At 48.1% G+C, this 143,632-nt stretch overlaps 1 protein-coding gene across 3 annotated transcripts; it reads left to right on the top strand.

Annotated features, from left to right (window-relative positions):
- The first annotated feature begins 80,002 nt into the window (after nt 1–80,002).
- WSCD1 (WSC domain containing 1) lies at nt 80,003–123,039 on the top strand. Of its 3 annotated transcripts, none has more exons than XM_070389274.1 (9): nt 80,003–80,266; nt 90,694–91,396; nt 98,220–98,334; nt 98,682–98,866; nt 100,585–100,706; nt 115,375–115,534; nt 116,536–116,700; nt 120,005–120,205; nt 121,810–123,039. In XM_070389274.1, exons 2-9 carry the CDS (start codon nt 90,970–90,972, stop codon nt 122,160–122,162), a joined length of 1,728 nt encoding a protein of 575 aa, XP_070245375.1. In that variant the 5' UTR covers nt 80,003–80,266; nt 90,694–90,969; the 3' UTR covers nt 122,163–123,039. The 3 variants fall into 3 exon arrangements, with proteins under 3 accessions (XP_070245375.1, XP_070245376.1, XP_070245377.1); XM_070389275.1 differs by lacking the exon at nt 80,003–80,266 and adding an exon at nt 80,298–80,316; XM_070389276.1 differs by lacking the exon at nt 80,003–80,266 and adding an exon at nt 80,582–80,758.
- The last annotated feature ends 20,593 nt before the right edge of the window (nt 123,040–143,632 follow it).

Here is a 143,632-nt window from a genome sequence, read left to right as displayed (position 1 = left end):
AAACCAGCTCACAGATGTCTCCTCCTCGGGGCAGACAAGCCTGATTCCCTCGACAGCTTGGAACTCGCCAGAGGAGCTGAAAGTCAGAGGGAAATTAGGTCTTGGCCCCACAGTGGGAACGGCCCGCTCGCTTTACGCACTCCATATGGTTTAATAATTTGAGATTTCTTACACGTCTCCAGGGAAGGCTGGAGGGGTTTTCATGCTCTTCCTATGGTTTTTCCAGTGTGCATCTCCTCTCATCAATTAAAGATGGGGTTTACTCACTGTGGTAAGCCGAAAGAGAAAAACAGGTGCAGCAATATAATATTTCTCTTTAATTACTGTTTATGGAAGAAAAAAAGCACATGAGTGTGGATATTAATTATTCTGTATTGTTAGACCAGGATGAACTACCTGCTAATTTTAACTGTGGCTTTTATGTAGAGGCTGTTGCTCAACATCTTATTAATTCGAGTAAATAGTAACAAACAGTTCCTCCCCCTCCCCCAACTACCCTCTACCTTTCCCCTCTCTGGCCTTGGCCTCCAGCCCTTATGGGACAGCCTCTTGGGGTGGGGGAGGTGGGAGGTTTCTTTTTTCCTTCACTGTGTGGTGTTGGGCCTGAGTGTAACAACAAAGCCTTCTCCTCTGAAGAAACACTTTTTGATTTCAAGGAAGTGTTTCTCCCTCCACTGTCAGTCAGAGGTGGTGCCCTGAGACTCCTGTCGAAACACAAGGAAATCTTTTCTGCTCTTTATGTCTATTTCCATACCCGACACATTCACCTTCCCAGCTGGTAGCTTCCTTCTCTCTGGTTCCCCCTCCATTCCATGAAGGGCATCTATAGGTGGCCAGTGGCCCCCTGGGCAGATTAGCATGCAGGAGATGCGGGTCCAGAAGCCCCTAAAGGTCTCACTGATTGCATCCTCCTGGCTTATAAAGTTGGGATTCCGCCCCAAGTCACGGGGGCCCTGGCAGCAGAGGAGGAGAGACAAGATGTGCCGGTCTGGCACATTCTCAGCAGAGTCCATTTGGTGGGGTGCAGCCTTCCTCCCTTCAGTTGCAGGGAGAAGAGACAAGGCATTCCAGGAACCCGGACGCTGCTGGTGGCTTGGAGCTCTTGAAACTCACTGTCTATTGCAGTAGCAACGTAGCCAACACTTACTGACTCAAGACAATAACCGATTTATGACATCTCACCATTGTGTGGTCAAGAATCAAGTCAGGGCTCAGCTGGGAGCTTCCTCATTTCCACACGAGTTAGTCTGGTGTGGCAAGGCAGCTTCGCTCCCAGGTCTGGCTCCTTGCCTCGGGGTGGGGAGTGGGAGGAACAAACTACTGGGTATAAGATGGGCTCAAGGATGTAATGTACAACACGGGGAATGTAGGCAGTCTTTTGTAATAACTGGGAATTGAACGTAACCTTTAAAGATTGTGTAAAATTAAAAAAAAAAAAAGTCTGTAAAGATCTATTAAAAAAAAAAAAAAAGCCCAGATCAGGGTCTGGCATCCAGAATACATACTATCTATGAAATTTTTGCTCTAAAAATGGCTGTTTAATGTGGTCTGTATTGTGTGAAGACTCAGTGAAGTTATGCATGTTTATTGCCAACACGGTGATTCAGTCTATCCATTTATTTGCAGGGTGGGAATAGAGATGCGGATGTAGAGAATGGACTTGTGGACACAGTGGGGGAAGAAGAGAGTGGGACGAATTGAGAGAGTAACATTGACCCACTTACAATGTGCAACACAGAGAGCTAACGGGAAGCCACGGTGTAACACAGGGAGCTCGGCGAGGTGCTCTGTGATGACCTAGAAGGGTGGGATCTGGGGTGGGAGGGAGGCTCACGAGGGAGAGAATAGATATATACTTGTAGCTGATTCATGTTGATGTACAGCAGAAACCAATACAACATTGTAAAGCAATTATCCTCCAATTAAAAAAAGGAGAAATAAAACCATGCAGGCTCAGTCTCATCTGTGGGTCATGAAAAAATTTTAGTGGCATGGTAAAAATAGAATAAAAAAGGAATGAACAGAATACAAAACATCAAATTGCATTCTGTATAATAGAGGCAAATAGAGTTTTTCAAAACTTGTTTCAGTTTTATGTGTGTGTGTGTGTATGTGTGTGTATGTGTATGTCCTGGATCACGATGCGAAATGTATTGTTTCACTTTAAAAGTAAACTTTTTGCTGAGGTTCTTGGTCAAGACTGAGAATTTCAGGGAGCGTGACTGTGCCGTGCCTTTTCCACGTGCAGAGTGCTGTTGTCATTCACAAGCACAGTCCTTATTCCGGGTGTATCTGAGAACTTGGGGCTAGTACAGAGGAGGAGCAGCTCAGTAAATAGGCGAAATCCACAAGGATCCTGGCCTCAGGGATACTTGACTGTCAAAATCAACGAAGAAAAGTTGCCTGGCAAGCCCAGCATTTGTCCTGGTGTCCGTCCTGAATGTCACATAGAGCCTTGAAGATTGGATTGGGAGAAATCAGCCTCTGAAAAGCCCGTCCATCCTCCCCACTCCTACTCCCTGAGTGTCTTCAAGGTAAGTAGTGGTCTCTGGACCTTCTCCTGGTATAGAGAGAAGCTGACCTTGCATATGGGATTGGGGCAAAGTGAGGATCAAAGATCATGAAAGCAGACATGTGCTATCCGGTCTTACCTTACCCTGAGAATGGCTCCTTTCTGATTCTAGCCATGGGATTCCCTTGGGAGCTGCCGTAGGTGACTCTAGGACTTATGCCATAGATCAGAGGTCCTCAATCTCAGGACCTAATGCCTGATGATCTGAGGTGGAGTTGATGGAATAACAATAGAAATAAAGTACACAATAAATGTAACACACTTGAATCATCCAGAAACCATCCCCTGCTCCCCGGTTCTGTGGAAAAATTGCCTTCCATGAAACCAGTCTCTGGGGCCAAAAAGATTGGGACTGCTGCTAGATGACTGTGGTTGATTGACTTACAATGACCAATAAGAGCTCTTTCCCGGGTGTTTTTTTTTTTTTTTTTTAAGTTTAGGGCCATAAAAGGCTTACATCAACCCCTTCCCAGTGGTGGAAACCCTGAGAGGTAAAACGTGAGAGCCATCATCTCCGAATTTCCCACTGATGGAGGAAGAGTACAGGGAGAGGGGACAGAGCCAGCAGGCAGAAGAAGCAAGGAGAGAAACCGAGGCGTCCGAAGTGTGTTTGAGTTCCCAGAGGTACTTGTTCATGAAACCCAGCTGCTGCCCACCTTGCTTGCAGCACAGATATTCAACCTCACAGCCCACAGAAGTCCATACATACCCTTTTGCCTGAACTCACTTGAGATGGGTTCCTGTCCCTGGTACCCAAGAGTCTTTCCTAAAAATATCTCAAAGGAAACAAGTTGGTGGAACCCAAAGGGGTGACTCTGAACAGAGTCCTTTTTCCTGGGCCTGCATTCTGCTGCCAACAGAGGCTGCCCACCCCCTACGTCTCTCTTCCTGCCCAGACATCTGCAGGGTACTCAGCCCCAGAAACAGATGCTCATCAGGGAGAGAAGCACCAGCCAGCACACACACTGACTTGCCAGCTCACACGCTTTGTCCCGACAGGAACAGTCAAGGACAGCCAGCCCTCCCCCGATGGGGCTCCTCTAGGCCCCTTCCATAGTTAAATGCCATGATCGCTACTGTGCCAGGGGCTCCCACATCGGGAGCCTTGGATTAAGTGATTTGTCTCCCTCCAACACAGCTGCTCTCTGGTTCCTGTCTGACAAATGCGGTTCATTAAGGCTGACTAAGATGAATGTCCTTGTTTATGGAAGTCAGCTAAGTGCTATTCTCAGGGAGCCAGTGGGCCTAGATCCGAAACCAGGTGTGCATTGGGTGGCCTCCACAACACTCCCTCTGAGCCACAGGCTAAGTAAGGCAGGAGCACCAAGGCCAAGTATATGCGTGTGTGTGTGCTAAGACACTTCAGTCGTGTCCAGCTCTTTACCACCCTATGGACCGAAGCTGGCCAGGTTCCTATGTACATGGGATTCTCCAGACAAGAATCCTGGGGTGGGTTGCCATGCCCTCCTCCAGGGGATCTTCCTGACCCAGGGATTGAAACTGCATCTCCTGTGGCTGCTACCCTGCACATGGTTTCTTTACCACTGAGCCACCGGGGAAGCCCAAGTATATGCTTCTTGCCAAAGGTAGACCCCACAGGAGTTTCAAGCTTGGGGTGCAGTAAAACTTGGTAGCCAATGGCAAATTCTATCACTGCCCCCATCTAAGAGTCAGCTTAATTTTTCAAGGTGTTCACCCTGTGATGTACCTGCAGGACACCCACCAGTCAACAGATGCCCATCTGGGCCACTCGTATATACTAAGCAACTCTTTTAACCCAGATAAGCAGAGAGTGGAGAACTTGGGGGGCTGTCTCGGTCAGCTGGGGCTATGTCTGACAAATTCTCATGGACTGGCTGACAAACAACAGAAATTTGTTTCTTACACTTCTGAAGGCTGGGAAGTCCAAGATCAAAGTGCTGGCAGATTTGGTGTTCTTCCCTGCAAATGAGCACCTTCTTGCTGTGTCTTCCCATAGCAAAGAAAGCACAAAATCTAGTCTCTCTCTCTTTTTAATATTTATTTCTTTGGCTGTGCTGGGTCTTAGTTGCGGCATGCAGGTTCTTTAGTTGTGCGTGGGAACTCTTAGCTGTGGAATGTAGGATCTAATTCCCTGACTAGTGTTGGAGCCTGCGCCTCCTGCTTTGGAATGTAGGATCTAATTCCCTGACTAGGGTTGGAGCCTGCGCCTCCTGCTTTAGGAGATAGGAGTCTTAGCCACTGGACCACCAGGGAAGTCTTTAGGTGTGGGTATTTCATCAGGCTTCCTGGGCCCTCAAACACAGGTCAGTAGGCCTCTTGACCCTCCATCCCCGTCTCTAGCACAGAAACTCTAAGGCTGGCCAGAGTTTTCAGTATAAAGTTTGTTACACGCAGAGCATGTGGGCCACAGGAGGTCCAACTTGACCAATGGACTCCTCTTCTAAATCATTCAAGCTATTTGTGGGTCAAAGTCAGGGTGGGGTGGGCAGCTCAAGAGGCTGACCAGAGAGACCAGAGATGGGAAGAGTCAGGGATGCAGCTCAGCAGAGTCCATGGGGAGAGCAGGGCTAAGAGAGCCTCAGAAAGCACACACCAATCCCAAGACCACCCAGCAACAATGGCTCTGGTGGCTGACACACTCCTGGGACTGGGAGAATCACTTCATGTGCATTTTGTTCCTACCTTGAGGGTTGTTACCTTCCTTACAAAACTGATGCCCAAAGGGATCAACTTATCCACAGTTAGGCAGCTGGTGAGTAGAGGAGTTGCGATGGGAAACCATAAACCATGGCCTCCCGGGTCCTGGGCACAGCGAGAACAGGGACACAGAAAGCACTTAGGGGCAAGTGAACCCCAGGATTCACCCTTCATCTTCAGTAGTGGGGGTGCACAGGTCTACAAGCTGGTCCTGGGCCCAGGGAGCTTGCCTGAGGCGCCGCCAAGTTTGGGAAAGTGAATTATTAATCAAAGCCCGTGCTGTGAGATTTCAAAAGCAGACTGGGCCCCCGCAGTGGTCCTCCTCAGAGCTGCCTTCCTGCACGTAAATATCCTCCCTCCTCATTGCTCACTGGAGGTTTTCTTTTCCTTGCTCTATTTTTTTTTTTTTTTTTTGCTTCTGTTTAAAATTAATTCCACAACACTGAATAACCTTCCCCCACAAGGTTGGAGTTAATCAGGCTGAATTTATTAAGATCTTTACAATTAAATGAGCTCATAGCAGGAGGAGGAAAGTTACCTTATTATCCCATTTTAAGAGCTTGAATAATTTCAGTCCCTAACTTACTGTCGGCCCTCAATGACTTCCGTTGCAGTCGTCAATGACTTTAGAGGGCACCGGACCATGGTCTTCTCTGTGTCTCCCATTCCTGATGTGGGGAGAAGCGTGCTCAGAGCAGTGAGTCATTGCAGAGGAGAAGCCAGGACGACGAAGTGTTTGCGGTTTAGTGTGGAGGGACCCTGTCTTGGTTTTATAGACAGAACTTAGGTTCAAGAGGGGACATCAAGAAGGGATGACTTTCCCCTGAGAGTTTATCTCTTGGCAGGAACCGTCAGCCTTGCCCTGGATCCCTGCCCCCTGCAGCTCCCCTCCAGCTCTTCTCTCCTCTTAGCAGGGACCCCTTACCTGTCACATACAAGATTAGAGGGACCCAGATTGCCAGAGCTTTCAGCAGCCCTGAGGAAGGGATTCGGGCCAGAAATGGCCCTGCCGCTGGTCTCAGTCGTACCTAGACCCCCTGCCTTGTTTGTTCCTGAAGGTCTGAACTTGACATTTCACCCTGTACTCTGGGATACACATGAAGGTCTGGAAGTTTGCTGCTTTGGTCTTGCCCATCTCATTCACCAGAACCCACAACCCATGATCCATGGGGTTGATTGTGATTGGTGGGGCTGACACTTGTTTGGATTTCTGAACATCACTCTCACTCAGCTGCCTTATGGACAAGCTCTTTCATCTTGTTGGATTCACAACTGTCTATGTTCGAGGCCTATTACAAATTGAATTGGGCCTCCCCTGGTGGCTCAGATGGTAAATAATCTGCCTGCTATGCAGGAAACCCAGGTTGGATCCCTGGGTCAGAGAGATCCCTTGGAGAGGGAAATGGCAATCCACTCCAGTATTCTTGCCTAGGAAATCCGATGGACAGAGGAGACTGGCGGGCTACAGTCCATGAGTCACAAAAGTGTGGGACACGACTTAGGGACTAAACAGCAACAAAACAACAAGACACCATTTACTGCTAACATCGTATATGTCGTCCCACCTCCTCTAAATGTTATTAACACGGGGAGTGGTTCCATTGACATGGCATTCAGGAAGTAGTAGAAAAACAGTACAGCCCTATGTGAGATCTTAACCCTTGCTGGTTTTGAATTGATCTTGATTTTCCAGGATAATTCTCATTAGATCATGTCATGTTACCCTTTTGAATAGATTTTTGGATTCAATTGGTAATATTTTGTTAAAGATTTTTGCATCCAAAAACACGGGTCTGTGGGACCCTGGTCTATAGTTTCCTTTTCTTGTAATTTCTTTACCTGGCTTGAAGTATTAGGATAATGTTGGTCTCATAAAATGAGTTAGAATCTTCCCTCCTCTTTTTTGGAAGAGGGTTTCGGTTCATGTTCTCTGATTCTGATGTTCAGGCTGTTTATATCCCTTTTGATTTTCTGTCTACAAGTTCTATTGATTACTGAGAGAGTGGTGAGATTTCTAGCTGTAATGCTGGATTTGTCTCTTCCTCCTTACAGTTCTATCAATTTTTGCTTTATTTATTTTGAAGTTCTGTTGTTAAGGGCCTACACATTAAGAAGTGTTTTTTTAAAAAATATGTGTGGGAGCTCAGTCACTTTAGCCGTGTCTGACTCTTTGAGACCCCATGAACTGTAGCCCATCAGGCTCTGTCCATGGGATTTTCTAGGCAAAAACCGTGGAGCGGATTGCCATGCCTGCCTCCAGGGCATCTTCTTGAACTAGGGATCGAACCCCAGGCCCCTGCGTCTCCTGCATTTTAGGCAGATTCTTTACCACTGAGCCACCAGGGAAGCCCTTTGAATATGAAGTGTCTCTTTTTATTCTTGGTATATTCCTTGTTCTGAAGTCTACTTATCTTAATATAGTCACTCCAACTTTCTTTTGATTCATTTTCACATGATGTATTTCCATTCTTTTCTTTTTATTCTATTTATGATTTTGTACTTAGTGTGTGTGTGTGTATGTGTGTTTTTGTAGGTAGCACAGAGTTGGATCTGGGCTTTGTTCATCAAATCTGACCTTTCCTTTTTTTGCTTTATCCCATTTTACTTTCTAGATTCTGTTTTATCCTTCACACTGGGGGAAATGGCACCGTCTACTACTTCAGTGATTGTCTTAAATGTTTAGTACATTTACTTCACCAAAGTTTGAAGTTAATTAGTATCTTTACCCTTCTCCAAAACAATACAAAGATTTTGGAATCATAATATCTATCTACTCTCCTATAGTCTACTGACATTTCTTTTTTTAAAATTGAGTTTCTTAGACTATTTATGTTTAATTCAAATACTGATCTAGTTGTGTTTAATATACATATTTAAATACATGGTTTTGCTAGTTTTTCTCTTTTCTCCTTTTGCTTTTTCAAAACACTTGGTTTTATCCTAAGAACACCTTACATTTAAAAATGTATTTCAGTCTGGAAACAAGCATGCGGGATGAGGAGCAGGAGCCAGACACGAGCGAGGAGGAGGGCACAGGGTCTTTGTTTCCCCAGCGGCATTTCATCTGCTGAGCAGCTCTGAACAATCCTGTCTTCATATAACAGACTTTACTCTGATCCACCCTTGATAAAATTCAATAACCTTATGTAAAGAATGTAGAGCATGTAATTTTCTGTGGCTGTGAGCTAATGATGGAGGAGGAGGAGCCATTTCCACCAGTGGCCTCCTTATCTTCAGAAACAACCGAAAGAATGCTGGGTGCTGATTAAACAGGCTGAGGCTCACTAAGAACTCTGCACTGTCGTTTAAATATTACATCAGGCTCAGGAGGAAATAAAGCTGAAGGAAAAAGGCTCTGACGAATCTTGCTGGTGGTTTGCTACTTGTTACATCTTTTTTTGTTTGTTTTCCTTATTCCCTTTTTTCTGCTTTGTTTTGGATCCGTCGGGTATTTTTCATAATTCATGTTTATCTCCACTCTTGGTTTATTTGTTTCATTTCCCTTTCACTTTTTAACGATGGCTTTAGGGCTTATAATATATGTCTTTAGCTTTGCCACAGTCTCTGTACATATTTCCATTTCCTCGCTCCCATTTTTGCTTTGATGCTATAGTTGACATATATTTCACTTCTACATGTGCTATAAACCCCAGATATATTATGACTGCTTTTGCTTCAACAGTCAATTATATTTTAAAGCAATGTAAAAATCAGTTTAAAAATATCATAAAGACATTTATCCACATTTTTACACTTTTTGTTGTACTTCATTTCTTTGTATAGATCCAAATTTCCATCTGGTATTCTAGTCCTTTTGAAGGACTCCCTTTAAAGCGTCTTGTGGTACAAGTCTGCTCCCAGTGTATTCTTTCAGCTTTCCTTTTTCTGAAAATTTTTGATTTCACCTTCATTTCTTGAAGACATTCTTGCTTGACTTGAAATTCTAGGTTGACAGCTTTTTCTAGTGGTACTTTAAAGCTGTCACTCCGTTTTCTTCTGGCGTGCTTCATTTCATTCTTCGGCCGAATTCTTGTATTTGTTTTTCTGTATGTAATGTTTCCCTTTTTCTCTATCTTCAAGATGTTCTTTTTCTTTCTGATGTTTAGAATTTCAGCAATTTGATTATGAAATGTCTAGGTGTCTGTGCCTGAGTGTGTATCCAAATACACGCGCCTGTGTGTGTGTGGTTATTTATTCTGCTTGTTCTTCAATTTTCTTGCATCTATAGTTTGCTGTGCTGGGCTTAGTCATTCAGTCATGTTTGACTCTTTGCAACCCCATGGACTATAGCCCTCAGGCTCCTCTGTCCATGGGAATTCTCCAGGCAAGAATACCAGAGAGGGTTGCCATGCCCTCTTCCAGGGGATCTTCCCCACCCAGGGATTGAACCTAGGTCTCGCACATTGCAGGTGGATTCTTTACCATCTAAGCCACCAGGGAAGTCCTATGGTTTGCTATATTTCACTAATTTTGGAAAATCCTTAGCCATTATTCCTTCAAATAATTTCTCCCATTTTCCCCCCTTCTTGGACTCTAATTACACAGGTGTTAAGGCAATGGCACCCCACTCCAGTACTCTTGCCTGGAAAATCCCATGGATGGAGGAGCCTGGTAGGCTGCAGTCCATGAGGTCGCTAAGAGTCGGACATGACTGAACGACTTCACTTTCACTTTTCACTTTCATGCATTGGAAAAGGAAATGGCAACCCACTCCAGTATTCTTGTCTGGAGAATCCCAGGGATGGGGGAGCCTGGTTGGCTGATGTCTATGGGGTTGCACAGAGTCGGACATGACTGAAGCGACTTTGCAGCAGCAGTAGACTGTTTTGGGGCTTTCTTGGTGGCTCAGATGGTCAATAATCTGCCCACAATGCAGGAAACCTGGATTCGATCCCTGGGTCAGGAAGAGTCCCTGGAGAGGGAATGGCTACCCACTTCAGTATTCTTGCCTGGGAATCCCATGGACAGAGGAGCCTGGTGGGCTACAGTCCACAGGGTCACATAGAGTCGGACATGACTGAGCAAATAACACTACTCTGCATCTGGACCTCAGGGATGGGACATTATCAACAGTCCTGCTCTTCCCTCTGTGGCAGCCAAATACTGTTCTGTGCCTAAGGCTGACACAGAACCCTTTGCTCCCCCAGCACTAGCAGACCTATGCTTTGTATCAGAGCAAGACCCTGGGTTTGGGAGCATTTCCTCCCCCTTCTCCAAGGACAGAAGACTTCTGCTTCTACCTCTTTCCCCCAAAGAAGACTGTCTTTGTTTAAGCCTTGGGAGCAGGAGGACTTCTTTTGCTTTTCCCAGGATCTCAAAACATTTGCTTTGAGAGAGAAGGGTCTGGGGGAGTGAAAGGGGTGGGTTTTGTCTGTGAGCCAGCTGCAGTCGAGCATCAGCTGTATGCCTGTGCTGCCTATTCTAACCTCCCCACATTTCCTGCCCTGCTTCTAGTCTTTCTCCTGAGCACACTGCCGAGACCCCTAGGGAAAAGTTTGCAAGGAAATCCAAACTTCCCTTGTCCTATTGTTGCTGTTTAGTCACCAAGTTGTGAGCACACCAGGCTTCCCTGTCACCATCTCCCGGAGTTTGTGCAAACTCATGTCCATTGAGTCGGTGATGCCATCCAACTATCTCATCCTCTGTCAGCCCCTTCTCCTCCTGCCCTCAATCTTTCCTAGCTTGAGGATCTTTTGTAAGCCCGCACCAAACCTTTAGAAGTTCATGACAATTTTAGCTGGTTTCTTCTTACCTACTTTTGGGGTAGTTACATCCTTTCCACCTGCATTCTGAAGGGGAAACATTCCATGTGGTCACTCCTCAAAGGAGCTTGCTCTGCTTTGGCATTCAGATCACTTGGCTGCCTTAGGAGCTCAGTTCTCTGATGGGCTCAAAAAAAGTCATGATTTTGTAGTTTATCTGGGTTGTTTGCATAATGAGGATGGAAGTGACACGTCTGGGGGGATTTCTATGTTCACTTCTATGTTCAAAGTGGAAGTAGAACTCCCTAAATACATTAAGTCTGAGGTGACCTGGGGACATTCATGTACAGAAAGCAGTTGAAAATATGGGTCTGGAAAGTAAAAAAGAGCTTCTTCTAGTTTGTCTATGGCTGCAGGACAAACCACTCAATACATAGCAGCCGAAAACACATTTTAGCTCGTGAATCCATAATTTAGGCAGAGTTTGGTGAGGAAGGCTGGCCTGTGTTCCATGGGGCATCAGCTAAGTTGGCTCAATGGAGGGTCAGAAAATTCATCTTCAATACGGCTACTCTCTCATGCAGATGGCAGGTGGGCTCAGACTGTTGCCTGGATCTTAGCTACATCTGAAGCCTGGGGGTCTCAATTCCTTTCCATGTAAGTTTCTCCTCAAGGATCTTGTCACAGAATGCCTGTGCTTCCTTACAGCATGATGATGAGTTCCAAGAGCAAACATCTCCTGGGAGAATCATGTGGAAGCCATTATGACCTACCCTTGGAAGTCACATAGCAACAAACCCTTCCACATCGAAGGGGAGGGAACATGGAACCCACCACAGAATGGAAGAGTATCAAAATCAGATTACACGAAGGGCATGTGAAATGTGAGATACTGGACAGACTATTTTCAGAAAGCATGATCTGCCTTATGACTAAGATTTAGAAGCAGGCTGGTGAGGACTGGGCATTGTCTGCATATTAGAAAATCCACTGGGAAGTCTTGGAATTGTCTTTGGCTCATATGAGAGAAACATGGGATAGAATGGAGAGGATTCTGAGATCATCAGTTCTCTGCTTTCAAAAAGGTCACTTTGCATCCGAAAAGATTAAAACAAACGTGATGAGGTGGAGCACAATGGTGCCTGAAGTGGACTGCATGGGTTTGAATCCCAGCTCCTCTATTGCCTGAGTGACTTTGGACCTCATCTCTTCTGTCAACTGCGGAAAATGGTTTCTACTTCCGAGAACTGTCATAATATGAAGTATCAAATGAGATACTTCATATTAAAGGTCTTAGCTTAGTACTTGGCTTATAATGAGAGCATAATGTGTGTTATTCCTATAAATAATGTAGAATAACAGAAGAATCCTGATTCAAATGGGATGCTGTGATTTCATGTTGGCCACTGTTGGAGCTTTCAAATAAATTTTCATGATTTTGAGTTCTGAAGAAAAATATCTGAGTGCATATTTCTTGCCTAATAACAATAGAGTGGCATCCTGTGAACATTTTCTGTGCTTTAGCCTTGAAGTTCAATCTCTCTCACTAGTAGCTAAAGGAACCCATAGAAGGAAATGGATGCTCAGAGAAGAAATGTGCCCGTTGATCTATGGCCAGGAAGTGGTGGAGAAGGAATTCAAGCTGCTGGTCAGGGAGATGGTCTGACGCTAGTGAGCAAACATTCCCCCAACCTAGGAGGACCCGCTGAGAACAAAGACAAAATGCTGCTGGTGGCGATCTCTGAAGATTTCCACCTGTCATTAATTATCTATCCTAATACTTCAGGTTTGCCGCCTCAACTGAGAAATGCAAGATTATTCCAAGTTATCACTTTTGTTAATAATGATCAAAAGTCTCCTGCAATGTTTAATGAGATTCTTCGGAGAGACAATTACCAAGGCATTGATAGCTGAGAATAATTCATTACATGCTAATGATAAAAGCGGAATCCGCCTTAATAAAAAGTTTATAACTTTCAGCTTTAAAATGTCGGACTCTGCCCCTTCTCCTTTATTGCTCTGAGCTTCCTTCCAAAGCAGAAAAGATCTTGGGGCCCAGCTTTTTGGAGTTGGGGTCCCGTGGTGACAGGAGTCACTGCGGAGGGGTAGTTCTGGTTTCTTGGAAGTCCTCTGTCTTTGTTTCTAAAGCACGAAGACAGAGGCTTCACTCTCTCAGAGCACTTGACGTTTTGAGCACTCGCTTTGTAGAAGTTTGACCTGTTTTCTCTCATTGTTCCTTCCGTGTGTGCAGAGAGCAATATATACAGTGGGCAGCATGGAAAGGCCAGAGACCTGGCTGCAATCCCACCTCTGCCTGTAAACCCTTGGAGGTCCTAATTTCCTGGCCTCATACCAGCACTCCCAGTGTGATAACCATAATTCATTGTGTCAGTCAGTGGGCACTGGGGTGGTCTTGTGAATTGGGATGTGCTACTCAGAAGTTAGGGGTTTCCCAGGTGGCTCAGTGTTAAAGAATCTGCCTGCCAGTGCAGGAGACATGGGTTTGATCCCTGGGTCAGGAAGATCCCCTGGAGGAGGAAATGGCAACCCACTCCAGGATTCTTGTCTGAAAAATTCTATCAACAGAGGAGCCTGGTGGGATACAACCCATGGGATCGCAAAGGGTTGGGCACAATTGCATCTAACACACACACACACACACACACACACACACACACACTCAGAAGTTATGCACTTCCTGGGTGGCTTAGTGGGTGAAGAATCCACCTGCAGTGTAGGAGATGCAGGAGACATGGATTTGATCTCTGTGTTGGGAAGATCACCTGGAGAAGGGAATAGCAACCCACTCCAGTATTCTTGCCTGGAGAATCCCATGGACAACCTGGTGGGCTATAGTTCATGGGGTTGCAAAGAGTCAGATATGACTTAGTGACTATACACAACAATTCAGAAGTTATCCCAGAGAGCAAGGTATTCTGTGGGGTAGGAGAGGTGGGTGGCAAAAGGTACCAGCAGGCACTGATTCTGTGCCGGCTCTGCTCTCTCCCATTCCACATGCATTTGAGATTTTGCATTATCATGAGACTGAGTGATAGGCCCTGTGCCAGCCAAAGGCCTGCAGGGGGGATGGTGCCCGAGGTGGGGAGGTGGTTCTGTGACACTTGTTAGGCGCCTGGAGCTTGAACTGGCAGTGGGCATCCTCATAGTGGCAACTGCTTTAACAGGCAGACGGGGTTTGCAGTGGATCTTGTAAACAGGCTGGCCAGAGGAATGGGGGAGCCATATGTGAACACCCACAATCCAAGCCTCTGGCTCCACCAAAGCCAGCTTTAGCCTCAAGAAGGAGAAGGCGGGGATGCCCAGGCCCAACCGTCACACCAAGATGCACACCGGGGGCTGAGGCCTGGTTTATCTACGTACTCAGCACGTGATCACTGTCTTCCGTGGTCGCTTGTTTTCCATGATCGAACCCATATATATTGGGCTTAACATACCAATCTGTATATTGAGTCAGCTCTTAGCGACTCCACAGACTGCAGCACACCAGGCTTCCCTGTCCTTCACCATCTCCTGGAGCTTACTCGAACTCATGTCCATTGAGTCAGTGATGTCATCCAACCATCTTGTCCTCTGTCGTCCCCTTATGATCCTGCTTTCAATCTTTCCCAGCATCAGGGTCTTTTCTAATGAGCCAGCTCTTCGCATCAGGTGGCCAATGTGTTGGCGCTTCAGTTTCAGCATCAGAGCATGCATATATCCTTTTAATACCTACTAGGTCCCAGCCTTCTCCGGAGAAGGCAATGGCACCCCACTCCAGTACTCTTGCCTGGAAAATCCCATGGACAGAGGAGCCTGGAAGGCTGCAGTCCATGGGGTCGCTGAGGGTCAGACACGACTGAGCGACTTCACTTTCTCTTTTCACTTTCATGCATTGGAGAAGGAAACGGCAACCTACTCCAGCGTTCTTGCCTGGAGAATCCCAGGGACGGGGGAGCCTGGTGGGCTGCCGTCTATGGGGTCGCACAGAGTCGGACACGACCAAAGCGACTTAGCAGCAGCAGCAGGTCCAAGCCACTGGGTGGCGCTAGTTGTAAAGAACCTGCCTGCCAATGCAGGAGACGTAAGAGACGCAGGTTTGATCCCTGGGTTGGGAAGATTCCCTGGAGAAGGGAATGGCTACCCACTCCAGTATTCTTGCCTGGAGAATCCCATGGACAGAGGAACCTGGCAGGCTGTAGTCCATAGTGTCGCAAAGAGTTGGATACGATTGAAGCGACTTAGCATGCACGCAGGTGCCAGGTGCTGCCGCAGGCATTTTCTTGTAAGCTTCTTTTAAACTGCCTAATTAATATATTTAAAAAATGTATTTGTTTATTTGGTTGTGCTGGGTCTTAATTGCAGCACTCAGGATCTTCGATCTTCATTGCGGAATGCGGAGTCTTTAGTTACAGCATGCAAACTTTTAGTTGTTGAATGTGGGATCTAGTTCCCCAGCTAGGGATTGAACCTGAGCCCCTTGCATTGGGAGTGTGGAGTCTAAACCACTGGACTACCAGGGAAATCCTTGTTTAATGAATACTTAACATACATTAAAGTATGCAATGTGGGCTGATTCTAAATGAAAACCTACATAGATTTTTTAGGTATGTATCCACCATGCAACCAGTGACTAGATCAAATTATAAAAATTTCCAGACCCCAATGGGACCTCAGTACTGCTTTCCTTTCAATGACAGTTAATCCCAAAACCTCTTTTCTGAAGTAACCACTATTCTGACTTCTTTTAATAGGCACTTTGTTTATTTAGCTATATTTTCTTATTAGTGCTTTTTAATTTTTTAAAAAATAAGCTAATTATAAAATATTCCATGCATTCATAAATCATACAAAATAATATAATCCCCCAGATTCCAATTGCTAGAGTTAATAGATTGTTAATATTTTGCCCTATTTGTTTTTCTCTTGTCTTTTAAGTCATATGTCTGGGTGTGAATTTTTTTTTTAAGAATTTTCATCAGTTTCAAAATTCTTCTGAGGATGAATATGTTTCACCAATTACAGAACATTCTTACCCATCCTCTCGATTTCGTGCATTTTCCCCCCCTAACCTTTGTTTGTGATCTATAGCACACATAGAAAAATTCACAAAACAGAAAAATATAGCTCTATAATTTATCACAAATATAATACAAATTTATCACCCACATACCCACCACCCTGTTCAAGAAATAGAGCATTGCGGTCTCAGAAATTACCCTCAGGTCCCTTCCCACCAAAATTAATCAGCACCTTGATTTTTATGGTAATGACTTCCTGAGTTTTCCTTGCAGTTTTACCACCCAAGGATGCATTACTAAATACCAAGCTTTTTTTTTGTTTGTTCTGCATATGTGTCATTGTTTTTGTTTTCCTAAACACGATTTTATTCTGACAATCTGTCATTCTATAAGATCAATAAACCCAGAAGCATTAATATCTTTTTTTTTCCTAGTAAGCTTTTCCCCTACTGTTAGTATGGCAATTACTTTTTTGAGGAGTATTTGTTTTTTTTAAGTAAACTTTTTATTATTTTAGAATAGTTTTAGGTTTATAGAACAGTTGTGAGGGTAGAACAGAGAGTTCCAATATGCCCCATACTCAGACTGTGTTCTCTTACATTATTATGATACATTTGTTACTATGCTCAAATTAATATTGCTATATTATCATCCACTCAAGTCCATATGCAGAAGGCACTGGAGACCCACTCCAGTACTCTTGCCTGGAAAATCACATGGACGGAGGAGTCTGGTAGGCTGCAGTCCATGGGGTCGCTAAGAGTCCCACACAACTGAGCGACTTCACTTTCACTTTTCACTTTTCACTTTCATGCTTTGGAGAAGGAAATGGCAACCCACTCCAGTGTTCTTGCCTGGAGAATCCCAGGGATGGGGGAGCATGGTGGGCTGCTGTCTATGGGGTCACACAGAGTTGGACACGACTGACGTGACTTAGCAGCAGCAGCATCAAGTCAATATATTATTCAGATTGTAATTGTTTTTTTTTTAACCAAATGTTCTTCTCTTTCAGCATCCCTTCACTAAATTTACATTTACATTTAGTGAGTGTATTTTCTTAGGCTCCTGTAAACTGAGGTGATTTCTCAGACTTTCCTTATTTTTATGACCTTAACAGTTTTGAAGAATATCGATCAGGTCTTTTGGAGAATAGACCTCAATTCCGATTTGCCTGACGTTTTTCTCTTAGTTAGACTGGAATTATGCTTTGTGGGGAAGAAGACCACAGAGGTAAAGTGCCATTCTCAGCACATCAAAACCGAGATATGTACTATCAACATGATGTATCTCTTGTATCTCATGTTAATCTTGATCACTTGGCTTCAGGCAGTGCGTGTGAGGTTTCTCTGCTGTAAGGTTGCTTTTTTTCCCCTTGCTTTCAATTTTGTACTTTTTTGAGGGGGGATCCCTATGCAGAGTCCAGACTTAAGAACTTAAGGACTGAGTCTCTACATAAAATATTTGAAATTCTTCAGCTTGAGAGATTTGACTCTTCTCCATCATTTCTGTAATTATTCAATCATTTATTTATATCAGTAGGAACTTGTGAACATTTATCTTATGCTTGAGCTTTCAGCCAGCACTACTGTATTTATTTTGTGGCTCAAATTGCCCCAGCTTTGGCCATTGGGAGCTCTTTCAGATGATTTCTGTGTCCTTCTGACATATCCCCATCTTTGTGTGTACATGCACACGTGTGTGTGTGTGTGTGTGTGTGTGTGTGTTAAGCACCTCCTTACTCTCTGGCACTATAAAATACTCCAGACTCATATATTTCCTGCCCAGTCCTGTATATGTTAGTTGCTAAGTCGTGTCCAACTCTTTGCTACTCTTTGCTGTAGCCCACCACACTCCTCTGTCCATGGAATTTTCTGGGCAAGAATACTGGAGTGAGTTGCCATTCCCTTCTTCAGGGGATCTTCCTGACCCAAGGATCGAACCTGGTCTCCTGCATTGCAGGCAGCTTCTTTACCGTCTGAGCCATCAGGGAAGACCCAGTCCTAGAATCAGCAGCCATTTCTCCAAGGAGTCCTGGTTTCTATTACATGAGAATTGTTCACAGAAACCAAGATCTGGGGGGTGAGAGTGTTTGTTATGATTGAGATGTAGTTGACTTCTAGGTCCTCTCAGCAGACAGAAGATAAAATATTTTTATGTATGTTAATTCATGTATATACACATTTCTATAAATATTTTTATTTATAAGCTTCTGTCTCTGTATTAAACGTGAGTTCATGCTGATGCCTCTGGCTTGAATCCATCACCACGTGGATTATTCTCTCTTCCTCTCCTCACTTATCTCACTTCCCACTGTAACAGTGAGAAAGCTGGCTCCCACCTCTCACCATCTGTTTACTTAGTTTTTCAATTTCAATATACAGGTATATTGGTTTCAGAATTGATAACCCACACTTCCATGGGCAATGACTTTATGAAATAGAGTCCTCATGTACACTTTCTTTTGCCTTTAGTCTTCTAGACTCCACTTACTTCCAAAGTTAGTTAGTATGGTCATCATTTTTTCCATCTTCTCTCTTTGGTGAGATTTCTTTTGCAGCATTACATTTGTAACATTAGATTCTCTTGTCACATTCTGCATTTCATCTTGGAGTTCTCTGACCTCCTAAATGTGGGTTTTTTTTTTTTAATTTGTAGACATTAAGTTTGATTCTCTGTGCTGCAAAGTTCCATGGGTTTTGACACATAGTGTCAGTCACACAGTATCATATCAGTTCAGTTCAGTCGCTCAGTCGTGTCCAACTCTTTGTGACCCCATGAATCGAAGCACACCAGGCCTCCCTGTCCATCATCAACTCCTGGAGTTCACTCAGACTCATGTCCATCCAGTCGGTGATGCCATCCAGCCATCTCATCCTCTGTCGTCCCCTTCTCCTCCTGCCCCCAATCCCTCCCAGCATCAGAGTCTTTTCTAATGAGTCAACTCTTCGCATGAGGTGGCCAAAGTACTGGAGTTTCAGCTTTAGCATCATTCCTTCCAAAGAAATCCCAGGGCTGATCTCCTTCAGAATGGACTGGTTGGATCTCCTTGCAGTCCAAGGGACTCTCAAGAGTCTTCTCAACACCACAGTTCAAAAGCATCAACTCTTCCGCGCTCAGCTTTCTTCACAGTCCAACTCTCACATCACATATTCATTATTAAAATATCATATAGAAGAATTTCATGTAAAAATCTCTTGTTTTTCACTTATTCAAATACCACCCCCTCCACCACATCTCTAGCAGCCAAAGATCCTTTTACTGTCTTTGATTTTGCCTTTTCCAGAATGTCATATAATCAAAATAATTGAAATCATACAGTATGTATTTTCAGACTGGCTTGTTCAACTCAGTGACATGCATTTAAGATTCATCCATGTCTTTTGGTGGCTTGATAACTCATTCGTTTTACTGATGGATGGTACTCTATTGTATGAAAGTACCAAAGTTCGTGTATTTGATCACCCGTGTACTGAAGAACACCTTGGCTGCTTTGACTTTTAGGTAGTTACAATAAAGCTTCTGTAAGCATTCATGTGCAGAGTTTTGGATGGACATATATTTTTAAAAGTCAGCCAGATAATAGCTAGGAGAATGACTGATACATCTAATAAAGTTTATTTTGGCATAATTGTAAATTTACAGAAAAGATTCAAAGATGGTACAGAGAATTCTCGTAGATTCTTTGCCCAGTTTCTTCTAATATACACATTTTTATAATCATGATATATTTGTTAAAACTAAGAAATTAACATTGGTACATGATTATTAACTAAACTCTATCTTCTATTTGGATTTGGCCAATTTTCTCTTGGATGTTCTTTTTCTGTTCCAGGGTCCCATCCAGGGCTTCACGTTGCATTTACTCATCGCTGGTGACATGAACTCTGATCCCTTGTTTACAGTAATATTTGCAATAGATGTTTGTATTCACATAGATGTATGTATCCAGCACCCCAGAATGGTTGTCTTTATCTCTCCCTGAACTTTATATAAAGAGATTCAGATTGTATGTGTTCCTTTCATGTAAAATTGCTTGTAAACTTCCTCCGGGCTGTAGTATATAACCATACTTTCCTTCTATAGTTGTCTACATCGGTCCATTATTTGAATATATCATGATTAACCCATTTTACTTATGGTGGACATCTGGACTGTTTCCAATTTGGGGTTGTTAAGGAGAATGCAGCTGTGGACTCTCCTTGTCTATGTCTTCTGCTAAGCATGTGGAACTGGGACTTTGTGTCTTTGAGCTCACACATTTATCACTCTTATTTCTGGAGGTTTTCCTTTTTCTGAATTCTGTATTTTAAGTAATTATTTTGTATTTTTCTAGCATTTCTAAATATTTATCAATGGAGGGATTTGATATTAATTTAAATCCATCATCTTCCAGAACCGTAAGTATTCCATTAATTTCCACAACAACTTTCTAATATAACTGTATTATTGTTTCCATTTAATTGACTAAGAGGGTGAGAGGAAGGGGAATTCATGCAAGCTTTTATATATAGGATGGATAAGCAACAAGATCCTGCTGTATAGCCAGGGAACTACAGTCAATATTCTGTGATTAACAATAATGGAAAAATATGAAAGATAATATATAAGTATAACTGAATCGCTTAGCTGTATAGCAGAAATTAACCCAACTTTTCAAATCAACTATACTTCAATAAAATTTTTTTAAAAGAAGGGAAATCACAGCCTAGGGTCCTTCTGAGTAAGTGGTAGAACTGAGAAGTAAATCTAGGTAACTCCATCTCCCAAATTCAGATCTTCCCCCTCTACTTTCCAAACTATAAAACCCTCCCCACACCTGACCCAAAGCTGGGACCTAAATTTACATTTGTTTCCCCCCTCTGTATGTTATTCCTCTTATGACACTGTCTTCCTGAAAATACAAGCTTATGTCAGTTCCCTCCATCACTGGTTTGGCACTCAAGGGATTTCTGCCTGACTCTGTGTGGTTGTCATGCCTTTGGCAGCCATGCAGGATGGGAGTCAGGATAATCAAGGAGAAGAAGGAGGAGGAGAAGAAGAAGTAGGAAAAGAGGAAGAAAGAGAAAATGCTAGGCCATCATTCCCTTCTTTTTCTAGCCCAGGTAATGAAGTGCCAGGACCCCAGCACTGGCTGCTGTTCCATAAGGGATCAAGAGTGCCATTCCCTCCTTAACCAGAGAGATGGAGAATCTAAATTCCTCTAATTCCCTCATCAGTGTCTGTTTAATGTGCCACCATATATTACTCTGAAAAGCCTTTGTTGCCAGGGAAAGCAGCTCCCAAATGTCTCCTGGATTGTGCTCAGGGTAGATCCTGTTCAGGAATGGATGGCTTCACAATGCTAGGATATATTACAGGATGGGGCAAGTTTGCCACCATCCTAATCTTTCAGATTGGAGATCTACTTTCCCTCCCGGTCCAAGACTTTAAGTGGGTGAGGATTTTGATTCAGGATGTCTCTGTTCCTCTCTTTCTTGAAAGAGACAAGTTAGTTTTATCTTTGAAGAAACTCAGAAACACCCATAATTCTCAACTACGCTGCATGGAACTAGACTGCAAATGCAGTGAAAATCGGACCAGGGAAGGGAGGATAGTGTGTGACTTGCTTCTACAAATCTCCATGAAAGTCAGGCAAAGTAGGGCTCTAAGGATCAAAACTCATGACCTATGGCCAGGAAGGGCAAGTGAAAGTGAAAGTGTTAGTTGCTCTGTTTTGTCTGCCAACTCTTTGCAACCCCATGGACTGGAGCCTGCCAGGCTACTCTGTCCAAGGGATTCTCCAGGCAAGAATACTGGAGTGGGTAGTCATTCCTTTCTCTAGGGGATCTTCCTGACCCAGGGATTGAACCGGGTCTCCTGCATTGCAGACAGATTCTTGACCATCTGAGCCACCCAGGAAGGTGGAGGCTGCAAAAACTTCCTAAGCCCTGGTTTATACTGTGGAGTGATCTCCAAGGCAGAGCCCCATAGGGAGGGAGAAACATCACCTTGGCAATTAGCAAGTTTCAAATTTCAGGGAGGCTGCACATGACAAGTAGCCCTGAGAAGCAGCAGAGGAATAAAAGATAATCAAGAGACACCAAAACCAATGTGTGACATACCAGGAGGGGTGAGAGGCGAGTGTGCGACTTTGCTATGAGCAAGGAGATTTCCTGGTAATCTAGAGCACAGACGTACCCTGGGGAGAGAATGAATGAGAAAGTTGACGGCAAACTCAAGTCAGTCTTTCTGACAGCCCTCAGCTTACTTCCAGACTCCAATAATCCTTTCACACAGAGTCAGCTGAACAAAAACTATACCTCCTTCATTGTAGGAGGAATGATAAATAACCAACCAACCAAACAAACAAAAACCCCAGCCTCTGTGCAAAGGAACTTTGGGAATAAAAAAAGCAAAGATGATAATAATCAAGAGATGGATGAAGAACTCCAGCAAGATAATGCTTTGAAGCAGGTAAAAATGATGAGTCAGGTGTTCTCCACACGAAAAAATCAAGGAAAAGAGGACGGCAAGAGGTAGAGGATAAAAGTGAGTTGAACAAATGTAAATGATAGGGGAAAAAACCCAAATCAGTAGGGAGGAATGGGAAAAGAGAATAAGTAGAAGAGAATATAAAGGCATGTGCCTGAGCTCATGTCCTGTCTTTGCTACTCACTAGCTGTGTGACCTTTATCAAGTGACTTGCTCTATCTGTACCTCAGTTCAGTTCAGTTCGACTCTTTGTGACCCCATGGACTGCAGCACGCCAGGCCTCCCTGTCCATCACCAACTCCCGGAGTTTCCTCAAACTCATGTCCATTGAGTCGGTGATGCCATCCAACCATCTCATCCTCTGTTGTCCCCTTTTCCTCCCACCTTCAATCTTTCCTAGCATCAGGGTCTTTTCAAATGAGTCAGCTCTTCACATCAGGTGGCCAAAGTATTGGAGTTTCAGTTTCAACATCAGTCCTTCCAATGAATATTCAGGACTGATTTCCTTTAGGATGGACGGTTGGATCTCCTTGCAGTCCAAGGGACTCTCAAGAGTCTTCCCCAACACCACAGTTCAAAAGCATCGATTCTTCTGCACTCAGCTTTCTTTATAGTCCAACTCTCATGTCCATACATGACCACTGGAAAAACCATAGCCTTAACTAGATGGACCTTTGTTGGCAAAGAAATGTCTCTGCTTTTTAATATGCTGTCTAGGTTGGTCATAACTTTCCTTCCAAGGAAAGTTTTTTAATTTCATGGCTGCAATCATCATCTGCAGTCTCACTGTTTCCATTGCTTCCCCATCTATTTGCCATGAAGTGATGGGACCAGATGCCATGATCTTCGTTTCCTGAAAGTTGAGTTTTAAGCCAGCTTTTTCACTGTCCTCTTTCACTTTCATCAAGAGGCTTTTTAGTTCCTCTTCGCTTTCTGCCATAAAAGTGGTGCCATCTGCATATCTGAGGTTACTGATATTTCTCCCAGCAATTTTGATTCCAGCTTGTGCTTCATCCAGGCCAGCATTTCTCATAATGTACTCTGAATATAAGTTAAATATGCAGGGTGACAATATACAGCCTTGACGCACTCCTTTCCTGATTTGGACCCAGTCTTTTGTTCCATGTCCAGTTCTATCTGTTGCTTCCTGACCTGCATACAGATTTCTCAGGAGGCAGGTCAAGTGGTCTGGTATTCCCATCTCTTTAAGAATTTTCCACAGTTTATTGTGATCCACACAGTCAAAGGCTTTGGCGTAGTCAATAAAGCAGAAGTAGATGCTTTTCTGGAACTCTCTTGCTCTTTCAATGATTCAGTGGATGTTGGCAATTTGATCTCTGGCTTTTCTGCCTTTTCTAAATCCAGCTTGAACATCAGGAAGTTAATGGTTCATGTACTGTTGAAGCCTGGCTTGGCGAATTTTGAGCATTACTTTGCTAGTGTGTGAAATGAGTGCAATTGTGTGGTAGTTTGAGCATTGCCTTTCTTTGGGATTGGAATGAAAACTGACCTTTTCAGTCCTGTGGCCACGATGAGTTTTCCAAATTTGCTGGCATATTGAGTGCAGCACTTTCACAGCATCATCTTTTAGGATTTGAAATAGCTCAGCTGGAACCTCTGTACCTCAGATAAGGATAATAATAGCACCATGTCATAAAATAGATGCCAGGATAAATATAATAAATAAATATTGGTAGAAGCATTTAGAATAGTTCCTGGTAAACAGTGAAAGTTGCTCAGTTGTTCCAACTCTTTTCAACCCTATGGACTGTAGCCTGCTGGTCTCCTCTGTCCATGGAATTCTTTGGGCAAGAATACTGGAGTGGGTACACAGTGAGTGTTATATAATTGTTGCTATCATTATAATTATCTTCATTATAACAAGAAACAAGTCAAATTAGAATCAGCAATAAGAAGGAGAAAAATTGCTGAAAAAATAGACAAAGTTTTTTGGAGAAAATCAAATGCAATTAAATGAAAGAAAAATATTTAAAAGGATTAGAGACAAGCATTAACTATAGAAGACCAAAGAGCACAGAAAAAATTGAATAGAGACCTTTGCAGATATATATAAAAGGATTTGAGGATATATACCTTTTATCATCACTAAACTTATTTTTCATTTCAATTTGTTTTTTTTTTCCTGCTTCAGTGACATCAATAATGGAAATATCATCCATATCTATGGAAAAAAACTTGCTTAAAATAAAAACTTGAATAGGCAAATTGAAAGGATATATTCTGCCCTGAAACAAATAAAGATTAAAATACTGAGTTGGCCAAAAAATTCACTTGGGGTTTTCTGGAAGACTTTATAGAAAAACCCAAACAAACATTTTGCATTTTGGCCAACCTAGTACCTAAAATGAAGATGCATCTTAGTGACGTTTCTGGACTTCAAAGATAAAAAAAATTACGATGGATATTCAAGCCAAAAATACAAAACACCCAATAAAGAAGAAAATCAGACTGCCCTTAGATTTTGCACAGCATATTCAGGGCTTGAAAGCAATGGCAATGAAACTACAAAGCCCTTAGGAAAAGAAATCAGGGAGATGGGGCGGGGGTGGTGGGGGTGAAACTTCCCACCTACTGTGAGGCATTGCCTGCCACCTGGCAGGGGGCAAGGATGTGTAGCCCTCTTATAGAGAGAGCCACTGATATTTAGCAACTGATGCTGATAAAATTTCTCCAGTGTCACCTTTGAAGAATTTTATTCCCTGCTAAGCTGTCACTCCGGAAAAGAGTTAAGACATGATTATCATTAAACGTGTAAAAATTACCATAAGGTCTTCTTGGAAGAGAGTACCTTTTGGTACTTGGTACTTTGGTGCTTGTAAGAGAGTAAAATAGATGACATTTTACTACCAGCAAATCATGATAAAAGGACAAACACTCAGCAATGTTGTTAGCTCAAGTATGTGTGCTCAATGCACAGTGAGGCCAGACAAACTGAAACATCGGAATTTGGAGCAGAGAAAGGTTTACTGCAGGGCCATGCCAGGAGAAGAGGTATTTCTTGCCCTGAAAAGTCTCAGCTAGCTCAAGGTTTTGACAAAGCACTTTTAAAAGCTAGGTGAGGGATGAGGGTAGCAGGGTAAGTAATCAGCTCATGCACAGTTCTCTGACTGGCTGACGGTGAGGTAGCAGCGTGCTGTCACAGGTGTGAACATTATCAATCCTTAGGCTCCAGGAGAATAGTCATCAAGTAGTTTTTCCATTCAGTGAGGATTTTTCACATCTGCAAAACAACTCAGGAAATGTGTATCAAATACTATTAGCTAGGTACTTCAGAGAGGAACTAAAGCACAGGATAAGGGGGAGGGTCTGTCTTAGGAAGGCCCCATGAGTTCCTGCTCGATTACAATGTTTCTATTAAAATGTGGAGCTGATAATAAGAGAGAATTAAGGTGAACAATGTGCAATGTGTTATAAGCTAATGCAGTAATAATGTAATAATTTTGACACATGTTGGAAAGCAAAGTGAGAGGGAAAGCAGCAGATTTCCTTGTTTTTCAAAGAAGCTGGGGCTAAATGATGTGGCTCAGAGAAAGGAAGCAATTGATGGGTATATAAATATGCTTTGAAAGGTATAAAGATGACTATGGAAAGTATTCAACAGCAATATGGTCATCAAAACTGGAAATGAGATTAGATGGGAGCAAGTGGGGACATGAACCATATTTAAGCTCCCATCACTCATACAGAGTCAAGATGATAACTCCAGTTTTAAATACTGTCTTGATCCAGCCTCCCAGGAAGCACAACCTTTGGCAAAGTCTTGGAGAATATAATGTATCAGGGACGTTAATCGTAGGAAGTAGAGGTGAAGGACAAAAAGGATGACACAGGAAGAAGGAAAGCCTGTAAGATTTTTTTAAATGAGATCCCATTTTTTAAATTTATTTATTATTTATTTTTGCTGTGTCTGGGTCTTGGTTGTGGCTCATGGGATCTATTGCTGTGGTGTGAAGGCTCTCTAATTGTGGAGTGTGGGCTTAGTTGACCCTTGGTATGTGGGATCTTAGTTCCTTGTCTAGGGATCAAAATTGAGTCCTCTGCTTTGAAAGGTGGATTCTTCACTAATGGACCACTGAGGAAGTTCCAAGTCCATAGCATTAAAATCCAGCTGGCTGCCACTGGGTGCAAATGATTCTTTTGTCTCCTGGGACAAGGCTCAGGGAAGTCATAGAAAACTGTATGTTATGCACTGAACTGTCTTCCAATCTCTCTGAATTCATATGTTGACATCCTGACTCTGGTACCTCAGAATATGACTGTATTTGGAGATAAGACCTTTACAGGCAATTAATTTATTTTTTCTTTCTATTTATTTATTTTTGTAGGCTAATTACTTTACAATATTGTATTGGTTTTGCCATACATTGACATGAATCTGCCATGGGTGTACATGTGTTCCCCATCCTGAACCCTCCTCCTACTTCCCTGCCCATACCATTCCTCTGGGTCATCCCAGTGCACCAGCCCCAAGCACCCTGTATCATGCATCAAACCTGGACTGGTGACCCATTTCACATATGATAATATACATGTTTCAATGCCATTCTCCCAAACCATCCCACCCTTGCCCTCTCCCACAGAGTCCAAAAGACTTTTCTATACATCTGTGTCTCTTTTGCTGTCTCGCATACAGGGTTATTGTTACCATCTTTCTGAATTCCATATATATGCATTAGTATACTGTATTGGTGTTTTTCTTTCCGGCTTACTTCACTCTGTATAATAGGCTCCAGTTTCATCCACCTCATTAGAACTGATTCAAATGTATTCTTTTTAATGGCTGAGTAATATTCCATTGTGTATATGTACTACAGCTTTCTTAACCATTCGTCTGCTGAAGGACATCTAGATTGCTTCCATGTCCTAGCTATTATAAACAGTGCTGTGATGAACATTGGGGTACACGTGTCTCTTTCAATTCTGTAGAGGTAATTAATTTAAAATGAAGTTATATGGGTGGTCTCTGATCCATTATAGGGGCTTCCAAGGAGGTGCAGTGGTAAAGAATCTTCCTGCAATGAGGGAGACTTGGGTTGGATCTCTGGGTCAGGAAGATGCCCTGGAGAAGGAAATGGCAACCCACTCCAGTATTCTTGCCTGGATAATTCCATGGACAATGGAGCCTAGCAGGCTATAGTCCATGGTGTTGCAAAGTGTCAGACATGACTGAGCGCAATATTCCATGATCCAGTATGAATGGCATTCTTACAGGAAGAGAGCGTTAGGACACAGACAGACAGAGGAATGACCAGGTGAGAGCATAGCAAGAACACAGATCTATGCAAGCAAAGGAGAGAGGCCTCTGAAGGAACCTTGAACTTGGACTTCCAGCCTCCGGAACTGGGGAAAGAGACATTTCTGTTGTTTAAGTCCTTTAGTCTGAGATATTTGTTATGGCAGCTTGAGTAAACTCATGAACTGTGTTTTAGGATGGTCTGTCCAGGGAGAGAAAGTGGGAAGAATTTATCTACAAGCTCTCATTTCCTACTGGTTAATGGCTTATTTCACGAGGTATAAACAGGGCTTCCCTGATGACTCAGATGGTAAAGAATCCGCCTGCAATGCAGGAGACCTGGGTTAGATCCCTGGGTCAGGAAGATCCCCTGGAGAAGGGAATGGCTACCCACTCCAGTATTCTTGTCTGGAGAATTTCATGGACAGAGGAGCCTGTTGGCTCACAGTCAATGGGGTTGCAAACAGTCGGACAGGACTGAACGACTAACACTTTCCCTTTCCCTGTGAGGTGTGAATACCTCTGCACTTGCGTGTGGCAGGTGTGTGATCTCCTGATGTCCCTTGGCTCCATCAGGTTGTGCCTGCTTGAAGCTGGTAGATGCAGTGATGTGCAGAACAAGAGACAGGTGAGTCCAAGGGGACCCAAGTGATGCGTTGGAGATGACTGACAAAATTACAGCTTACAAAGTGAAACACCGGCATCATTAAGAGAAACACTCACACAAGAACTAAACCTTTCCAATTTACCAGCAGGAAAACCTTTGAGAGGAAAAAAAAAAGAAAACAGCCCTGTCATCTTTTTTATTTTTAATGCTTCTTTCTGTTTATTTTTAAAATGTTTGTTATACAGCCTGAGAACAAACAAGCATGTCTTATTTGTAATTGCAAATGAGATAAACTCTCCTGTTAAAGAAAAAGCTCTCAGATGTCTTGTAAAAACAAAGGCAAATTATATGCTGTAGACAAACGAGTCTAAAACCAAGGCCCAAAGACAGATGAAAAAATAAAGGATGGTTTAGCCCCCTACCTGGCAAATGCAGCAAAGGAAAACAGGAATCTAAGTCTCAGTATCAGATAAGGTTGAATTTAAAGGCAGGAGACAAGTCACGATCTTAAATACGTTTTCGTTTAAGAAAGGAAAATAAATTAGGGGCTCAGTTCCAAAAGTTAGGAAGAACAAGAACAAAACAAGCTTAAGGAAAGCAATAGAAGGAACTGCCAAAGATAAAGACAGAGATTAATGAATTAAAAACAGTAGCACTAATAAATATAAGATCTGGAACTTCATGGAGAAAAATGCAATAAAGGAAATAAACCACTAGCTAACCTAATTAAGAAAATTTTAAAAAAAAAGAAAAAAAATGAGACTATGTTAAATTATAAACAAGAGTAGGAGAAATCTCCAAAGATAGAGGGAGGATACGGGAATATCCATGAATATAGAGAAAATTAAAATGACTAATTTCCTTGACTGATTCTCTTACAACTATAGTTCCTCCCCACCCCCCACCCCCATCTCCGCCTCAATCGCATTCAAACTCCCACATTCATGGATCGCTATTGTCATCTCTGACCCTGAAAGCTGTTTCAAGTGCTTCGGTTCTAGAGCTGCATGGGTATCTCCAATCGGAAATGATCCACTTGTTGACTATTCATATACACCCCTCTCCCCTCCTGACTCTACTTCCTTCCCCTCCCCGCTTAGACACAGTCATAACAACATCTCCTCCTGGCCTTGCTTCCTTGTCCTCTTGTCTATGGAAGCCTGAATCCCCCATGACCCAGCACCCGTCTCTGAGATGCCGTCTCTGGAGTGGGTAGTCATTCCATTCTCTAGGGGATCTTCCCGACTTAGGGGTCGAACCTGGGTCTCCTGCATTGCAGGCAGATTCTCTACCATCTGAGCCACCAGAGAAGCCTGAGGTGCCTCCATCCAGGCAGCTAATCAGCAAATGTTTCTCAAAAGCATCATTGAAGAATGGCTGAGGAAGGCACCATCATTATCTCTTTAAGGTGTGTGTGTGTGTGTGTGTGTGTAAGCAGGCATGTGCACATGCACACCTTTGGAACTCCTGTGACTTCTCAAATGTGCCCGAGCAGATTGCAGAAGTCACACATGATTTAGGGGAAAACATGTTGTTCGGGGATGTGATAGCCAACTCCAAGATGGCACCCACCTCTTGGTGTTCATGCCATCGTGTTCACGCCCCTTCCTATATAGCACAAGGATTAGACTGTATGGCCAAGAGACTATTTTGGAGGCAGTGATGGTCTGTCACTTCTAAATTCAGATTATAAAGGATTCATAAAGACAGCTATGGCTTCCATTCTGAGCCCCCTCTCTCTCCTGGGTTACTCGTGCTGGGAGGAACCAGTTGCCCAGTTGTCAGTGTCCTGATACAGGAGTCTGCGTGAAGAGGAACCGAAGCTTCCTTCCTACAGTCACAAGAGTAAGTTGGAAGTGAATCCTCCAGCCTCAGGGGAGCTCCAGACAACTTCAGCACCAGCTGATACAGTTGCTACAGCCTGTGAGACACTGAGTCAGAAACAGCTAAGCAGCTGCCAGATTCCTGACTCACAGAAACTGTGAAGAGACAAATATCTGTTGTTTTAAGCTACCGAGTTCTGGCGTAAGCGGTTTTGTCACAGTAAAGAACTAATAAAGAGGAATATCATACAGGGTTGAGGGATCATTGGCCTTCCCTGCGCTACAATATAGCTCTGAATCTGACGCTCACTTGGGAACATGCAGAAGGTTGAGTCCAGAAACAAAACACAGTAGCCACTGGCCGTGACACTGCATGTCCACATCTGGGCAGGTGTGGGGAGAGGAGGAGTCCCCTGGACGTGCTCTGAGGCTGACACCTGCGCCTCAGGTGTTGATGGGTATCACCTGTCTTGCTCTGTCAAGCCCATCCTTGGGGGTAAGCCATGCTGTACCTATGCGATGTGGAAGATAAAGCCTGGACTCAGAAATCCCACAGATCTGAGACCACGAATCTGTCATCATCATTTATCAGTTGGCAAGTCTTTATTGAAGCTCTCTGAGCCTGTCACCTCATTTGTAAGTTGGGAGTGTTCCTACTGATCTCATGGGATTGATGGGGAAGATTAAATGGGAAAACCTGGACCACAGGAGGTATTTGATGCTAGTTCCAGCCTTGCGTGAAGAGGAATACTCGTCCTTCAGAAGATGCACATATACCATCCCCAGTGGGATTGATGACTTCTGCAGGTGCTACTGTTTGGAGTGATGCAGAATAGATGGTCCAAGCTGGACATCGCAGAACATGGTAGTGGAGGGGGCAGTTAGAGGCATGGAGGGTAGTGAATCAGGAATATAGACAACGTGGATGATGACACATGTGAGGGCAACCAGGGGGAGGAGGGGACTAGAAAGCTAATTCCAGGTGAAACAGCAGAAGCTGAAGGCTTGCCAGGAGCAGAGCTGTGTGCGGGCAGCAGGGCCACAGTCTCTGTCTACCCATTTCTGATGAGTTCTCCTGGGGAGAAAGGATTCAGTTATATGCTGAAACTGCCAAAGGCAATGCTGACACTGGATAGTAGAAGCTTCAGGAAGATTTCTGCTTCTCAGATAGTACTGACCACACGGGAAAGAGGCTATCTTGGAAAGTAGTGAGCAGCCCATCAGTAGGAATATGCAAGAAGGAACTTGCCTCTGTTTGGTTTTGGTGGGGGAAGAACTATTACAGAGACAATACTAGTATGACATGGGTATTATTAGGATTTAATGATTTGTAAACTCCAACCCTTGGGCTTCCCAGGTGGCGCAGTGGTAAAGAATCCTCCTGCCAATGCAGGAGATGCAAGGGATGCAGATTCTATCCCTGGGTCAGGAAGATCCCCTGGAGGAGGAAACAGCAACCCACTTCAGTATACTTGCCTGAAAAATTCCGTGGACAGAGGAACCTGGCAGGCTACAGTCCATGGGGTTGCAAACAGTTGGACATGACTGAGCACGCACATAACAGCCTTTGCCACTGCAGAAGTACATTTTCTTTTTGTAATTAACAAGTAACTGTGGAATGATACCCAGACACTGCATGAATATCCGATTCCCCAATATCATTTCACCCAATGGTTTTGGCATCCATTAAAGATTCTTGCCTGTTATCAATTGTTACATGGTTGGTTGCAAAGTAGTGATTTCGGCATGCAAATTTTGAGAGATGTGAGATGAATGAGGAGGCTAAGGTTCAGAGGGCTTAAGCTAAGACCCAAGCTAGGGTTTTATGATTCAAGGCCCAGATTCCTGTCCCTTCTCTCAGCCACATGCAAGTCTGCTCCTAAAGCCATTTACCTGTGAGTAAAGAGGCATGGCAGGGACCTTGCAGGTCCAGATGCCAAGGACACCTGTATCTTCAGCATCTTCCCCATCTGGGACAGGGATGTGAAGATACCCTGAGAGATAAGACTCTCAGAGACTTAGCCGCCTGCAAAGAGACAGGAGAGTGGGTGGAGAAGCGACAGGGGGCAGACAGCCGGTGAGTGATGTCCATGACTCACTAGTGCTGTTGGCCATGGACTCTACAGTCTGGAGACTATAGACACGAAGTCTCCATCTGGGTTGGTGAGTCAGAACTCCTTGTCATGGCCATTACCTTTGGTGTCTTCTAACATCTCTGCTGCCACCAGTCCCCACACCGGTGTTCTTTCACCCCAGAGGATTTGTTTCAGACCTGATAATCCTCAAGGAAATAGCTCAGTACACTAGCATCCACATGTGTTATGTTGCTGGTAGTTTGTAACTAATAATAAATGACTGACATTTGCAAATGATTTCTTCTTTAAAAAAATTGGAGAGAATTCTAGGCTATCCTCATCATTGTATTACTCGCTTGCAAGAAAGATGTGCTTTCTTACATGGAAAGTGGTGGAATTGGGGCTATGAAATGGAAATTACACACAAGAATGTATTTGTCTCAAGTGTCGAGGGGGAAACATGACAGGGAGCGGGCATCTTATGGTATGGTACCTGGATGCTGAAGATCATGGTCAAAAAACCCAAGGTACTGACTGCTCAGAGATTCCAAGAGAACTCTGGTAACAAAGAACCCCCAGTCTGCCCAATATCAGGATAGACTGATCAAGAAGCAGACAACTTGGCTGGTAGAGTTTCAGCCTTATAGGGTGGGAAGATCAAGGAGTATGGCCTCAATGTGAAAGCTGGGGAATATTCACGAGCACGTGCTAAGTCACTTCAGTCTTGTGTCCAACTCTTTTCGACCCTATGGACTATAGCCTGCCAGGCTACTCTGTTCATGGGATTTTTCCAGATGTGAATACTAGAGTGGATTGCCATGCCATCCTCCAGGGGATCTTCCTGGCTCAGGGATAAAACCCATGTCTCCCGTGGCTCCTGCATTGCAGGTGGATTCTTTACTGCTGAGCCACCGGGAAAGCCCAGAACACTCATGGTTCTCAAAATAGATCTTTACTCCTCACCTGTCTGGGATCAGGCATTACTCACATGATGGACTCTTTGGATCTCTTTGGTCCACCAGGCTGCTCAGCTTCATGGAAGCCAAGTTAGAAGTTAGGGTGACCAACCGTCTCAATTTGCCTGGGAGTGTCCTTGCGTTAGCACTGAAAGTCCCTCATCCAGGGAAAACCTTTGGTTCTAGGGAAAACCAGATGGTTGATCAATCTAGCTGGCACACAATCCTGTCCATATCTGATAAATCTACTTTTCCCTACCTGGAAAATATATTTCATTTAGTCAACCTGTGCCAACCTCTGACTTCGTTAAGGGGAAGTCTGGCATTCATAGTAAGACAGAGGGAGAGGTTCTGGCTTCCAGAAACTCTGAAATCCAGCCCACACTTCACCTACATGGTATCTGGAACATCTCTGTGCCTGTGTGTTCACAAGCATGTGTACCCCTGTAGTGCACAACAGTGCCCTGCAGTCTAAGTTTGGACTCCTTTTCTCAAAAAAAAAAAAGCCTTTTACTGGGTTTACAGATGTTACATTGATTTCCAAATCTATGACCTCTTCTCTGTCACCCTCTCATATCACTCATCAGTCACATAGGAAACCCAAAGGGATGAATCTGTGGATCAATGATTATAATTCATAAGTGAATTTTGCAAGGTTGCTGGATTCAAGACCAATTGAAATCAATTGTATTTCTACGTGTGTGTGTGTGTGTGTGTGTGTGTGTGTGTTAGTTGCTCAGCCATGTCCGCCTCTTTGTGAAACCATGGACTGTAGCTTACCAGGCTCCTCTGTCCATGGAATTCTCCAGGCAAGAATATTGGAGTGAGTTGCCATTCCCTTCTCCAGGAGAATATTCCCAAACCAGGGATCAAACCTGGATCTCCCACATTGCAGGAGCAATTCTTTAGTGCCTGGGTCACCAGAGAAGCTCCGGTATTTCCATATACCGGCAACAAGCAACCAGAAAAATAAATTTAAAAATAACATTTATCATAGCATCAAAACCTACCAAATGCCAGGAAAATACCTAGAAATAAATCTAATTAAAGACATGTAAGAAGATGACCTCTAACGCCAGAGATTCTTAAACTTTAATGGGCATCAAAATTACCTGGAGAGTTTATTAAACACTGATTGGGCCTCAAGGCCAGAGTTTCTGATTCAGTAGGTCTGGGGTGGGGCTGGGAAATTTGCATATCTAACTGGTTGCTAGGTGATGCTGAGACCGTTGGCCTATGGACCACATTTTCATTATCCCTGTCTTGCTGGTTTCCTCATTCTCTGTCACTAAGATTTGGAGCCCCTAAGAGCTCTGTGGCCAAATACTGAACTCATTTTCATCTCCCTGAGTCTGCTCCTCCCCTTAGCATCTGTTTTTTCCCCCAAAGATCAACTTCCTCATCCATCTGGTCATCCAGACAAGAAACTGGGCCACCAGTCCTGACACCTCCTCTTCCCCAGTTCCTACCTCACTTCTAGAGGAATTGAGTGGGTGGCTATATGTTGGCACTGCCACTTGCCCCCAGGTTGATACTGAGGGTGACAATTAACTACAACTCTGAAAACAGACCCAAGAAGCCATATAAGGATCAATATATAATATCAACTGTATAATCAACAGAGGAGGAATGATGAACTCATCTTGGTCCAAGCTCAACATATGACATATGAGTTTTTATTTTCTCCTGAATTTCATTTACCCACCTAGTGAGGGCAGGAATATCTAGAGAATCTGAGCCTCCCCTGGGTGACTGTTTAGTGGAGTGGGAGCGGGGGAAGAAGCCCTGCCCTGGAGCCTACTACGTGAAGGAAGCAGCTGGAGGCAAAAACAGTCTATGAGAAAGACTGGGCAGTACTTGGCCTGTGGTCTTTAATCTCATCTCTCCAATATGATAAGGCTTTCCTCTTTCTGGAGAAAGAGTGGCGTGTGTGTGTGTGTGTGTGTGTGTGTGTGCATGCATGCACGCTCAGTCATGTCCAGCTCTTTGCAACCCTATGAACTGTAGCCTGACAGGCTCCTCTGTTCATGAAGTTTTCCAAGCCAGGATACTGGAGTGATGAGAAATATTCCTCCAATCCTGCCCCATTCTGGCCAGTGGAATGGAAGCTTCCTCTCACTATGGAAACTTGAGGAAAGGATGATAAGCAAGTCATTCCACAAAAGCCCCATGGATCCTTGAAGGAGCTACTGTCTTTCTCTGAGCCTCAGTTTCCCCATCTGCAAATAGAGGCCTTTGGAACAAAGGCTATGAAGCTCTTCCAAGCATTCAGATTTGATTAAATCCTATGAATATGGAAAGGCCATGCTCCTATAGGTTTTCCAGCTGAGAGCCTGCAGGTAATTTGTCATTTAATTACTTCATGAGAAGTTGGCAGCCCAGCCCTCTCTGGGGGCCCAGAGGATGCTCCTGCAAAGATCAGTGTGGCTTGCATCCTACACAGATGAAAAATAAAAGGGGTCAGAGCACAATACCATGCAGTGGCTGACAAAGAGGAAGACTCAAGTCTCACTCTTTTCCCGTGTATATATCGGACATGTACGGAGGATCCATTAGGGGACGAGGTGGCTGGAATCCACACAACTCTGGCTGCTGGCAAGGTCTTAATAGAGCAAGGGAATTAAAGCATGGATATAACAGCTATTAACAAAACTACAAAGAGTGTTCAAAACCAGAAGAAAGATAGGGAAAAAAGCCTCCAAACTACAGGGTCAATGCTGGAAGGACAGTGTAACTGCCACTAGGTAGGAGGAGAGCATGGAATACTTCCTGGAGGAGGGGGATCTTTTTAAAAATTAAAAAAAATGGGTCTTCATTGTGGCGCATGGGCTTTCTTTAGTTGAGGTGTGCAAGAATTTCCTTAGTTGTGATATGTGGGCTCAGGAGTTGCACCTCGTGGACTTAGTTGTCCTTTGGCATGAGTTCAATCTAGTCACTCATTCCTATCCAACTCTTTGCCATCCAAGATGCCATGTGGTCCATCAGATCAGATCAGTCGCTCAGTCGTGTCCTACTCTGCGACCCCATGAATTGCAGCACGCCAGGCCTCCCTGTCCATCACCAACTCCCGGAGTTCACTCAGACTCACGTCCATCGAGTCAGTGATGCCATCCAGCCATCTCATCCTCTGTCGTCCCCTTCTCCTACTCCCACCAATCCCTCCCAGCATCAGAGTCTTTTCCAAGGAGTCAACTCTTCGCATGAGGTAGCCAAAGTATTGGAGTTTCAGCTTTAGCATCATTCCTTCCAAAGAAATCCCACGGCTGATCTCCTTCAGAATGGACTGGTTGGATCTCCTTGCAGTCCAAGGGACTCTCAAGAGTCTTCTCCAACACCACAGTTCAAAAGCATCAATTCTTCGGCGCTCAGCCTTCTTCACAGTCCAACTCTCACATCCATACATGACCACAGGAAAAACCATAGCCTTGACTAGACAGACCTTTGTTGGCAAAGTGATGTCTCTGCTTTTCAATATGCTATCTAGGTTGGTCATAACTTTCCTTCCAAGGAGTAAGCATCTTTTAATTTCATGGCTGCAGTCACCATCTGCAGTGATTTTGGAGCCCAGAAAAGTAAAGTCTGACAATGTTTCCACTGTTTCCCCATCTATTTCCCATGAAGTGATGGGACCGGATGCCATGATCTTCATTTTCTGAATGTTGAGCTTTAAGCCAACTTTTTCACTCTCCACTTTCACTTTCATCAAGAGGCTTTTGAGTTCCTCTTCACTTTCTGCCATAAGGGTGGTGTCATCTGCATATCTGAGGTTATTGATATTTCTCCCGGCAATCTTGATTCCAGCTTGTGTTTCTTCCAGTCCAGTGTTTCTCATGATGTACTCTGCATAGAAGTTAAATAGACAGGGCGACAATATACAGCCTTGACGTACTCCTTTTCCTATTTGGAACCAGTCTGTTGTTCCATGTCCAGTTCTAACTGTTGCTTCCTGACCTGCATACAAATTTCTCAAGAGGCAGATCAGGTGGTCTGGTATGCCCATCTCTTTCAGAATTTTCCACAGTTTATTGTGATCCACACAGTCAAAGGCTTTGGCATAGTCAATAAACAGAAATAGATGTTTTTCTGGAACTCTCTTGCTTTTTCCATGATCCAGCGGATGTTGGCAATTTGATCTCTGGTTCCTCTGCCTTTTCTAAAACCAGCTTGAACATCAGGAAGTTCACGGTTCACATATTGCTGAAGCCTGGCTTGGAGAATTTTGAGCATTACTTTGCTAGCGTGTGAGATGAGTGCAATTGTGTGGTAGTTTGAGCATTCTTTGGCATTGCCTTTCTTTGGGCTTGGAATGAAAACTGACCTTTTCCAGTCCTGTGGCCACTGCTGAGTTTTCCAAATTTGCTGGCATATTGAGTGCAGCACTTTCACAGCATCATCTTTCAGGATTTGGAATAGCTCAACTGGAATGCCATCACCTCCACTAGCTTTGTTCGTAGTGATGCTTTCTAAGGCCCACTTGACTTCACATTCCAGGATGTCTGACTCTAGGTGAGTGATCACACCATCGTGATTATCTGGGTTGTGAAGATCTTTTTTGTACAGTTCTTCTGTGTATTCTTGCCATCTCTTCTTAATATCTTCTGCTTCTGTTAGGTCCATACCATTTCTGTCCTTTATCGAGCCCATCTTTGCATGAAATATTCCTTTGGTATCTCTGATTTTCTTGAAGAGATCCCTAGTCATTCCCATTCTGTTGTTTTCCTCTATTTCTTTGCATTGATTGCTGAAGAAGGCTTTCTTATCTCTTCTTGCTATTCTTTGGAACTCTGCACTCAGATGTCTATATCATGTTTATACCACCATGTGGTCCATGGTGCCATCCAACCATCTCATCCTCTGTCGTCCCCTTCTCCTCCTGCCTTCAGCCTTTCCCAGCATCAGGGTCTTTTCCAATTAGTTAGTTCTTTGCATCAAGTGGCCAAAGTATTGGAGCTTCAGCTTCAGCATCAATCCTTCCAGTGAATATTCAGGACTGATTTCCATTAAGATTGACCAGTTTGATTCCCTTGCTGTCCAAGGGACTCACAAGAGTCTTCTTCAACTCCACAGTTCAAAAGCATCAGTTCTTTGGTGCTCAGCTTTCTTTATGGCCCAAATATCACATCCATACATGACTATTGGAAAAACCATAACTTTGACTAGACGGACCTTTGTCGGTAAAGTAATGTCTCTGCTTTTCAATATGCTGTCTAGTTTGGTCATAGCTTTTCTTCCAAGGAGCAAGTGTCTTAATTTCAAGGCTTCAACCACCATCTGCAGTGATTTTGGAGCCCAAGAAAGTAAAATCTGTCACTGTTTCCATTGTTTCCCTGTCTATTTGCCATGAAATGATGGGACCAGATGCCATGAGCTTTGTTTTTTGAAGATTGAGTTTAAAGCCAGCTTTTTCATCCTCTTCTTTCACTTTCATCAAGATGCTTTTTAATTCCTCTTCGCTTTCTGCCATAAGGATGGTGTCATCTGCATATCTGAAGTTATTGATATTTCTCCCAGCCTGATTCCAGGCTGTGATTCATCTAGCCTGCCATTTAGCATGATGTATTCTGCATATAAGTTAAATGAGCAGGATGACAATATACAGCCTTGACATGCTCCTTTCCCAATTTGGAACCAGTCTGTTGTTCCATATCCAGTTCTAACTGGAGCTTCTTGCCCTGCATACAGATTTCTCAGGAGGCAGGTCAGGTGGTCTGGTATTCCCATCTCTTGCAGAATTTTCCACAGTTTGTGGTGATCCACACAGTCAAAGGCTTTAGTGTAGTCAATGAAGCAGAAGTTTTTCTAGAATTGTCTTGTTTTTTCTATGATCCAATGGGTGTTGGCAATTTCATCTCTGGTTCCTCTGCCTTTTCTAAATCCAGCTTGTACATCTGGTAGTTCTCTGTTCATGTACTGTTTGAGCCTAGCTCGGAGAATTTTCAGCATTACTTTGCTATCATGTGAGCTGAGTGAAATTGTGCAGTAGTTTGAACATTCTTTGGCATTGCCTTTCTTTGGGATTGGAATGAAAACTGCATATGGGATCTTACTTCCCTGACTGAGGATTGAACTCATGCCCACTGCATTGGGAAGTAGATTCTTAACCACTGGACCACCAAAGAAATCCTGAGAAGGGGAGATTTTAACTAGGTCCTGGAGGATAGAAAGTATCTGTACCTGCACACAATGGCTGAGGACAGGATTTCCAGGAAGAGGGAATGGCATGAGCCCAAAACATGCATGGAGACAGGAAATCAATCTTTTCGACTTCAACATGAGGCATGGAGGGGAAGAGATGTGATGGGCCCAGGACAGGACATTTTCATCACTGTGGAAACTTTCCTGTGTCCACTCCCAGTCAATCCTCCCACTAGAGAGCAATGTCTGGTCTGATTTTTTTTTTTTTTTTTGGCCACACTATGCAGCTTATAGGATCTCATTTCCCTGACCCGGGATTGAACTCGGGTCTTGGCAGTAAAAGCGCCGAGTCCTAACTGCTAGACCACCTGGTAACACCCTGATCTGATTTTGATCACCATAGGAGAGTTTGCCTGGGGCTTCCCAGGTGGCGCTAGTCGTGAAGAACCCACCTGCCAATGCAGGACATGTGAGAGACTCGTGTTGGATTCCTAGGTCGGGAAGATCCTCTGGAGGAGGGCATGGCAACCCACTCCAGTCTTCTTGCCTGGTGACTCCCATGGACAGAGGAGCCTGGCGGGCTACAGTACATGGGGTCGCAAAGAGTTGGACATGACTGAAGCGACTTAGCATGCACACACAGGTGAGTTTCCCTCTCCCAGAATATTGTATAAATGGAATCATACTATATGTATTCTTCATATTTGGCTTCTTTCATTTACCATATTATTATTTATTGAGACTTTTCCATGTCACAGCATGTCTCAATCGATTTTTAAAACTTATTGCTGAGTAGTATTCCATTGTGCAACTCCACCACAATTTATCCGTTCTCTTGATAATGGATATCTGAGTTGTTTCTGGTTTTTGACTATCATGAAAAAAGCTATGAACATTCTTATGCAAGGATTTTTGTGGACATTGGTTTTCATTTCTCTTGGATAAATATCTAGAAGTGAAATATCAGATCCATAAGGTAAATGGACAGGGGAGCCTGGAGGGCTGCAGTCCATGGGGTCGCAGAGTCAGACACGACTGAGCCACTGAACAACAACAAACTTAAATGTATGTTTAGATGTTAAAGAAACTGTTTCCTGGGACTTCCCTGGAAGTCCAGTGGTTAAAACTTCGCCTTCCAGTGTGGGGGCGGGGACACAGTTGATCCTTGGTTGGGGAGCTGGGGTCCCACATGCTTCATGGCCAAAGAAAAAAACCCCAAAAACATAGAACAGAAGCAACACTGCACAAATTCAATGAAGACCTTAAAAATGGTCCACATAAAAATTTTTTTTAAAAAAAGAAAATTTCCTAAAGTGACTCCTGGCCCTTTCTATCTAGGAAGTTGTTTGTGCTTTCAAAGTAACTGAACAGACACACATTTTTTTATTTTATTTATTTTTGGCTGTGTTGGGTCTTAGTGGCCACATGGGGGCTTGTCCTTGTGGCATGCAGACTCCCTTTAGTTGTGGCATGCCAGCTTAGTTGCCTGGCACCATGTGGGTTCCTGGTTCCCAGATCAGAGATTAAACCTGCATCCACCTCCATTGCAAGGCGGATTCTTAACTGCTAGACCACCAGGGAAGTTCCCAGACATGCACTCCCTATTTCTGGGCTTCTCTGATCCCAGGCACCAATGACTAAACTCTAGAAAAATGTCAAAACAACTCTAAAATTAGGTCTCATTGCAACCTGCAAGTCCAGCTGCTGTGCTTAGCACCAAACCTCCCCCTCCCAAATGGATTCTCTCCATACATATTAAAAATAGCTTGTGTTGCATCTTTGAAGACTGTCACAGTCCAAGCTTCAGTCCTCCAAAGAGATCTGTCAGGGTGTGAGTTATAGACGGAGTAGTTCAAGTACAGCCAGTTAGTTCTCTAAGGGCTGAAGCCTGAAGCTCCAGTGAACTGGCTGGATTGGAGGAGGCTTTTTCTGCCAGCCTGAATTTTCTACAGATTTGATTTTATAACCACATGCTTATAGGGTTCTTCCCGAGTCTCAGAGACAGAAGTGTCTCAGAGATCATTGCTAGTTTCCAAAGGGAGATTTGCAAGTAGAGGAAATGAATGTTCCACTCTGGACTTGTGCCTTTCCAGAGGCTGGTGTCCAGCTTGGGACCACTTCCCAGGAAAGGAGCATCTCTCAAGGGTCTCACTCACTCCTTTCACCTCTGTCCTGCTTCTTTCACCCATCAGGATGGCAATCAGATGGTGATCATGTAGAAGGTGGGATCTTCCTTTCACCATTGGCGTTGTCTTGTCTCCTTCATTCAAGAACTCTGTTCTAGGTCAGTGACTCCCTCAATAACCTTGAGCAAGTCTCAGCCCCCAGCTCCACACGATTCCATGTGATTCAATGGGCTGTGAGAGGTTTCACTGAAGCCAAATGAATGACAGGTGAAACTTCCAACTTTGGGAAGGATGCTTATTGGAGGAAATGGTGGCCAGAAAGTTCAGTGGTTAAAGTATGGCATGGATGTCTCCAAGGCCATAGATTGCAGTCATGGAAGGGCCAGTTCAATTAAGGATCATCACATGCTATTATCAGAAAGTGCATCCTGACTCTGGCCACACTGAACTTCCACCCTGGCCCAGGCCATGGAACCAGCAGCTGCAAGTCACAGGGAGGCTGTGCTTTGTCATCAGTGCCAGGGACTCATCTGAGCTCTCTCTGATCTGACCAGACCTGAAGGTCCCTGCAGACCAAGTCGTATCTGTGACTTCCCAGTGTCAGCCTCCCAAGGTAATTTTATTTCATCCTTTAAGTGAAACCTTGTCATGCATTAGAGTCAGGAAATTACACCCTTCGCTGAGCAACCTCTGTGCTGAAAGGAAGTCAGGTAATGTGATGAACTGGGGCCAAGAGCAGCATTAATGTAACTGTCATGGAAGTCACACGAATGCTGGAGGCTGCCATCCAAGCTCATCCCTGGAGCTTCCATGGGCACCTCAGACCCCAAGAGGGCTCTCCGTCAGCCAGAGGGCTGGTTCAGAGAGGGTACATTCCAAATTCTGGCTTCTCTGTCTCCTGGGGTAGAGTGGAGGATTGTAAGAGACATCTAGCAAAGGTGGGTGCTTGAGCTAAACAGCCATGGGCGCTGGACACTTCAGGGACCTCAGGGGTCCGGCAGCCCTTCCTGAGCTAGGCGACACTTAGATTTGGGGTTACTCTTCTAGGGGGCTGTGCACTTTCTGGCCATTGACATTGCCAAAGAAATTGCAAATCTCGATGGTCAATGGTTAGTTTAGTGGGGTGGGGGGAGGGGGTTCTTTTTGAGCTCTAGGACTTGTCCCTATGGCATGTGATACATGAGTTATAGATGAGGAGTGAATGAGGGAGCGAGTGAATGAAGCAGAAGAGTGGCTTCAGGAGCAGGAAGATGACTTTGGCAGCCCAGGCAGGTATTGGTGGAGAAGGGGAGGAGCAGACCTTTCAAAGTTCAGACTGACCTGTTCTGCATCGCCTTCCATGCGTAGAGAAACTCCTGACAGTGCATAGAGGATGGACCTAAAACCATGAGGCCCCAGTGGGGCCCACGCTGATTCTTTGTGCCCCAAAGTTCAAATTACTGAATCCTTAACAGGATCAACAGACTTTCATCATGGCCTTTTTTTGGTCCTGTGCCCACCTGTTGGCTTCCAAAGAGGCAGGAGGACTCAGAGAACCAGCATCTAGGGCTGAGTAAGGGGAGGGACCAGAGAGATTATCTTGTAAATTGAGGCCAACAACATGGCACTTAGCAAAAGGATGTCCAAAGAGGATGCTGGATGGGACCTCCCTGGTGGTCCAGTGGTTAGACTTTGAGCTTCCACTGCCAGGGACACAGGATGGATCTCTGGTCTGGGAATGAAAATCCCCCAGGCAGCTCAATGCAGCCAAGGGAAAAAAAAAGAAAGTGAATACAGGAAATACTGGGAAGAGTATGGGCTTTGAGGCAGGAAGCCTCCCTGTGTGTGTGTGTGTGTGTGTGTGTGTGTGTGTATGTGTGCATGCACACGCATGCATGCATATGTTTTGCTATAATGTGGAGAAAGACTCAGCATTTAAACTCCTAGGCAGATGGGACAAAGGTGGAGGTGGGGAAGAAAGTATCCCCAAATCTATACGCACTCAGTGATTTTTTTCACTTTACGGATTCCAATTCTAGAAATTATTTCTTGATAGAAAGTCATAAGATAAACTCAAGTCCTCTATTGATTTTCCTCCTCTCCAACAGGGGCTGTGTTTGGACCACAGTGTGATGAAGCAGAAAAGAAGAAACAATCTCCTCAACTCCCAAGGCAAGAAAATCATCATCAATTCACTGGGATGCACACGTTTATTCTCAGCAAAGAACAAGTTATTAAGGATCTATGGTGAGTACCCATTCAGTAAGAGCCTGGCTGACAATTTCCTCGCCTTGATTTTAAAGGAAAAGTTAGGAGAAACTATAGTCTTTTCCCACCATCTTTTCCTTCCAAGTCCACCAGAAGGACTCCTGGCCTGACTGACAGGTGTGTTTTGCCTCAACCCCATGGTGAATCTAAGACCGTCATCTTTCTACTCCTTGCCTGTTTACCTTGCCTCCAGATCAAAATTAAGCATATTATTTTTAATATATTTATTTATTTAAAAATACTCTTATAAAACATATATACACCATCTTATGGGAATATAACACATGTCCTGAAAAACACGCAGATTAGAGATTGACAGTTAAAATTTCTCATAGTGGCCACATCCATATAAGCTCTATCCAGATCAAGAGATGGTCTTCTCTGGTGGCTCAGATGATAAAGAATCTGCCTGCAGTGCAGAAGACCTGGGTTCAATCCCTGAGTTGGGAAGATCCCCTCGAGGAGGGCATGGCAACCCACTCCAGTATTCTTGCCTGGAGAATCCCATGAACAGAGGAGCCTGGAGGGCTATAGTCCATGGGGTCGCAAAGAGTCACACGTAACTGAGCAGCTAAGCACAGATCAAGGGATAAAATGTTATCAGCAGCCTAGAATCTCATTTGTGTCTCCCTCTTATCAATCTTCCCCCATGGAAGTCATTATCCTATCTTCCAAGACCTTGGGTTAATTTTGCCTAATTTAGGATTTAAGATAAATGGGACTATAGAGTATGCGTTTTTCTGTGTCTGGCTTTTTGTTCAACACTGTGAGATTCCTCCATGCTATTGTGACTCTCAGTTGCTTGGTTATTTTCATTGTTGTTTAATATCTCATGCTACGAATTTACTGCAATTTATTTGCTCATCCTGCCTTAATGGGTATTGGAGGTGTTTCCAATTTTTGCCTATCACAGGTAACATTGCTATGGATACTCTTTTACAGGTCTTTTTTAAAAAGACTTTTTTTTTTTTAAACGTGGGCCATTTTTAAAGTCTTTATTGAATTTGTAATAATATTGTTTCTGCTTTATGTTTTGTTTTTTTTTTTTGGTCGTGAGGCATGTGAGATCTTAGCTCCTTGACCAGGGATCAAACCCTTTTCATTGGAACCACCACAGAACCACCAGGAAAGTCCCCACTCTTATACATTACAGACATAGATGTATATTCTGTTGGTCTGATGTCCAAGACCGGATTGCTGGTTACAGGGTGTGTATCTTTTCACCTTTGATAGATGTTGCCACTCTTTTCTAAAATGGTTGTGCAAAATTATATTCCCACAAGCAGTTTAAGAGGACTGCAGTTATTCCACATTTTTGTCAGTACTTAAAGTCTTATTTTAGACTGTGTCTTGACAGTGGTTTTAAAATGCATTTCCCTGATAACCAAAGATTTTTTAAAGACACAATTTCAGTTTATTTGTTGTTTAAATATCCTCTTTTGTAAAGCACCTCTTCAAATAATTAGCCTGGTTTTCTATTATCTTTTTCTTTTATTTATTTGTAGGTGTTCTAAATATATTCTCTATTAGTCCTTTGTTGGTTATGTGTGTTGAAAATATCTTTTCCCACGTTGGCTTGTCTTTTTACTCTCTTAATGGGTCTCTTGATGAATGAAGTTTAATGTAGTCCAACCTGTCATTACAAGGTTTGTGTAGTCAAAGCTATGGCTTTTCCAGTAGTCACGTACGGATGTGAGAGTTGGACCATAAAAAAGGCTGAGCACCGAAAAACTGATGCTTTGAACTGTGGTGTTAAAAGGAATAAAGCTTGAATATTCATCGGAAGAACTGATGCTGAAGCTGAAGCTCCAATATTTTGGCCACCTGATGCCAAGAGCTGACTCACTGGAAAAGTCCCTGATGCTGGGAAAGATTGAGGCCAGGAAGAGAAGGGGACGACAGAGGGTGAGATGGTTGGATGGCATCACCGACTCGATGGACATGAGTTTGAGCAAGCTCTGGGAGAGAGTGAAGGACAGGGAAGCCAGGAGTGCTGCAGTCCACGGGGCCGCAAAGAACTGGACATGACTGAGCGACTGAACAACAAAACCTGTCAGTCTTTTCACTTAAGGGTATTGCCTTGATGTCCTGTTTGAGAAACCTTGCCGACTCCAAGGTTTTGAAGATGATTTCCTTTATTGTGTCCTAGTAGCTTCATTGGTTTAGCTTTTCTATTTGAATCTATGCTCCATCTGGAATTAATTTTTACGTATGTTGTGGGGCAGGTGTCAACATTCATTTTCGTATACAGATATCCAGTAGTTGAGCTATCAGTATTTAATGAGATGACCGTCTTCCCCCCACTGCTGTGCAGTTCCACTGTTGTCATAATCAATTGTGTGTGTATTGATTATGACATACTCATGTATGACATACTCATCCGTACTCATCCGTGTATGACATACTCATCCATACATGTAGGTGGGCCATTTTGTGTGATCTCTATTTATTTATTTTTGTGCCATACTATATAAACTACTGTCCCTTTATTTAAAACTATCTTGATATCTAATAGTCTTGAAAGTTCTTAGCCCTTTAAATTTTGCATACATTTTAGTATTGTCTCAATTTCTACAGTCACAACAAATGCATAAGGACAGATACCTGCCATTATAGTGTCATTCAGAGAGTATCTTCACCTCCCTGAAAATCCTCTGTGCTCTGCCTATTCATCACTCCCCACTCCAAGCCCTGGAATCATGACTTTATCTTTTTGAACGTGTCATGTATCTCTTTAGGATAGACTCCCAGATGTGAAATCTGCTGACTCCAAGTATGACTTTCTGGAAAGTCTCAATTTTCTCTAACCAACAGTTTATGGAAGCAAGATTCCAGAACATTCTACTAATAGGACTCCAGAGAACCCTGTCCCTAGGTGGAAGAGTAGGAATTTAGGCCTTAGAAAAATGCTAATTAGCATTGCTTAGAGTCTCAGGGATAAGCAGGCCCACTACTGGGGTGAGCACGGTAGAGGGTTAAACAACAGCAGAACGCAAAGTGCCCCCTCCTTCCTTTCATCACAAGGTCCCAAAGTCTAGCTAAGGTACTGAAAACAGAATAAATTCATTTATAGAATAATCAGTTGTCAAATCCAGTTTTGGTGTTTCTGACAGGGCAATTTTTTCTAACTGTATCAGCTTATTTATTTATTTTAGATGGCTGCCTGGACACAAACATTTAAACTTGTGTTTATGAATAATTTAAAAGGAAAATCCAGCTTGGAGAGCAGTAATCAGCACCTCATCAGATTAGCTAATGACGGGTCCTCCTTTCTCATGCCCTTCCCAGACTCAAGAGAGGTCATCTGCCTTTAGACTCTGGCCTCAGCAAGTGATGAGAACCTGAAATTCTCGGTGACTTACGGAGGTAAAATGGGGCCATCTCAGCTGACCTTTTCTGCTGATGACTTTCCGTTAGAATCCCTGAGAGCCCAGGATTGACTCAGTGGGACCCCCATACGGTTCTATGAATGTCTCCTAGCCTCACGCTAACCTGGTCTTTGTTGATGGAACGATCTCTGCCCAGAAGGTCAGGCTGTAGGGTCGCCGTAGGCATAACTTCAAAGGGCACCATTTATACATACAATACAACAGAGTTGTGCAACCTGATATAAGACCCCAGAGCATGAGGCCTTGACCAAGCTGCTGGGAACTTCTTGTGGGAATACTAAGTCTGCGGTGGGAGGGATGCAGAGCGGTCTACCACAGCGGGGTGGGTCTGAACACGTCACCTTCCTGTGCTCCTCTTCTGCCTCCTGAGCATCCCATCTCTTCCAATGTCCCGCCCAGCTCTCTCTGGCTCAGATACTTGCCTGACAGAATCCTGCACTGCTCCCCACGTCTGCCCTCTTCCCCAGCTCCCTGCCACCATGGCTCCCCCTCTGAAATGCATCTCACCCTCTGAAATGACCACATTTAAGCCGAGTTTTGAAGGAAGAGTAGCAATTTTCCAAGTCAGAAAGGAGGGAAGGGCATCTTCAGATGTATGTTCCAGAAAGGTACTGTAAGGGTGCACTGGAGTGGGAGCCTGAAGGAGCACGGACCCTGGCAAGGGAGCTGATGCGATGGTCCAAGCTGGAGGTGCAATGGGAGATGGGCAGTGAAAAGCACCTGGAAACGGCCGGCAGCCTGGAGCTCCTGAGAAAGGAAGCCTCTGGGAGTCAAGCAAAGGCTGAGCAAACCCCACCTGAAGGCTGTGCAGGCAGCCAGAACTTGAAGCTGAGCCAGAGGCCTGCAGCTCCCGCTCTGAACCCCAGTGTGGCGGGTGGGGATATTTAGGCATCGGAAGGAATCTCAGCTGGCGGGAGGGCACTTTGAACGTGATCATAAGAGATGAAGTGCACCCTTTATTAAGAGCGATGGGGACACCTCTGCCCCTTGCTGTGAGCTTGTTTATCTGAGTCTCCTCTCCTCCCTCAAATGGGACGTAACACAGAACTGCAATTATTTCTAAAATCCTAAATTGGCAGCTTTTCTCCAGGAAAATGGTCCTTGATGCAATTAATTCCTATTCTAAACAAGCAGATAGACATCTGATTGGAAGAGGAGTTAAGGGAAAGATAGCAACTCCCCTTGATCCTTCTGCCATAATCCAGTTAAACCCACATTTATCTAGTACCCATCATGGGCATAGCTTTGGGCAGGGAGCTGCAGACTCCCTGGTGTGGGAACCCTCTACTCTGTGCCCTGCCAGAGCTCACAATCTAATGGGAAGCAGAAGTAAACTGACTAACAAATAGCTTCGGTACTAGGCCAGCTGAGCTGAGTGCTGGGTAAATGTCAGGCAAGTGCAGACCCAACATGTGAGGGAGGCCCTCCAGGCAGAGAAAAGGGCATGATTAACGGTGTAGGATTGAGAAAGAAGAAGCAAGGTTCAGGAAAGAGTGGGTAGATTGGTGTTACGTGGCATAATTACCAACACCCAAGAATCTACTTTTCGTGAGCGTTTTCATCAATCTACAGTATTCTTGTCTGGAGAATTCCATGAACAGAGGAGCCTGGTGGGCTATAGTCCATGGGGTTGCAAAAGAGTTGGACACGACTGAGCAATTAACACACACACACAAACACACACACACAAACACACACACTGGCATTTAATCCTTAGACATCACTGGCTTCATGATACAGATGGAGAGATGGAGACTCAGAGACTCAAGTGGTAGAAATCGCAGTTGTCATTTGTCAAGCACTAAGTATATATTGTGTATTCTGTTTGCATATGTGTGTTGGATTTAATTCCTAAAGGAATCTTATGCGTTGGGCATATTAGACCCATTTTTCAGATGGGAAAACTGAGACTCAAAGAGGTGAGTCCATAGCAGAGCCAGGGCTCTGACTCAGATCCTTTGGCTCCAAAGTCTGTGTCCCTTTCAAAAGCCCATGTTAAGAGAGCCCAGTCTGGAAGGCAGGTCAAGCAAATGACCAGGGACTTCTGATGCAACTGGGATGTTTAGATTTTGTTCAGCCTATAAGTGACCGAGAGCCTCTTTGAAAAGGTATGAACCATGGTCAGAGGTAACCGGATCTCAATGTGACTTCCAGATAAATGAACTCCTGCTTCAAGGTGACATCGCTAGTGGAAGTACTCACCTCCCATCTCTGCTCTGCCCAGCACCATGGCTTTTCTAGACTGTGGTCCCAGGTCCCACTTCTCCTTTCCTTGTCTTCTGCCTGCATCCTATGTGGTTTCAATGGCCGAGGGGACAAAGCCTCAGAAGGTAGAGACTCTCCCTTCCTGGATCTACTCCAACCACCTCTCCCTCCCTGCCTGATCATTCTTTAGAAGGGCTCCCCTTTAGGAATATCAAACACCAGGGGGCTCACAATTCCTGACCACAAATTAATTTCTCCTATCTTTCCACCAGAGCCTTCTTTCTCCCTGCCTATCAGCTCCAAGTGGTTAATAAATTGAAATCAAATCCCCACTCTCATGCAGTTTATATTTTAGTGGTGCAAACAGGCAATTCTCCAGGTAAGTCAAATATCATGGATGCTAAACAGTGGCATTAACTTGTCTTTAAAAGAAAAATTAGAATAAACAACAAGATCCTACTGTATGGGGCTTCCCCAGTGGCTCAGTGGTAAAGAACCCACCTGCCAATGCACGAGATGCTGATTCAATCCCTGAGTCAAGAAGATCCCCTGGAGAGGGAAATGGCAACCCACTCCAGTATTCTTGCCTTGGAAATCCTATGGACAGAGGATCCTGGTGGGCTACAGTCCATAGGGTCGCAGTAGAATCGGACACAACTTGGAGACTAAACAAGAACAATCCTGCTGTAAAGCACAGGGAGCTATATTCAAAGTCCTGTGATAAATCGTAATGGAAAAGAATATGAAAAAGAATCTGTATATATATATATATTATATATAAAACTCAGTCACTTTGCTGTATAGCAGTAATTAACACAACATTGTAATTCAATTTTACTTCAATGAAAAATAAATTAAAAATAAATAAAATAAAAGTTAAATTATAGAAATGGAATCTGAAATATGGTGGGGGAGGTGGGTTGGAGTTTTAGGGAGAGTGTGGCCTTGGGAAGAAGGTGACTTGAGTGGGTCCCTGCAGGAAGTGAGGAGGTGGGTCAGGCAGATGCCAGGAAGGGGAGCAGCCAATGCAGGGACTTAGAGGTGACAGACGGGAGTTTGAAGGAATAGCTGGTGGCTGGTGGGGGCAGAGGGGATAAGAAAAAGGGTGAGAAGGAGAGACGCAGGGTGCCATGGATTTGTCGCCTTGGAGGCTCTCTTGTCATTGTAAGCCCTGGTCTTTTCCTCCAATTCACTCTGATGGGAGCCCTCGGAGGGTTTTGAGCAGAAGGGTAACATGATCTGACTTCCTTTTAAAAAGAGGCACTCTGACCACCGTGGAAGATAGACTATTCAGGCGAGGACAAGTTCAGAGCCTATGGCAATAATCCAAGGGTAAGATAAGGGGGCAGGAGCAGAGGGGGACGTGAGTGAGCAGATTCTGGATGTAGTCTGAATGTAGGCTGGAGTGAATTTGCTGACGGGCCAGATAGAAGATGGAAGAGAAAGAGAGGAGTCAAGCGCGACACCCAGAGGCCTGGGCTGAGCACCTGGAGAAGGGGACGGCCCCTAGCAGGAGCTGCCTCCGGGGACACAGGAGGGGCTCAGTTCGGGACGTGTTCAGTGTGAGAAAACTATTACTCACACGGGGCGCCCTCAATCCATTCCTATCACTTCTTCCAATACCCAGGACAGAACTGCGTTTTACTCAGTGGTCCAAAGGCCCCCGTATGCTGCTCCTTCTGCATATGGATTCCTGCATATGAATTCCTGCATACGGATTCAAAATTCCGTCCTGTTTGCCCTCCAGCAGCCAGCTCCCCTGCTAGGTCCTCAGCAAGGCAGAGAATCCTCTCCAGTTGCCCCAGCCAGTTACAGGCACCGCCTCTGGCAGCACCTCGCTCATTCCTCACTGTGCCCACCTCACTGTTTACTAAGTGTTCTCCGTGCAGGTTCGTCTCCCCTAAGACGCTGAGCTCCCGGAGGGAGTCATGCCTCATCCATCTCTGGCGGCTCAGCAAGATGTCAAAGTCAAGAATGAGGACAATAGAGGCAGACAAATCTGAGTTGGAGCCCCAGATCTGCACCTTCGTAGCCGTGGCCCTGAAGTAATGCACTCACTGCTCTAAGCCTCGGAGTCCCCATCTGTAAAATGGGGATGATAGTAGCTTTGTTCCAGGGTTGTTCTCAGGTATAAGTGAATTAATGTACGTAAAGTGCTTGGTCCTAGGCTTGAAGTGAAATGATCGCTCAGTCATGTCTGACTCTGCGACCCCATGAACTATACAGTCTATGGAATTCTCAGGCCAGAATACTGGAGTGGTTAGCCATTCCCTTCAACCCAGGGATCAAAGCCAGGTCTCTCATGTTACAGGCAGATTCTTTACCAGCTGAGCCATCAGCGAAGCCCTGGGCTTGGCAGATACTAATCCTTTAGTCAATGCTAAACTAATGATGAGGAGGATGATAATGTTTGTTCTTTAGGCAGCTTCTCTAGAGGCCAGTGTAGGAGTGGATGGAGGGCCGGGGAGCTCAGTGAGAAAGGATGCTGAATGATCCTCCAAGTGAAAATGGTAAGGCCAGAGCTAGGGCTGGGTAGATGGCACAGGGGAGCTGTCCTTGGAATGAGGAGGACGAGGTGACATTGGTCTTAAGTGGTTGAGGAAGGGAGCAATCTTAGATGATCCAGCCCTGAGCTCTTTCCAGACCAGCTTCACAATTTTAAACAGCTGTGCTTTCTCACTTGGTCAAAGTCACTCAGTGTTGAGATTTCCCTGCCGCGGGCTGCGGGAGGCCTGACCTTTCAGCAGTATTTACAGTATCGACCAGCTAATTTTAGACACTCACATCAGCGGGATAACGGGGAACGGCATCCTTGCCAGAGTCACTGCAATGAAGCCTCCTCAAGACGGCATCGCTCATGGATGAAGCCAGTGTTCATTGGGTGCCTGCTTCAGTCCGGCCAGGGTACTGATAGTGTGGGTATAAATAGCCTGTCCTTGGAGGTCAGCAGAGAAAGCTCCCCTTCAAAGGCAGTGGCCCTCAGGATTCTCATTCAGGCTTTCTTCTCGGTGGACATCACCTCCAGGTGACCTTCCCTACTCCCCTGCCCTCAGGATTTTCTATCTCCCAGGTAGCTCCACTCTCCCTTCAGCAGATCCTTCCTTCAGGCTCTGCTAAGGCCAGGCTCTGGGCTTAGCAGGGGCTTTCTGGAGGTAGAGAGAGCCAGACATGGGACCACAACATCCCCAGGATGCAGCCACCAGCTGGGGCCAGGTGGAGTGAGTATGAGAGACTGATGCTAAGGTCCAGGAGCCGGCTCCTTCCTTTGTTGGATCTCATCTGTTAAATGTCCCAACCATCTCTGCTGGGCAGGATTTATATTAGGGAGAGGGGACACAGAGCCTGGGGCTTCCCTGGTGTCTTGGATGGTAAAGAGTTCTCCTGCAATCCAGGAGACCCAGGTTCGATCCCTGGGTCGGGAAGATCCCCTGGAGAAGGAACTGGCAACCTACTCCAGTATTCTTGCCTGGGGAATCCCATGGACAGAGGAGCCTGGTGGGCTACAGTCCGCAGGGTCACAGAGTCAGACATGGCTGAGCAACTAAGCACATACATGGAGCCTAGCTTAGCAGCTGGAACCTGCTAGGCACTTGGCAAGTGCTTGTCCTATTTTTTTTCTAGCCATCCTCACTCACTCTTCGTCCCTGCTCTACAGGTAGCCTCCCGGTCAAGTCCTGGGCACCAGAAAATGCCACGGAATGGGCTCAGCTTTGCCAGACCACATGCTGGGCTGTGGAATGGGGGCCATTCAGTGTCTGCGCAGGCTCTAAGCTTGAGGGGGTGAAGGGCAGCATGGCCATTTCCTGGGAACAGTTACGTCACTGAATGACCCCCAGGATTTTCTTTCTCCCTCGATAGCAACAGATGGAGCAAGTTCTGACATTGTGACTTTGGCATTCACATTCCCTTCTTCACCCTTCCGGGAAAGAGGAGGCTTTCTGTCTGAACCCTGACAGGAGGACTCAAACGGATTCACCCGGAAAGTCAGAGTGGAACCAAACTGTGGGGTCTTCACTGTCAAGATCATGCACTTTCCTCCATAAGGAGTAAAGGTTTTTTTTTTTTTTTTTTTTGACCATGCAGCATGTGGAATCTTAGTTGCTGGATCAGGAATAGAACCCATGACCTTTGCATTGGAAGCATGGAGCCTTAACCACTGGGCTTCCAGGGAAGTCCCAGAGGAGTGAAGACTTTTGAGACAGGGCATGAAGAAGCCAATCTGAGCTGAGCAGAATGGGCAAGAGGTGGTCAGGAGACTGAGTGGGTGGTGTTTTAATTATTAACCACAATAACTGCAATCCATGTACTTAAGAGCACTTCACAGCTTATAATGAACTTCCATAATCATTCCTTCATTTGAGCCTTGCAAGAGACACAGCAAGGAATTAATTAGTTAGATGGTTCATTCGTTCATTCATTCGTCCATCCATCCATCCATTCAGTTATAGAGCACTTATTAGATGCCACACAATAGCTGGGCTGGTAGCTTGGTATCATGGAGCCCCTTTACAATGAGGAATCTGGGACCTATGAGGTGAAGAGTCTCACCTACAGTCCCACTGCTGGAACATTGAACTTCTCCATCATTTATCCCAGCTTGGCACCCAGGAGCTCAGCCACAGACCTGAATCCACAGGGTCCCTGCCCTGAGGATCCCAGTCTCTGCCTTCTTCTGATGGATGGAGCAGCTTAAAGGAGACCTGGAGAAATAAAACTGGTCATCAACAAGACTGCCAGATCATCTTGCCCAGGTTATCACATTCACTGGGGGTAAAAATAGACACTGGTTGTGAGCAACTTGGGGGGAGAAAGTTGTCACTGGAACCAATTTCTAGCCCTTTTCCTGTCAACTTGAATTACTTGATTGGGGAAGAGTTTCTGCCACAAAAACATTTAGCTCCAAGATATAATAAAACCACACTTAAAAATTCAGTGAACTTCGGAGTATCCCAAAGCTGATGGAAAAGAGAACTTTTTGAGAAAGTAACAGTAATCCTACGCAGAAGGCAGTTGCCATGGTTACCCCCAAAGTCTCTGGGGCTGTTTTTTTTTTTTTTTCATTTTGGCAAGAGGTGTTTGTCCAGGGCGAGCTTGGCTGACCAAAAATAGGGTGAGCTCTGGGTCTGAATACCCTTGTGGCAGCCAGAGCCACCACCCAAAGGATGGGCCAAGGTGGGGAGGGTCTGAGACTCAAAAGAGGGAGCTAGTCTGCTCCTCAGTGGAAGGGGCACAGCAAACTGAGCCTCACAGGCTGACAATAATTGTACAGAGCCCACAAGGCCGGCAGTCACAGTCAGTTCCACTTTCTGGGCACTGGGTGGGGACTACACTGAACTGTTTGCATCACTGAATGCGTACATCAGCCTCAGGAAGGAAATATTCTTCCCGTGTTACAGATGAGGAAACTGAGGCTCAAGGAATCTAAGGCACTTGCCAGATCTCACAGCAAATGATGGGGCTGGAATTCCAGCCCAGGTCTCCTGGACCCCAAAGTCCAGGGAGGGCATGTGGGCTGCATTTTCCATTACAGATGAGGAAACTGAGGCTCAAGGAATCTAAGGCACTTGCCAGATCTCACAGCAAATGATGGGGCTGGAATTCCAGCCCAGGTCTCCTGGACCCCAAAGTCCAGGGAGGGCATGTGGGCTGCATTTTCCAACTAAAGGGCCCTGGAACTTTGAGGGCAGCCCCTCCTCTGCCTCCTTCCTCCCCAGGACCATCCTGCTAGTGCCCTCCTCTTAAAGGGATGCTCAGTATTATTCTCTAGCCAGTGATGTCTCCTTCCCTTACCTGCGACACTTGGGCGCCTCAAGATGCTCTACCAGATGTCTAGGGGGGATCTTGCTGCTCCAAACCTGATGTTCCCAGCCAGTGAGCTGCCACTTGGGAAAGGTGTAATCTCCTTGGTTGGCAGCAGAGAGGGGGATATAAACTCAGCTGCAGCTGCCCTGCAGGCTCTCCTGGCTGGTGGACCACTGGATCTGGCTGTGGGATCAGTGGGGGGCCAAGATGAGAGTTCTGTCTGGCTCACTGCTCACCTGCTTCATCTCACTGGGCCTGGGCATTCCTCACATACTCCTCGGGGAGCAGGGACCATGTATTTTCTGGTCTGTATCTTCTGCATCCTAGGTCTCTAGCACATTAATGCTTTCCAATCATCTGTTTATTCAGCAGATAGCAAGTATTTACTGGGTACTGAACCCTGTGATGGCCTTGCCTTCAACATGCCCAAAGTCTGGAGGGGAAATTCACAGGCCATTAAAAAACCCCTATGGTTTCTTCTATGATACAAGGAAGCCACCGAGACCCAGAGACCCTGAACTAGCTTTACCCCGGAGACAAGCAAGGATTTACAAAGAGTGTGACCTTTGATCTGGGAAAAGAAATCTGCAGCAAAGAAGGAACACAGAGAAGTTGCTGCTCTCTTTAGAAGAGTTTGTTTGCAAGGCTGGTCCTTGGCTGGTGTCAGGGAACCTGGCTCTTGAAATATTCCTTAACTGATAAAGCTGCTTGGTTGTGACTAAACTCTGCAACCAACGTGTTTTAGGTAGAACCCTTGCTTTCCTTCTGGGAGTCTGATGTTTTGGTAGTTTCTTGACTAAGAATGCCCAGGTGATCAGCTCCTAATAAAAACACTGAAATTGGAGTCTCAAACAGGCTTCCCTGGGCAGAAACATTACACACGTGTGGCTGCAGTTATGCTCCTGGAGAAGGAGCCTGTTCAGCGTGGCCCCTCTTGGGAGGGAGAGCAGAGGAAGCCAGACTATGTGATATCTTTCTCTTTCGCTGTTCCTGTGCATCTTTTCCTGACAATAAACAAAAATAAACAGCCAGGAGAACGACAATACTCTGAGTCCCAGGAGTTCTTTTAGTGAATCAGTGAGCAGGTAGATCGTCTTGGGGATCGCTGACACAGGAAGATGGAGAGACAGAGAGAGGACACGGAGACAGGGACCAGCAGACGCTAACTCACAGAAGTGTGAAAGGGCACCACTTGGGCAGAGATCAGTGTGGCCCATGGGAAATTCGGAGGTAGTGTGATATCAACCTGAAAAAGTTCGGGGGAAACAGGCCAAGAGGGATCTGGGTGCCAGGCCCAAGTGTCTTGACTTTAAGAGCAATGAGAAATTACTCTTTGCACTTAAAAAAGGGAAATAACATTCAAGGCTTTTTCTGCACGCCCATCACTCCAGCAGTCAGCAGGTAGGGTTGATCATGGGGGAGGGAGCAGGAGGCTGGGAGGCCATGCAGGAGACATCAGCAGTGATGCAGATGCAACTTGTGTGACCCAGGTGATCCTTATGGCCTCCTTGCCAACTCTCTCCATCTCTTTCCATCCTTCCTACTGTCCAAGAACTCTGAACACTTGTCCAGTCCATGCTGATGGGGCCAGCTGTGTTCTCTGCTCTTCTATCTCAGCCTGAAGGAAGCTGGTCCAGCTCAGTTATGTCTTTGTGCCCCTCCCCACCCCTTAGGCGATGCCCAGGATGCTCTACACGATCTGGGCCAGTGGGTCTCAACTGGGGACAGTTTTGCCACCACCACCACCCCTCAAGTACCAATGTCTGGAGATAATTTGGTTGCCACCCCACGGGTGGGTTTCTTTAGCATCTAGACAGTGGAGGCCAGAGATGCTGCTAAACATCCCACAGTGCATGAGATGACAGCCCCCTACAACCAAGAGTGATCCATCAGCCCGAGTGTCAGTAATGATGATGCTGAAAACTCCTTCTGCAAATTAGCTCCATCCGAGGGAAATTTTTGGCTTCTTTACCCAGGTGGTAAAGAATCTTCCTGCATTGCAGGATACCTGGGTTCGGTTCCTGGGTTGGGAAGATCCCCTGGAAAGGGAATGGCAACCCACTCTAGTATTCTTGCCTTGAGAATTCCATGGACAGAGGAGACTGCTGGGCTACAGACCATGGGGGGTCACAAAGAGTCGGACACGACTGAGCGACTAACACTTTCTTTTCTTTCTTTCTTCAAGGGAACTTAAAAAAATGTATTTATTTATTTGTCTGTGCCGGGTCTCAGTTGCAGCACGTTCGCTTTTCATTGCGGCATGCAAACTCTTAGTTGTGACATGGAAACCCTTAGTTGCAACATGTGGGATCTAATTCCCCAACCAGGAATTAAACCCAGGCCCTCTGCATTGGGAGCGTACAGCCTTAGCCTCTGGACCACCAGGGAAGTCCCTGAGGGAATTTTTTGCAGTCATGGAGACAGTCTACAATTCTGCACTAGCTAATGTAACCGCTAACCACATGCGGCAACCCAGCCCTTGAAATGTGGCTACATATGACTGAGGAATCAGATTCAATTTTATTTCCATTTAATTAATTTAATTTTAATCTTCAATCACCACATGGAGCTAGTGGCCACTGTATTGAACAGAGCAGGTCTACATTCTCTGCAGGCTGCGGCGATTCTTCCTTGGTTTCTGAGGATTACCTTCCTAGTTTTCACTCTCCGGCTCCAAAATTTCCCCCAGAGCACATCCTCTGGGAAGAGGGGCTTCAAGTCATGGCCACCATCCGGGTCAGACAGACCCACAGCTCTGAGGTCAAGCCCAGCTCACGGCTTTCTGATGTCTTTTTCTGCTTGCAGACTGAATCAGGACCCTCTCAGACTGTATCATTGAACTTCAGATGTGAGGAAGAAGTCGGGCTCTTGAAATATTTCCCCCAAGAAGCCCATGATGTACCCACCTTCCTCCCAGTCACCAGTTCTGGAATACTGGGAGGTATAGCCTTGGTCAAACTTCAGAAAAGACCCCTTTGTTCTTTTCTGGGATCATTTGCACCATACTGGCCCTTATTCCATGACTAAGGGGGCCTCCTTCAGGGATTCTTCCCAGGAAAGAGAAAATCTGCTCCAAGATGACTTAATGTCCCATCAAAGAGAAACTGACAAATTCAAAAAGCAGCTTCTCTGGCTTTTAAAAATAATAATTTCTGCCTAACCAAGCACAACCTCTAGACCGGGCAGAGCTACCGAGATCTGAATGTAAACCATGGCAGTAGCAAGGCACAGATGCCTGTGATGGGTATTCATAATTGACAGTGGAATGAGTAAGGGAGGGAAAACCTCCTGACGAAAGCATTATTCCCACTTTAGAGATGAGGAAAGTGAAGCCCAGAGAGGCTGAGTGACTTGTGCAAAGGAACACAGCAAGTACCTGATAGAATCAAGATTTGGAGCCAAACCCCAAACTATCAGGCTCCACTCTCACCTTTTAAAAAAATACATGTATTTTGCTTTGGCTGTGTTGAGTCTTCGTTGCTTCGTGTGGCTTTCCCTTGTTGCAGTGAGCAGGGCTGCTCTTCATCGTGATGTGTGGGTTTCTCATTGCAGTGGCTTCTCTTGTTCTGGACCACAGGCTGTAGGCTCACAAACTTCTTAGTTGGGGAGCATGGGATCAGTAGTTGTGACTTGTGGGCTTTAGAGCTCTGGCTCAGTAGTTGGGGAGTACTGGTTTGGTTGCCACAAGGCCTGTGGGATCTTCCCCGCCCAGGGATTGAACCCTGTCTGCTGCATTAGTCCCCATGTCCCCAACCAGTGGACCACCAGGGAAGCCCCTCCACCCCCACTTTTTAAACGCTGCAGCACTTACAGAAAGGTGTATGCCCAGTGGAAGGGCAGGGATGTCACAGACTCAAGTCCCTTGTCCAAGGAAGGCACTCAGATTTTCTGGAGGCCTGGATAAGACTGGGATGGGGGAGAAGAGCATCCCCCCCAACATCCAAGAAGGGAATGAGCAGAGGTGCTTCCCCAGTTCTGCATGGGGAGGTAGCCATGCCTCTAATTGGCTACGGGAATAAAGATATAGGCTGAGCATGGAGACAGGCTATTTACCGCACAGTGGGAAACATCCATTTCTATTTGCATGATCAAAACCCAGTCTGGTGCTCAGGGGAAACCGTGGCTGGCAGGGAACTGGGGAGCTGGCAGGGACAGCCACTGGGCTGGGCTGGCCAGGGAACTGCTTGGCTTTGAAGTGTTTGCAGAACCTCCTAATTAAAGGACAGGCCCACAAGAAAACAAGAATGAGTGATGTTTAGGAATTGGAATCTGGACTGCTTCAAATCTTCATGTTGAAAATTAATTCCTTTTCTGGCTCTAAGACGATGTACTTTGGTATTTTCTTCGATGAATGTGGCTTTTCCACTATTATCCACTTGGGCTCTCCAAAGTCAAAATGCATATCCTGGAGCAAGGATGGCATAGATATGGCAAATGTCTGCCAGCTACTGTCCCGTACCCAGGACAGACATCACTCATCAATCAAAACACCATTCCCACAGAAACTAACCAAAGCTTTATAATAGAACAGCGCTCCAGGCAGCCACCACCAATTGAATCAAACTGAAACATAAAATAAAATCTACTTGCCATTTTTACACTTAATATCAGGTGTGTGCTATAAGCCTCTTAGATGTAGCTTAGAGGACAGGTAGATCACCTTTGAAGTAAGCTTGCTAGACCAAAACCACTGTCTCAAACCCATTATGATATTGGGCTCAATATAAGAATGGGTAAACTCACAGCCAGAAAACTAGAGACTAATTCAGTCTGTCCTTCAAGCTCTTTTGTGTAGTCTCTCTTGGCTTAACCAAGTGAGTGACCATGTCTCCACTTGACTACCTCCAGTGATGGGGAGCTCACTACCCAACAAGACTCCTTACAGTTTTTTGTGGGGGTGGGGGTCTACTCTAAGCAGTGTAGGCTATGGAATCAGCTGGTCCTGAGTTTGCACACTGGTTTATTCTGTTACAACTGTGTGACTTAGAGCTCTTCGCCACATCGTCTCTTGTGTCTGAGTGTGAGGAAACCACGCCTGGTTTAGGAAGATGTGAAATGCAACTGAACACAGGCTAAACAACTTGCAGATGCCTTGTACGTGATTGGTGCATAAAGCATGTAGGTTCTTTTCATTTTTAAATTGTTCCAAAATCTGCCTTATTAAAGCTTCCTCCACTGGTTCCTTGGGGATCCCAGAGTATGTCTGCCTCCTCCTCCCATGACAGCCTGGCAGATGTTTAAAGACATTTGAAGACAGACTGTCACATCTCCAATTCCTTCAACATTTCCAGAAATCTAATGCTCCCTTCCTCTGGACTCACTGTTAGTGTGTGGCCCTAACTTTTGAGTTAGCACTGACCACTGCTGGACAGGTGGGACCCTAACCTCCTTCACTGCGCACCATAGATATCTATTCATTCATTCATTCACTCATTTATGCCTTCATTAATTCACATATTTGTTCACTTAGATACTTTACTGAGTCCCTGCCAGGTATCAGGCACTTGGCTAGGAAAAAAGGACACAGTGATGAGTCTAACAATACATACTATGTCACCCTTCACTGATTCATTCATGTATTGCTTTGTTAATTCATTGATTCAACAAATCTTTGTGTCAGTCTCCCTGCCCAAAGTTTCAGATTCAACAGAAAAGAAGATGAATGTGGTCCCTACCTTTCATTCATTCGCTCACATAATGATTATTCATTAATTTATTGAGGATCTAATATGTGCAAGGCAGACAGGAAGACAGATAAAAGGAAGAATTATTGGGATAAATGCTATCAAGAAAAGCACATTTCCCTGAGCACATGCAACCTTTCTCTATCTTTTCACACACTAACTCATCTGGTGGGTGAACTGAAGAGTAACTAGGCAATCTGCTTGGCTTTAAACTTACTCTTGGGGTCAAGTGGGACTCCAAAGGGCAAAAGCTCTCCTCTGATTATAATGGCCCAAATTCGGACCACATATGATATCAGATACTAGCGAGGATGTGGAACAATAGAAACTGTCATTCGTTGCTGGAAGGAATGCAAAATGGTGCAGCCCACCTTGAAAGACAGTTTGGTGGTTTCTTACAAAAACTAGGCGTACTCTTCACATATGAACTAACACTGTGCTCCTTGGTATTTACCCAAAGGAGCTGAAAACTTATACCCACACAAAAACCTGTGCATGGATGTTAACAGCAACTTTATTCCAATTGCCCAAACTTAGAAGCAACCAAGATGTCCTTCAGTAGGGGAATGGATAAATCAACTATAGTACATCCATACAGTGGAAAATTATCGAGGGCCAAAAAAGAAATGTAACATACAGCACAGTCGCGATAGTTCTTTATGTGTGTGAGTGCGTGCTCAGTTGTGTCTGAGTCTTTGTGACCCCATGGACTGTAACCTGCCAGGATCCTCTGTCCATGGGATTTCCCAGGCAAGACTATTGGAGTGGGTTGCCATTTCCTTCTCCAGGGGATCTTCCTTTCTCCAGGCGGTCTCCTGCATTGCAGGCAGATTCTTTACCACTGAGCTACAAGGAAATAATAGTGTATTGCATATTAAAAAGTAGCTAAGGGAGTAGATCTTAAAAGCTCTCATAACCAGAAAAAATAGTTGTAACTATGTATTATTCTATGTGTGTGCAGTGAAGAATGTCAACTAGACTTATTGTGGTAGTCATTTTATAATACATACAATTAAACAATATGCAAATATACAATTACCAAATCAGTATGTTACATACCTGAAACGAATATAATTTTTTTAAAGATTTTTTTGATGTGGACCATCTTTTAAAGTCTTTATTGAATTTGTTACAATATTGCTTCTGTTTTATGATTTGGTTTTTGGCTGGGAAGCATATGGGATGTTAGCTCCCCTACCAGGAATCAAACCCTCCCCGCCTGCATTGGAAGGCGAAGTCTTTACCACTGGACCACCAGGGAAGTCCCTAATATAATGTCATATGCAAAAAGAAAAGAAATGAGCTATCAAGCCATGAAAAGACATAGAGGAAACTTAAATGAATGTGACTAAGTGAAAGAAGCCCATCTGCAAAGGCTACATTCTGTATGATTCAACGATCTGGCATTCTGAAAGGGGCTTGTTTACTATGGAGGCAGTAAGAAAAGATCAGCAGTTGCCAGGGGATAGGGGAAAGGAGAGAGTAAGTGAAACACAGGGTCTTTTAGGGCAGTGAAACTACTCTCGTGATACTATAACGGTGGGAACATGTCAGTACACGTTTGTCCAAACCCACAGAATGTCCAACGCCAAGAGTGAACCCCACTGTGAACTATGGACTCTGGAAGAGGGTGGCGTGTTGGTGCAGGTTCCTGGACTGTAAGGAACGTTCCGCTCCGACAGCATGGGGATAGTGGGGGAGGCCTTGCGCATGGAGAGGGCAGCGGGTATACGGAAACTCCCTGTGCCTGCTGTGCAATTATGCTGTGAACCTAAGACTCCTCTAAAAATGCAAGTCTATTTTTTAAAATGGTTTTATTCATGTATTTATTTTTGAGTGTGCCGTGTCTTCGTTGCTTTGTGCGGGCTCTCTCTAGTTGTGGTGAGCAGAGGGCATGCTCTAGTTGCGACAAGCAGGCTTCTCATGGCTTCTTTTGTGGAGCACTGGCTCTAGGACACGCGGGCTTCAGCAGTTGCGGCTCCTGGGCTTAGCTGCTCCATGGCATGTGGGCTAGTCCTATATCAGGGGTGGAACTCATGTCTCCTACACTGGCAGGCGGACTCTACCACTGAGTCCCCAGGGAAGCCCTAAAGTCTATTTTTTTCTTTTTTTTTTTTTTTAAAAAGCTCTCCTCTGCTCCTCGAAGACCTGAGCCTTGCTCAAATGGGACACTCTGTGTGTAGGAAGCCGGCTCTAGTCTGACATGCCCTAGTCTGAGTGAACACAGCTGCCAGATTTGGGAGTTTAGTACCAGCAAGCCTCTTGCATAATGCGCCTAAAGCCACATTTTCCATTTCATCTTTAGCAATAATAAACCTGGTAGTTTGGCTCTCTGTCTTTTTTTTAACATGATTTTTTTTTTTAATGTGAATCATTTTTAAAGTCTTTATTGAATTTGTTACAATGTTGCCTGTTGTTTTATGTTCTGGTTTTTGACCTTGACTCATGTGGGATTTTAGCTCCCTAACCAGGGATTGAACCCACACCCTTTGCAATGGAAGGGGAAGTCTTAACCACTGAACTGCCAGAGAAGTCCCTGGCTCCGTCTCTTCTTTCTTTTCCCTCAACTTGTTCAAAATGTGGGAGGGTACCATTTATCAGAGGTCCCTTCAAAGATCCTCAACCTTTGACGCAGTGGGGAATTATTTTTTAAAAGACTGGAATTTAGGCGCTTTCCTGGTGGTCCAGTGGCTAAGACTCTGCATTTCCAATGCAAGGGACCTGGGTTTCATCCCTGGTCAGAGCACTGAGATTACACACGCAGCAACTAAGAGTTCTCATGTTGCAACTAAAGATCTCACATGCTGCAACTAAGACCCAAAGCAGCCAAATTAAAAAAAAAAAAAAAATGAATGTTAAAAAAGACTGGAATTCAGAAAGCCAAATACACACATAGAATGGATCTGGGGCAGTCAGAGCCTGTTATCACCTCGGACTTTTGCATATGGGCAGGGCATTTTGACCTTGGTGATTTCTGGAAGCTTAGATCAGGCCAAATGGGTTTGTCTGTTCATTTGTTTGCTTTTACAGTTGTGTGTCATCTCTTAACAGTTCTGGAGTGGGCAGAAAGGTTATGTCCCAGGCCAAGTGGTTTATTGACTTCCGAGGGTGACCTGATGCATACAACAAACACTGGAGACTCCAGCCCCCTGTAAGAACTGGTACCACCATTCCCCATCTGGGTTTTGAACAAGGTGACCCAATAATGAATAAAGATGGAGGCCCACAAGTCTTCTGTCTCTCCTCTGTCAGCCAGGCTGAAGGGTGTGACTTCCGGTCTGCTGGCTGGACTGAGGCAAGCCATCCCCCTATGGGGGGAGAGAAGTGCAGTCCTACCCCCAAGGGCGAGCTCACTCCCAAGAGGATGAAGAGACAGAGACAGACCAGGTGGGAGTTCTGGAAAAGCCTTCCATGAGGAAACCAGGCCAGGGGAGAAGGCATTCCCTTCTGATACTGTTCTTTGTGACGGGGATCCAGGAAGGGGAGCGTGAAGCTGGATTCAGATAGAACGTATGTTTTATTCTCTGAAAGCTGTGAATTCACCCGTCAGTGTGTTGCATTTGCTCAGTCTGGGGTATCCTGCTCAGGCACCCGTCTTTTCTTTCCTCTGCATCCTCACCAGGCAGGGAGGGGTCAGTAAGAGTCAGGAAGTACCTGGTGCAGAGACACCTTAGGTATGGAAATTTGCTGACCACCATGCCTTGAGCTCATGGACTCACTGGCGTGAAGCAGATTCTCTGTTATTTGCTTTGATAGTAGGACCCAAGTAAATAATTCAGCAGCATTTCTGCTCTTCCAGCATGTCCGACTGCGACAATTAGTGTAGGTTCTGCTGGGATTGCCTTGTTTCCCACGTTCCTGACCTCTGACCCCTGTGAATTGAATTCTGCTCCTTTAATAATTTCCGAGCGTATAGAATCTGTTGAGCGGACAGGTTCCCTCCTGCAGAAATCAACTTAAATCCTGAAGCTGCACACTGCATATTCAAGAAGGCCAAGCCCTGCTTTGTTTCAGGTGCAAAGGAGAGAAGTTGCTCTGGATGCAGGCTGGGGAGCCAGGCAAGCCGGCCTGGGTGTCTGGGGCTGGGACGGGGCAGGCTCTTCAGCATGCCTCGGATGAATAGCCTCCCTGGGATGCTTTTGGTACCAGGACAGGCTCACTTGCTAAGTCCCAGCAAGGGACAGAACAATTGTGAGAGTGCATGGTGGTGTTGATGCCGAAAGCTCAGCTTCTCTGTACACTGGTGCTGAATTGAATCTCGGAGACAGAGTTTTGGGTGAAGCAGAAGAGGATTGCTTTATTACTTTGCCAGGCAGAGGGGACCACAGTGGGCTGATGCCCTCAAAACCATGTGCCGTGAGAAGTTTTACAGTAATTGTTCAAAGAGGGTGTGATCAGCTCATGGGCATTCTTCTGATGGGTTAGCGGTGAGGTCAGTAGGAGTTAGTGTTAACAACCTCAGGTCCAACTGGTCTGAGGTCTATCTGCTTGTGGGCAGCCTAACATCATTAATCTTTAACTTCTCCCACCTGGAGGGGGTTTCAATCTCTGCAAAATAGCTCAAAATGTTTGTTGTGTGTGTCCATTGATGGGGAAACGCGACCCTGCCCCAAGGTTGCTCTTGACTGTTTCTCCCTGGTTTCGCATCCCCTCCCTTCCCTAATTAACAACTGCTTGAATCTGCCCACTGGACCTCAGGAAAGGTCATGGAAGCTGAATGAAAGCTGTTTCCTGTAATCAAAGAAATGGGGGACACAGGAAGGCTTTGCGGAGCCCCATAGGTCCCTGCTCCGTATCAGTGTTTGGGTTGAAAATGCAAGCCTCTCCACTACCATTTACAACCTCCTTTCTTGTTGTTGTTCAGTCCCCAAGTCCTGTTTGAGTCTTCTCTGCCCCTTGGACTGCAGCACTCCAAGCTTCCCTGCCCCTCACCATCTCCCAGAGCTTGCCCAAATTTATGTCCATTGAATTGGTAATGCCATCCAACTACATCATCCTCTGATCTCTTCACACTTTCCTTTATTCAACAACAATTTAGGCTCCAGGCACCAGACTGGAGGAGGCAAAGCTGAGAAGCACGTGGCCTTTAGGGGTCCTTTGTGGCCCTTGAGGGAAAGATAGACATGTGCGGTAGACAGGTGTGGAGAGATTAAGCCACACTGGAGCGTAAAATCATCTTGTAGTTTGGGCTCCATTGATGAGCTTGACCCTGGAGGGGCCAGTTGGGGCTTTGTCCGCAGAACTGTGAAACTGAACCAGTAATGGTCCAGCTTTCAGGTGGCTAGAACCATACGGACAATTTAGATGCTGTCAGGTAATACTTTTCTACCTTGTGGCCAAGTTGAGGGAGATGCTGGTTTGTAGAGAGATGAAGAGACAGAGAGGGACAGAGAGAGAGAAAGAGGCCATTCCTGAGATAAAAGCAAGAGTTAAATGGGAAAAGTGGGTACTTGCGTTTTCAAGTTTATATTCCAGGTCTTCCTGAGGCTCAGCCATCTTCTTGTCCCTCATATACTTACAACTAGGCCTGTCTTTTTGCCTAAGTTAGTTTGAGTGAGTTCCTGATGCTTGCAAACAAAAGTGTTTGTAACCATACTGACAAATGGCGATCTAGTGGCCTGCTGGCCCTATAGAAGAGAGGAGGCTACAGGACCTGGGACAGGGGATGTCTCACTCTAGGTGAAGCAGTCAGGCCAGCCAAGGAGGGCTTCATGAGAGGATCAAAATTCAATCACACTCATGAAGGGACTGGCAACAGTGGTGAATACTGTGCCAGACACTCTTCTAAATGCTCCATGATTATCTCAAAATTAGTTCTCACAGCAACCTAGGAAGTTGGGACAATGGTAATTCCATTCTTTCAGAAGGGAAAACTCAGACTCAGAGAAGCTAAGTTGTTTGCCGAAGATCATGTAACCCAGAAGTGGTGGAGCTGAGATTGGCATTCTGGTCTCTGGCTTCATTCAGCTACTAGGCTGTGCTGTCTCCACTATCCAAGGCGCTTCCTCAGGGTTAATTTCATGGACAAGGAGCAGGCAGGGCTGGGCTGAAGGCTGATGCCTCAGGTAGAGGAAACTGCTTATACAAGGAAATGTAGAGAGGAGCGGGAGAGGGTGATGAATCTGGGCATGATCCTATACACAATTTGCAGAGCCCAGTACAAAATGAGAATAGGGCGCTCCTTGATCAAAAATTATGAAGAATTTCAAGACAGCACTTCCCTGGTGGTCCAGTGGGTGAGAGTCTGCTTGCCGACGCAGGGGACACGGATTTGGTTCCTGGTCTGGGAGGACCCCAATTTCTCATGGCAACTAAGCTCGTGCCCCACAACTACTGAGCCTGTGCTCTAGAGCCCGGGCTCTGAAACAAGAGAAAACACTGCAGTGAGAAGCCCACACACCAACTAGAGAGTAGCCCCCCACTTGCTGTACCACGTGGGCAGCAATGAAGACCTGGCGCAGCCAAAAAGAAATAAAATTATATACATATATAAATCTTTCTTTAAAAAAAAGGAATTTCAAGACGGCCACAGCAGAGCCTTAAAGCAGACACAGCCCTTCTGGATGTCAGGTTCTGCATGCCAGCCCAGGCCATGCACTCACCTAGAATTTTCTGCCTGGGGTTCAAAGAGAGCCAGGTGGGTATTGTGGTGTCAGATGAGGGTAGGATGGGCCTTTTGTGCAAGATCAGAGGCTTTGGGTTTAATTCTAATTCTATAAGGGTTGGGTCACCAGTGAAAGACTGAGAAACCAGTGATTCCATCTAAGTTTGGGCTTACACCTAGAAGATCACTGTTGGCCCTACAGTTGAAAAAGGAAAATTATCCTTTCTATAGCTAATTCTGACAGGGGTTTTTTCTGAATACAGCTTGCTTGGGATCTCTTGACTGTTTGAGAAGATCTGGCCAAGGAAGTTCAGAGGCCGAGGTGGGAAAATACTCATTTAGGGGATGTCAAATCCATTAACACAGTGCTTTTTTTAAGTCTCAGCTGGAGGGAAATATTTAAATAGAAGTCATTAGTGAGCATATTTCTGAAGCCAACAGCGCCTAATAAGTCAAAATTGCTTTCCCTAAAAATGCAACCTATTGAAGGTTTTTCAACACCCTCCCTTTCTGAAGTGCTCAATTAGGGTGAAAAAAAAATCCATAGCTCTCCCTGGATTGAAACTGCTGAAAGGCCGGAGTGCTTTCTGGTTAGGCATTGTCCAACCACAGTGATACAAATCAGCCCTTTAAGATAATTTATACCTCAGAGAGGACTTCGGAAATGGGCCTGCTTGGAGCTAAAAGCATCGTAAATAAGCTAGGTTGGGTGGCTGCACCGACCATGCTGGCTGCAGTGGGAATTCTGGACGGGTCTCCTAGCTCCCCGCCCCCCTCAAGCCTACCTGGTCCACATGGACCCCTCCCAACGTCCTTGCAGGGGACAAAGCCTCAGGAAGGGGTGGGGACCCATTCACGTCCCGCAGAGGGTCCCAGGGCTGCACCTCTGGACCACCTCGTGTGTTCAACCTTGTCTCACTGGGCGCTGCACTCTGTACTGCCCCAGGGCCAGGAGCTGACAGTGAGGAGGGAGTGTCCAGTACCAAAGGCCCAAAGACACTCTGCAAAGAACCAAGTGGCTTCCTTGGGCTCAGAGGTAAAGAATCTGCTTGCAAACAAAACCCAGGTTTTGTGGAAACCCAGGTTTGATTCCTGGGTGGGGAAGATCCCCTGGAGAAGGAAATGGTCTCCAGTATTCTTGCCTGGAGAATTCCATGGTCAGAGGAGCCTGTTGGGGTCACAAAAAGTCAGAAACGACTGACTAACACTTTCACTTCACTTCATCAGTATTAAGGTAAAAACAAATACACACACAAAAGCACCTACGTGTTTGTGTGTGCACGTCCAGCTGTGTGTGGGCATGTACTCTCACATGCGTGTGTTGCAGTGCACTTTCGTGTTCATGCGTACAGGTGTGCACTGCTTGCACGCGCATATACCTATGTTTGCACATGCATGCATGTGTAATCAACCCTGAATATTCATTGGAAGGACTGTTGTTGAAGCTGAAGCGCCAATACTTTGGCCACCTGGTGTGAAAAGCTGACTCAGTGGAAAAGGCCCTGATGCTGGGAAAGACTGAGGACAGGAGGAGAAGGGGACAATGGGGGATGCGATGGGGGATGGCATCACTGACTCAATGGACATGAGTTTGAGCAAACTCCGGGAGATGGTAAAGGGTAGCGAAGCCTGGCATGCCATAGTTCATGGGGTCACAAAGAGTCAGGCACGACTTAGTGACTGAACAACAATCACACCTGGGGGAGTCAGAAAACTTGATTCAGGGACCGAGTGTCATGTCTGGAGCAAAAGCTGGCAAAATGTGGGTGGCGCTTTTGGCTGGGTCAGTACTGGGGTTGGTGAAGGGGTTCCTGCCTGAATCTTGTAGAGCCTAAAAGGATCCTAAGGACGAGAGTGGCTTGACCAGATTTGCATTTTAGAGACTGTAAATGCCTGCATGTAAGATGTAATTATTTTTCTCCAGTATTTCCCTTAGAAAAAGGCACTGTAGAGATTGTTTCAAAAAGCCGAGTTGTCTGGGGAAAGACCTGGTAGCCAGAAACCCCTCAATCTGTTGGTAAAAATAAAAAAAGATCAAGGCATTGAACACAGATAGAGTAATTAATCATTCCTGGGAATAATTATTATCTTTAGGCAAAAATTAGGTAAAAATTATTATTTTACCTAATTATAATAACAGGTAATAATTATTATTACCATCCCCAGAATTGTGGGATGGTATCATAAGCGAACTTTTCAAAGATTATCTTTATTTTATTTTTGCCCATGCCAGGTGGGTTTGCAAGATCTGTTTCCTGACCAGGGAACGGAGAAGCCCAGGCCACGGCAGCAAAAGCCCAGACTTCTAACCACTAGGCTCCCAGGGAACTCCCACAGAGGCTGTCTTTCAAAGGCACAGAGGAGAGTCCTTTCTTTTGAGGAGGTGGTCCTAGTGATGGGTAAAGTTACGCCCACAGCTTGCAGCTGATGGGAAGAACTGACTCATTGGAAAAGACCCAGATGCTGGGAAAGATTGAAGGCGGGAGGAGAAGGGGAGGACAGAGAATGAGATGGTTGGATGGCATCACAGACTTAGTGGACATGCTGCTGCTGCTGCTGCTAAGTCACTTCAGTTGTGTCCGACTCTGTGTGACCCCATAGACGGCAGCCCACCAGCCTCCTCTGTCCCTGGTATTCTGCAGGCAAGAACACAGGAGTGGGTTGCCATTTCCTTCTCCAATGCATGAAAGTGAAAAGTGAAAGTGAAGTCGCTCAGTCGTGTCCGACCCTTCCAGACCCCAGGGACTGTAGCCTACCAGGCTCCTCCATCCATGGGCTTTTCCAAGCATGAGTTTGAGTCAACTCCTGGAGTTGGTGATGGACTGGGATGCCTGTCGTGCCGGAGTCCGTGGGGTCGCAGAGTCGGACACGACTGAGCGACTGAACTGAACTTGAGGCTGGGTGTGGAGGAGTCAGATGTGTGTCTACCGGGCGGGACTGCGGCTGCGGATGGAAGCAAGGTCCAGGATCCGCGGTTGAGTGGGGCGCGGGGCGGGGCGGGGGGGGGCGTGGAAGTGGGAACGGGGAGGCGGGGCTGGGGGAGAGGCAGGTCGGCAGGGGGCGGGGCTAGGCCCCAGCTTGGCTCTGGTGGCTCCTGCAGGGACAGGGGTGTCTCTGAAGTGCCACGTTCGCTCAGCACCAGCTCCTGTCTTGGAAATCGAGGTGACAGAGACTTAGTGACTCCTGGCATTGGCTGTCACTTCTCATTTCCCTGCTCCTCAGAGCGTGGTCAGGAATGGGTGGAAGCTGGTCAGATGCACACCTGAGCCCTGCCATCCCTCAGGTGAACAGGGAGGGGGACCAGGAGAGGCCCAGGGGTCAGGAGCCAGGCCTTTGCTTTCTGGGAGTGCTGAGTTGGCTTCCTCACCTGGGGTCTCTCAGGGGAAGCGGGTGGACCCACTGTTTGTCTGAGACTCAGCTTGAGATGATCGAGGTCGAACTCATACATATAGAAACAGAAAGATCTCTCTCCACGCTCCCCCGCCATTGGTTGCCATGGTAACAGGCAGGCCTGGGGATGACAGTCAGGATGGTCAGGACCCCACTGTTCTCTACCCCTTCCCCATATCGCTGATTCTACCTGCCGGTGAAAAATTTCCCTGGCTCTTCAGCACTTAGCTCCAGGATAAAGGCCAAATCTCTCAGGTTCCCCTAACACACTCCCTGCCCCCATCCGCTTGCCAAGCACAGAGAATTTCTCCCCTTCCCTTCAGCACTCCAGGTGTGCTGTCCTAGTCTCAGCTAACTTGCACCAGCCCCTCCCCATCCTAAAGTATCCTTTCCCCTCCATCCACTTCCCCTCCATCCATCACCATTTCTTCTTTGAAGTCTTCTCAGTCTCAACACCTGTTCTTCGAAAATATTCTTGCTCTCATGAGCTGCTCCAACTGGTGAAAGCAGGGTCGGCAGGGACAATCTGAATTAGACACTCTCAGGGTCCTCAGGTCCCCACCAGCATCCAGACCTTACCCGCCATCCTCCAGCTCTCTGCCCTCCCAGGCACCGGTGCACACCCCGGCCTTAGGTACAATTCCCGAAGGCCTGGATGAAGCAAGAAGTAAGGGCACTCCAAGCATCGTTCACTGCTCTCATCTTTCCCTGCCCCATGGCAGGTGCTGTCCTAGGTCCAGGGAAAGCAGGCTTCATGAACTTTAGAATGACCTCTGCCTTCGGGTTGCAAAGTCTAGTCTCAGAAGTGGAAGTGGAAGTGTTTTTTCCTCAGCTGTGTCCACCTCTTTGTGACCCCATGGACTGTAGCCTCTGTCCCTGGGATTCTCTAGGCAAGAATACTGAAGTGCGTAGCCATGCCTTTCTCCAGGGGATCTTCCAAACCCAGGGGTTGAACCCAGGTCTTCTGCATTACAGGTGGATTCTTTACACTCCCCCCCCCCAAAAAAAATATGACTAAAAATTGTGAGAACACATCCAAAGGAAAAGAAATAAGTAACTTGGTGTATGTAAGGTGGGAAGCACAGGACCAACTCCCCCCTCCCCAAACATACATGTTATCTCCTCGCATTCTTATTATCTCCATTTTACAGATGGGAAAACTGAGGCTCTGAGAGGTGAAGAGCATTGCTCAGCGACACACACCACATGATTAGTGAACGGCAGAATCTGTCTGCTCTTCCAGAGACTGGTGAATTTCTTGCTCCAGTGCATTTCTGTTCCTTCTTAGCACTTCTGTCCCTTGGTTCCCCTATCCCTCAGCTGCCCTTGGGGAACACACATAAAAGGAAGCAGAAGGAACTAGACGAAACATGGGGGAACAGTTTATTTATCCAGCCGAATTTGCTCCACTCCCGTGTGTGTCCTGTTATAGGATAGTTTCCTCCTGTGGGTGAGCCCACACATCTGGGGTGTCTGGCACCAGGGTGTATGCAGGGTAGGGCTGGAAATTCCATTCCTCAGCACCTCTTTTCTCTCCATCTCCCTAGAGGATTCCTGGATCCTACTTAACAATCTTTAGGAAAGTAGCCGCTCTCCCTCCCTCCTTCTATCCCTCCCCGCTTCCCCCCCTTCCCATGATCCCCTGAGCTCTAGCCATGACGTTGACTATGTCCTCTTTTAGTAACAACTCAGCAGCACTTTTTCCAGAGAATTCCTCCATGATCTGAGATGGAGGACAAGCACATATGTGTCGGCCTTGGGATGATTGAGCAGGGGCAGGAGGCTGTCCCTGTGTGTCCCCTGGGTGGGTTGGGAGGATGGACAGGTGGGTGGACATGAGTGACCAAGTTAGAGCCCATGGGGGTGAGGCCCTTTGAGGCCAACCAAATCTGAACTCCAACCCAGCTTTTCTGCTTTCTGGATATGTTATTTTGGCTCAGTCACTTAATTCCTCTGAGCGTCAGTCTTCTCATCTGTAAAATGGGGCTAAAACAGTACATATTTAATAGAGTTGTGAAGAGGATTACATGATCAACATATGTAAAATGCCTAGCATAGGACCCATCAAGTCATGATTCTTCCTAAGTGACACCATCTTCCCCTGTCACACTCACCTAGGGCAGACAGGTGGTGACATAGATATTTCCTCTGTCAGTAGATCTCTGAATGGCTCTACATGCCTCCCCCCACCCTGCCATACACACACACACATGCACACACACCTTCTCCTCCTACTTGGCTTCTGTGTTTCTCCATCCTGGCTTTTATCCCAAACACAAAGCTGTGGAAACACTGATGGGGGGTGGGGGTGAGAGATTAAATTTGGATGTGCAATCTGGGAAGACTTCAAGGAGGAGGGAGAGTTTGTTCCAGGCCCTGAAAGAGCAACAGATTGCGAGGAGAGGGGCATTCCAGGCAAAGGAGATAGGGTGAGTGAACTCCAGAGATGGGATGGCAAAGGCTGATGGGGGGAGATGACAAAGAGCTTGGGAAAACCTCAAAGTGGGGGGCCAGAGGAGGATGGAGAGGGGTGGATGGTGACCTGGGCAAGATGGGGGCGGGGCTGCCACGTGAAGGGGCTTTGAGTAGGTAAGGCTATTCAGGGCAGGGGACAGGAGGGTGCTGGGGTGACAGCCGTGAACTTGAAGACAAATGAGCTCCCTGCGGTCACAGAGCTCAGCATCTATACAATCCAACTTTTCTGCTTACCCTCCGCCTCCTGTCTGCCTGCTTCTCCTTAGGTCCATCTGCACAGCCCTAGCCCTTCCATCCACTTTCCACTCATCCACCTGCTTATACACCAAAACTTCCAGAAGGGAGAAACTCAAAATATGCAAGATCTTTAGATTTCTACTCACTTGGTTCACAAACTTAGTTATTAGGACTTTGCTGTTCCTATGCTGAATATTGGCGGCTCACAATTTGAAGGACAAAAGCACATAAGAGATCAGGATGTATTTCTATACAAATAGATCTTATTTTTCTAACATGTGTCCACAGGGAAGGGGGTCATCCATTGGTTCACACCTGGGTCTCTTCTGTCTTTGTGCTCTGCCCCACATAGAGGATTGGCTTGTCATCTTATGGTCTTGAAGTGGCCACTCCACTTTCTGGCATAGCAGCACAGCTGTGTTTAAGGTTCTATAATAGAAATTCCTACAAAGGGGAGGGAGAGAAAGGGATTGGAAAGAACCAAACATGTTTCTCTTTCTTTTATTAAACTTTTTATTTTGTATTGGGGTATAGCCAATTAACAATGTTCTGATAATTTCAGGTGAACAGTGAAGGGACTAGGCTATAGGTACACATGTATCCATTCTCCTCCAAACTCCCCCCCATCCAGGTGGCCACATAACATTGAGCAAATTTCCATGTGCTATACAGTAGGTCCTTTTTGGTTATCCATTTAAATATAGCAGTGTGTACATGTCCATCCTAAACTCCCTAACTGTCTCTCCCATTCTTTCCCCTGGCAACCATAGCTTATTCTATTAAGTCTGTGTGTTTCTTGTTCTTAAAAATATTTCCAAACGAAGGTTTAATTTGCCTTGATGAAGATATTTATGGAGACTTTACTGTGCCTATTACCATTGATGTGCTGTTTTCAATCAGGTTGAGGTGAGGGGAGATGGCCAACTGTGTAAGCAGATGAATATGGGCCCCATGCAAGTCGGGGGATGGAAGGGCAGGGCTGAAGTGGGAGTTTCAGGGCAGCAGCTCTCCTTCCCCAGTGACATGCCCTGTGCGGCCAGGACACTCAGATTGAAGAGAAACACAGGAAATGAGCAGAACCTGCATATCAGGTACAGGAACTGGCTAGTATTACATTTGGAACTTCATATTGTATTTCCTCCAGCCACTAGCCCTCTGCCAGCCCCTATCCTGTTGAAATTTCTTCCATTGTGGCCTCTCCTCGTCTTCTTTCCCTAGGATGCTGACCAGGTCTCTTGTAATGGGCCATAATAGGCTCACGCATAGAGATGGTATCAATAGTCACATGAGGGACTTCCCTGGTGGTCCAGTGGTTAAGACTTCACCCTCCAATGCAGGGCATGTGGGTTCAGTCTCTGGTTGGGGAATTAAGATCTCACATGCGTCATGGCCAAAAAACCAAAACATAAAACAGAGGCAATATTGTAGCAAGTTCAATGTAGATTAAAAAAAAAATAGCCACTTAATGCCACCAGGTTCAAAAATCCTTCTAGTCTGAGATGTCCCGTTTGAATTGAGCCCTCTGGACATTTCACAGGGTACCTGGCCAGTATTTCTCAGGTCTGTCAAGGTCATGAAAGTCAAGGAAAGAACGAGAAACTGTCACAGAACAGAAGAGACTAGGGAGAGGGATAACAACACAGTGTGGTACCCTGGACCCTGAATAGAATCTGAAACAGAAAGACAACACGAATGAGGAAAGAGGAAACACAAATCAAGTCTGCAGTCTAGTCAATAGCAAATAGCAAAGCTGAAATTCTCAGCTTTGAGCAAGGTGCCCTGGTCACATAAGATATTGTGTTAAGTCACTTTAGTCGTGTCCGACTCTGCAATCCCATGAACTATAGCCTGCCAGGCTCCTCTGTCCGTGGGGTTTTCCAGGCAAGAATACTGGAGTGGGGTGCCATTTCCTGTTCCAGGGAATCTTCTCAACCCAGGGGTTGAACCCACGTCTCCGGTGTCTCCTGCATTGCAGGTGGATTATTTACCAGCTGAGCCGTAGGGAAAGCCCTATAAGATATTAACGATAGGGAAAACTAAGTGAGGGGCACACAAGAATGCTCTGCAACTTTTCTGGAAATCTAAAATTATTCCCAAATAAGAAGTTCATTAACATGAACCCATCTCCTCTTGAATCACTGCCATCTGCTTGAGGTGCTCCAGCAGCTTTTCTTAAATGACAGCTTCCAAGTTCAAGGCCTTTGATGAATGACTTACAGAGAAGTTCATAAAAATGGAGCAAAGATAGGGTGCTTCCTCTGCTCAGCACGCACATGAACACCAGGCAGGAGGAGCAGAGCGGGGGTCTACTCTGCCACCCTCTCCACCAGAGGCCTTACACCCTCTGGCTGATAACTGAGCCCGTGAGCCCTGCGTCTAACCTGACAGACCTCTGCCCTTGGCTGGTGATCCTTCAGTGCTTTCTGTTCCCCAGCCCCAGCCCGTTGCAGACAGGAAGGGTCGCAGGGTCAGGCAGTTTTAAACTGAATCCAACACACTCTTGGCCAGCACCTGCAACATTAGACCCCACACCACACCACAGCCAGGAAGAATTGTCATCATACCACCAGTTGGAGGAATTATTCATGTCATCACTTACTGAATATATTACCCTGTGCCAGGAACTCTGCACTAGAAAGTGGACTCTTTGCCCATTTTGCAGATTAAAAAACTACATTCTGGCAAAACGATTCCATTTGCCCAACCAGAGAAGCGCTCTCGTTTCGCTCCCCTGCCTCTCTCAAAGCAAGGTCCTTCACTTATGAATTAGACGACCGCCCATTTTACAGAAGTAGAAGGCAATGGCAATCCACTTCAGTATTCTTGCCTGGCAAATCCCATGGATGGAGGAGCCTGGTAGGCTGCAGTCCATGGGGTCACAAAGAGTCAGACACGACTGAGCGACTTCACTTTGACTTTTCCCTTTCATGCGTTGGAGAAGGAAATGGCAACCCACTCCAGTGTTCTTGCCTGGAGAATCCCAGGGACGGGAGAGCCTAGTGGGCTGCCATCTATGGGGTCGCACAGAGTTGGACACGACTGAAGTGACTTAGCAGCAGCAGCAGCAGCAGCAGCAGCAACAGCATTTTACAGAAAGGCAAACCAGGACAAAAGAAGGTAAGTTCGGCATGAGGTCACACAGTTTATTCCAGTCTAGTCAGAAAAGGAACTTGGGGGACTACCCTAGTAGTCCAGAGGCTAAGACTTGTGCAGGGGGCCCGGGTTCGATCCCTAGTTGAGGAACTAGATCCCACATGCTGCAGCTAAAAGATACTGCATGCCACAGCTAAGACCTGGCACATTTCTTTATTTATTAAAAAAAAAAAAAGAAAGAACAAATATTTTTTAAAAAAAGAAAAAAATGCAACTCAGGTTTCCTCCTCATTCTGATCCCAGTTGCCTCTGGATTCCTGAAACTTTCAGGGCACCTCTGGCCCCTACCTAGGAAGTCCAGCTGCTCCCAGACCAGACCTGTCCTCCCTTGCCAGGCGGCGGGTACAGATCCCTACCCTTCCCCACCTCACACTCTGATATCTGCAGACACAGCTCAGCAGGGGGTACAATTACCATCTGTGTGGCTGGCGTCTTCACAGAGGCATATTTAAGCCTCTGCAGCGTGCTCATGGGAGACAGCAGGTAAATAGGCAGCGTAGCAAAGTGGTGAAGCCAGTTTCAGGTCTGAGTGCACAGAGGGGGCACCAGTCACAGCACCACGGGGGAATAAAAGCAAAGGAGGAGAGAAGAAACTGCATCCTCGTCTTTTCAGATGTTGCCAAAGGTTCTCTGGGTCTCTGAATGATGCTTTTTCCAATGATGCAGGGCTCCGCCAGGAGCGTAAGGCAACCTTCACAGGCTACTCTGGGATGGTCAAGGCTGTGTCACCTGCCAGGGTCCTGATGGAGCAGTAGCCAAGAGCTATGTAGTTGAAGGAGGAGGGTGTTCAGATGCAGATGCTGGCAGGTACTGGAGGGGCACCTGCTTCCATAACCCACCTTAGGCCCCTGGCAGGGGGATGAAAGGCCATGTGCCATCCAGGCACTCAATCTTGGTCTCCCTACTGGCCAGTAGCACCCAATGGACCATTATAAAGCGGTTGGACACAAACGTGGATCTGTCTGTGACTTGAACAGGAATAAGCAGTCTCTGAGTTCTTGGGAAGACACATGGAGACTATTGGGAAACTGTTTGGGTTCCTTAAAAATACGTCATGCTAGGCATATTGCATTTTTAAAAACCAGTTAATTATTTATCTAGTAAATACGTGGTGGGCATGCCTATGTGCCAAGAATTAAGCTAGACACTAAGGATATAATTCTGAATGAGATGAGAATTTTCCTGGCTTTGTGGGGGCTGAAATTCTAGCTGTGGGGGCTGGGAAGCTCTGGGAGAAGACAGACAATAAGCAAGTAAATCCACAAGGTGAGGACAGAGTATGCTTTATGCAGCCTGGGATGTCTGGGCAGGCCTCTGGGGAGGTGATATTTGGAGGATGAGAAGGTACTGTAAGCCTGTGGATCAAGAGACCGTTGCACAGGTGGCATTTCTGGATCGTAGCAAAGCCTTGGGAGAAAGCTCTTCATATCATGTTTACTAAAAGGCATTACGCGTGTATCCTGTGGCAGACAGTGCTACAAGCTCACCAAGCATTTCCCTTGATCCTCACAAAAGCCCAAGAATGGGTGCATTTTCTCTAATTTGCAGATGAAGATGGTGAAGGCATGCAGCACTTATTTTGAGTTCTAAGTGGGGGCTAAGTGCATGAAAGAATTAGGGCCAGCTCCACTGGCATGAGCCTCATCCAGGGCATGGGGCTTAAGCTCAGAAGGGCTCTGCGCTGGGTTTCATGCGTCTGTTCTCCTTTCCTGAAGTTCTTACCCATTCTTGAACAAAGGCCCACATTTTCATTTTGCACTGGGTCCCACAAATGATGTAGCTGTCCTGGAGAGGGCTTCGAAAATCAAAACGCAATGCAAAAAATGTACAGTGGATTATTGTTTTTGGTAATAATAGCAACAATGGACATGAACTTGAGCCAACTCTGGGAAATAGCGAAGGATAGGGAAGCTTGGCATGCTGCAGTCCATGGGGTCGCAAATAGTCCCACAAGACTGAGTGACTGAACAACAGCAACAATAATAGCAACACACACATTCACACTTCAAAGAGATGTGTATGGGGGCTTTCCTGCAAGCATCATCCCTCACTTCCTGTTCCCTCCTCCAGGTCCTCCCCGGCCCCAGTACTCCCCTACTTCATCCCAGGGAGGGGGGCTGACTCTCTGAATTTCTGCACTTGGCCTGACTAGCCGGGCTAACCTAAGCGCCTCCGTTTCCCCTTTGGGTGCCACTTGACTGACCTACATAAAGCTTCGACTGATCCCCAGGCTAATCCTCTCCCCGCCTGCCCTCCACCTGTTGAAAACGGCTCCTCCCAGCCTTGCCAAGCAGTGCTGCCCCTAGTGGGAGTCGGAGGTATGCAACTCCCTTTCAGGAAGACCCTCTTAGAGCCATGCCAGCGCCACCTGTTCCCGCAGCCTCTGCTGGTCCCCAGTTTTCGGAGCATCTCAGCAGCCAGCCCCAGGTGAGACAAGGGCCAAGGATGTGCCTGGCAGGGCAGGGGCAGAACGGTGGCTTGGGGACTCCTGAGGAGCAGGAGTGGGGCGTGGAGGGAGAATCCTGAAGGTTGGATCCAGTCGTTATTTTAAAAAGGGGATGGGTGTGTAGCAGTGTGGTTGTGTACCTGTGTGTCTGTATCAGCGCCTATCCACCTCAGGGGGTCTGTGGGCCAATGGCCAGTATGACTCTCTACACAGCAGTGTGTGTGTCAGTGGACTCCGGTGTGTGGATCACTACACCTCAGTGTGGGTCTGTCACTGTAGGTCTGTGTGGGGCAGTGCAGTGGTTGGTGGTAGAGCCCTGAGTGTGTGGGCATGGGAGATGGTGTCAGTGTATTTGTCTGAGGGGTAGCGATCTGTGGGTGACTGTCTCAGAGTGCGTGTGCGTGTGTGTGTGTGTGTGCATAAGGATGTGAGTGTTAGTGTCTAGCTCTGCGTGGGACAGTGATCCAACGTGTGTCTGTCTGCCTCTGTGGCTTGGTATCAGAGTGCTGCAAACGGGTGGCTGTCAGTGTCCCAGGACAGAGCCCTGTGTGTGTGTGTGTGTTGTGTGTGTGAGTGTGGGTGTCAGAGTGTCTGTGAAGCAGTGGTTCAGTGTGTTTGCATCACTGTGTGTCCCCGTGTGTTGGGCGAGTGTGGGAGCCTGTTCCTCTATGTGGCAGTGTCCAGTGTGTTTGTGTAGACGTGTGTTGGTGTGAGCGCTACTGCATTAGCCCGGTGTGTATTACAGCAAGGGAGGTTCTTTGTGTGTGTATGGGAGTGTGTGTATGGAAGTGGGTGCCGGCGACTCTGCTTCCCAGCAGCGAGTGTGGCTGCGCCGGGTGGGCTGGTCCCCAGGACCTGGGCGACCCCTCCCACGGGCGGCGGGAGGACGGTCGCCTCTAGGACCCGGCGGCGGCCGGCCGCTGTCCCCGGGCCGCGCGAGTGAGCATGTGCAGAGCCGGGCGCCCGCTCGCCCGCTCGCCCGGCTGCCCGTTCGGCGCCCGCTCGCTCTGCCGCCGCGGTTCAGCCCGGACGTCCGCAGCCCAGGGAGCCAGGCGGCGGCGCCCTGTGCCCGGGGCGCATTGGGCCGCTCCTCGCCGCGGGCCACCCGGGGGCGTGCGGGCGCCGGGGGCGCCTAGGCTCCGGGCACTGCGGGGCTGCGGGCTCAGCGCCCCGGGGAGGCGGGGAGCGGGCGCCCCAGCTGGCCGCGATCGCGTGGGTGAGTGCGGTCTCCGGGTGCTCCAGCCGGGACCCCTGCGCGGGCAGCGGGTAGGGTTACCCCAGCCGCGGGCCAACAAGTTTGTGTAGACGCGGCCGGGAGCGCGGCGGGGCTGCACCTGCTCCGGCTCGGGGCGCGCTGGCGGGGGGTGCCTCTCGCGGGGCCGGGGCGGCTTCGCCCGGGAGTGTGTGCGCTTGGGTGGAGGGAGGTTTCGGACGAGCGGGATGGGGAGGGGGTGCTCAAGGCAGTTTCCCAAGCCGCATACCCGCCTTGGAACCCTCAGAGACTGTCCGTTTTCCGGGATGGAGCCTTGGATCCGGGCCCGGGGAAGGGGTGAGGACAGGTTTTGGGGTGCGCACTGCCTTTTCTTAGAGGAGACGTTTACCTAGCGGCAGCTCCCTCTCGTTCTGCTAGCACGCCAGGTTTCCGGTCAGCGGAGGTTTTTCTCCGTCTCTTGGTGAACTTGAACGGAGGCATGGGCAAAGGCGAAACGTATGTATTTTGTCCGGAAAATTACCCTAAGTAGAGCTTTTGCATCTTCCTAAGTGTAGGAGATTCATGACTGGAGGCTGCTAATTGCGGTTTTTCGTTTCTCAGGAGAAGCCTCGGGGGTCCTCTGCTCCGGATAACCTCCCGGGTGTCTGTTTTCCCTGAGCATCTGTGCCCACGAATGATGCTGGCTCGGTGCCGGCTCGCCCAGTGGGGAGGCAGGGGCGGGGAGGGAGACCTCTGACCCTTCTCTGAGCACTGGGAAGGCTGGACATGAGGGTTCCAGTCTCACAGCCCTGCCCTGGGATCCTGCTGCTGCCCACACTCGCCTGGTCCCCAGCAGCACCCAATATGGACAGACTCGGAACTCCACTGCACTTTTCTAACAACATTAGACGCTGTCGTCTCTCTTTTCGCTGGAAGGGCGGGCTTCAGTTTATGGAGTGCTTGGCTTATCCCATGTCAGAACGCCATGGTTGGGATCAGGAGATGGGGAGAGGGAGTGACTTTTTCTTTTTCTCCTCTGGATCGCCTAGGTTTTCAGGCACAGGAAGTGAGGGCTGGTGGAGAGGGGAATACAGGCAGCAGAGGGCTGGCTTGCTGCGCTCTGCCTGCAGCAACCTCGACCTGGCGGTTGCAAGTGCTGGAGAGAGAGCAAGGTCGGGGGAGGTTCTGTCCAGTATTCCCCTGACCGCCCTCATCCTCCCCATACACTTAGCTCTGGCCTCACAAGTCCCTCGGAGATGATGCCCCGGTGGGCCCATTGGTTGCCCCCAGAGCCCAGTGGTTCCATGGGGGAAGAGCAGCTGTGTTCATCTCCTAAAGGAAGCTTGGCCGACAGCTGGGCTGGTAGGGTTAGCCTGGCAGCCCTCATCTTCCTCGAGGAGAAGCCCCCTGGCCCTTCCCTGCTGCAGCATCTTCCAGTCTTCAGCAGGACTATTTCCACAGCTCCTCTGGAAGCATGCTTTATTTTGGGGTGAGGGGTTCCCTTATTTCACTTGGAGCCCTGTGGGGTGCTGTCCTGTGTCCTGTGTGTCTGGCTGGAAGTGAAGAGACGCCTGGATTAAGCAGATGGCTGGCCCCCTGCCCCTTCCCTCCTGTCTGCCTAGTCAGGCAGAAGCGGATATTGTGGGCCACCAGTTGGCTGCTAAAGCCTGAGCCCTCGGAGCACTGGGGAGTGAGTTGCAGAGTTGCTTTCCTGTAAGTCTGCCTCAACAGGCAGCCCCGAGCCTCCAGGCTGGGACTGAACTGTGTCTGAGCAGTGCTTCTTGGGAAGGTATGTTTCTCTATAGACACACCTGGCTTGTGCTTCCATCCCGCTCAGACCCCAGTCAGCCTTGGCGAGGCCAGTCCCCTGGATTCTCCATCTGGAGCTTCACTGAGGCCAGGGCAAAGGACTCTGGGGCAGTTCCGTGTTTATCTTTTAATTTTTCAATCAGTTTTTATTGGAGTGTGGTTGCTTTACAATATTGTGTTAGTTCTGCTATACAGCAAAGTGAATCAGCTATAAATGTATCTCCCCTCTTTTTTGGATTTCCTTCCCATTTCAGTCACCATAGAGCACTGAGTAGAGTTCCCTGAGCTCTATGGTAGGTTCTCATTAGTTATCTGTTGTATACATAATATCAGTCATGTCTACATGTCCATCCCAATCTCCCAAGTCATCTCACCTCGCTTCCCCACTTGGTGTCCATAAGTTTGTTCTCTGTGTCTATGCTGCTGCTGCTGCTGCTAAGTTGCTTCAGTCGTGTTCGACTCTGTGCAACCCCATAGACGGCAGCCCACCAGGCTCCCCTGTCCCTGGGATTCTCCAGGCAAGAACACTGGAGTGGGTTGCCATTTCCTTCTCCAATGCATGAAAGTGAAGAGTGAAAGTGAAGTCGCTCAGTCGTGTCCGACTCTTCGCGACCCCATGGACTGCGGCCTACCAGGCTCCTCCATCCATGGGATTTTCCAGACAAGAGTACTGGAGTGGAGTGCCATTGCCTTCTGTGTCTATAGATGATCTTATTTGCAAAGCAGAAATACAGCTCAGTGTTTAGACCCTTATCCATAGGATGTGAGTGATGATCAGACCCACCAGCGGGGGCAGAACTGGGATGGAGGCAGGCCCCGCTCATCTGGGGAGTGAGCGCTGGAACGTGGCCTTGGACTACTTTTCCCTGGACTTCTTTTCGCTCTGCTGTTTTAAATCTCTCCTCCTCTTGGCTTTAGTAATCAGCATGTGGACATATCAGGTGGTGAAGTGGTAAAGAACCTGCCTGCCAATGCAGGAGACACTAGAGACACTGGATCGGATTCCTGGGTCAGGAAAATCTCTTGGAGTTGGAAATGGCAAACGACTCCAGTATTCTTGCCTGGAAAATTTCATTGACAGAAAAACCTGGCGGGCTGCAGTCTTTGGGGTCACAAAGAGTCGGACGTGACTGAACACAACACACATGTTGACATGTCACCTGGGAAGCTGTTTGAAGGGTGGCTCTTTTGGAGAACATAGTCAGGGAGGAACTGTATTTCCTAGGGTGGATGTGAGAGTGGTTGGAAGAATGGGCTGGGTTAACCATATGCAGCTTCAAATACTGCGAGCCTCTTGGTAGCCATTAAAGCTTTCCTCCTCCACTTCAATTCTCTGTCTCTTACTGCTGAAAACTCATGAGGGGGCCAGGAGGGTTCTGAGGACAGGAGAGTCCAAGGTGTTCCCCACCCCCCAGCATAAGTACCCCATCCCATGACTTCAGGCACAGAGCCAGAGGAGGTTGAAGCTAACTTCGGCTGGATGCTCTACCCACTTGCTCAGATTTATCCAAATCACTCAGTGAGGTCTGGACAACCCTCAAGAGTTTGCCACTCGGTGGAAGAAACATCCAAGCACATGAACAAAATAGGGTTCTACCAAAGAGGTGGCCCAGAGATAGCCTAAAAGAGTCTGTAATTGGCTCTTGCAAGAGTGGGTTGGGCTCCAGACCAACCAACTAAAAAGGGGAGATGCCACCCCCATGGAGGTGTTCTTTCTTGGCAGCCCTGGCCCCTAGCTGAGTGTCTGGAGGAATGTCTGGAGTTGAATGGATGAAGGAAGGCCACGTGATATGGTAGATGATATCACAAACCTGGGATCTGAAAATCTGAGTTCAGTCTAGCAATAACTGCTTGTCTTTGGTCAGGTTAATTTGGCCTCTCTCTCTGTCTCAAATTCTGCCTTACCATGATGGAGATGGTAATGATTTTGACTTCACAAGTTTATGGGAAGATCCCTCATTCATTTGATGACCTGTTAGTTCTTTCAGCACACTTGAGAGTGTGTGAAAGCAGTCTTGCAGTCTCTAAGGTGGAACATACGGATTTGGTCTTTTCTATCTGAACCCTTCCCTTCTCCAGGGGGTCTTCCCAATCCAGAGCACTGAGTTCACTGGAAGAATCTCCCCTCCCACTACCTCCTTTGCTTTGACTGGAGTTTTGACCTTAGTATTATGTTTTATACCTTTTAAGCACCACTTCTTAATTTGGAACTTTTCCCTTAAGTTCTAAAGTTCAGAAGATCAAAAGATTTGCCTCTTCAAAGGCAGGGACCCCACTGCATTCCCATTTCCCAAACCTTGTCCCATCCCAGGGCCCAGCAGATCTCTGTTTAGTGGGTCCTTTGTTCTCTTTCTGAGCTTCCAAGACCCAGAGCCTTGGGACCTGGGGGTGAGGGCAGTGTGGCCCTGAGCACTGGAGGGAGGGTGACCCATGGGCACAGATTTCTGGGGCCTGCCCTGTACCCAACAGGCACTGCCTGTGTCTATGAGGGGCCCATAGGCTGGGAGGAGAAGTGGACAGTGTACCTGGGACTCAAGGCAGGACACGTAACCTGAGCATCCAGCCTCCCCGTTGAGCAAGGCTTCATGGAGGAGGTAGCATTGGAGCTGAGGTTGGTGGCCGCAAAGCATTTCTGAGCCACAAGACAGGGCACCCATTAGCATTCCTGGCCGACAGAAGAGTATGTATAAGGGGGCTTGAAGCATCACATGCTGGCCAGTGGGGCATCAAGTTCTGGAAGGAATGTTGAAAGGAGTTTGCTGGGAGACCGACCCAGGAAGGGCCAGTGAATACCAGGCTGAGGGGCTTGAACTTGGTCACCTGAGTCCTGGAGAGCCATTGGAGCCTGGAGCTTTGATCTTTCTTGGTGTTAGAAAGATCTCTTTGTGAGGCTGCTGGGAGAGGGCAGCCTCTGGGAGAGGGGACAGTGTCCAGATGACAGGCATTGAGACTGGGCAGGGTAGTGGCAGGGGTTGAGGGTGGGAAGAAACGGGGAGGGGTGCTAATTCATAGCACCGAGCCCAGCTGGAGGCTCTCAGTGGGGCTTTGCTGAAGTTTAGAGGCTGAGACACCCTCCTGCCAATCATGGAGGCTGGGGCTCTGAGCTGCTGGACCACGAATGCCCATCTCCTTGTCTGTGGGAGCAACACGTGGGTCCCTGTTTCTTGTGTTTGGGGCTCACCCAGCTAAGAGCTCACGGCTCTGGATCTGCAGATGGTCACAGCCCACACAGCAGTGGCCATGGCATTCCTAAGGCTGCTGGTGTTCTTTCCTTCCCTGTCTGTCCTCTCTGGTGGGGGCAGGGCTGGTGTGGTGGAGTCGTGTGACTGAACCCCACTGGCCACTGGTCAGGCCTGGGCCCTCTCTGAGCTCTTTCTCCAGCCCTCGGGCCCCAATGGCTGCCTTCTCTCCTCTCCTGGCTGTCACCACTGCTCCTTTCTTCAGTCCCGCGGAAATCTCAGCCTGGTGCCATCTGCCCAACGCACACCCCCACCCCCTGCCCCGCTTCAGACTGAGCCACGGCTGCCACCTGGGTCCAGATGACAACAAAGTAACAGCTCAAGTTGTCTGTGTCCCACCTGTGCTAGGCTCCTGCTCCCTCCCAGAGACCCCCCAGAAGCCTCCCTGTCCCAATGTTCTCTTCTCATTCCTTGGAAGAAGCTGAGGGTCTCCCTCCCCTGGGCCCTGGTCTCCTCTAGGGTGGCTTTTGGGCCTCTGGCAGACCCCCAGGCAGGGCATCTGGTGTCCACCTTGTCCAGCCTGAGGCTCTGTGCCTCCGTGGTGCCCCTTCCCTCCTGAGAAGCCTGGAGTCTCAGGCAGGGGTGGGGGTCCCCTGCCCCCCACCCCCATGATTCTTCGAAGCACTTTGCGTGATTCCCAGATGGGAGGTGTCACATGGGGAGCGTGCCTTAGGGGAGAATGGCCTGGACCTGCAGAGGAGGGGAGGGGTCAGGAGGCTGGGGCTGTCACCACATGGCAGCGTGGGGGAGGTCTGGCTGGGGGGGTGCTCTGTGTGTGGCACCATGCCTGGGAGCTTCATCCTGGCATGTTTTCAAAGAGATCTGATGGAGGCATACCAACCCCCTTTCAGGATTTCATCTTGCCTTCTTTGAAGCTGGGTTGGGGAGAGAGGTGGGCAGCTGAGTGGACACAGGGTGGGCTCTGGGAGCAGGGAGCTGGGGTCTGAATCCTGGCCCTGGTTTGTCTGGCCTTGACCAGCTGAGCTTTAGAGACCCAGGCTCTTAAATGGGGGTGATCAGGTTATCCCCCTCGACGGGAGATACGGAGTAAATGAGATGGTGCAGGTGAAACATACAACCCAGTGTAGCCTAATTACTAAATGCTGCAAAAGAAGAGGGATGGAAGTGTTAATCGCTCCGTTGTGTCTGATTCTTTGCGATCCCATGGACTGTGCTGCCAGGCTCATCTGTTCATGGGATTCTCCAGGCAAGAATACTGGAGTAGGTTGCCATTTCCTTCTCCAGGGGATCTTCCTGACCCAGAGATCAAACCCAGGTCTCCTGCATTGCAGGCAGGTTCTTCAGCATTGAAAAAGCAAGCATGGGCTTCTCTGGCAGTCCAATGGTTAAGACTCCACACTTCCAGTACAAGGAGCACAGGTTCAATCTCTTAGTGGCGAGCTAAGACCCCACGTGCCTCTTGGTGCGGCAAATAAATAAATATTCAAAAAGAAAGAAATAGCAGGCAGTTCGCTAACACCTATCTTAGCATGGAGGCAGCTGCAGGTAAGCGTGGGATACTGGTCCCACCCCAGGGAGTTGGAGGCTAACTGGAGGTGAGGGTGGCTGATGTCCCCCACAGCTCACTGCTGAAGGCCTCTCCTCCAAGGAGTTTCCAAGTTTGCTTCCCTTGCCACTGGCTGTAGATAAGAGGTTTCCTCTCTCATTCGGTTCCATGACAATGCTGATTAACCCCCATTTCACAGATGGGAAGCCTGAGGTACCACCCATTCGGTGACTTGCTCAAGGTGGATTTGCTCTCATAGAGGGCCTCCTGGCTTTGGGATGCAGTGGGCACAGCTGACACGTAGTGGTTAGATATACCCCCCTCCCCAGGTGTTGGCTGCTTCTGTTCTTCAGCTGCCTTGTGGCTTGGCTCTGAGTCCTTATGCAGATGCTGCACTTGACTCAACACCCCCTCCTCCCAACCTCCAGGCTTTTTCCCATAAAGTCACTCAACAGACATTTACAGGCACTGCAGGCTGCATGCTAGGATCTGGGGATGTGATGATAAATCAGGTGTTGTCTGTGCCCTGGGGGAGAGGTGAGTGTGGCAGAGAGTCGGGGACGATTGCAGAGCAGAAGCCTGGGCCTGGCGACAGGTTGCTAATACTGTGGGTTTACATGGACCCACTCCCCACCCCCATCCAGGCAGCGGCAGGTTTTCTGGGCTAGGAATCAGCTTTGCAGTGTGAAAAGTTCAGAGTAGCAGTCTGTCTTATCAGAAGCAGGGGTCGTGGAGCTCTGGCCTGAAAGCAGCTGTCCCCTGCCCCCTTGCCCAGTGTCCACCTCCCCAGACTAGGGGAGGGCCCCAGTGGGAAGGGGTGGCTCCAGAAAGAACTTGGTGGAACGCGGGGAGGTGCCTTGGCGAACCCAGGTGTGATCACTCAATTCCGGAATGATCAGCGCTGACCACACCTCACCCCGCTGCACCCTTTGTAGCATGTTTGCAGCTCCTCTGAACAAACGTATATGGAATTCAGGCTGCATCTTGCCTTCAAAATTGTGAACTGTTGATCCATTGCCCACCTTTTGGCTCCATCTCATCAGAACCTTTCTTCCCACAGCAGGGGTCCACACTCCCCTTTTATTTTAGTTTTATAGGATTTTTCACTGATAGAATCTCAATCTTGTAACCAGAAGCCTTTTGCAAGCAGATTTGGAAGCCCCTTTTCCTAAAATGACAACACAGGAAAGATCAAATATAAAGCTCAGCACCTGTGTTAACTTCCACGTATCTCTAAGGCCTGAACTGGTGAAGCTGTGTCCTTCGTGCTCATGTATTGCTTTGTCTCCCACCTATCTACTGAGGCCCCCACAGCTCTGGATAAGCGGAATTTGAGATTTCATTGCCCTAAGATCCCCCACTGTGGTGCTGGAGAAGACTCTTGAGAATCCCTTGGACAGCAAGGAGATTAAACCAGTCAGTCCTAAGGAAATCAACCCTGAATATTCATTGGAAGGATTGATGCTGGAGCTAAAGCTCCAATACTTTGACCACCTGATGAGAAGAGCCAACATTGGAAAAGACCCTGATGCTGGGAAAGATTGAGGGCAGGAGAAGAAGGGGGAGACAGGATGAGATGGTTGGATGGCATCACGGACTCAATGGATATGAGTTTGAGCAAACACTGGGAGATGGTGAAGGACAGGGAAGCCTGGAGTGCTGTAGTCCATGGGGTCACAAAGAGTCAGACACAACTTAGTGACTGAACAACAAGACCCCCACAGAAGCAGGTTTCTGATATCAGGATCCACCTATCAGTGTATCTTCTCATCCATTTAAAAAACGTATTCAGACACAGAGAGGGCTGAGCATCTTTTTTGCTGGGACTCATGTTGTGAGCTGGGGTTACCAAAATGTGTACATAGCGTATGACCTCTAGCCTGGAGTCAGTCGCAGTCCTGCAAGGATGGTTGACAAGTATGAGGACAATTAAAATCATCCTAGGATGGCAAATGCTGGGATGAGGATCAGCATGGGGAGACAGAGAAATCTATACCAGTGGGTGGGTGATGGTCAGGGAGAGCTTCCTGGAGGAAGTGACACCTGGGCTGAGTCTTGGAGATACAGAGGGATTCACCAGGTAAAGAGGGAGGAAAAGACATCAAGTGAAGTATGAGCAAAGGCGCCAGGGCAGACATGCTGTGGTTGTTCTGCTGGACCATGGGGTCTGTGTGTGTGTGTGTGTTTACACACACATGTGCACGCCATGAGGAAGCAGAAGGGAAGGGCCCAGCAAGAGACGAGCTGGTTGGGCTAGATCAGGAAGGGGGCCTTGTATGTCATGCTAAGGAGCTTGGAGTTTATCCCAAAGCCACAGGGAGCTATTGAAAGGGGTTTTAAGCAGGAGAGCGCCGTGATCAGATTTGCGTGTTAGGAGGATCACCTTGGCAGCCTTGCAGAGGATGGATTGGAGGGGCCAAAGCTGGAGGCAGGGGATCAGTCCGGATTTCTTGGGATTTTCTCTGTGGTTTTACAAATCTGACGAGGCTGGCCGGGGTGGGCCTGGCACACACCAGCTTAGAGAGAAAATAAAAGCTCTGGAGACCCATCTGAAATGGCTCCCAGACTCAGCATTTAATTCCACCTTCATTTGCTGACTCCCTACCCTGCCACCCCTGCCCCAGCCTAAAGGACCCACTGGACCCCCTAATTCTCAGATCCTGCCCTGCCCAGAAGCATCAGAACCTGGTGGCACTCAGCATTGAATCAGAAAGGGTCATGCTGGTCTGACACCACCCCCTCCCAGACCCTGGAATGCCAGGCCACAAGAGCCCAAACGTTGTCTTTCCTCTCACACCCGGCCACTGTCCCCAGGGCACAGAGCAGCCATTGAGGGGCCGCGGGGTCCTGGCGGGGGTCCCGGGCCTTGTTAGTTACAGGCAGCGGCTTAGTCACGCTCCTCGGAGCCTTTCACCCCAGGACAAGCCTGTCCTTGTGTTCCAGGCTGTCCTTATCCAGCAGCCCAGCTCGCAGCAGCTGCGGGCCCCTTTACCAACCCCCGACAGTGCACTTCAGAGGCGCTGTCAAAGGAAACCAAAGCCCAGTGTGAGAGCTGAGTCCTGGGGAGCAGAGGGGCACCCCGGGAAGGCTTCTCTACACCAGGAGCCCAGCCTCTGCTGACAGGTGCACAGCCCCGGGGCCTCTCCTGCTCTGGTGTCCTCCCTTCAGGAAGCAGGGAAGACTGTGCAAGCCCACTCCCTCCTCTGTGCCCTCTCCTGGGTTAAAACCAACCCACCTCTGCAGAAGCATTTCCAAAAGACAGTATGCAACCCCAGTACACACATGCATTGAGCACCTGCTGTATACTTATGCGCTGGCCTGAGTGCACATACAGGTAGTGGGGTTCATTACAGGCTGGACCACATGGGGGTTCACAGTCCAGGCTCTGAATTCGGGCTGTTCCAACCCTTAGCTCCTCTTCTCCCCAGTTGTGTGACTTTGGGAAGTTTACTTTGTCTCCCTTTGCCACAGTTTCCTCATCTGTAAAATGGGGGTAATGCTGTATGTATCACTTTGGGGTGAGGATTAAATGAGATGATACATAAAGCGTCTAGCTCAGAGCCTGGCACATAGTTTAAGGATTCATACAAGGTCACTGCTGCTGTTTTTCCTCCTTCCTGTTATCATTAGTGGATTGTCCTACTGCTCCAGGGTAGAGCGTTAGTTCCATTTTACAGATGAGGAGACTGAGGTCCCATGAGGTAAAATAGCCCACCTGCTGTCACATAGTCATCCAGTGGCAGAGCTGGGATTGGAACCAGGCTCTCTGTCCCTCACTTCTGCAGCACAGCCAGTCCCTTTGGCAGACAGAGCACAGAGGCGTGGGGCTCCTGACCCTGGGGCAGTGGGAGAGGTGGACCCTCCTATGGCCTCTAAGTACCCTTTCTCTTTTCCAGGTTTCGGAGCTGGGACATGAAGGTCGCTAGAACCCAAGGATGGCAAAGTTTCTGACGCTTGGGCAGAAGCTACAGCTGTAGGGCCCGGGACTGGGGCTCAGTGATGGTGCTATCTGAGCACCTGCTGGAAACAGGGCAGGAGGAACAGTAACCCCAGGAGAGAACAGGCCAGTGCCGGCATGCGGGGATGACACCTCCGGAGGCTCTGGCCTCCTTCCCACCTGGGTGCTAGGAGCCGTCCCCGGGCTCCAGCTGGGAGCCCTGCCGCCCAGGGGCATGGCCAAACCTTTCTTCCGACTCCAGAAGTTTCTCCGCCGGACGCAGTTCCTGCTCTTCTTCCTCACGGCCGCCTACCTGATGACCGGCAGCCTGCTGCTGCTGCAGCGGGCCCGCGTGGGCCTCCCGCCTGGCCCCCGGGCTCCTGGCCCGCTGCAGGCCCTGCCTGTGGCCGCCGTGGCGCTGGGCGTGGGCCTACTGGACAGCCGAGCCCTGCATGACGGCCGGGTCAGCCCGGAGCTGCTGCTCGGCGTGGACGTGCTACGGGGCCCCCTGGCCCGGCCCCGGCCCGGCCCCCGCTGGCTCCGCAGCCGCAACTCGGAGCTGCGCCAGCTGCGGCGTCGCTGGTTCCACCACTTCATGGCGGACCCCCCAGGGCCGCCTGCGCTGAGCCCCGAGGCCCCTCAGCCAGCCACCAGCAGCCGAGGTAGGTGCTTAGCCTGGGTCCCCTTACACATATGGGAGCTATTCCTGGGAGCCCCATTTGGGGGCACAGAACTGGTGTCCCCTCTCCCTGGCCCTGGCTGCAGCCTGAGAAGTGGGAACCGAGGGCCTGTGGCCTTCCCACACCCTGCTTCCCCCAGCCCCACCATAGACAGGAGGGGCCTGGGAGGGGAAGCCTTTTGGGAGTTTTGCTCACTCCCTAGCTGGACTGCATGTGGCTGGGGGTTGAGATGTGTAAGCATTTTAGAGCTGAGAAGACCTGAGCTTAAATCCTGGCTCATTCCCCAAACTTATTGGGTGACCACGTCTCTTAATTTCTCTGGGTCCCTTGGAAATGGAGGTTGAGATACCTGCCCCAGGGTTGTGGTGAGGATTAAATGTGATAATGTAGAGCAGCAGTTCAGTAAGTGGGATCCCATGCTGCCAACCCCAGCACCACCCAGGAGCTTGTTGCAAATGCAGGTTCTCAGGTTCTCTCAGACTCCCCAAATTTCGAACTCTGGGGTGAGGGCTGCAGTCTGGAGCAGCGTGGTCTCCAGGTGGTTTGCATGTGCACTGAGGCTGAGGACCACTGGACTAGGGGGCCTATTGTATGCACTGGCAGTCAGGAATTATTATTATTTAATAACATTAGCTCACTTGTGTAGCAGTGACCACACACCTGTAAGTGTTGTATTTATAGGTGCTATTATTATTGTTATGGAGCTTCCCAGGTGGTTGCTAGTAGGAAAGAAGCTACCTGCCAATGAAGGAGATGTAAGAGACACAGGTTTAATCCCTGGGTCGGGAAGATCCCCTGGAGGAGGGCATGGCAATCCAGTCCAATATTTTTGCTTGAAGAATCCCATGGACAGAGGAGCCTGGCAGGCTATGGGCCATAGGGTCACAAAGAGTCAGACACGACTGAAGCGACTTAGCATGCACGCACTATTATTATAACTCAGTTTTGCAGGTGAAGAGGCGTGGAAATTGTTAAGTAAATTCTCCAAGATCATTCTCTTAGTTTTGGTTCCTTGGAAGCAAACCCTGAAACTAGGATTCACATGGACGTGGTTTGTTTTGGGTGTGACCCCAGGAACACGGGTAGGGAGTGGGATGTGAGACAGGGGAGGAGGTGGCCAGTACAGGGTATGTTATGGAGCAGATGGGGACTTGGAATGAGGGTAGAACCTGCATCTTAGGGTGCAGCCTGGAGACAGCAAGGCCTGGGGGACACAGGCAGGGCACTGACCAGAACTGCTGGAGTCACGCCACTGGGACTCCATCATGGGGTCAGCTTGGCTCCAGCTCGGAGCTCTTAACACTGTGTTATCCAGACTGTGCAGGGCCTAGAAACCGAGCCTGTGTGAAGTGAGCACCCAGGGAGCGTCAGAGCCACTGACGAGTGGTGACTGATCTCAGTCAGTGTCTCAGCATCTGTCACCACCTTATTTGATCCTGTACCACGAATCGCAGGAAAACTGCTCTCTGAGTGTAAGAAGTATGGTTGGAGCTTGGAATCCTCAGTGGCAGGATATAGAAGAAGATGGTGGCCCGATACAATGAAGACTGCAGAACTAAGCCTTCTATAGAAGAAACTTCCACAGAAGGAAGTTTCATCTGAAATCCTCTAGGTCATAGCCCTTGTGTGGGATTCCTCAGCAAGGCTTCCATGTAAGAATGAGGGAGAATCAAGGAACCACTTCTGTAGCTCATTTCATGTAGTTGTAATTTCTATAAACTCCTCCCAACACATCAAGAAGCCGAGTCTCTATCAGGGCGATGCCAGTGTAGCTCACTTATACTGAAGTATAACTGCTGCTGCTGCTGCTAAGTCACTTCAGTCGTGTTCGACTGTGCGACCCCATAGACAGCAGCCCAGGAGGCTCCCCCCTCCCTGGGATTCTCCAGGCAAGAACACTGGAGTGGGTTGCCATTTCCTTCTCCAATGCATGAAAGTAAAAAGTGAAAATTGAAAGTAAAGTCGCTCAGTCATGTCCGACCCTCAACGACCCCATGGAGCCTTCCAGGCTTCTCCGTCCATGGGATTTTCCAGGCAGGAGTACTGGAGTGGGGTGCCATTGCCTTCTCCGACTAAAGTATAAAGGACTGACCAAAGTTACCGTGGATTTCTTAAAAAGAAGCCATGGAAAGAGCATAGATTTTGAAAACAGACCTGGATTTGTCTCTTGGTATTGCCAGTTATTGACTCTATGGCCTTGGCAGATTAGCCACGATTCCTCTTTTTATTTTTCTCAGTCCACACTTAGCACATGTGAGTCTCCATGTGTGCTATTCACTTTACACTTGAGGAGCTCCGTCTGTGGTGGTGGAATCAGATATGCATCTAAGTGATTACCACCTAGCATGACTGAGGCATAAGAGAGGTACATGCAGAAGGCTTGGGGCTCGTTACACAGAAGTGACAAATTCTTAGTAACCTGGCTTCCGGGTGACTGGCCAGAAGACAGGAGGACTCGGGGTGACCTGCTTACAGCCCTGTGTGTAGAATATCTACATCCAGGAGAACCAGCAGGCACTCTTTAAGTCATCTTTTAAAGAGGCGATGCAAGAGGCTGTAGTAAAAGCTGAAGAGATGGTGGTGAGATCCAGACAGGACAGAGCGTCACCTATTATACAGCAGGGTTTCTGCCCCGAGTCTCTGAGTACCTTCTTCACTCTGATTGACCCTCCCTGGGGACCCCCAAACCTGGCAACGGAAGAGTTAATGCCTAGTTCAGCAGGAACAGTCAGGCTCTGGTGTTGAATGGTGGCGATTCAGACCAGTACATGCCTTCCATTAGTTATTCAATATTTTGAATATCCCCCAGGATTGGAGAAAGAATTCACCCTGGGAGAGGTGGTGGAGTCACGCAGTTAAAGATCTTCAGAGAAAGTGGGGAGAGGCGGGCACTGGCCCTAGAACCCTCTGGGAGCCCCCTTCCTCTCTTGGGGCTCTGTGGGGCCCTGCATAGCCAGGCTGGCCTCCCTGGTGGAGGCCCGCCCTCGGGACAGCTGCTGGAGCTGCAGACAAAGAGGGCGTCTCTTCGCGGCCCCGGGCAGCCCGCCATCCTCCTGTAAGGGGATCCGGCAAGCCTTGGAAGCCGCAGGAGGCCCCATCAATCACTGAGCATTTCATTATACCTTGGACAACATCCATAATGGAATAAAATGTCAGTAAGTTTACTAGGGGAAAAATAGTAACTTCTCCATAGCCAGTTTGTTTTTTATTGATAGTAATTTCCAAAGACATTCCAATATCTCCGAAGCCATCGTTAATAGCTTCACGGCATGTCCATTTTGATGTGCAAATGAACAGATGCAGAGTCACAGACAATAATGCATCGCCTCCGTTTCAGCCGAAAGTAATAAATCCGCCTCAGAATGTGTCCCAGTGCATCCCTGGGAAGTCCTTTCTTTCTACACATTCTCGCCTCTGTCAGGGAGTTAGAAAAGCCATTCATTATTTTTCCAGGAAAAAAGGCTCACCTCCTCCTCACGAATGAGGGGAGTATCTGGGTCTTGCTACAGAGACGGGGCCAGCCGGGCGTGGGTGTTCCTCCAGACTGGTCAGTTCCACCCACCAGCCGGCTGGGAGCTGGCTAGCCTCTCCTTGTTTTTGAAGAACCCAACCCTGACTGCTCGAAACCCTTTCTTTCTCTTTTATTAATGTGCACTGCTAATATTTACAGAGCCATCGGCACACCCGGCCCCAGGTTACAGTGTAGGATGAGAATAATAATAGCTGTCGCTTATCCGAGCATCTGTTGTGTGCCAACCATTGTTCTGCCTAGATGGACATCTGTTATCTCATTTAATTTAATCTTCAAACAGCCTTATGATGTCAGCCGTGCTATCACCATTTTAATGATGAAGGGTTTGCATTTCGGGGAAGTAAAGTAATCTAAAAGTGTTTATTATTAATAATGACACATTACAGCAGTAACAGTCACCCCTGCGCTCACGCTACATGCCACGCCTGCATTAGATAACTTTCCATGTTATCTCGTGGAATTCTCACAACCGCCCCATGGATTCTGTGGGACCATATGTGCATTTTACAGACGGGGAAGTAGAGGCTACACATGCCAGGTCACACAGCCAGAGCCTGGATTTGAATCTAAGGCAGCTCATTCCCAAGAGATGTTTCTTCCCACCCCATCCCCACACCCCGCCCCGCAAGTGTGTGTATGTGCCAATCTCAGCCTCCAGGGGTCGTGAGCCCAGTCCCCTCTTGGTGACCAGAACCTTCTGGTTAATTTCCCATCAGTGGTGATAAATGTTTAACAACCCCCGAGCTTGTGTTTTGGATGTTTACTTGAAAGCTGTAATAGAATTTCTTCTTTGCTGAGCAACACATGTCAGAAATCTCTCAAATATTAGTTTTCTTTTACTAAGTAGGCAGGCTAAGGAGAACAATTGATTCTCGCTGACCTGGGTGAAAGCTTTTTGGTCTCGGTAGTCCTGAGATTTATATTAAGAGAGAGAAGCTTGCATGGCCGTGGTGTCTGGAGCGCCGAGTAGAGGAGTGGAGCTTGTATCCATGGATGGATACTGTGTGTGGCCATGTGTGTGCTGGCGGACATCCCAGTGAAGGTGGCCTCAAGAGGGTCATAGCCTGGAAGGGAGCAGGACCCTGTGCAGACGTTGAAGGTCTTTGCTTTTGCTGCAGCCCAGTGTTCTCTAATCTGAGGTTTCTGGATCTTCAACCATTTCTGGCGAGACAGAGAGTCCTGTCTCTACCATCTTGGCCATCTTCCCCTGCCTGGCCTTTTTTAACCAGGGGCCCTGGGAATTGCACTTTGGTATAGCCAGTGGGACCAGCCCCTCCTTGCATGTGGGCTCCCTGCTTTCCCTCTTGTACCCTCACAGGATGTCAGTGTGGATTTTAGGATTTCTGACCCACTATTGGCATCATGTCTGACCTTGGCAGCAAGTCACCAGCTAAGGGAAAGTTGTGGTCCCTGCCCTCAGTGAGCCTTAGGTCATGGTACAGAGACGAAACACACAGGTGTACACAATTTTTAACAACAGTTAATGATCAGGATTTGCGTGACAGCAAGCTTTTCAGACACTCAATGTGACAGTGCAGGGAAATGAGAGGCTGCAAAAGATTAGAGTCGTCAGGGCTGTAAGCCATACCATCAAGGATGAGTAGAAAGCAAAGATTGGATGTGCAGGAAGGAGCAGGGACATGACCATGTGGGTGGGAGAAATGAGCAAGGGGAGGGGGAGGGGTGCATTTATCCATTTGACAGTTGAGGAAACTGAGGCATAGAATGTTGAAATTATTTAGTCAAGGTCAGAGACAGATTTAAGCATGCTGTTCATATCCAGGAAAGTCACTCCCTGATTCACGTTCCCAGGAATGTGGCTGGCAGACTCATTCCTTCAAACCATTCAGCTGGTGGCCCTGAGCTTCTGTTTTGGGCCAGCTTCTTGGCAGGAGTAATCAGCACCAGTCTCGCCTGATCTGGGAGATCCAGGACTGGTGGACGAGATGGTCACTCCTCCCCGCAAAGCTGTTTGGGAGTTGGCCGGCTGTGGGGAGGCCTTGGGCACAATGCTTCCCGGAAATGCCCAACTTCCAGAGGCTACAGTGTGCTGCTCAGACGCCACTTGAGACATCCTGGAGCTTAGTGCCAATATTTCCCGGGAGACCGGCAGCATCTTCATCATGGGTGCCCGATCCAGATCTGGGCACAACTCTTGTGGGTGTGCGGTCACAGCTTGGACGGTGTGATGGCGTGTTTGCAAACTCCTAATGCATAGTTCCTTCAATGCGCTGTGGTGCGTGTGACATTTACACACCGAATGCACTTGTTAGCGTTCAGGTTCTCCGGGCTTCGCTGTGCATTTCTGGGAGGCAGCTCCCTGTCTTGGGGTGTGGCAGGGCAGGACTGTTTCCCACTGACGTGCACCACTGGGTCACTGCTTTGTGCAGCCTTGCCCCTCAACGTTGTCCCCTTCCGAGGATGTGCTGGAGATGCCTGACCTGGTGAGGGCTCAGGGTCCCATGGTCCTAAGGATTCCCACACAGAACAGCCCTCTTACAAGTTAATAGACGCCACTTATACACCTCCAGTGATGGGGGCTTCTGCCCTCCTGCGATGGCTGCTATTTTCTTTTCTTTTTTCATGTGAACCATTTTTACAGCCTTGATTGAATTTGTTAACAATATTGCTTTGGTTTATTTATTTATTTATTGGCTGCATAACATGTGGGATCTTAGCTCCCGACCAGGGATCAAACCCACACCCCCTGCATTGGAAGGCGAAGTCTTAACCCCTGGACCACAAGGGATGTCCCAGCAGATTTGTTTTTTCTCTTGGACTAGCTCTCCCTGTTTGCAAAATCTCTATATTAGCTAAGATCAGACTTTGCGTAACTCATTTCTTCCTTCTGGATCACAAGGAGGCAAAAGAGTCTGCCTATCAGTTCATTCATGGAGGCAGACAGGCCTCTCCCGGCCTAGGAAGGGTAGGGATGAAAAGGAGAGGGGTCCAGGTGAAGCAATTAAACCAGCCAGACTTAATTAAACCAGGTGAGGGCTGGCGGAAGAAAGTTGTGTTCTGGCTGATGCCAGGCTCCTGGCAGGGTGTCTACAGGACTGTTGGCCATTAACTAAGAAAGAGGGCAGGAAGGGAACAAGTTGGAAGTGTCCAGAAGCACTGTGGGGAAGGTTGGACCACAACCTTGTCCCCTGGGCTTCTCTGAGAAGTGTCATAGCCAGGAAGGGCAATACCAAGGGTGGGTTCAGGAATTAGGACCCTCCCACTCTCCAGGGTGTCTGAGTCTCTGCTGTGGTTCTCCCTCACTCCCTGCAGGCACCTATGTGGGATGCTTCAGTGACGACGGCCAGGAGCGGACTCTGAAGGGGGCTGTGTTTTTTGACTTGAGAAAGATGACTGTCTCCCACTGCCAGGACGCATGTGCTGAGCGGTAAGTGGGGGGCCCTAACGGTCAGCTCCACTGGAAATAAGGCTAATAGGCCAGAGAGTAGGAGTGGTGTCCCTGAGGTGGTGCTTCTGCTGCAAGTTGGCTTTTGGAGTGTGGTTAGAGCTCGACCGATCAGATGCAGTTGTCCAAAACAAAGAAGGTTTACTGACGAGACGGCAGGGGATTGTGGAAAGAGCTCTGGGCTCAGTGTCAGGAGACCCGGGGTTCCTGTCCTGAGATTCCAGGACTCATCCTTATCCAGGCCCCAGACCCAGGGGCCATTCCTGGATCCAGACCTCAGTGCCCCGGGCCAGGCTAGGGACTCACCCCAGGCCCCGCTCTACCTGCAGGTCCTACATCTATGCTGGCTTGGAGGCTGGGGCCGAGTGCTACTGTGGGAACCGACTCCCAGCGATGAGCGTCGGGCCGGAGGAGTGTAACCACGAGTGCAAAGGGGAGAAGAGCTCCATGTGCGGAGGTGTGGGCCGGCTCTCCGTGTACCGCGTGGAGGAGCTGCAGCCCGGCTCCAGGAAGCGTGAGTGCGCCAGCCTCTCCCTCAGCTCTGTCTGCCCCTGCTCTCTGCCACCTGTGCATCCACAGCCCTTCATCTAAATTCTGTGGGACGGAACCTGTGCTCTGCCTTCCCTACCACCTTCCCTGGACAGGCTTGTGGCAGGGGGCGAGGTGTTAGGGTCTGCCAAAGATCGCTTGAGTTCATGACCAAACCACATCTTTCCTTGTCCTCTGCAGGAGAGAAAAACCAATCAGGAGGCCCAGAGCCTTGGTCTAGGTGTTTCTCAGACATGCTGTGTGGCCTCCCATCTTTGGGTTCCAGTCTATTTTGTCAAGTGCTGAGGCAGACTTTCATTACCCGGGGCGGACCAGATAGTAGGAATGTTTCCTAGCTATACAACACCCTGAAATGCTGGTGAAAGTGAAAGTCACTCTGTCATGTCCGACTTTTCGCGACCCCATGGACTATACAGTCCCTGGAATTCTCCAGACTAGAATACTGGAGTGGGTAGCCTTTCCCTTCTCCAGGGGATCTTTCCAATCCAGGGATCGAACCCACGTCTCCCACATTGCAGGTGGATTCTTTACCAACTGAGCTATCAGGGAAGCCCGTGAAAGTGCTGGGTAAAACTGAACATGTGTTGTTGTAAATGCAAAGCTGAACTATCAAAAAAGTAAGGAAATCCCCGGCTCCATTGGGAACTAGGAATCATGATGATGAGATGAAGACAGTCAACGATGCGGTGCAGCACTGGGTCTTCATGGGGGAAGCTGCTGGTCTTGGTGGCCACACGGCTTAGGTTTTAGGGTCCACGGAGGACAGGAAAGGAGGTTTTGAGTCTGCCAAGGTAGGGACCTGGATTGAAACTTCTTTGTGAAGTTGGATTCAATTTCACTGAAGTATGTACATCAGTGAAATTTTAGATTAAAGCAAACAAACACCTGCCAGAGACAGAAAAACTTGTCTGTTTGACCTGAGCTTCAGGTTGAGATCAGAGGAAGGGGCAGAGTAGGTCATCTGTGGCTCCATCTTGGAGGTGCCCTCCTGCCCTAAGTGGCCTGGGGCTCTCACCTGGGGAGCTGGGAAGAAGGGTGTGAAATGGGAGTGACAGCCTGTGCCACACCTGAAGTCTAGAGGCAGCTGAGGTTCTGCCAGCAGCATCTTACATCACTGACTTCTCACAGCTCATGCTGCATCCTTACCTCTCAGCATGTATAGGGCACCTGCTGTATGTCAGGGTCAGGACTGGGTGTGGGGTGCAAAAGGGTGACCCAGATGCTGCCTCCCCCCAGGCTGCAGGGAGGTACTCACAGTGGAGCATGGGTTCAATCCCTAATCAGGGAACTAGGATCCCACATGCTGCACAGCATGGTGAAAAAAAAAAAAAAAAAATCAACAGATTTGTGGAAGGAAGGGAGAAAGGGAAGAAAGGAGGGAGGGGGGAAGGATGGACACTGTCCCCCGAGGGCTGGCGGGAGTAGCAGGTCATGAGTTCAGCAGCTTCAGCCAAGTGGTCCCTTGTCAGTGATCCTGGTGAGCGAGGTTCTGGGGTCTGGTTTCTCTCAGGAGCCTGGCTTGACCACAGCCTGTCTGGGCAGTTTACCCTCTCCGATTTGGAATCTGCTCCTCCTGAGTGCAGTTCCACCTATTTCAGGATCTGAAGCTGCCATTTCCCCTGGGTCAGGCCCCAAGAAGGGCAGGCACTGCTTCTCACCAGATCCCCATTTCCTTCCCCGCAGGGAGGACTGTCACGTACCGGGGCTGCTTCCGACTGCCAGAGAATATCACGCATGCCTTCCCCGACTCCCTGGTACAGGCCAACGTGACCGTGGAGACGTGCTCCGGATTCTGCTCCCAGAAAGTAAGAGGAATTATGACTTCACAGCTCTGTCCTTTAGCCATCCAGCCAGAATGGTAGTCTCAGGGAGCGGCAGGTGCCCGTGGGGAACTGCAGCTCTCTGTCCTCCTTGGATCCCGGGTGGGAGCTGAGGAGGGAGGGAGGCAGGCTTTGCAGCAGAGTCACTGAGGATGCCAGCAGGGACCCGGCTGATGCTGAGATCTGAGCCTGGGTGGGGGATTGTCAGTGAAGGTTGTAAAACTGAAAGGATCGTGCCTTTCCCGACGTGAGCTCTTGGCACAAGTGTCAGATGTTAAATTGACTTGGTTTGGAAGCCGGAAGATGCTGGCTCGGAACTTGGGGAGTGCTGATGGATTTTCTGTTATTGGCACTGACAGCATTGGGCCAAGAATCCAACTTCAGGGGCTGTAGTCGCTCAAGTCCCTTTGGTCTCTCAGCCAGGGCTGAGGCGTGGAGTGTGACTCTGTGCAAGGGCTGGACTGGGTACCAAAGGCCATGCGCCTCCACCGCATGTCAGCTCTGGGGTGGGAGACATCGATCAAGGCCAGATGGGGTTTGCACATGGCATGATTGGGATGGGGTGTGAAGCAGGGCTGGTGAGACCTGCAGGCTGCCCCAAGAGCTTTGAGATCTGAGGCTGGAGACCCGAGATCTCCAGACTGGGCCAGATGCTATGGCCCTGGAAATGGCCCTGAGTGGCAGTAGGCTAGGACTTGGGGCTGCTCCAAATCCTGGGGTCCACTGGCTTTGGTGGGACTGTAAGACGTGGCAGTGTAACCGAGTGGGGCTAGGAGACAGGCGGGTCCTGGCTGTGATGGGGATGATGATGGTTATCAACAGTCCTAACCGGTACTCATCATTTATTTCATGCCAGTTTCTGTTCCAACTTCACATGGGTTAACCCATTTAATCCTCTTGACAACCGAATGGGATAGGTGTTCTGAGTAACTGCATCTTGCAGGTGAGGAAACAGAAAGCTTAAGCATTCTGCCTGAAGTCACACAGCCAGGAATGGGGAGAGCCAGGAATTGAACTCTGCCTAGTTCCGTAGCCTTCTGGTGCTTTGAAGGGTGCAGGGCGTAGACTTCAGTGAAAACATGTGGAGTTGGACACAAAGACATGCCCTCCATGGGCCGCCCTCCCTCTGCTCTGTGGTCTCAGCCCCCTTGAGATGCTTCCCTTGGATTTGGGTGAGACAAAGCCTTTTTCCTACATGCTTTCCTCTTGCACAAGCGCAGCCTTTGAAGTGTCTCTCTTCCATCTCCAGCATTTCCAAAGCCACTGCCAAGGGTGTCTTGGTGTCAGGGCTCATGAGACACAATACTGGGATCCGAGAAGACCATTTTGTTGATTCACAGACACCTGGACTGGGGCCCCCTTCTCCCCCTCTCCCGCTGGTGGGACCAGAGCCAGTAGAGGTGGCAAGGACACCTGCTCACACAGCAGGGAAGCAGACCTCCCACTCCGGGCTTCCTTCACACCTGCAGTTCAGAGCAGCTCCCTGGAAAGACCCCCACTGTAATCAGAGGAACTCAACTGGTCCAGATCTGCTGGCCTCCTGGGTCAACAGATGTACAGGCATCTTCCTGTGTGCTGGACGCTGGGTTGCAGCCTTCCCCCTGCTGGTCAGCTCTGATTCTCCCAGCACTCTGTGAAGGGGGATAGTCTGACCCCCGCTTGCTGCAGAGCCAGCGCAGGTTTGCAGGAGTGAGAGTTCTCATACACAAGCATGGAGGGACCGGCTTTACATCCCACTCTTATCTGTCTGTGTGTTGGTCGCTCAGTCATGCCTGACTCTTTGCAACCCCATGGACTGCAGCACCACCCCGCCCCCCATAGGCTCCTCGGTCCATGGGATGTTCCAGGCAAGGATATAGGAGTGGCTTGCCATTTCCTTCTCGTATATATATATATACAATTTAATTAATTAATTTATTTCTCTTTGGCTGCACAGGGTCTTCACTGCTGTGTGCAGGCGTTCCCTAGTTGCGATGAGCAGGGGCTACTCTTCAAGGTGGTTCGAGGCCTCCTCGTTGTGGTGGCTTCTCTTGTTGCAGAGCACAGGCTCTAGGCGTGCAGGCTCAGTGGTTGTGGCATACGGGCTTAGTCGCTCCACGGCATGTGGGATCTTCCTGGACCCCTGTCTCCTGCATTGGCAGGTGAATTCTTAACCACTGGACCACAGGGACGTCCCCCTACATCCCACTCTTAACCCCATGCCCCATGCTTTTCATGCTGCTGCCTCTCAGTGTGACATCGGTGGAGGAAGGGGACAGGTGGGTGGGCTGTCGAGGAGGAGACAGGAAAAGAAACAAGAGGAAGGGAGCCGGCAGCCTCACAGCTGTGCGTCTTTGGTGCTTTGAATTATTTTCCATAGATAAGATGCTCGCGTGGAACACGGTAAAAGGACACCCAAGGGTGTCCAGGGGAAAGTCTTCCTCTCACCCCTCTGTGTCGTCCACTCTGTCCTTCCTTGGGTGCAGGTGATGGGCCTAACCTCTCCCTTCCCCTCTCAGAGAAATTCTGTGAACGTTCAGGCAGTTGTTCCTTCACAGAGTCAGGATGGCGTTACAAACCCCACAGATGGTGACAAGCCATACGCACTACCCTGCCCCCTCTCCTTCCCTGTGTCTTACAGATTGCTCCAAATTGGCACAGGAAGCGCTTCCTCACTCTTCTATGCCATTACATGGATGTCCTATAATTTATTTAACAAACACCCCACTGTTAAGCATTTAGGTTGTTTCCAATCTTTTGCTTTTACAAACAAGGTTGCGATGACTATCCTTATAGCGGGGTAGTTCTGTGTTTGTGGTGGATCTGCTGGATACATTTCCTAGGAGGGGCTAGGTCCTTGTTCTATGAGTAAACTTTGCTGTGCTGCCCTGATCAAAAGCTGTGTTCATTTTATGCTTATGCCCCAGCTCTGTGTGAGAGAGAAGCAAGGCACTCCTGAGACTCTGCTGTTGGGGAGGATGGTTTCAAAGCCACATCCCAGGTGGATGCCCCAGTGTATGGGGGCACCTTCCCTGGGGCAGCCTGTGAGGGGCCCAGACACAGAACTCGAAGCTTTTAAACTCTTCAACGCCTATTTCCAGCCTTTCTTCAGATGTACTGACACAAATCCAGGTTGCTGCAGTCTCTCACTGGAGCATGTGCCAAAAGAGACCTGCAGGCTCTTGGTACCTTATGCCATTTTGCACCTTAACGCTTCATACTTCTCCCCTTGAGATGCATTTCTTGGATGGGTTACCTGCTCAGCTCTGGGCAGTGATGCTGCGAATTGTTCAGATAGAACAAGGATGAAGGGGCACCCAGGGTCTCATAAATGACCTTTGCCCTCCAGGTGTCAGGATCTGTGCTAACGGCTTGGCTCCTATCCTCGCCTCCCCTGTATCGTCGGATGGGGGGTGGGGGTTGTTTTCTTGGGTCCCATTGTTTAGATCCACAGAATGTTGCAGCTGTGAGGAGTAGTCACTATTTCCAGCTTTCATGTTGAAAGCAGGTCTTGGCAGGACACATTTAGTGGGACAGGGGCCAAATGCATACACTGACACCGGGTAGGGGGTGCCAGTCCCCCCGAAGAGAGGCTAAGACAGGAAGCAGGGACTCTGGCATACATCAGAGTAAGGTCTGTGCCTGATGAAGATGAAGGAGACTGGGAGGAAGGCTCAGGAAAGAGGACTGCAACTTTTTAGAAGGGTTGTTAGTTGGTCAGTCTTGTCCGACTCTTTGTGACCCTATGGACTATAGTTTGTCAGGCTCCTCTGTCCATGGGATTTCTCAGGCAAGGATACTGGAGTGGGTATCTCCAGGGGACCTTTCCAACCCAGGGACTGAACCCAGGTCTCCTACATTGCAGGCAGATTCTTTACTGTCTGAGCCACTGATGCTGGGCAGTGTCAAAGGGCAAACGAGGGGTGTGAGGAATGCACATAACTGGGCAGGGGTGAGGGGGTTGGGAAAGCAGCCAGCCTGCCCACCCAGTATGCAGGGCTCCACTGCACCATGTGGAAGGTAGGGCGGGGACAGGTTGCAATGGGCCTCAGAGGCCTGCCTCTCAATCCAGATGTTTTTCAGTTGGTAAGAGGGAGCTATGGACGGTGTCAGCGGGGAGCGGGCAGTGTAACTGGTGTGGGCTTCATAGCTGTGGGTGGGATGCTGGGATCCCTCTGGGAGGCAGTGGTCCTCGGGGCCACCCCCAGAGATGCCTTGGCAATACTGTGACCCAAGTTTGCCTGTGACCTGGCTCTGGAATTGGGGATTCCAGGTAGGGCGAGGATGATGCTACAGATGTGCTCGCAGGTAAAGCCACCATCTATCTGAGAGAGTGAGCCTTTGGTCCCCAGAATGTCTGTTCCTCCCTTCTCCCTCGTCCTGCCCTGTGGTTGTGAGTATGACTTGGACTCAGGCCTTCTGGATGGTCCGTATCAGCTCTCAGTGGGAGCTGGACTAGGACCCTGATCTCACTCTACGTCAGGGTTGCTCATCCTTGCAACTGTTATCAGTTGGGTCAGCTAATTTGTGTGGGGATCTGTCTGTACATTGTAGGATATTTAGCATCCCTCTACCCTGCTACAGACCAATAGCACCTCCATGCTTAGATGTGACAACCCAGACTGTCTCCAGACATAGCCAGGGGTCCTCTGTGGCACTCCCATTGAGAACCACTGTCCAGCGGGCCACCTGGAACCTATTGGCTCAGCCATGCCAAGACCCAGCTCACATTTGCCATGCATCTGAATCCTAGTGATGGATTATCTTCAACAATTATTTAGGGAGGATGAAGGAGCAAATTCCACCTCCAGCCCTGAGGTCTGGTGGATGGAGGATCAGTCAGAAGTTGAGGCCTGCAGAGGTCACAGTTCTATTTGCCAGAAGGGTTTTCTTTGTCCTCTCCTGGATGTGGAGGGTGAGGGAGAGAGGTGAATTGGGGGATTACTGGCTGTGCTTTCCTGCCTGGAGTGCCAAGCACTTCCTCTCCAGAAAGGCCAGCAGCAACCAAGGCTGCAGAGACATCCCAATTGCAGCTTCATCTCATCCTAATTTGGCTTCTAGACAAGCTCGGATATACTGCAATGTGGGAATGGTTACGTGATGCCATGGCCATACAGTGGACTATAATACAGCCATTGAAAATGTTTTCAAAGTCTTTTATGATGGAAATGCTCACAGCAGAATGTTAAATGGGGCACAGCTAAATCGGGGAGTCGGGGCTACAGGCTTAATTAGGGCTGACTGGGCAGGGGCGCCAGGAGCAGCAGATGCCAGAGGTGGGGCACAAAATCAGGAAAAGAGGGGGCGCCTTCCTTGTGCCATGCCCCAGTTTTGAGCACCATCTGAGGTTTATTTGTGGCTCCCGATAAAAATCTCTGCTTTTTTTTTTTCTCTTTGCTAGTTAGTTACAATGGATTTGGGGAGCTCCCAGAATGTAGTTTGACAAGGAAAGAACATTTTGGGCCACATCAGCATCTTAATGATCTGACTGTCTGCCAACAAGAGCAACTTGACCTATGTAAATGTGTTTTTAAACACAGTAAAATGATCTTGTCTAATTTTCTGCGATCGTGTTGGAGCTGGAAGAAAACCTGCTCATTCTCAGTCCTCCGGATCCTGTCACCTCCTTCATTTGGACAGAAGGTGAGAATGAGCTTAGCTGTTTGCAGTGCTGCCCATTCGGGTGAGGGGTCATTAATTTTGAAGCCCCGTATTGGTGCACAAGTAGACAGGCCCTTTATGGGAGCGTGTGTTCCATGGCAGGGCTGATGTGTGAAATCCAGCACCATCTGTAAATAGGTTACTAACGTGTGAAGCTTCAGCTATTAAGCCTTGTGATCTGAGGCTTGTTCTCTCAGCAACCGCTAGTAGTTCTACCGAGAAAGGCATCGCAGGGAGAGGTGTTATCCTTTCCACCTGCCCCCTTTTAGCCTCTTTTGGGGTGTGTGAGTTCTGCATACAGAATAGTAACCACCTGGATGTTTTCCCATCGATGTATCTTCTGAGTTTTTTTTCCTTTGTCCATTTAACGGAGGCGCTAACCCAGCTGCTTGTGCAGTGGAAAGGCACAGATTAACTCTGAGCCTGCTTGTTCTCTGCTGGGCGGTGGCCTGACCAAATCCCCTTAGATCTTGATAGATGCAGTCCATCCTGCGTGGCTCCATTCCCTCCACTGGGCATGAAATTTCACGTCTCTGCCAAGGATTGGGTCTGTAAGGATCTGGGTTTTGTGAATTAGTACCTCTGTCTGATGTCTGGGGCTCCAGTCTGTGGAGAGCCATTGCCCAAGGGGACAGTCCCTAGGGGACACTCTGACATTTGCCCCAAGCTATCTTGAGGTGGCACCTTTGAGGCTGGAGACATGGAAGGGGACTAGTGAGTCAGTGCTTCCAGTGAAGAAGAGTGGATACAGGGAGATGGCCCAGCGCCCCCACCACACTCCATGTGTTAGCCCCCCCCAGACTCAGACCAACCAATCTGCCGAGAATCTACTCTCTGAAAGACACCTTAATAGTATGGTTGTCCCTTGAAGAACACAGTTTGAACTGCACTTGTCCACTGGTACATAGATTTTTTTTCAATGAAAAGGTACCACCGTTTACATCATCAGCCACTGGTTGAATCCGCAGACGTAGAACCACAGACTTGAGGAGCCGAGGATTTTGTTATCAGCAGTGGGTTCTGGAACCTATTCCCTGCAGATACCAAGAGATGACTGTATTTCATTCCATCCACAAATCCCCTTATAGCTGGAGAAGTCAAGACTCCATCTGTCTGAATTTAAACTCATACCAGAACCCTTAATCATTAAGCTATGCCCCCCTTTTACAGATGATAAAATCAAGGCTCGCACTGCCCAATAGTTTGTTGACAGTCATGTAAATGGGATTCAAAACCTGGGATTCGTGGGGCTTCCAATTGGCGCTAGTGGTAAAGAACCTGCCTGCCAATGCAGGAGACATAAGAGACATGGGTTCTATCCCTGGGTCTAGAAGATCCCCTGGAGGAGGGCTTGGCAAAGCCCGGGATTCCTTATGACAAGCCTTGAACTGGGTCCATTTCCCATAACTGCCTTTCCAAACCACACAGCTCCGCACCTGCACTCAGGTCAGAGGGAAACATGCTCTCAGTTCCAGGATCAGTAGGTTTACGTTCAATCTGACATTTGCCTGAAAACAAGAGTCAACCCCTTCACCCCCCATCTCCCTCCATGGGCATCTCCTCTCCTTTTTGTGTCTTGAATGTTACCCAGTTCTGCCTCTGGAAGCGAGAGACTGGTCAAAGCCAACCTCCATGCTGGTTCACGGATTTCATCACAAATCTACTGCCTTCACGTGTTTGCCTCCCAGGGGTCAAGTGTGGTGTATGGCAAAGCCCCGGACTAGGAGTCTGGAAGGCTGGCCTCTGCTCCCACTCACATACCCTGACTGTCTGAGGTTGTTGTGGGCTTCCTTCCACCTGCCTCCAAGCCTTAGTTTCCCCTTCTGAAACCTGAAGCTCCTGTCTCTGAAGTTTGGGGTGATGCTGCATAATCCTAGAGATCCTGAGAAAGATGCCTAGAGAAGAGCAAGGATGGAGGAGAGGAGATCCCAGAGGGGTTGCCGCTCGGGGCCTCACTCCTTGCCTGGTGGAAATGTCCACTCCTTGACCCCTTGGCCACGGCCAAGCCTTTGCCTATGGATCTCCACCCCACCCAGGGATTCCCAGGTGGCGCAGTGGTGAAGAATCCACCTGCCAACGCCAGAGATACAAGAGACACGGGTTCAATCCCTGGGTGCAGAAGATCCCCTGGAGGAGGAAATGGCAATCCATTCCAATATTCTTGCCTAGAGAATCCCATGGACAGAGGAGCCTGGCGGGCTACAGTCTATAGAGTTGCAAAGAGTCAGACAGGACTGAGCATACATGCGTGTACATGCCCCACCACTTGGAGAGCCCAGCCCTGGCCATGTCATGACCTGGCTCTAGGCTGAATGCCCACCCACACCACAGCCCCAGCCCGCACCCGAGCTCCCATCCTGGGCACCCAGCCTCAAGCTGTAGAGGAAGTACCGGGATGAGAATGTATATCCCCCCTGCCCTCGGACACAGGCTGAGCCGGCTCCCTTTCGAACCCCTCATCTGTTTGAAACAGTGCCACGCCTGTGCTCCCATTTTTCTGCCTTGCTTTCTTGGTTCATTTTCTCCTCTTTGTTCTCTCTGCACATACATTCTCTCTGTCTCTCTGTCTCTCTCTGGAGCTTGGGGTGGAGGTACAGGAAACAAGGAGGTCGGCAGCAAGATAAGATTTATCAATATTTAATTTTTATGGAAATCCTGTCTTAGAAATCCCCAAGGGGCTAAAAACTGTTCTGTGTTTTCAGGATCCAGTGATGTTGCTGAAGAGGTTATGTTGTAAATAAAACCACATTACTGTCTGCAGCTCTCCCATTGCTCTGCAAACACCCGGAAACCTGACAGTTTAATCCACTCAAGGAAGCAAAAAGGTTCAGGTCACTGGTGGGGGCAGCCCAGGGATACAGGCTCCTGAGGCCTCAACATCAGCCACTACCACCAGGGAGGGAGACAGAGCCAGCCCAAGAGCAGACTTTTTTTTTTTTTTTTTTACCATGTGGCTGAGATTCTTGTCTGAACAGAAGTCTCAGGATGGCAGAGCCCCCTGGGGTTCCTGTTGTCAGAGAGAGTTTGCTTAGATGGAGCAGACTTTCTTCTCTTACTCATGCCTGGGGCACAAGTGACCCACAGAAGGCTCATGTCCAAGTGTATTGCCAACAACTTTGGGGGGAGTTGAGATCTAGAAAGGACGTTCATTCATTCATTCCTTGGTTCCTCCATCCAACATTCATTAAGCATCCACCATGTTGTCAGTACTGTTCTGGGTACTGAGAATGCAGCAAAGCACGCCAGGCACTCAAAAATCTCAGCTTACATTCTCGTGGATAAAGGCAGACAGTGTGTGTGTGTGTGTGTGTGTGTGTGTGTGTGTGTGTTAGTCATTCAACTGTGTCTGACTCTTTGTGATCCCATGGACTGTAGCCTGCCAGCCTCCTCTGTCCATGGCATTCTCCAGGCAAGAATACTGGAGTGGGTAGCCATTCCCTTCTCCAGGGGATCTTCCTGACCCAGGAATTGAACCTGGGTCTCCCACATTGCAGGCAGAGTCTTCACCATCTGAGCCACCAGGGAAACCCCAAAGACAGATAGTAAACCACGAAAAATAAGTGAAATAGTATACTGAATGATGACAAGCGCTGTGGAGAAGAAAGCAGAAACCTTACATCCTTATGGTATTTTCCCGTGGGAAATGAAGATGTGTATCCACTGAAATTCTTGTCCAGGAATGTTTATAGCAGCAAGATTCATAATAGGTAAAACTGGAAGCAGCCCAGGGGTCCATCAAGTGAATGAATCCACAAACTGTTATGTGCACACACGGAATAATACTCAGCGATATAAAGGAGCAATCTACTGCCAGATAAAACAACATGCATGGACTTAAAAACTATTTTTTTTCTGAAAGGAACCAGACTCACAAACATATGCGCTGAGGGATTCTATTTATAGGCCATTCTAGAATAGACAAAACTCATCCGTGCTGATGGGAATCAGACTAGGAGGAGGGAGGGAGAGATGAGTGGGAAGGGGCCGAGGAAACTGGTGGGAGGGAGCTGCTGTGCGTCCTGATAACCATTCACCAAACAGGCTGGGTGGTACATCAAGGTCAGAGCATTTTTTTTTTTTTTTCATTAACAAACTTTTATTTTTAATATTTACCGTCTGATTTTTTTTCAATTGGAGTATAATTGCCTTACAGTGCTATGTTAATTTCTGCTGTACAACAACATGAATCAGCTATATGGATACATATATCCCCTCCCTCTTGAACCTCCCTCCCACCCGGCTCCCATTCCACCACTCTAGGCCATTGCAGAGCACAGAGCTGAGCCCCTGTGCTACACAGCGGCTTCCCACTAAATGATAGTGTATATATGTTAAATCATGATGGACCTACTTACAGGGCAGGAATAGAGACACAGATGCAGAGAAAGGACTTGTGGACATGCGGCAGGGTGGGAGAAGAAGAGGGCAGGATGGACTGAGAGAAGGCCAGAGCATTCTGCTGAGGCAAGTTACATGCATGAAACAAAAGCAGACAACACAGTGAGGGGTTATGGCGTGTCTCAGTGATGGCAGGAGGGACTTGCAACTTGAAATGGGGTGGCCCTGGAAGGCCTCACGGAAGAGGTCTTACAGAAAGTGAGAGACAAAACCATGAGGGTGTCTGGGAAAGGACAGTCCAGGCAGAGGGCACAGGAAGTGACCTGCTTGGCTGCCATAACTGAGTTCCACAGACTGCCAAGTGGCTTAAACAACGGAAATTTATTTTCTCTGAGTTCTGAAGGCTAGAAGTCTGAGATCAAGGTGTTGGCAGAGTTGACTTCTTCCGAGGCCTGTCTCTCTGGCTCGCCGATGGCCTTCATTTCCCTGTGTCATCACTCCATCTGTGTGTGTCTGGGTCTTAATCCCTTCTTATAATGACACCAGTCAGACTGGATGGGGGCCCATCCTAATGGCCCCATTTTAACTTCATTTCCTCTTGAAGGGCCCTGTCTCCGCATCCAGTCATATTCTGAAGTATTGGGGGTGAGATCGTCAATATGAGAAATTTAGAGGACACGATCCAGCCAGTGTCTGCAGAAGAGCAGGAACACAGATGCAGAGCGCGGTGTGCACTCTATTGCCGGGTGGTACCCAGGCTGCTGGTTTCCACCACTTGCTGTGATGAAGGTGTCAGTCTGGGACGAGGTGGGATGAGGGCTTTGTGGGAGAGGATGGATGGCAGTGAGAGAGGCCGGAGGTCGCAGTTCTTGTGATGGCTTTTCACTAATCCACAGCAACAGGAGAGCTGGCTTCCAGAAAGCCAGCGGCCTTCTGATTGAGGGTCAGGACACAGATTCGCTTTCTGTAGAGAAATGACACGGGGTCCTTGGGGCGGGTGGAGTCGAGTCACAGATACTGATGGGGCTTGTCATGCTATTGTACACTCTCGGCAAGCCCAGCGGCCCCAGGTGCCGGGGCTGGATGTCACTGCAGCTCTGACAGCAACGGCAGCTGTGGCCAAGGGGGTCCTGGTTCCGGGGTTAGGGCCCTGTTGGGGCCACTGAGTCCTCAAAGCGGTTCTTTTCTTTATGTGACTGATCAAGAGAAATGGGACAGATGAACCTATTTGCAGGGCAGGAATAGAGACACAGACAGACGCAGAGAACGGACTTGCAGACTCGGTGGGGGAAGATGGGGGTGGGACGAACTGGGAGATGGGGATTGACATATACAATACCATGTGTAAAACAGATAGCTAGTGGGAGCCTGTTAGAAAGCGCAGGAAGCTCAGCTTGGTGCTCTGTGATGACCTAGATGGGTGGGATGGAGCATGCGGGGTTGGGGTGGAGGGAGGTCCAAGAGGGAGGGGTCCGTGTATACTTGTAGCAGGTTCGCTTTGTTGTACAGCAGAAACTAACGCAGCATTGTAAAGCAATCACCCCCCCCCCAAAAATGACAAAGGACCACAAGGGCTACGTGGGAGAGGGGCTTCCAACCTCTGCTTGATCCTGAGCTTTTGAGGCCTTGGAGGGGGAGCCAAAGTGGGAGTTTTAGGAACCAGACTCTCACATGCTCTGAGTGTCCGGAGGGTGGTCTGCGGCCTACCTCTATGATGAAAGGTCTTAAGAGCTAGGAGTAGGCGAGCTCCTATGCTGGGTCCTTTTTATGCATCATCTTCCCTCCGTCTCCTTACACTCTATGGCATTAATATTATTGCCCTCCGATGACCCATGAGGCAACCGAGACTTGAATGGGCCCGGTTACTGGCCCAAGGTCACATAGATACTCAACTGTTGCCCTGGGATTCGAGTCCAGGTCTGCTGGGTTGCAAGCATGGTGTTTTCTCTCCTACCCGGTGCTTCCTCACTGGTGCCCCTGGACATGAACTCGTGGACACCCAGAGTGACTGCTTGCCCCCCCTCCCATCCAGGAAAAAATCCTCGACTCACACCTCATCCAGAAAAAGCATGGGGGGATAGGTGTCCCAGTCACATTGGTCCTTGTGGTGGATCAGAGGGAGAGAAATAAGATCCTCTGACTCTTCCAGGCAGGACAACTCAAGGGATGTGTCCATTTTACAGATGGAGAAGCTAAGGTTTCAAAAAGGGAGGTGACTTGCTTACGATCTCATAGAATGTTGAAGAGCTTTTCTAGTGCAAGAGGAAGCACTGAGCTCTGGAAGCAGGCTGTGTGAGTGTGTGTGTGTGTGTGCAGGGGTGTGTAAGAATAGTGAAAGCCTCCTGTCTCCTGTCCCCATGTGGCAGGAACCCTAAGAAGGAGATGTGGGCCTGGCCCCCCCGGTGAAATTCTGGGCTCATTCTCGCAGAGGCAAAGCTTCCCCTGAGGCTCGACAGAGGAGGTGGGAGGTGGGGAGGAGCCTTCCTGGGGGCTGCAAGGCACCTGAGGGAACAACCCCCCTATGTCCAGGAGAACACCCTCCACTGAGGGCAACCTCCCCTCCCCCTTCCTCCTAAGGGACTGCCCCACCCCCAGGCTCTGCATCACCCTCCCTGGCTGGGACACCATCCATTGTCTTTTCTGAGTGTCCAGATCCTTGGCTCTGCCAAGCCACGCTCAGAAAACGCTATTGATTTTCCTTTATTTATTTATTTATGAAATTTTTGCTGTGGGCAAAAAATAAAAAGGTTTGTTCAGCGTTTCCCCAAGCAGTGAGAAGTTTTCTCCGCCCACTGCCTCCTTTGCACACACTCAATAGACTCCTCTCATCTCTCTGCCTGGGGGAGGGGCGGGGACTCGAATTGCTCATTGTTTGCCAGAGCCACTGGAGAAGCAGAGTGGAAATAAGGCTGAGTGTCCTGGAACGTGGTGCCCTGTACACAGTAGGTGTTCAAGTAATAGGTGTGGGAGAGATGGGTGGAAGAATTATTGAGCGAGCCTTGGCTGATGCCCACAGGGTGGGAGGAAGGAGGCAGAGGATGGCCCATTCCTCTGTGAGAATACCTACTGCGTGCAAGGCCCAGTGTTGGGCAATTTGGACCTTTCTCATCTAGTTTTCCGGAGAAGGCAATGGCACCCCACTCCAGTACTCTTGCCTGGAAAATCCCATGGACGGAGGAGCCTGGTAGGCTGCAGTCCATGCGGTTGCTAAGAGTCGGACACGACTGAGTGACTTCACTTTCACTTTTCACTTTCATGCATTGGAGAAGGAAACGGCAACCCACTCCAGTGTTCTTGCCTGGAGAATCCCAGGGACAGAGGAGCCTAGTGGGCTGCCGTCTATGGGGTCGCACAGAGTTGGACATGACTGAAGCGACAGCAGCAGCAGCATCTAGTTTTTGGGCTTCCCAGGTGGCTCAGTGGGTAAAGAATCTGCCTGCAATGCAAGAGACACAGGAGACTCAAGTTCAATCCCTGGGTTGGGAAAATCCCCTGGAAGGGGGAATGGCAACCCACTCCAGTATTCTTGCCTGGAGAAATCCTATGGACAGACGACCCTGGCAGGCTATAGTCCATGGCGTTGCAGAGGCGGACACGACTGAATCTACTGAGCACACATGCACATCTAGTTTTCACAACGGATGTGCAAGGTGGGTTTTATTACCTTTGTTCAATGGTGACATTCAGAGAGGTTCAAAGTTACCCAGCCTGTGAACCTGAATTCACATTCAGGCTTTCTGGAGACCAGCACCCCAGCTCTCACCACTGTGTGGTGGGTGCAGCCTCCTGCCCAGAGGGAACCAAGAAAATGTATGTAAAAGACTTCCAGGTGGGACTTCCCTGGTGGTCCAGTGGCTAAGACTCCGTGCTCTCAATGAAGGAGGCCCAGGTTCGATCCCTGGTCAGGGAACTAGATCCCACATGCTGCAACTAAAGATCCCACATGTGGCAACTAAGACCCAGTGCAGCCAAATATATAAATATTAAAAAATAAATAAAGGCTGCGAGGAGCGACTTGTCCTTCTTCTAGCTCTGGTAGATTTCAGGAAGTCCCCATTGAGTGGATCAGCTCAGAGCAATCAAGGCCTGCCCTTGTCCACCCCTCCCGTTCTGAAGAGATGCTGCGTGGGAAACTGTCATCCACCCTGCCCACCACCCCAAAGCAGGACTGCAGAAACAGGGGTTAGGTCGTGTCTCTCCAGGGAAGGCTGGCAGGAATTCCACAGTCTGTTGGTTAAAGATGCTGAGCACCTCACTAAGCTGCCCTTGGGTGGGCTTCTCTGTCCCATGCTCACCCTTGCACACATGCGTTCATGTGACTCCCAGACCTGGAGTGCCGTTCCCTCCCCGGCACTCCTGACGTCTCCAAGATCTCAGATCCAGTCCCCCCACTGGAGTTACCCCTCCCAGAAGCACCATTTGCACTCTGGTGTTAACTATAGGCTTGTCACTGGCCAGCAGTGAGCTGCTGGAGGGCAGAGTCCCATCTTGTTGAGCTTTGTCTTCCCGGGTTTGGCCTCAGTGCCTGGCCCTGAAAGGACGGACAGACACCCATGTTGATCCCAGGCAGCTGGCAGGACATCCGCAGAGATCGCCCCAGTGCCTGAGCAGTGGGGGCGTGGCCCTTGCTTTCACCGTTCACTGGAGACACATCTCTTTTTCTCCTCCCCGGCAGGAGTTCCCCTTGGCCATCCTCCGGGGCTGGGAGTGCTACTGTGCTTACTCCACCCCCCAGTTCAACCTGCGGGATGCCGTGGACAGCTCGCTGTGTGGCCAGGAGTCTGAGGCCCAGAGGCTGGCAGAGTACTGCGAGGTCTACCAGACCCCTGTGCAGGGTGAGTTCCACCCCAGAGTGAACTGGCATGCAGGGCTCTCCTTCTGTACTTGGTCTGGGAGTCTGGACTGAGTATATGGTCCCGGGATGGGGAAGGCATCTTGGTGGGTGGTCCTATCTTGGGATAATATGAACGGAGAGGCCTCTGCCATCCCTGGAGGCTGGACAGAGGATGCAGGGATCCGTGCGAAGAGCACCTGACTTTTATCTGACTCTGGGGATGAACGTGGTTTGAGGAAGAGCAGAGAGGCAGGGTCCAGAGGGATAACATGGCAAGGTGGTGGGGCTGGGTGACAGGGGAGCCCAGTGACTGTTGGGACATCCCTGAGCCAGCCCATACCTGGGGACCAGTGAGTCACTTAGACTGTGCCAAGACCCCAGCATCTTCCTTGTCTGAGAAGCAGGTCTGCCCCAGCTGAACTTAGGGGCTGATAAGAGGAAGAGCAGGTGGGGAAGGTCATTGTCACCTTTATCAAACACCTATGGTGACCCAGCACAGCCCTCGGGTCTTGGGAGACTTTCACCTGAGGGTTCCATGTGCCCCTGACACAGCCCTGGAGGGCCTCCTAGAAAGAGGGGGCACAGCGACTAACACCGGAAGTTCTGAATCCTGATTCCTTGCTGCTCTACCTGGTGTGTGACATTGTTTTGCCTGGCCACGACCCCAACCCACTTCCCCTGCAGAGTCTGGAACTACCTGAGCTGGGCCAGGAGGGTTTGGCTGTGACCACTTGAAAGATGAGGTTTGGCACCCACAGGGCACTGATTCCCACTAGACTCGTCCAGTGGGAGGTCTCGTCATCACTGGGGCTCTCTCTGGCCAGCCACAGACCCATGCAGCCAAGGTCCAGGTGGCAAATCCCTTCCCCTCTTTGAGCCTCAGTTTTCCCATTCCATTAAATGGGGGGCTTGGGTCTGCATTTCCTGCCAAGAGGAGTCGGGCTGTGAGTCTGGGAGTCACAGTGGAAATGGGGAACCCTGAGATGACTTCTGGACTTTCAGACACTCGATGCACAGACCGGAGGTTCCTGCCCACCAAATCCAAGGTGTTCGTGGCTCTGTCGAGCTTCCCCGGAGCGGGGAACACATGGGCGCGGCACCTCATTGAGCATGCCACCGGCTTCTATACAGGGAGCTACTACTTCGACGGAACTCTCTACAACAAAGGTGAGCGAGGGCTGCCGGGAAGGGAGGAGGCAGCTCTCAGGCCCAGACCGCAGCCTCTGCAGCCCAGGTCCTCCTTGGAGCACCAGAGCTGTGCTTCTCACTCTTGAATGTGTGTCAACATCGCCTTGTGTGTGCATGTTCAGTCGCTAAGTCACATCCGACTCTTTGAGACCCCAGGGACTGTTGCCCGCCAGGCTCCTCTGTCCATGGAATTTTCCAGAAAGAATACTGGAGTGGGTAGCCATTTCCTTCTCCAGGGTATCTTCCCAACCCAGGGATCAAACTGGCGTCTCCTAGATGTCCTCATTGGCAGGCAGATTCTGTATCACTGAGCCACCTGGGAAGCCCTAAGCAATACCTGGAGGGCTTATTAATTCAACATAGATTCCTGGTTTGTACCCACCCCGCCACCAAGAGAGTATGACTGGATTAATCTGAGATGGGACCTAGGAACTGGCATTTCTAACAAGCTCCTGTGTGATGCTGAAGCAGTCAGCTCTAGGACCTCACTTTGAGAGGAAATTCACAAGATCTGATCTGGATTCAAAGGGAAAGCCTAGTCACTTAGATTCCCTCTCAATAAACATTTTTAAAATTTTCCTTAATTTTTACAGCCCTCAATAATTAGGGGAAACTGACTTCATCTGTTCATTTTTTTTCCCCCCGAGGTAAATGTAGCTTATCAAAATACTGTTTCTTAAAACTAGGTCCAAAAATCTTCAAGAGTTTAATGATTTCTAATATTTCTCTTGTAGAAATAAGAGGCCTCATTATGTCAAGTAAATGAACTTTAAAACGGCTCAAATCTATGCACTGTTTAAGACTAAGAACGTCAGATAAGCCAAGTGGGATACATATTTGGTGAAATAGATTTCTCTGTTGTCAGGTGTTACAACAGTTTCTCTGGGATTCTTAGCTCAGAGTTTGGTTTAGGGAAAGAGGAGCCTATCATTAACCTCCTAGAGAAAACAGAAAGTTCCTGAGGTTCTGTGATTACCCACAGCAGTCTTGATCTGGCTGGTAAAAAAGCCAAGGGTGTCCATATCTCATCATAGTTGGGAGTCTTTAAAAAATTTTTTGAACTCATGTTTATTTATTAGTATTATGTAGCACAAAGCTTGATGGGTGGTTTTCTTTTTATGTATTTGTTTATTTGTTTATTTTTGGTCATACTGGGTCTTTGTTGCTGCACACTTTTCTCTAGTGGCTAGCAGGGGCTACTCTCTAGTTTTGGTGCAAGGACTTCTCATCGCAGTGGCTTCTCTTTCTGCAGGGCACAGGCTCTAGGGCACTCGGGCTCAGTGGTTGTGGCTCACGGGCTTAGTTGCTCCGTGGTACTTGGAATCTTCCCGAACTGGGGATCAAACCTGTGTCTCCTGCGTTGGCAGGGGATTCTCTACCACTGAGCCACCAGGGAAGCTCATCCTTGGGAGCCTTGAGTGTTACAGCACCTATAGGCAAAGTAGCCAGATGAAGACTGTGGTCCTGCTCACTCTGGTCTAGTCCCCTGGGAACCACCTACTGTGTACAGGCTGTAGCTGCCCACCATATTCATCTAGAAGGCCTTTACCTTATTCAAACAGCTGGCTGTCTTGGTCGACACATGGCTAAGTGACCCAGTGGCTCGACAGCCAGGTATCAAGGGTTGCGGCGACACTGTCTGAATGGCTCTAGAGCTACCTGGGCGCATCTTTGAGCCTTACGGGACTGGTTAGGTATAGCCGCAGGTCACAGAGCACTGTCAGAGCAATGAACACACACGTGCACACGTGAAATTCTCAAGGCAACTCCAGTGCCCAAACACCAAACCTGTCATGGGTGAGCCTGGTCTGAGTTATAAGGAAAAGTGGTCACTGCTGAATTAGGCTAAGACAGTACAAAAGACACCCTGGGTCTCAGGGTGTCAAAGACCAGATCTCATGCTTCCTCGGCCCATGGATTGACTCATTCTTTCCTGGAACTTCCCAGCTGTTTGACAGAATGAATCAAAGCAAAGACTTTAGGTGTTTGGCCAATGGCAGAGATGAGTTTGAAAACATGTTGAGTTTCAGCTGGTGACCCCAGACTTTCAGATTCAAAAGAGACTTGCATTTTCCAGGCATCAAAGACTCCCTCGCTGCTGGCTGTAGACATAGATGCTTCCCAGCCATTCATGGGGTGGGGGTGAGACTCCTTTATGTTTCCAAGAGCTGAAGACCAACTCATGTACATTTATGGAGCGTGTCCCCAGAGCTGATGCCATGGGCTACACTGGGATGTGGCCAGATTAGCCTCAGGGGACATCTTTGCAGGAAGCCTTCTATCACCTCCCACCATACTCCCAAACTGGTCCCCCTACTCTTTGTCCCCATAAGCCCCTATCCTCTGTATTACATACACTTGGGCTGTCCCCCAAATAGCTGTTGTTGTTATTTTTTCTCTAAGTTGTGTCCAACTCTTTACGACCCCATGGACTGTAGTCTGCCAGGCTCCATTGCCCATGGGATTCTCCAGGCAAGAATACTGGAGCGGGTTGCCATTTCCTTCTCCGGGGGATCTTCCCATCCCAGGGGTCAAACCGGAGTCTCCTGCATTGGAGGTAGATTCTTTACCCCTGAACCACCTGCCCTCCCCCCAATAGACTATAAGCTTGAAGACAGGTTCTGAGTCTTACCCCTTTATCCATGACATAAATTTCAGCACGGCATGGGCACACAATGATCTTTGTTGATAAATGCATGACGCTGTGTAGGGCTGGGGAGAGTCTCCGTGAATGCAAGACTGGAGCTCAGTTACAGGACATAAGGTCAGAGGGTGGGGCTACAGTTGCTGACTGCCCTTGAGCCTGTTGGTGGGGATCCTGCCCACTCCGTGGGAAGGTGGGCAAATGGCAAAGGCCTCCCAGGGACACACAAAGCCACATGGAGAGCGCCCTGGCTCTGATGCTGTGGTGCTGTGTGATCTTGAGCAAGTCACATACCCACTCTGAGCCTGCAGCTGCGGTTCATTCATGAGCCTCTCTGCAATGCTCATGTGAAATAGCCATGAAGGTGCCCAAAGGAGGCATCATTAGGCCTCTGCCTCCTGACTTCCAGGATCCACAGGAGGTGCCTGATTTGCTTTCTCTTGCAGATGCCATCTTTTCCCACTTAGATGCCTCCCTCGCTCACTATCTCTTGGGCAGGCTCAGGCCTTGTGGTTAGAGGCTGCCCCAGTGGCCCCTCAGTGCCCACCAGTGTCGACTCTCCCTGGGGGCACAGGTTAGGGTTCACACCTGTCTGCCACTGTGGCAGTGGGGTCTCCATAATGCCTTTCTCACGGGCAGGGTTCAAGGGCGAGAAGGACCACTGGCGCAGCCGGCGTACCATCTGCGTGAAGACCCACGAGAGTGGCAGGAGGGAGATTGAGATGTTTGACTCAGCTATCCTGCTCATCCGGAACCCATACAGGTCCCTGGTGGCTGAGTTCAACAGAAAATGCGCCGGGCACCTGGGCTACGCAGCTGACCGCAACTGGAAGAGCAAAGGTGAGCCGAAGGGGCCAGCAGGGCAGGGGACGGGCTGCCTCTTTATTCCTGGAGTCATCTGCTGATACATACTAACCGAAGTCCTACTGTGTGCCAGGTGCTGAGCGAGGCGCCAGGGGTTGGCTAAAGGGGTCATGATTGCCACCCTCAAGGCAGGCACACAGTCTAACCTTTGGGTAATGGATTAGAGAGACACAAGTCAGGGCGGTGAGTGATACAAAACAAAGCTGTCAGAAATACAGCTGTGTCCAGCAGATTGGGTGGCATGATGAGAAACGAGGCTGGGCAGGCTCCTGCTTCTGTCCCTGTGTGGTCAGCTGAGGCTGGTGGGTGTTCTCCCCATTCCCTGACACACTCCTCCTAGGCCACTCCCCTCTCCAGCCATTCCTGCCTCCCTCTGATTCCCCTTGAGCCAGCAGGCAGGCTGAGCTCTGATCCCTCCTGGGCCTCTTACCAGCCCAGTGACCCCAGGCAAGCTGCAGACCCTGTCTTCTGAGCCTTGCTTTTCTCACCTTAAAACCCTATGGCCCCTACCTCTTAGGATCGTTAAGAAGATCAGAGAAAGCAAATGCTTCCCACAGCATCGCAGAGTGGCGCTAGTGGTAAAGAATCCACCTGCCAATGCAGGAGACGCAAGAGACGAGGGTTCAATCCCTGAGTAGGGAAGATCCCCTGGAGGAGGAAATGGCAACCTACTCCAGTATTCTTGGCTGGAAAATTCCATGGACAGAGGAGCCTGGTGGGCTACAGTCCATGGAGTCACAAGGGTCAAATATGAATGAGTGACTGAGCACAGTGCAATAACCCAGTTATGGAAGCTTATTTTGTTGGGGGTGATTCTTGATATTGGCATCCTTCTCTCCACTGAGGCGGGGAGGGGGTGGGGGCACTGACTTTCCAAATTTGCTGGAAAAAAAATGTCATGGACCAGATCATCTGTCCAAGATTGCAGCTCCAACCCTTGCCTTGTTGTACATCACTGGTTAAACTGGCGGTCACACCCATGTGTCAATAAGCATCAATTATGCACCCCGTGTAGCTGCATAGGAGCACCTGGGACAGGAAACCCAGCCTGCACAGCATCTTTATGTCCTTGGGAAGCCCAGCATCTGCCCTCACACACTGCTCAGCCCCCATCACCCAGACTGGATGATGTGCACAGTTGCCAAGGCAACATCAAGGTGAACTGAGGGTCATCTCAACAGAGATGCCCAGCCTTGCTGTCTAACTCCGCTGTGTCCCATAGGCCTGAGACCCTGGGCTCTTCCTGTCCAGGGATGGTTCCAGAGGTCAAGGTCCATCAGAGGGAGAACCAGTTCTTGGAACATTCAGACCCCATGTGTCTTGGTGTGTTTCCAAGGAAACTGCTAGGGGAAGGCGGACCCAAGGTCACATCTCCCAGGCAGGCTTGGGGCTCTTCAGAGCCCAGCCTCATAGTAACTGTCCCCCTCACAAGGTCACCCCTCACGAGATCCTTCCTTGGTGGGGGGATCCGGGCAGGTTGGTCCCAGGCAGAGGGGGATGGAGCATCCTGGCCCCCAGAAGGGGAGGCCCCAGGCCCGCCGGGCCGGGCTCTGACACGGCACCCTTTCTTTTCTCCACAGAGTGGCCGGACTTTGTCAACAGCTATGCATCGTGGTGGTCCTCGCATGTGCTGGACTGGCTTAAGTATGGCAAGCGACTGCTGGTGGTTCACTACGAGGAGCTGAGGCGCAGCTTGGTGCCCACGCTGAGGGAGATGGTAGCCTTCCTCAACGTGTCCGTGAGTGAGGAGCGCCTGCTGTGCGTGGAGAACAACAAGGAAGGCAGCTTCCGGCGGCGCGGCCGGCGCCCACACGACCCTGAGCCCTTCACCCCGGAGATGAAGGACTTGATCAACGGCTACATCCGGACGGTGGATCAGGCCCTGCGCGACCACAACTGGGCCGGGCTGCCCCGGGAGTACGTGCCCAGATGATAGGCTCCAGGCCCGCTCTGCCCACCCCACCGGGAGCCGGCCGCCTTCACGGGGCTGCACACGTGCTCGCTGGGACGCTCGCCTGCCGCTGCCTCCCTGGGATGCTCAGAGGAGGGGCCTGTGCCACCTGCACGGAGGCCCGCCCTGGGGCTGCGTCCCTGCCGCACAGGGACACCTGGGCATGACTCCCAGCCAGCAGACCCGATGTCACAGGACAGATGCAAAGAGACACACACTCCTTGCCAGACCTGCTTAGACCTGCCACTTTCTGCTCACGGTGTCCCGTTAATGCGCCTAAGCCACCACCCTGGGCGTGCCTGACACTCTCAGACTTGCAAACACGAACGTCAGTGCAGGCCCGCAGACGCCAGGTTATGTGTTCCCAGGGGCTGCCTGTCTGTCTCTCTGACACCCTGACACACACATGCACCCCGAGTTCTCAGGGACCCGGGGTTTCCTGTCGCCAGCCCAGTGCAGGCTTGCTGGTCAGGGGCTTTGACTGCAGGATGCTGGGCTGGGTGGGCTTAGTGCCCCGAGGAGCCAGGACCCTGGCCTGGAGACGGGCTCACAGTCTATGGCCGCCGGGCCAGGCAGCCCTGAGTGCACGTCTGCATCCCCCAGTGTGCGTGGTGTTATGACCGGCTCTGTAGCCCGGCCTCTCCCTTCTCCTTGGATGGGCTGGTGGCGATATGGGCAGAGCAGAGCCGCCCACAGACACCCCCACCTCAGGACCGGCTGTAAGCTCTGTGCACCCACCGCCCCATCCAATGTCAGCACTCCTTGAATTGGCGCCTCCTTGCCTGGCTTCTTTCTCCGACTCTCCCCATAAAGCTGGGGACTCACGCCTTATCCCAGAAGCAGGGTGTAGGGGTGAGGAGACCAGGGGTGGGGGTGGCGGGTTGGGTGGGAGGGGGCTGGGCCTCCAGGAGAGGGCCCATATCCCAGCAGTGCCAGTGGAGGGGGCTGCTTGGGCTGGGCAGACCCAGGAGAGATGAGTCTTGGGGGCCACTGGGCTGGTTGCCCCACCCATCTTGACAGCTCTTCGCAGGATCCCCCCACTCCTGGTCATGAGGAAGTGGGGGGCAGCATGGCCCATCAAGACCCTGGCGGGGAGGCCACGGCTGCAGCTTCTGCCTGACCCCTACCCGCCAGCCCTCTCGGTTCACTGTTATTCACCCTCCACTTCCTGTCACTGGGTCTCTTTGTCACACCCTCTGTCTCTTTTGTGACACTGACATCTTTCCCATTCGGGGATATGGGAAGCTGGCGCTACCGGCACTGCTGTGTATGAGCTTACAGGGCTCCTGAGAAGATGGCCTCCTCTTCGCTGCTCAGGGCCTAGAGGGGCTGGGGGAGGGAGTGAGAAATCCAGCAAGAGACGAGTGTGTGTGCGGGGTGTGGAGGTCAGATAATGCATTGCAGCGGCTCTGCACTGGTCCTGAGGAGTCTGTAGACATTATTCCAATGGAGCGAAGGGGAAGGGGAATTGAAGCAGAGGGAACAGCACGCACGAAGGCTCAGAGGCTTGGAAAAACCCTTGTGTGTTTTGAGAACAGATGAGTGGGTATGGGTGCATGCCTCTGAGTCTGTGCAGGAAGAAGGTGGGAGTGGGTGGGTGAGGACAGAGGAGGGGACAGAGAAAAGGACTCTCCTCACTGCCAGCCAGTGCTCAGCCTGGGAGGGGGAGGGGTGCTGATGCTAATTACCTTCTTGGGTCACCCTTCACTACACATCTTGGGCTCGGAAATGGGGCTGCAGAGACCAGGGGTCTGAAGTCTAGAGGGTGAGGTGAAACTGGGAGCACAGCCCAGGACAAGTGGGACCCAGGGAGGGCTTGAGAGCTCGGCCACACACTGACCCCTGTGAGGGAGAAAGGTGGATGGGCTTGAACTTGGGCAGTCCCTGAGTCCCTCTGCAGCTTCTCCAGGCCTGGGCTGGGCCTGCTGGTCTGACCTCTGCATCAGCGTGAAGGGTTTGGGAAAGCCGGGCATGGGAATGTGGGACCATCTGCTCCCTGGCTGGAGATCAGGAACTGACAGCACCCCAGTGGGGGCAGGCAGAGCTGAGGGCCCTAGAGGAGAGGCCCTTCCTCAGAGGGAAGCCTCCCTAGCCTTCAATTTTTAATGAATGGCCTTGAGCATCCGTTCCTGGTGGCCTCCAAGTTCTTTTTGAGTCTCCCCCAAACCCACACCGATGCTGAGGCCATTTTAGATCCTCCTAAAGCATTGCTGGGGCTCAGCTCAAGGCTGGAAACTCCAGGGTCTTGATAAGCAATTATTGATACAGCATGGCTCGAGGATCAAGTATGCGACAAGCCCTGATGAGGCTGATTCTCCTGAGTAGCAGGAGCAGTTGAAATCCACCAGGAGTTTTCACCCTGCCTTGGAAGGGGGCCCAGGGAATACCTGCATCCCAGAGTGAACCTAAAATCTCAAAGAAGACTGCAGCCCTGGGTGATGGAGGAGAGGGAAGCCAGTCCAGAAACTGGCTCCCTGGCAGTGACCCTCACTCTCCTGGCCACCCAGACAGTCTTTGGGGAGAAGACTCAAATGTCAAGGAGTCTGCAAAGGGCAGTGGAGTGGCTGGAGGACCGATTAGGACTGCAGCCAGGGCATGGCCCCCTGGGCTCAGGAGAACAGCAGTCCCAGCCTGTTTTTCCTGATAGATGATGAGACTGTTCCCTGCTGCCAGGTACCCAGAGACCCTCGCTCCTTCAGGTGGAGGGCCACTTGCTCAGATGGCCTTGGAGTTTACTGTGCACCTTAGCCAGGCATGCAGATAAGTGGAATGATGGGATTGGGGTGCATTGTGTTGAGTCAGTCCACCTGGCAAGATACCTGAACCTCAGCACCTGATCCTGGACGTTGGGTGAGTAAGATGTTAAGGCCCCATGTGCTAATGGTTCTCAGCAGTCACCACCACCCCCCACCGCCCCCACCAGCTCCTGAGAAGCACGGGAAGGGGATGTGTCTGTTCTTTTGGGAAAGTCTGTTTGTCCTTCTTCAAGTTAGGTCTCATCTCTAGCTCTCAGCTTCTCCATAAAGAAGATGCTGTCCCAGCCAGCCAAGGAGTAAAACAGGCTTGAATTTAGGAGAGAAGCATGGCAGATGTAGCTAATCAGACCAGAACAGAGAAATCCTGTTTACAGATTCCAATTTTAATAGCAAAGCTGTGGAGTTGCACAAACCTGTGTTAAAACATGTAATTTTCATGGATTTCATCTCCCGTTGTGGATCAATTTGGAAAAACCAAAATATATAATTTGAAAAAACTGAAACTCATTCTTGATAATCCCAGTGATGTGTTAATGAGAGAGAAGAATAGACAGGCTTCCAAACCCTGGGAAGAAAACTGCTTAATTATGTGAGCGTCTTATAATGAAGTCTCGTGCAGCTAAAATTAGATTTGGAGTGCATGAATATGCGAGAATGTTTGCACACCAGAATGCATTTTTTCCCCTTAAAAGTAACAGGAGCCACTTGGTTCTTAGGGGGCCCCAAGAGGGGAGGTGGAAGTGCTGGGGTTGATCTTTGTGGCTGCAAGAATTCCTGGGACTGAGGTTTGTTTTCTTTTGGCTGAAAATTTGTTGGAAGTGTTTAAAATGTGATGCTTCCGAAGTAGTTCATTAAGGTTTGGGGAGAAATTGATTGATCTGAACCCACATTGATGACCACTCAATATTTCCTGAGTTGGCCTGAACAAGGTCGAATTAGAGTAGAGTGGAAATAGGATCAAGTCTGCAGATTAAAGGGGTGGGTCGTGGTCCCAGCTCTTCACTGCTCTGATCTTAGAACAGGCCTTCTCTCTCTCTCGCCTCGGTTCCCCATCTGTAAAATGGGAGATGAGTTGGAGGCTGTTGGTTGCATCCCTGGTGTTCATTTCCCCATTTCCTTTCCCAGCAGCCCCTGATGTCTCTTGGCAGGGGCGGGTTATGTTCTGCTGGAGCTGTCTCTGTCATCATTTCTGGGGTGGGATGCATTACCTGGACTAAGTCCACACCTCATCCCATCTCTCTGGCTACAGTGATGGTCATGTTTCCTAAGGCAATGGAGCCAGAGGGAATTTCAAGACTTCTGGAAATGTTGAGTAAAGGCTCTTTTTATTCACCTTGCTAGATGTCAACGAAGAAGTAGGTAACCTTGGGTCTTGACAGGGGCTGTCTTGGGAATCCTGGAGGGACCCCTCCCAGCATAAAGCTGACAACAGAAGGGAGAGTCGAGGCAGAAGGAAACCAGATCCTTGGTGATGCTGTTAAGCATAGGATCTATCTTTGCCTGTGACTGGCCCTGCCTGTGGATGGTTTTGTTACATGAGCCAATAAATTCCCTTTATTGTTTATGTTGGGTTGAGTTTGGTTTCTGTTACTTACAGCCCAGAGGGTTTTTTTACAAAGGGCTTGGATTGAGAGACCCTGGGATTCTGATATTCTCTATCTCTGTGGCAGAACTAGATGAAGACAGAGACAAGAACAACAATGAGCTGTTGGATTAAGAAGTTGCTTTTTGCAGGAATGGGGTGGATGCGAGATGCTCAGTAGGAAGCTGTGCTCTGTCGGCCAGGACAAGTAACATTTTTAAGTTGGTACATAATGAGGTCACCTGGGTTTCCTTGGAAAAATCAATCCTCTTGATTGACCAACCCAAACCATAAATTGTCTCATTCAATCCTTACCAAATTTAGTTTCTGAGACTGAGTTGCCCAAAGTTCAAATCCTTTATTTTGCAGATAAGAAAAATGAGATTGGGAACGGGGGTGAGTTTCCTGTGAAGCTTTGAGGTGTGGGGGTGGCTAGGGCCAGAATATGGGCTCCTTCCCTGAAACCACCTGATTGCCCCTGTATTGCATCCCTATAACTCTTCCAGAAGTTTCTAGAATTGAGGCAATTGTGCACATTCAGCTTGTTTGGAAGTGACCCCATTCATTTCACTGCTAATTCTTTGCCAAGATATTTTTGGTGGGCACCTGAGTTCAATGTTAAGGGCCTTCCTCAGAGGGAGGAGGGCTTTTCAAAGGTCTGAGGTTAGAGATGGGAACCATAATTGTCCCTTGGAAGGAAAGCTATGATAAACCTAGACAGCATATTAAAGAGCAGAGTCATTACTTTGCTGACAAAGGTCTGTATAGTCAAAGCTATGGGGCTTCCCTGGTGGCTCAGCTGGTAAAAAATCTGCCTGCAATGCGGAAGACCTGGCTTCAATCCCTGGGTTGGGAAGATCCCCTGGAGAAAGGAAAGGCTATCCACTCCAGTATTCTGGCCTGGAGAATCCCATGGACTCAAAGAGCTGGACATGACTGAGCGACTTTCACTTCACTTCACTTCATGGTTTTTCCAGTATATACGTGAGAGTTGGACCATAAAGAAGGCTGAGTGCCAAAGAACTAATGCTTTTGAACTGTGGTGCTGGAGTAGACTCTTGAGAGTCCCTTGGACTGCAAGGAGATCAAACCAGTTAATCCTAAAGGAAATCAACCCTGAATATTCATTGGAAGGGCCGATGCTGAAGCTGAAGCTCCAGTACTTTGGCCACCTGATGGGAAGAGCCAATTCATTGGGAAATACCTTGATGCTGGGAAAGATTGAAGGCAGGAGGAGAAGGGGGTGGCAGAGGATGAAGTGGTTAGATAGCATCACTGACTCAGTGGACATGAATTTAAGCCAACTATGGGAAACAGTGAAGGACAGGGACGCCTGGCGTGTTGCCGTCCATGGAGTTGCAGAGTTGGATATGATTTAGTGACTGAACAATTAAATCAGGAGCTCAGAGTTTTCACTCCTTAGTCATAAGCATTCCAGGCAACAGAAAGGCCCTGCTCCTCCAAAACAGTATTAGATAAGCATCTTTGGTGGACCTGAGCCCAGCAGTCTGTGTGTGTTTCCATGTACATGCAGGTGTGGGCTCCGGCTGCTGAAGACAGCTGTCCCTTTAAATCACATGCCAGCCATCCTGACCACTGCAAGTGACCAGAGTCCGGATATTGAAAAAGCCAGTCTTTGTCAGGTCTCCTCCAGAATGGATAGTGCCCCGGGAGAAGTAAAATCCTCTTAACATAAAAATGATTTTTGTTTATTTCTTCTCTTCTTCCTTTTCTTTTTTTAAATTTGATAATCAATTCAATGGGCTTCCCTGGTGGCTCAGACTGTAAAGAATCTGCCTGCAATGCAGGACACCTGGGTTTGATCCCTGGCTGTGGGGAAGATCCCCTGGAGAAGGAAATGACTACCCACTCCAGTATTCTTGCCTGGAGAATCCCACGGACAGAGGAGCCTGGTGGGCTACATGGGGTTTCAAAGAGTTGGGCATGACTGAGCGACTAACACAGCAGCAATCAATTCAACAACATTTTCCATTCACTTGAAAAGCTATATTTACTTATTTGTTTCACTGGCTTTGAAACCAGTGAAGACAGGAACAGTGTTGTATTTTTTTATATATATTTTACTTATTTATTTGGCTGAGCTGGGTCCTAGTTGTGGCATACGGGATCTTTGATCTTCTTTGCAGCAGGCAGGATCTTTAGTTTCAGCTTTCGAACTCTTAGCTGTGGCATGCCGGATCTAGTTCTCCGACCAGAGATTGAACCCAGGGCCCTGAATTGGGAACACCGAGTCTTAGACGCTGGGCCACCAGGGAAGTTCCATCAGGCATCGCTTCTTGATACCAAGGAGGACTGTCCTGGTTCCCTCCATTCAGCCTGGCAGGGAACCAGCAAGGCAGGAAAACTCTGGCCCTGGCCCCACATCCTACCAGGATGGTCCACTCCCCGGGGTTACCATTGAAACCAGCTCTTAGCATAATCCATTATTTCCTGTTATACTCAGGCTTCCCCTGTTCCATAGCCACATTAACCTCCATCAGATAATTAAGGGTTTGGCTTTCCATGAGAGACCTTAAATGTCACCTCTCTGCCACCCGATACATCTTTGAATGACACAGGCTCTAATGAGATGTTCAAATATAGAAAACTGAGTGACTCCTTGCTTTGGTCGTGACATTTATTCAGCCGGAGTGATCTGACTACACCACTACATTACTTATAATTTCCACCTGACCTTGGATGGTGGAGTGTAATCTTTAAGGAAACTATCCATTTAATCTCCTTCGCCTTATTAGCATTTAATTACTATGACAAATTTTCAGATGTACAGAAGATGTTAGGATTATAATTCAATTTTCCCTTCAAACGGCCCAGTAGCCAAGGACAGTGGGACCATCTCTGGCACCAGTGAGTTCTGACTGAGGAAGATCCTGGGCCTGACTTGGTCTCCTGCCCCTTGGAGCAGCAAGTAGAGCTTATCCCAACCATAGCTGCCCTGTCTGGGGACCCTGTGCCCAAACCTCTCTCTCTCTCTTTCTCATCACTGGACTGAGCTTTGTTTTGCTGCTCAGGGTAAGGCCAAGTCATGGAACTGGGAAGAGGACATGAGATGCAAAGGATGTCAGCTCAGATCTGACGGCTGTGCTGGACAGTGGAGCCCATAAGTGAATTGTTTTTTAAACTTTTACTGATTTCCTTATTTTATATTTGGCTGCACTGGGTCTTCGTTGCTTCTCGAGGGCTCTCTCTAGTGTCGGCGTGCAGGGGTTACTCTCTAGTTGCAGTGTGTGGGCTTCGCGCTGCTGGGGCCGCTCTTGTTGAGGAGCACAGGCTCTAGGCACACGGGCTTCAGTACTTGCAGCCCTGGGGCTCAGCAGTTGTGGCGCACGGGCCTGTTCTCCTTGGCAGATGGAATCTGCACTGCAGGAGACCCAGTTTCTATCCTTGGGTTGGGAAGCTCCCCTAGAGGAGGAAATGGTAACCCACTCTAGTATTCTTGCCTGGAAAATTCCATGGACAGAGGAGCCTTGTGGGCTACAGTCCACGGGGTTGTAAAGAATCGGACTGAGCAGCTTTCAATTTCATGTTAGCAATATTTTCCCATTTTGCTATAGTCTTTTTAAAGATCTTCCCCCTTTCCCCAATTTCTTTTCTTTTCTAACTTTCCTGTCCTGCCCTCAATGGAGTCCCAATAGTGACAGCCTGGTATAATCCATTCACACTGCTCTCTATAGTCTTATGAATATGTAAAACCATGTGTGTGTGAGTGTGACTATATCTATATCCATGAATGATAGTGCATCAGTTAGTAGAAGATAAAAAGGCGTAACAATCTGCGTTGTACAGTCACACTTTTGCAAAATCAGATGATGGTCCCCAATATTTGATTTCACTCCTTTAGGAAGGTAGCATGATATTCTCTAGTAACCTCCAAAACAGGGAGCCTGCACCCCACTGGCACAAAGAAAAAATATTCAAAGTTCTATCTCTTTATTTTTAATCTCATCTCTTTAAAATTTCTATTTTGTATTTGTTTGCTGCTGCTAAGTCGCTTCAGTCGTGTCCGACTCTGTATGACCCCATAGACGGCAGCCCACCAGGCTCCCATGTCCCTGGGATTCTCCAGGCAGGAACACTGGAGTGGGTTGCCATTTCCTTCTCCAATGCATGAAAGTGAAAAGTGAAAGTGAAGTCGCTCAGTCATGTCTGAATCTTAGCGACCCCATGGACTGCAGCCTACCAGGCTCCTCCATCCATGGGATTTTCCAGGCAAGAGTACTGGAGTGGGGTGCCATTGCCTTCTCCATTGTATTTGTTTACCCTACACTTAAGATATTCACACATGAAAATAAATATCCATGTTCTGGAAGTACATGCTATCATTAAATGAGCAATGAATAATACTTAGAGACCACCAGTCTACAGATTCAGGGACTGCTTTATTCACACAGTTCCCTTTTGGTGAATATCTAGGCAGTTTCTAGCTAGGGCTCCTACAAACTAGGCTGTAAAAAGCATCACTCTACATATGCATTTCTGCACGAATGCTTTTAGATCTATAGGACAGATTCCCAAAAGTGAAATTGCTGATTCAAAGGGTATGTGTACTTACAATTTTTAAAAATTTTCTTGATTTTTGGCCGTGTTGGGTCTTGGTTGTCGTGCATGGGCTTTCTCTAGTTGTAGTGGACGGTCTACTCTCCAGTTGTGGGATGTTGGTTTCTCATTGCGGTGGCTTCTTATTCTGGAGCACAGGCTCTAGGGCACAGGGGCTTCAGTAGTTGGGGTGCAGGGGCTTCGCTGCCCCGAGGCCTGTGGAATCTTCCCAGACCAGAGATGGAAGCCATGTCCCCTGCATTGGCTGGTGGATTCTTAACCACTGAACCACCAGGGAAGTCCTGTACTTACAACTTTAATCAATACTGATGGCCCGCTCTCAAAAAAGTTTGCAACGATTCATATTCTCATTACCAATGTATACAATGTTTATCTCCCTGCATCTTTACAGGCTTTAGGAATTATCACTCTTTTCCAGGTTTACCAATCCAGCAGGTGAGTTGAGAAATGGCATCCAATCTTTAAGGGCACCGTCATGTCATGGACTTCCTTGGTGACTCAGATGGTAAAGGGTCTGCCTACAATGCAGGAGACCCGACTTCAATCCCTGGGACGGGAAGATCTCCTGGAGAAAGAAATGGCAACCCACTCGTATCCTTGCCTGGAGAATCCCATGGACGGAGAAGCCTGATAGGCTATAGTCCACGGGGTTGCAAAGAGTTGGACATGACTGAGCGACTTCACTTTTCTTTCATGTCATGTACAGGTGAGGGCATTGGACAAGATGACCTCGACGATCCTTCCACTTCAGGCCCATGCTTTTCTAGTTAGCGGTTTTCAGAGCTCACCTGCTCCAGGTGTGCCTCTAGTCTCCGTTCACTAGTCATGTCTGAATCCCGGAGGTGTCTATGGAACAGTTGCCAGAAACCAAAAAACCGAGGACTGGAAAGGAAGCAAGCTGAATGCCATCCAGAGGATCATCTTGCCAGTACTGCTCCGCTTATAAAAACCATCTTGGCCAAATCCCTGCGATTTCATCCAGAACAAATAATAAAAAGCAGTGTGCAATATTTCCAGGATGAGCATATTCATAGTAAATATTTTAAGATCAATGGCTGCACAAAATGCATTTTCCTTGGAGTTTCACTTTTCAAATGGCTTTGTATTAAAAGTGCAATTTCAATAAATATTCATGGGGAAATTCATTGATGTGTTTTACCATTTACAGCTAAAATTTGTAAGGTTCTGGGGGGAAAAAAAGATACACGATGCGTATTTTACCCTCTTAGGAGAAAAGTGGTGAAAAATGTATGATACGCTTTTGTTTTTTCTGACAATAAACCCTCTGAGGTGGGGAGCTATCTTTGTACTCCTGCTCTTCTCCAGCCAGTTCCGGGGCTGTTGGCAGTGTGGGCAGAGCGGAACTGCAAGAAGATATGACAGAGGAAGGTGTGGGAAGTGAGGAAGGCCTGTGTGCAGAGCCTTTTGAAGTCCCCAGAGCCCCTTTTATTTTATTCTTTTAATTAATTAATTAATCTTTGGCTGGGCTGGGACTTTGTTGCTGCATCTGGGCTTTCTCTAGTTGCGGTGAGCAGGGGCTACTCTAATTGCAGCGCTCAGGCTTCTCATTGCAGTGGCTTCTCTTGCTTCAGAACATAGGCTCCAGTTGTAGCACACAGGCTTAGTTGCCTAGTGGCATGTGGGATCTTAGTTCCCAGACCAGGGGTCGAACCCATGTCCTTTGCATTAGCAGGCAGATTCTGAACCACTGGGACACCAGGGGAGTCCCAAAGTCCCTTTTAACATCCCTTGTGGCTCAGTTGGTGAAGAATCCACCTGCAATGCGGGAGACATGGGTTCGATCCCTGGGTTGGGAAGATTCCCTGGAGAAGGGAAAGGCTACCTACTCCAGTATTCTGGCCTGGAGAATTCCAGGGACTGTATAGTCCATGGGGTTGCAAAGAGTCAGACACGACTGAGCGACTTAAAAAAAATCATTCATATCACCTGCTCTAACATGAGCACTTACTGCATATCTGGTGTTATGCTTAAAACTTCCTGTACCTTCTCCCACTGAGAAGGTACAGGAAGAAACAGTCACTATTATTCCCATTTTACAGATGAGGACACTGAGCCTTGGAAAGGTTAAACAATTGGTCCTCATGGTCACCCAGCTAATTAAGTGGCAGAATGAGGATTCAGACTCGGATGCATCTGGCTCTAATGTGCTTTGTTACCGGTCCCACCAGACCTCGGCGTCCCATCTATAATTTCCCCAGATTGCCAGGAGTCGGCTGGAGCCACAGGGATTGGAGGAAGTGAGCCGTTGTGCTAAATGCCTTCCTGTTTACTTCCTCAGCCTCACAGTGCCTGCTAGGCGCAATTTGGCCACCTGCTCTGCACACGAGGCATCCCAAGGCCCCCATGACATCATTCTTCTTGGCCCCTTTGCCTGTGGCAAGAAGCTAACTCACATAGGCAAAGCACTGAAAATCTGGCTGCTTATTCCTGCCAATTTCCTCAGAGTCTCGGGTGAATGTATTTATTTTTATAATGGCAGGTTGTACCCTTGGCAACAATCAGATCCTATTGTTCCCTTGCTGAAGGTGCTGGAAGCACTGCCCAAGGCCAACAGAATAAAACCCAAATGCCCCCTCCCGCCCTGCCTTGGCTTGGCATGCAAAGCCCTCTGTAATCTGGCCACATGAACATCCTCTTCCTTGTTGCCATCTTCATGTGATGCTCAGCTACTATAGATGGTTAGCTGTCCTTTGCTCAAGTTCATTGTCTTCTATTTCCCTGGAATGTCATTCTTTCCCATCTCTGACTATTAGCATCTTAAATACCATTCAAGACCCACTTGAATGGACCTGCCTTCTCTGAGGAGCCTTCTCTGTTCCCCCAAGTGCGGTTCACAGGTCTCTCCTCTGTAATCCCCACAGTCCATTTCCATGGTTCTGCCGCTAACCCTCAATGACCCTTGTCTTATCTGTATCTGCCTTTGCAGTTGGACTGTGAGCTTTCTTAGGGCAGGGGCCATGCTTTTTTTATCTCTGCTTCCCTAGCATCCCCCCAGACACTTGGCTAAAAGTAATAGCAAGAACCTCAGATAGGCAGATGACACTACCCTTATGGCAGAAAGCAAAGAAGAACTAAAGAGCCTCTTGATGAAAGTGAAAGAGGACAGCGAAAAAGTTGGCTTAAAACTCGACATTCAGAAAACTAAGATCATGGCATCTGGTCCCATCACTTCATGGCAAATAGATGGGGAAACAATGGAAACAGTGAGACTTTATTTTGGGGCCCCAAAATCACTGCAGATGGTGACTGCAGCCATGAAATTAAAAGACGCTTGCTCCTTGGAAGAAAAGTTATGACCAACCTAGACAGCATATTAAAAAGCAGAGACATTACTTTGCCAACAAAGGTGCATCTAGTCAAGGCTGTGGTATTTCCAGTGGTCATGTATGGATGTGAGAGTTGGGCTATAAAGAAAGCTGAGCGCCGAAGAATTGATGCTTTTGAACTGTGGTGTTGGAGAAGACTCTTGAGAGTCCCTTGGACTGCAAGGAGATCCAACTGGTCCATCCTAAAGGAAATCAGTCCTGAATATTCATTGGAAGGACTGATGTTGAGGCTGAAACTCCAATACTTTGGCCACCTGATGCAAAGAACTGACTCATTGGAAAAGACCCTGATGCTGGGAAAGATTGAAGGCAGGAGGAGAAGGGGACGACAGAGGATGAGATGGTTGGATGGCATCACCAACTCAATGGACATGAGGTTGAGTAAACTCTGGGAGTTGGTGATGGACAGGGAGGCCTGGCGTGCTGCAGTCCATGGGGTCGCAGACTTGGACACAACTGAGTGACTGATCTGAACTAAACTGAACAATGACAGCATCAGCGACAGTAATAATAGTGGCCTTTTATGGAGGATTTAAAAGGTGATTTTACTGATCCCTCAGAACAATAAAATGACGCAGATTCTATATCTAATTGTATTTCACAGATAAGGAATTGGGGGCTTGAAAAAACTGTGTGGAAATGAGGGAGTTGAGAATTGAACCTAGGGTGCCCAGTTGCCAGCTAACTGCTCTTACCCAGTGGTTCCATTCAGTGCTTGTGAAATGTTTGTTGAGTGAATAATCAAACACATCAATGAGCAAATGAGTAATGAGGGGGAAAATCACACAAATATAGAAAAATTATCCACTCCATTGACTAAAGCAAGGCGTTTCCTAGAATCTAAGTCATGATCATAAACCTTTTCCTCCATCATCCAACTGTGGACCCCTCACAACTCAGGAAAATTCCAAGGACACGCTTATTACAGAAGCCACACCAGTGGATGTCATTCCAGATATGTTCCTAAGGGATACAGAGAAGCATGTCTCATCCTTTTGGGGCCAGGACAATCCTCTGATGACCCTCAGGAAGACAGGAACTTAGTGCTGCAGCCAGGCTAGCAGCGATGGGTGTCTCTGGCTCATTTTCTCAGCCCCTTCCATGATCCTCCAGGGACAAATACTGATTTGAAAGCTGCTACACAGTGTCAGAGAGCAGTGCAGGCAGGAGATGTCTGGAGAGCCCAAGGAAGCCAAATGGAATGCAGGAAGTGAAGAGAAGGGCAGATGGAGAGCCGCCATGGCAAAGCGGGCGCCAGGCTGCAGCTGGGCTTCGCTTGTGGGGAACCACAGGTACTGACAAAATGGAGGTCACTGGTGCAGGAATGTGGGGAGAGTAACCTGTCTCAGTCCCAGAGACACCTAGCATGCTGGATAAGCACTTGCCAGACAAGCTTAGCTCAGGGAGGGGCCATATTTACCTGCAGTTCAGCCAGGAGCAAACATACAGACTGTGGCCTGGTCCACTGGCTTATGGCAGCCACCCAGTCCTGCCTGATGCTCAGAAGGAGGGGAGCAAGTCCTAGAGTGTTCTCCATCCTTCCTTCTCCCACCTCCCCCCTCACAGGGAGAATTCTAGAAACATGGGCTCATACAGACTTTCATTCGCACATGCACACACACACCCCCGTGCTGAGAAATTTGGTCAGGCTTCCAGCATTTCAAAGCATGAGTCAATTGGTGGATCTTGTTTCTGGAGAGAAACCAACATGTCCTGAAGGCTGCTGAGCTGGGTTCCAGCCTGTAAGAGGCTGCCAATTGACTCTTCAATCCTCATGGTCAGCCTTGGCACTTTTCTGGCCTTGCACATGGTAGGACAGTGAACCTAGATGCCAAGGGTACGACAGGGGCCACAGAACAAAGTTGCACAGCCAAACAGAACAAGAAGAAAAAGAAAACACAATTCATAGGGAGGATTGAATTTCTACTTAGGAAGATTGAAATAATTTCCTAAGGTGTTTTTGGAAACACATGAAAGTGTTTTCCTTTCTGAACTTGAGAGGCAGATCTAGAGATTGTAACTAGCTCCCTGGGAGCTCAAGAATCTGCTTGTCCTTCCATAAGAGCTAGGAACCAATGGCAGTGAGATAAACAGTCTCTGCCACAACCACAAGAAATAGGATATGGGAAGTCCCATCCAATTCAACAGAATCCATCCATCCGTCCCTCCACACTTCTATCTATCCATCTATCCATCCAGCCAGCCAGCCCTCCATCTGCCCATCCAACTAACATTCATTCATCCATCCAGCCAGCCGAGGGTCATTCACTCATACAGTTAACATTTATTGTCACCTGTCTCAGGTCCAATGCAGGAGACATGGGTTTGATCCCTGGGTCAGAAAGCTTCCCTGGAGAAGGAAATGGCAACCCACTCCATTATACTTGCCTGGGGAATCCCACAGACAGAGGAGCCTGGCGGGTTACAGTCCACGGCGTCCAAAAGAGTCGAACAGGATTCAGCAACTAAACAACAAAAGCAAGCCTTGGGTTTACCTTTGGCCTGGCTGGAGTACATGTACCCTGAAAGGACCAGGAGCCCCCTCTTGATTATCTATGGAAAGCCAGGAGTGCTAGTCATAAGGACTCATCCAGTTCTAATTCAAATGGAAAACAGAGGATAAACCCTCTCAGGTGTGAAAAGTCTCTTGGCTTGAGGACAAGGCAGCAGTTTGCCTGGGGCCTGGCCTAGGCCACATTCTGGGGAAAGACCTGCTGAATCAGGATAACTTGTACCACCATTGTTTAATCCCCTCGCTGAACTCCACACTTTCCGTCTTTGAAAATCTTTCATTAAGGTTTCGTGATGGAAGGAGGCTGAACGATTATGTAAGAGTCTTTTTTTTTTTTTTTTTTGGTGGTAACAGTTTTACAGAGATATTTTGAAGGAAGCAAACATATGCCTATTAAGCAGGGGGAGAATTATCAGTGAATGTTTTTAAATGACCAATAAAAAGGAAATGATCATTGCTCATTGTTTTTTATGGATCATAATGTGGCTTTTTTTTTTTCTGATGGAAATATCCACCAAACTCCCCTCCTTAGACGCTGGCCGCTAATTACACAGTTAACACACAGTAATGCAGGCAAGTGGGTTCTCGCCTGTCGTAATTCATCTTCATAAACATAATTGGCCCAATGAATGAAACCACAAAATAATTCTGCAAACAGGAGACAGATTCAATAAAAACTGATTTTACTCTTCCCTCTGCCGAACCTACAGGCTTGAGAAGGGAGTTTTTAACAGCATATCAGATTTCTCCCCAGATGGCCACTCCCACCCGCATTTGCTTATTACTGACCAATTTATTGAGGACCTTCTCTATTCACATCATTAGCTAAATACTAGGGAAAAGCACAACTTGAAACAAATTTCCCCTGACAAGGAACTGGCCATCAGGTAAGGAAATATGTAAGCAGCAGACAAAAGAAACAGTGACACAAGGTGGAAAGTTAAAAAACAAAAAAAAAGGATGCTCCAGAAGAAATGCAGAGAGAGGGCTATGGGAGTTCAGAGGCAAAGCAGGTGTTTCCTGAGGGAAAACCAGTGAAGGCTTTGTGGAAGAAGTGGCATTTGAACGGAACTGTGAATGAAGAGGACTTCTCAGGTGGCACTAGTGGTAAAGAAACTGCCAGCCAATGCAGGAGACGCTGGAGATGCAGGTTTGATCCCTGAGTGGGGATCCCCTGGAGGAGGGCATAGCAACCCACTCCAGTGTTCTTGCCTGGAGAATCCCATGGACAGAGGAGCCTGGCAAGCTACAGTCCATAGAATTGCAAAGAGTCGGACACAACTGAAGCTACTTAGCATGCACATACGTGAATGAAGAAAGGGTAGGAGAGAGCGGAGAGGTGAATGGTGACTCAGACAGACTACTGAAAGTGAAAGCTGCTCAGTCAAGTCCAATTCTTTGCGACTCCATAGACTGTAGCCGGCCAGGCTCCTCTGTCCATGGAGTTCTCCAGGCAAGAATACTGGAGTAGGTTGCCATGCCCTACTCCAGGGGATCTTCCCCCACCTAGGGGTCGAACCTGGGTCCCCTGCATTGCAGGCAGATTCTTCACCGTCTGAGCCACCAAGAAACATAATGAAGCACACATGGGTGAACGGTGGAGAGATGGAATGGGAAGATGGGTTAAAAGTGGTTGTGAAGCGGGAGAAGCACATTTCTAGCTTTTTAACTCAGGGCTGTGCCCCTTCTGCTCTGCATGCACGATACATGCTAACTTGATACCATCAATAGAGCACGCCTACTGTGTGCCAGACCCCATCCTAGGGCTGTGTGGGAGACTCAGATGATTCAGCTTCAAAATCTCCCTCCAGAAACTCAGAAAGGAGTTATAAATGTTGATGTGGCCAATATTGGCTGTATTTATTACTGGAAGCGGTAGGAGGTTGGGGGTGGGGCGGTGGAGTCACTGTTCAAACAGGCAGTATAACTCCCAGATGAGCTCACAATCCATCCAATTCTACATCACAGCAGGCATTGTTAGCATCAGGCTCTAGCTGTTTCCAAGGCAAAAGATTTTTGGACAATGTACTGCCATCTACTTCTCTTCTCTATCTCCGTCGCCAATATTTCCCTCCTTGGAAATTCAAAAGAGCCAGGGAAAAAAAGAGACAGTGAGAAAAAATTGTTCAGGGAGATAGGAGGGTGATGCAAATGGAAATCACAAAGAAGAATCCCAGGGAATGGGAATTTCAAGATGGGAGTGGTTGAGTGTCCCATGGTAGACAGAATTAAAAGGAGAGGTGGCAGGTGTCCATTGGATTTAGCATGGAGAAAATGACGGATGAGCTGGTGAGAGTCATGTCAGAAGAGTGGGGCCCAGAGGGGAGCAGAAGCCACGGGGCAGGTAGGTGAGAGGGGAGTTGATCGGCTGGGGAAGGAGTCCCAGAGTTGATACTGGGTGGGTTAGCTACATGCCCACCATCTTACCTCCAACTTTGCTTTTTGTTCTCTATTCTCATCAATAGACTTAAGACCTCTTAGGAAATTACAATATTACAGAATAAGTTTTATGCCACGATAACATCATTATGTTGGAAGGCCTTTGAGATGCCTTAGGAAGTGTCCTGAGTTCAGGAATTCCCAGCCTACAGTAGTGCTTCTTATCTTTTCAGGGGACTAAAGTCTTGGCTTGGTAACCTAAATGTATCTTAGATTTCCCCTGCCTCTTCCCACTTACATTCCATCTGCCCCCACCTTCTATTTATTCTTTCTATCATCCCATTTATCTGTTCTCCTCTGTACTCCTGTGACTTCCTTCATGGTAGTCTGCATTTTTGGTTCTAAAGCTTCACTGCTTCCTAATAAATTTTACTTGCCCACCCTTTCTATGGCCTCATGTTATTCCTCACTCCTTGACTTTTGGGTGGACCATATGACTTGTCAATAAGATGTTAGTATTTGTGAAGCAATCAGAGGCTTGAAGTTTTCTTGTGCAATGAGTTTGGTTCTTTTATACTCCAGTGATCCACTTGAGAAGATTATGTACCAGGCAGATGCTGCCACTTATGACTGGGCCCCAGAAAAAAAAAAAACAAGTGAAAAAGACCTGAGTCTATCCTGTAGGTTGGAGCTGAGCCCACCTAGATTAAACCATACTATAATCAACTTGCAGATCCAAGACTGTGAAAACAATCACTAATAGTTTAAGCCACTGAGTTTGAGGGGGTGGTTTGTTATGCAGAATGACTATAGCAATAACTGACTGATACAGCCTTGCTCGTTCAAGTCCTCTACTCTCATTCCCCTAGTCCAACTGCCATACAAGCTGTTAGACCACTTCAATCGCTACAAGCAAGAAATGCTTCCCTATTAAAGTTTTTAGTTTTTCTTCCAGGTTTATTCCTTTATGCATTTTGTTCATACATTCAATAAATGAAGACTTGTGCTAAGCCTTAGCAAGGGCAATGGGGGGCAAGTAAGGGTGGCCATAAATTGGAATGAGGTGCTTTCTATTAATACTTCTTGAAGTGAGAGAGAAAGACGTGAAAGCAAATAATTACATCTCAAGGTGTTAGCCATATTTCTTAAAGCAAACCAAGTGGAGATAAAATAATCATTCTTGCAAATGCCCTTGTTTATACTTAAAAGCAATTATCTGTGGGCATTTTAAAAAGTAAAATCTATAGTAATTATGACTTTGCCTTTTTTCTTTTTCACATATCACATGAGCCAGTCTTACCATATGTCAATATCATACATTTTCCTTTAAAGTTTGTTTTGCACATCCTTCTGGAAGACGGGGAGAGAGATGTACTTGTAAACAGACAGAAATGATTCACAGGATCATGACTGCTTTCCATCAGCTGCATCAATTATATACAGCAATGGTACTTGGTGAAATACACTTACAACTTGTTAAAAACACTCCTTGAAACAATTCAGATCTTGTTAAGTCCTGGTGTGCTCAGCTAAGCATGGGCTGGCAGTCGGCATACCTTACTCTTCACAATCAAATCCAAGATGACCTTGGCCTTGAGGAAGGCAGGCCAGGTTAGAGTTTCCTTCTGATCTTGCTTTCTGTTGTCATGAAACAGAAAACAGGGAAGCCAGCTAAGAAATGAGTACAGACTTCTATCAGGTTGTCAGTAAAGCATCCAGTCAGTCATCAAGCCAATTAATACTCTGTCAAATGATGGAGATATAGCAATGCAAGTTAAAGAATAAATACATGGTCACACCCTCAGGTTACTTATGGTCTCATACAGATTTGCATGCACACTCAGTCACTCAGTCTTGTCGGACTCTGCGACCCCATGGACTGTAGACCGCCAGGCTCTTCTGTCCATAGGATCCCTCCAGCCAAGAACACTGTCATTTCCTTCTTCAAGGGATCTTCCAACTCCAGGGACCAAGCCCAAGTCTCCTGCGTATCCTTGAGTTTGCAGGTGCATTCTTTACCACTGAGCCACCTGTGAAACTCCCTCCAAGGAGATTACAGATAGTTAAACATGCCATTTCCAGCTCCTCCATCTTTTAAAAAATTCACCTAACTTCCCAGTCCCTCAATTTATTCATCCATAAAACTTCAAAACTAATAGCATTCATAATCAAAAACAATAAAGTTACAAAAATTGCATCATGGAATTGTGAGAATTAAGTTAGTATATGTTACAGTAGACAACCAGTTGCCTACTCAATATCCATAATCCTCCCCCCCCTTTTTTTTTTTACTAAGAGAACCCTAATTTTTTTGGAATGGCAATGTATCCTGCCAAAATATTCAGCCTCCCTTGCAGCTATGGTGGCAGTTGATTCAGTTCTGGCCCGTGACAAATAGATAGAAGTCTTGGCAAGGGCAAGACCCAATAAAAGGACAACATTTCACGGGATATACTTTTCATTCATCTTCTTGTCAGAAACACACATGTGGAACATCCAACCACTACCTTGAGACCATGAAGATGAAACCACACACTTGGGATGGTGGAACAGAAAACTGGAAGGAACTTGACTTTCAAATGATTTCTTTGGACACCTGCGTCAACTCTATTCTATATACTTACTTCCAGACTCACCGTGGGAGGAATAGTTCTCGCTTAAGGCACTTGCTTGCTTAAGCCACTCTTTGAGGGGGGTGGTGTCTGTTCTACACAGGTGAATAAATTCCTAACTGAAAACAACATGCCTGGCATATGGTAAGCATTCGGTAAATGCCATTAGTCTTATTAATGTTATGACCACACTGTGTGACGGTGGCGTGGTGCTGTCAGACCACTTGTCAGCTTTCCCTGGGGGTCCAGGGGTGAAGGCTTCATGATCCCTGGGTGTGGGTTTAATCCCAGGTGGGGGAGCTAAAGATCCCCCACACCACACATGCACACAGCCAAAAAAAAAAAATAATAATCTGGGTCACTCAGAGAACACAGGGAGCTGTCAGACCACTTAGGAGGGCCTCTAATCCAGACTGGATGTTAAAATTCTTGGAGAAAGAGACATCCCAGCCAGAACTGAAAACTTTGGTAAGAGTGCTGTCAACTGTAAGTCTGAAAGGTCTTTTCAAGTAGACCCCTCTTCTCATCCCCACTGTCCTTGCGTTCAAGAAGCCTCTACTTAGGGCATCCCAACAGGCTTTCAACAGGATCCCTGCTTTCAGTCTTGCCCAGACCACCTTCCACAGCAGTTTCCAGAGAAATCTTTCTAAATGGGTTTGGTTATATCACACCCCAGATGAAAACCTCTTGAGAGCAACCCCTCACCTACACAGAGCTTCTCAAAGTCTCAATCAAAGGGCGCTGAAACAGGCTGTAACCTCCCTGGAGGCTTTGGCAAGCTGAAAAGCTAGAAAATTTATTTGAACTTTTCTAATTCAATCCTTAAAAAAATCATGTAGTTTTTGCATTCTCATTTTGTAATATATTCTTGTTGGCTTTAATATGAAAATGTTGCCATGCCCTCCTCCAGGGGATCTTCCCAACCCAGAGATCAAACCTGTGTCTCCTGAATTGGCAGGCAGATTTTCTACCACTGAGCCACCTTGGAAGCCCCCTTCCTTCCTGACTGCCTGGCAAATCCCAATGTGTACAGCTGTGTTAAAGCACCTACCATGCCATAGTTGGGACAGTGATTACAGAGTCTCCAATCTCTAATAAACTTGTGAATCTGTCAAGCATGAGGGCTGAATTTCATTCATCCTTGAAAGTTTTCCATTGACTATGTAATACATATTCCCAAACCTAGAGGCTCACAAAAATCATTTTATTTTACTCACAATTTTGTGGGTCAAAAATTCCAGAAGGGCTCAGCTGGGAAGTTTTTGCTTGGAGAGTCTCAGGCAGTTTGCAGTCAGGTAACAGCTGGAGCCACAGTCCTGTGAAGGCGTGACTAAACCGGAAAGTCCAAGATGGTCCCCTCCCATGATGGGCGGTTCATACCGGCTGTGGTCTGGGGGCTCAGGTGGTGCTGTTGACTGGAGGGTCTGTATGTCACTCTCCAAGGTGGCTGGCTTCCCCAGGGAGAGTATCCTAAGAGACCAGGAGGAAGATGCATGCTGCTATGCTTAGTTGTGCAGTCATATCCAACTCTTTGAGACCCCAAGGACTGTAGCCTGCCAGGTTCCTCTGTCCATGGGGATTCTCCAGGCAAGAATACTGGGGTGGGTTTCCATGCCCTCCTCCAGGGGATCTTGCCAACCCAGGGAGCAAACCTGGTCTCCCGCATTGCAGGCAGATTCTTTACCA

The sequence above is a fragment of the Bos mutus genome, chromosome 19 (genome assembly GCF_027580195.1).
Source record: "Bos mutus isolate GX-2022 chromosome 19, NWIPB_WYAK_1.1, whole genome shotgun sequence".
Lineage (NCBI taxonomy): Eukaryota > Metazoa > Chordata > Mammalia > Artiodactyla > Bovidae > Bos > Bos mutus.
The sequence above is the reverse complement of the archived record's forward strand: the minus strand, read 5'-3'. Positions and strand labels throughout refer to the sequence as shown.

Excerpts from the sequence above, each read along its gene's own strand:
- WSCD1 (XM_070389274.1), top strand. The coding sequence starts at position 90,970 with ATGGCCAAACCTTTCTTCCGACTCCAGAAGTTTCTCCGCCGGACGCAG. Across the intron at positions 91,397-98,219 it reads GCCAGCCACCAGCAGCCGAG|GCACCTATGTGGGATGCTTC; the intron begins GTAGGTGCTTAG and ends CACTCCCTGCAG. Across the intron at positions 100,707-115,374 it reads CCGGATTCTGCTCCCAGAAA|GAGTTCCCCTTGGCCATCCT; the intron begins GTAAGAGGAATT and ends CCTCCCCGGCAG.